We start from the raw sequence: 121,896 nt of genomic DNA on the forward strand, positions 1-121,896 counted from the left end.
AGGGCAGAGCAGAACACAGGATGCAGAACTGATGTCTGGGGCTCTTTTGGGGCACAACATGATAATGTGTCTTTCACCTGATAGTCCACTAGCTTAGGCTCAGCTAAAAATTTTTTGGGGGAATCCATTGTACTGAATACCAAGAGTTGCCCTACCTGGCCTACAGACAAGGAAGGTGAGGCCATCGATTGTGGTTACCAAGGCCATTGCTTGTAACTGAGAAGTAAAATCAGATGTTGTGTAGCAAGCACGTCTCAGTCAGAATCCAGCTGCAAGAAATAGAGACCACCCTAGGGATTTTATGCAGAATGTTACTTAATACAAGGAATCAGGTGCTTCAGAAATTGGTGGAAGGGCCAGAAGACTGTGCTGTAGGCTAGATCTCCAAGAATGATGCCCAGAACCATGTGGAGCTGACCCACCAGGGAAGTTTTCACGTCTGTCCCAACCAGGAAGGTGGAAAATCAAGAGGATGCCACTGGAACTATTGGGTCCAAGAAAATGTCAGCATGGATAAGATCCAGAATCAAGTAGCTGGTATCCAGAAGTTACTGGTACTCTCACCATACACAAATCTGGAGCTTGGACACCGGACGTAGGTTATGACTCAGTAACCCCACCTATCCTTTTCCAGCTCAGAGAAACAGCTGCACACGTGCACAAGGGGGTAAGTATGAGGATTTGATTTCAGATCATGTGTAGCAGCGTGATACTTAGAAGTACAATCATATTCATCACCAGGATAATGACTGAATAAACTATGGAAAAGCCTCCCTAGAGAATTAAACATAAAAGTTAAAAAAAAAAAAAGATAGGATGCTCTGTACTGTCATTGAAGAATCTTGAGGACGTACTGTAGAAAGTTTTCTGGGTGCATACTTCAGCTGCTGGAATGATTGAGAGATAATCCCATATGAACAAGAAATGCTCTGCACCAAATTTCTAGGCTTTTGATGCCCTCAGGCAGTTGAAGGGTATAAAAAGAGGTCAGAGTGATGAAAAAGGGGATTCCTGAGATGTCTTCGGGAAAGATTTCCAGGAGAGGGGAGAATTCCTGTTCCATTCTATGCGCGTCTAATGAGGGAAAGCCTGGTAAAGCTGAGGAGAGGACAGCATGGACAGGGCCGGACTCCTCCCCAGGAAATCTAAAGGGTGGACAATGGCTGGCTTAGTGCTTTGTGTGGGAGCCAGAGCCAGAGAGCACCATTGTGCTGAGAAAGGCCACCCCTCCCGGCACGCAAGAGGCAGCAGATGGGTAAGGTCTTCTTTGGGCCAGGGCAGCCATGCGGGCCTGACACCCACAGTGAGGTGGCCTCCTAGGAACCACAGTTGGAGCAGGCATCTCAGGGGATTGAACGCATTTGCAGCAGAAGGGGAGCATCCCCAGGTTGAGGGTTAGGACTTCAACATATTTGGGGGTGGGTGGGGCAGAATTTAAACTACAACACAAGGAAATTGACTAAAGCCATGAATAATCTGTTTTAGATCAACCAGGGAAAGAGCCCAAGATGTCCCAGCAGGTGAAAGCTGTCTAACCCTTCCCCTCCATTCTCACTTCCTCTCTTCTGCCTTGACCTTGGGAAGCAACAGCTAACAGTTAACTAACAGGGGGTAGGGGAGGAGGTGGGCAGCAAGGAGAGGACACACCTTTCCCCAAAAGCTGACAGTCACTACCTAACTACAAGCTCTAGTGGGGAAAAGAGTTCCTATCTTTGAATGAAGATTAAGGTGTTGATTGATATCTTGGACTGCACATATTTTGAAACTGACTATCATGGAAACTTTCAAGCATACGAAAAGTAGAGAGACTAGAATAATGAATTCCCTATGTACCCATTGCCCAAAGTCAACGATTATCAACTCATGGCCAGCATTTTTTTTTTTAATCTACACCTTCCCAAGCTCCCCCTTCCCCAGATTCTTTTAAAGCAATTCCCAGATGTTGTAGAATTCCATCCAGAGATATTTCAACATGTATCTCTGGAAAATAAAAACTTTTCTTAAAAATAAAACATAACCACCATATCATTATCATATTCTCAAAATTTAAAAAGAATCCCTTAATATCAATTGTTTACTAAATGTTCAGCTTTCTCCATTTGTTGTATAAAAATTTTCACATACTTTATTCACCTGCGTAGCCAAAAAAGATCTATACATTGCAATGAGTTGCTATTTCTTCTAAGTCACTTTTAATCTATAGGTTTCTCTCTCCTCCCTGCCTTCTTTCTTCCTTACAATTTTTTTGTAAAGTAACTGAGCTTTTGTCCTACAGTGTTTCCTGTGGCCTGATTTTTGCTGCTCACATCCCCATGGTGTTATTTACCATGTTTTTCTGTCTCCTGTATTTTCTGTAAATTGGAAGTTGGATTTAGAGCTGTGGTTCTCAAAGGTAGCCCATGGGGATCATCCGGGAGATTTTAAAAATCCTGAAGCCCAAGAGAGTTCCAGGTCAACTGCATCAAAGACTCTGGAGGTGAAACAGAGGCACTGGGATTTTTAAAAACTTCTCAGATGATCCCACTATGCAACCAATACTGAAAATCACTTCTCTAGAGTTCTGCTCATATTTAGCTTCAATATTTCCCCTCTTTGACAGGAGATGTTTGTTGTATACCTTACACTGGATATTTGAAATTTCCAAAGTGACCTTTTGTTTTACAACACCATGAATGTAGAAGTGTCTATGACCTCAGACTGATCAGAAGAGTCTTGAGAATGGCCCTGTTTTTCATCCAGCAGCAAGCAATGATTACCCCCACTGAACAAATTCTAAAGGGACAACAGGAGGAAAAATAAAGAATGTTGGATCATATCACAAATTGTCCTTGAGGAATGAGCCAGTCACATGTAACTGGATAAGAAGATATCTAGGAGGGCACACACAAAACTCATAGCCAAGGTTACCTCTGGGAAGTGACTGAATTTGGTGTGGCCGCAGAGTGTTTGTGTATGTGTCCATGACAGATTTTAGTCTTATCCCCAACATTTAAATTTTAGATTGAAAGTAAAATCATGTGTTAATTGTGTAAGCCAAGTTCATGAAAAGGGAAACGATAGTGGATTTTTTAACATTAAAATCTCATACTTTTCCATTATAAAAGTATTATATTTCGGGAGGGATGGGGTGGCTGGGTGATAGACATTGGGGAGGGTATGTGCTATGGTTAGCGCTGTGAATTGTGCAAGACTGTTGAATCACAGATCTGTACCTCTGAAACAAATAATGCAATATATGTTAAGAAAAAAAAAGAAGAAGAAGATAGCAGGAGGGGAAGAATGAAGGGGAGTAAATCGGAGGGGGAGACGAACCATGAGAGACGATGGACTCTGAAAAACAAACTGAGGGTTCTAGAGGGGAGGGGGTGGGGGGATGGGTTAGCCTGGTGATGGGTATTAAGGAGGGCACGTTCTGCGTGGAGCACTGGGTGTTATGCACAAATAATGAATCATGGAACACTACATCCAAAACTAATGATGTATGGTGATTAACATAACAATAAAAATTTTTTTAAAAAGTATTATATTTCCACTAGAGAAAAAATTTTAAATAAAGGAAGAAGAAAAGTAAACTATAAACTATAACTTCCCCGCTCAGACTTATTTTTATGTATTTTCCAAAATTAGTTTGTTATGGACTAAATGTCTTCCCTTGATTTTTAAACTTCCTCCCACTGGCCTGGACATAGCCACCAGATGCCCATCTATTAATGTTTTTTTCTGCTTGAAAATTTTCATATTTTTTAAATTATAAATAAATTACATATTATAATAATTTATATTTATCCTAAGCACTCTATCAGCTGTTATTCTCACAAAAACTTGATAATGTGAATTCTTTTATTGTTCTCATTTTAGAGATGATAAGGGGGTTAGAGGAGATAAAAACTTTCCCAAACATGTGGTGATGTCTAATCTTTTCTTAGCTAAGAGGCTGGGATGAAGCTGGCTAAGAGAGTGTCTCCTCTGTGAAGCTGCAAATATTTCAAATTCAAGAAATCCCTACAAAGTCCTCAATTAAGCAGTGAGCCAATGGTGATAAATCAGAGAAATGGGAGAGCTCAGAAACTGATCTGGAAGCCACAGAACAGAGCCAGGGAATCTGCAAACTACAGAGACACAAGCAGGGATGAATGCATGGAAGGGATGGAGGTTTCCAGGCTGACACCTGGGGGAGTGGTGTCACTCATGTCTATATTTAGTTTGCTGAGATGGGTCAGGTATGGGTGGGCAGTCAGGATCTGGGACTAACTCAGTTTGTGTACAGCTTAATACAGAATGTCAAGCCAATGCATCCTGATTTTCTTGAGTCACTGATGCCACAGAGTTGTAGGGCATTGACTGGTCTGCCCTCCCCACCCCACCCCCTGCCTACTGTCCCCAGAAATAGCCAGCACAATTGGTTGTAAGGGTCAACACCTTTACTTTTCCTGGGTGCTCTGGAACAAATAAAGCCATTGCCTCCTGCCACTGTAAAGAGTTGTTCTTGATGGGGTACTCATGGCCTCTGACCTACGGATTTGTGAATCTAAGGAGGGATTTATTTTATTTAGCTGAGTTTGGAAGAAATGCTCCTAACTGCATATTACATCATTATCCCATGTCTCTGTTTCTCAATTATATTTGCTTTACAATTAACCCCTGAAAAAATAAAGTCAAATTGAAAGATGTAGCTACATGGCTTTCTACAACACAGAAAAAACTCTTAAAGATATTTGAAGAGACAAATGTGTTATTTATTCAACTATAGTTTTGTTTTTTTAATGTGATTTTTTTTTGTAATAGACAGCAGCCAGACAACCTAAGAGCCTTTTTAACGAGTTTTTCTTGGTATTGACAGAAAAATCTATTTTGTGCAAGTGGCAGCAGAGGGCGCTCTTCCTACAGATTAGTTTCTATCAGACCTTTTCTTCCTAAAGGAAAACTGTTAAAAATGTCTGTATGTTGCTCGACCGCTGTGCGCGAGCCCGGTGTCCCCACGGCGGGCAGCAGCGGCGGCGTCCGTGGAACGCGGAGGGGGCGGAGGGAGCCCGCGGCGGCGGCGGCGGCTGCAGTGAAGAAATGGCGGAGACTGTGGCGGACACCCGGCGGCTGATCACCAAGCCGCAGAACCTGAATGATGCCTACGGGCCGCCCAGCAACTTCCTAGAGATCGATGTGAGCAACCCGCAGACGGTGGGGGTTGGCCGGGGCCGCTTCACCACCTACGAAATCAGGGTCAAGACAAATCTGCCTATTTTCAAGCTGAAGGAATCTACTGTTAGAAGAAGATACAGTGACTCTGAATGGCTGCGAAGTGAATTAGAAAGAGAGAGCAAGGTTGTAGTCCCCCCGCTCCCTGGAAAAGCGTTTTTGCGTCAGCTTCCTTTTAGAGGAGATGATGGAATATTTGATGACAATTTTATTGAAGAAAGGAAGCAAGGGCTGGAGCAGTTTATAAACAAGGTCGCTGGTCATCCTCTGGCACAGAATGAACGTTGTCTTCACATGTTTTTACAGGACGAAATTATAGATAAAAGCTATACTCCATCTAAAATAAGACATGCCTGAAATTTGGTGAGAAGGGGCAAAACAAAAAACAAAACCAAAAAAAACCTTTCCATGACTGTTATTCATATGCACCAGTGAAGAAGTTCTAACTTTTAGCATGCTGCACAGAAACTGGTATAACATGCCTTCAGTATACTAACCTTCATATGCTCTGTTTTGTTTTGTTTTGTTTTGTTTTGGCAGTTGACAAGAAGTTAATTTGCTTTAGTGAAAAATCCCTCATTCCAGCCTTTCTATATAAATAGGTCTTCCTTGCTGTTTTATTGTGGTACCCACTATGGCCTCACAGACCTGTTACTCCAGTATAACCCGCAGTGTCCTAACTAAAGTTACTGACTTGGTCTTATCTGCACAGTTTTTGTGTCCTGTTTGCTTCTTGAATCTGATTAACTAGTATATTTCTCTTACTCCTTTTTAATATGTGATGTCCCTTGACCTAATTTATGTGTAGAAGCACTACACCATTGGTTTCCAGTCCCCTATGTATAAGATACACACTTGTGTGCAGAAAGTCTCTCTTCAGGCTTGTAATACCTTTCACGTGGAAGATCAATGAGGGAAGTCTTTATATTCTGCATAAAAACAAAATCAAATTTACATACTAAAATCATTTGTCTAAAAATTTAAGTTGTTTTCAAATAAAAATAAAAAAGCTTTTCTGATGTGCACTGAAAAAAAAAGTCTGTATGTTAATGTTTATGCCTCCTCCTAAATATAACACATATAATTGTATTTATATGTATATGTATAATATCTGTTTATGTGTTTATATAAAGATATATTTTTATAAATACATTTTAATATGTAAATAAATGTATTTGTATATTTCAATTATGTATAGATATGTTTAGAAAGAGCCATAAAAGTAACATACACAAATACAGATAGATAAATAGATTACGTTTATAGTTTCTCCCCACCCATTAATACTAAAACCACATGTGATTATGTTCCCTTAAGTAATTACCACTTATTTCTCCTTAGGCATGTTAACTTCCCATTTCACAGTGGGAACTCAATCTCGAGCACAGAAAATTGGGACTTCGGGGTATTGCCCTCTCATCCTCCAGCTTATGTACTTTTTCTTAGGGTCCTCTCTGGAGAACCAGAAGCCGTTTTTGGAGCATGTCCAAAGAAAAAGGAGGCACGTTTAGTTTCTCCTGTGATGGCTTTTGTTATGCTCTGCTGTGAATGGTCTGCAAACTGCTCCCACACTCCTTCCTCTCTCTTTTCTTTATCTCCCCTCCTCTCCCATATCCCTGCTCCTCCAAGCCTTTCTTCACAATTACATGCTTCTATCATGGTCCTCCATCTCCAAAGCCATAGGCATCACTGTCTAAGCTACCCACTTGTAGCCAGTCTCCAGGGTGGCCCCAGTGATCCCTGCCTACTTTGTATGTATAACCTTAGTGCCCTCCGGCATCCAGCAGAGCTGATCTTCGTACCCTCTAGGCTATTGTGGGAATGGTGGTGTGTGACTTGCACAGTTAAGGTCACAAAAGACACGTGGCTTCCACCTCGCCGTGTCTTGGATCATGGAGCTAGCCGCCATGCTCTGAGAGGCTAATGTAGTCCCATGGAGGGTCCTCGTTTCAAGGAACTGAGCTCTCCTGCCAATAGCCCACAGGGGCTTAGCCACGGGAGCGAGCCACCTTGGAAAGCAAATCCTCCAGCCCTAATAAAGCCTTCAGAAGATGCAACCCTGGTGGCCATTTGACTACAGCTTCATCAGAAACCCTGGGCCAAAACCATCTAAGTCACTTCCGAATTCCTGCCCCACGGGAAATGTGAGATAATAAATGCGTATTGTTTTAAGATGCTAGATTGGGGGTAATTTGTTATGCAGCCATAGAAACAAATGCTCCTCTCCTTGTGCCTGATGACATTTCAGCACTTCTGGCTTGTGATTTCACATACTGGTGGTGTATGCTCTGCAAAGGCTCATCACTGATTTCAGGATAAAACCCAAATCCCTGTCTGACATGGCCGGAGATCGAAAGAGGACTTCAACCACCTGCAATTTGACCTCAGTCTGTACTTCCGAACTGATCAAATTCTTCTTTCTAGCTTATCTGGATGTACCCAAGAACCTTTGTCCCACATTTTCCTTATACAAACCTGGAAATACTTTCAGCACTTTGGAGACAGTCTTTAAGACGCTAATCTGCTGTCTGCCCGTGTCGGCCTCACTGAAATTAATTCCTTTTTGGTTTCACCACCACTCATTGCTCTGCCTTTGGATTTTGTCAGCTGTGAGTGGCTGAACCTGCTCCGTCTGGGATCCCAGGGCCAGGTGCTCTTACATCCCTGTGCCCTGGCTACAAGATCTTCTACAATCTGGTTCCTGCCTCCCCCCAGCCTCACCCTCTCTTCCTTTCCTCCCCCCCAGGGACTGCTACACAGACACACCTTCATCTCCCTACATGTGGATGGATGCCATTGACAGGTAAAATACAGATTGCCCAGCTAAATTTGAATTTTAGATGAACAACAAATGATTTTTCTTGTTCTACCCTATTTGGGACATACTTATACTACAAATATTGCATGGCACATACTTATTCTAAAGGGTTCTTCACTGTTTATCTGAAATTCAAATTGAATGGGTGGGGCATTCTGTATTTTTCGTTGCTAAATCTGGCAACCCTACAGATGTGAAATGCCTTCTCTCAGCTCCTGCCTGGATCACTGCACCTCCCTCTAACTTATTGTCCTGCAAGACTCTCAGCCCAGACATCCATGCCTCTGGAAAGCCTGTGCTGACTGCCTCCACCATGCACACACCCAGAATAGGTTAGATGTGCCTGCTGCAGGCCCCCGCCGCACCCTGTCATCCCTTTCACACACCACACACATTACAGTTATTCATTTTCCTCCAGCGCTAGGCTGAACTTCTGGAGGTCAGGCACTGTCTTACTCACCATGTAGCCTCGGCGGCAAAAACATAAAACGATCACAACTTACAATTGTCAAACTCTTCCAGGAACCTAGTCACTATTCTGAGATATTTGCTTATATTCACTCATGAAATCCTCACATCAGCCTGAAGGAGGTACTACTAATATCCCTTTTGCTTTTACCGGTGAGGCAGCTGAAGCATGAAGAGGTTCTGCAACTTCCCCCAAGTCGCCCAGCACTGGCAGGGAGGTTGGAGTTCAAGCCCAGGAGTCCGATTCCCAAAGAGAATCCAGCACCCCTCGTGCTGAGCTAGTAGTGGTGTCTCTCTGCAGTGTTCGATGAGTGGGGCTATTTTTGGATGCATACAAGAACTAATTCTCTAGCTAAGTGTTTTCAAATTAGATAATTTTCTTCAAATAGGGACCATGTTAAACTTGGTCCTCTCCGTCTCTATCCTTCCTTGCTCTCTCTCCAGCCACCATCACCTAGCACAAAGCATGGTGCTTTCCTCACCGGCCAATAGCAATGAATCATTCAGGTCTATTTTTCCCTCTTCCTGTCCTGACCACAAATTAAGCGTGCCAGTGGGCGCCGCATTCCCTAAGGAGGAATGGACACAGCCTGTGCCTTAGGGCTAGGAGCTGACAGAGCTCTGTGGTTAATAGTAAGAGTCCTAGAATGAAGCTTCCTGAGTTCCATCCCGGCTCTCCTGCTTATTAGCTGGGTGGATTTGGATGAGGTCCTGAGACTTCGATTCTTCATATTCGAAATGGAAATAATGATAGTTTTCAATTCATAGGGTGTTGTTGAGGATTAAATGAGATTAAAGGGGACAAAATGTGCAATACCTGGGTTATAGCATGTATTCAATGAATGTCAGCTTTTACAACTACAATTACTATTCCACTTATCCCAGTGATAAGCATATGTAGGCCTGGCGCCCTGTGAATTTTTGTGACTTCCTCCTCCCTTTTCCCCTGTGCAAAATTTCAGACAGGGATTAGAGGGGTGGGTTTGCAGTGATATCCTCCAGGGTTTCAAGGCCCGGCCTTCGAGATCTAAATTAAGAATACAAAATTAGAGAAGGAAAGGAGCCCCACAGCCCAGAGGGAGCTAGACTGAATCAAGAATATCCCCACTGGCCCTCATTTCCTGTCCCACTGTGTAGAACGGGGTGGCTGGTGTCCGGACTGAGGTCAAGAAGCAGCTTTGCTTCTGGATGGCTACCCCAGGAGAAGGCATGGTGCGCTCCAGGAAATGATGCACGCTCACTCTCAGGCTCTGCAGCCGTGGAACCTGCACATCTCCAAGGCACCTGTCTGAAGGAACACTCTCTACTTCCTGAGTGGCCAGAAACACACAAGAATCTCTGTGTCTTTTCGAGGAGAGGTCTAAGCTCACTTAACTATAGGGGTGACCATGATGAAATTGATGGCTAACATTTTTGAGCACTTACTACACACAGGTCACTGTGCTCACAGCCTTACATGTTACCTCACTTATTTCCTACACCAATACCATCAGGTTTGGTACCGACGTCATACTTATTTTACAGATAAGAAAATGAATTAATTTGCCCAAGTCATGCAGCAAGTAAGAGAAGAACCAGATTTTTAATTCCGTCTATGGAAATAGACTCTTCTGCTGCTCTCATCCTTATGACTCCAGGGCTTCTGTTATGGGGCGAGGTCAGCACTCCCAGTAGAACCTTATGATACAATACACTTAGAGCAGTGGTTCTGACTGCGCATTAGAATCACCTGGAAAGCTGACTCACTGGAGCCTCCCCAAACCAAATGAATTAAATTTTCTGGATGGTAGAACCAATCATTGGATGTTTTATAAGATTTCCCCAGATGAATCCAGTGGGCAGCCAGAGTTAAGAACCAGTCTCCTGAGGGACATTCTTAATGGATAGATTAAGCTTTAAAAAGAAATTCCTAAGACTCTCATATCAGAAATCTATCTGGAATAGTGTTTGCTCCTCCCTCTCCAAGGAACAATCTGCACAAATTGGAGGTGAGGACAGCTCATGGAAGGTTTCAGAAGTTTTTGTTATTCATCTATGGTGCCTGCATTATAAGATTGGTTCACTTTAATGTACAAGTAAGTGCTTCCCTCAGGCCTTAAGGGAAAAACTTTCCCTAGGTGCCTGCCCTGCATTTGCATGAACCCAAGAATGAGCACCTCCTGCAGTTTTGCCCCTGAGGCATCACCCTTGACTCATCCAAGTCTTGACTCTGGGAGAAGTTCTTAGCATACTCTGTAATGTGTAAGACAAGTAGGAAAAACATAAAGTGGCTCACACCAATGTATAATAATAATAATAACCTACATTTATACTGCACTTGTACCTGTTCTAGGTGTTTATTTACAAGCAATAGAAACCAACTGTGGTTAAGAAAATAAATATTTGGGGGCACCTGGGCGGCTCAGTCGTTAAGCGTCTGCCTTCGGCTCAGGTCATGGTCCCAGTGTCCTGGGATCGAGCCCCGCATTGGGCTCCCTGCTCCTCAGGAAGCCTGCTTCTCCCTCCCTCTCCCACTTCCCTTGCTTGTGTCCCTGCTCTCGCTAACTCTGTCTCTGTCAAATAAATAGATAAAATCTTTAAAAAAGAAAAGAAAATTTTGAAAACATGTGGAGTGGGTCATAGAATCCAAGGAAAAGCAGTGGCCTCAGAAAAGACAGAAACCAGGGTGCCTATAAGGATCAAGGATGCAGAAACTCTTCAGGAAATTACCTTAGACATGTTAGCTTCTACCATTTGACATCCTGTGATCCTTCTCTCAAGATTCAAATCCATTGTAAGAGATTCTATTTGGCTCCTATGACTGCAGCTTAGCACCTCGACGGACAGTTCCAAGAACACCATGTTACAGAAGGGAGGGGGGGCAGATGCGGGGCAGGCAAAACCAGTAGATATTCACTCTAGTACTGTGCCATTTGCAAGGTGTTCTGCATCCATAACATTCTTTTCTTTTTTTTAATTTTATTATGTTATGTTAATCACCATACATTAAATCATTAGTTTTTGAGGTAGTGTTCCGTGATTTATTGTTTGCGTATAACACCCACTGCTCCATGCAATACGTGCCCTCCTTAATACCCATCACCAGGCTAACCCATCCCCCTACCCCCCTCTCCTCTAGAACCCTCAGTTTGTTTCTCAGAGTCCACAGTCTCTCATGGTTCATCTCCCCCTCTGATTTACCCCCCTTCATTTTTCCCTTCCTACTATCTTCTTCTTTTTTTTTTTTAACATGTAATTTATTTGTTTCAGAGGTACAGGTCTGTGATTCAACAGTCTTACACAATTTATAGTGCTCACATAGCACATACCCTCCCCAGTGTCTATCACCCAGCCCCCCCCACCCCTCCCACCCCAGAAGATATTTGCAAAGGCATCCATAACATTCTATGAGATAGTTGATGCAGGATATCTAGATTCCAGGTAAACTCTATCCTGACTGCCACTTCCTTCATGTTAGCAACAAGTACTTACTAAATTAAAAGGGTGCTGTAAATATACAGTGCATTCTTACAATCTACTTTCTGAGAAACAGGGGCATGGAAATCAGAGAGATAATACTGATATGACTTTCCTACCACTAGCCATGCAGAAACACAGCAAGGAGGAGATGGAGCCGGAGCCAGACAGAACCTTCAAGTTTAGCTCCTGCGTATGCCACCCTTCTCAACATCTTGCCCAGCATTTTGGATCAGACCATTTCTTAGCGGTCAGCCATACACTGAATAGACAGTACAGCTGGGAGTTAAGAGCATGGCCCTGGAGCCACATTGCCAGGGTTGAAATCCTGACTGTTACTTACTTGGTGCAACTTAGGAAAGATGCTCACCTCTAAGCTCAGCGTCCTTATCTGTAAATTAGGCATAATAATAAAATAGCACCCACCACATGGGAGCGCCGTAAATATTAAAGAGTTAATATGTATAAAGGGCTTTGTTCAGAACCTGGCCCATAGTAAGTACTAATAAGCATTTCCTATTATCAATACATCATGGTTTCAAAGTTCTTGTTCATGGATAGAGCTTCTGGAAGATTATAACGAATGGCCTATTCCCATTTATAACATTTGGATCCGCTTCAGAGCAAGCCCTCTGCCCAGGCCATGTAATGACAATCTCCGAGCGTGGACTGTGGATTTGCATGATTGCTCTTTCCTTTGTTCTTTGCTCACTTCTTCAGCCCATCCCAAACCCCCCTTCTTCCGCAGCAGAATGTGAAAATCCCCAAAGGTGATCCAAGATGATAGTTCACAGCACAATTTGCTTATCTGTGAAGATCAGCTGAAAGCCAGCTAATGTGACCAGCTTCTCCTGCTTTGGTCCTTTCGTGACTTAGAAGTACAAGTACCCTGAGTTACCCTGAGGACTACATCCTCACCTCCATCATCGCTTGGCCCAGGTTCTTGCCCAATTTCTTCATCCGCTGACAGTGGCCATTTTCAGTGAATGGAAAGACAGGATACCCAGTTAAATTTGAATTTCAGATAAACGGTGATTCATTTTTATTTGTTGTTTATTTGGAATTCAAATTCAACTGGGTGTCCTATATTTTATCTGGCATCCCCTACATCCGCCCACTGTGAACACACTTGCCGCTAGGCTTCCTAAGAGCAGCCCTCTCTAGCCCAACAGGACCCAAGATGTGAACAGGATTGCTTCTGTTGAGCCGTATATGCCAAGCCAAACACAAAGTACATTTCCTGGCAACATAAACCCACAAGATGCTTGCAAATTACAGATCTGTGCTCAAATACATTGGGGAAACTCTGCATTCCCTTCAACTCCAATCATGTCCATCCCAGTTTAGAGATTATTCTTATCTAATATTTTGGTTCCATCTTTTTATTATCTATATAATAATATTAATATAATATATTACATGTAATATTACATATAGCACAACATATGTAATATCTACGTAATAAATGCATATTTCAAATATTAACCTTATACACGAAAGTTTATTTAGATTTATCACCTTTTAAAACCAATTTCCTTGCTCACCATTCCTTCTTATATCTGAGACCTTTCCTCTGGGATCAGTTTTCTCTTCCTAAAGGACACCCTTTTTGTGAAAAAGAACTAAAAGTTCCCTTTAGTGAAATCTTCTGGTGGCAACCTCTCAGTGTTTGTGCATCTGAAAATGTCTTCCTTTTACCTCTTTCATGGAAGATGGTCTGATTGAGGACAATCCTCAATCCTGGATGGTTACTTTCTCCCAGCATGCCATTCAACATTCCACTGTTTTCCAGCTGTGTGTTGTGACTAAGAAGTCTGAGCTCGTGCCATCAGTAACAGATATTTCTCTGTATGTAATCTGTCTTTTATCTCTGACAAGAGATAAAATGTTTTCATACAATCATTACAATAGGTTTAGATATGAATTTATTCTTACTAATTATGCTTGGGATTCATTGTCATTCCTAAACCTATAGATTTAGGTTCCATACTATTTCCTGCCATTATCTATGTATATTTTATCTCTTCTCTCTCTATTCTCTCCTTCTGGAACTCCTATTCGACGTAGTAACAACTGCACATTTTCTGTTTCTTTTAAACTCTCCATATTTGTCTCACTATGCTGCCATCTGAATAGTTTCTTCAGATTTACCTTCTGGTTTACAAATTCTGTTTTTAACAATATCTTATCTGTTACTTAATCTGAACATTGAATTTTAATTTCAATAATTGATGTTCTTATTTCTGCAAATTCTAGTTATTTCTTTTTCAAATCTACCTGTTCCTTTGTAAAAGCATCTTATTCTTTGTGTTTTTATTCCCTCTTTTCTTTATTTAAATAATTTAAATACTTTTATTGTACATTTCATATCCAATAATTCCAGTATCTGAAATCCTTGGAGATAAAATTCTGATGTTAATTGTTTCTGCAAACTCATAATGGTTTATTTCTTTACATGTTCCATAATTTTGAATTTTGAACTCATGTTCCGTGGACTTTATCTATGGAAATACTGAAAGGCTTGGGTAGAGAATGAGTGCCTCCAGAAAAGAATTTTGTTTTCCTGTTCAAGGAACACTGGAGCATTATAATCTGAAATTATAATAAGTTAATTTTTTACCTTGTGATTTCTCAGATGATAAAGGGAGTCTGTTATTCTGAAATATAACATGAGACTTTTTCCACATAAATAACATATAGCCCAAGAGAGAAGTATCCCGTATCATCTCCCTTTTCTTGAATGGATTTTTTCTAGTTTTTCCTTTCATCTAACAGAGTAAACATTTGAGGATCCTAGCTTAAAGGCAGTGTCTCAGTTCTAGTTTTGGTCTTTCCAGCAGCTGTTAAAACTCAGAGTGCTGGGTTTCCAGGATTGGAAAAATGCTTCCAGTTTACCTGTGGCTTTAGCACTTGCTTACTGGCCTGGTTTCTCCTTTGTATTTTTGCCCCTGAGGATTTCCCTAACTTTGCATCGCTGTGCATTTTACTTACATATTTTACCCAGAACTTCTAGGATGTCTGGTTCACTACATTACTAGAAAATGGAGTCCCAAACTGCATTCTCTAGCTCACTCTTGGAGATTCACATTGCATGTCAATCAGCATATTCGGAGTCCTCAAGTAAACAAATCAATGAAGACTTGTTTAAATCAGTGTTCCTGGATTTTTTTTTTTTTACCCTGAAACCCATTGTTCAAATAATATTTATCCTTTAGAGCTAGTAATTCCTGGAACACTCTTCAGGAAACAGTGGTCTAATAATTTGAAGAGTGACAGTGAGTGAGAGTCTGTCTGCTGGTGGACAGAAGCCCTTCTTGATAAGCTTGGGGAGTGGCCAAGGAAAACTTTACCAAGTAATCATTCTTGCATTCCTGAGGGCTTTTTTGCTTTTTGTTTTGGGTCCTATATGGAAGCAGAAACACTGTATGTTTGCTCCTCTCTCTGCCAGCACACAAGGCTAATGTTGTCTCTCTTTTCACAAGGAAAAAAAGGAAGAACTTTCCATTCTAGCCCTTGTTTTCATGCCCAGAAATTTCCATGTTATTATTCTGGATGCTGAAATTTTCCAAACCCAGTGACATGCAGTATTTCATTGGAACAGTTGTATAAAATCTGTTCTGCCATTTTTGAATAAGGAAACTTATTATATTTATTTTTAGACTATAAAGTGTCTATTTTTCTGACAGCTCAGGAACAACCAACATTGCAATACAACTTTGCATAGAGCTGCTCCTGACTGAGGAACAGAAGTTAAACTAGTTCTCCAAAAGTTGAAAAAAGTTTAAATGAGCTGCCTAAATGGAACATAATCTTATGATTATGTTCAATTGAGTCACAGTGAATTAAATGGACATGTCATAAAATTCTTTCACACCAGATTATAGACAGTCCATGTGTTTCTGGAACAATATTTTCCTAAGTTGTGGAGTTGCATAGTTAGGAAAATTAAGTATGTGAATATTTTCAGAGACTGAAAAGTAGAGCATTGTTATGGAAATCATAATAATGCATTGTTAAAATCAAACTTTATATAGAAAATAAATAGGAGAAATAAGATTTCTCTAGGAAATATTTTTATTGTTTGTCTAATTATAGTAAAAAATTTATCAGAAGACTGGGGTAAAGAATTGAGTCTTTTCCAACCCTAAGGTCTGTCTTTAAATTTACATTACTGCCTTTAGTACTACAGATTTACTAGACAGTCTTCTAAAACAGATAATCCAGAATAAACAATGGCTATATTATTGGCAATATCTTTCTAGGGTGACTGGAAGACATTGTACCATGTAATTGGGAGGAAAACCTGGGTAAAATGGTTAAAACTGTGTTTTATCTTCCCCAGAGAATTCTTGACATTGATAGCAGAGACGAGGACGTTGCTGTTGCCATTGGGGCTTGGGGCCTTGCAATGCATCATATCTAATTCCCAGGGAACAAACAGTTTTAGGTTCAAGGAAAAGGCAGGAGTGGGCTCACCCACCTCACAAAGAAAGAAAAACCAGTCTTGATGTCATACAGTGCCAACCTGAGTCCAGTTCAAGGTGGACCGTCTGCATCAATCTGACATTAACATCATCTACCGAGGGGATAAGAACATGATTGTCTAAGGCAAGGGTAAATAGTTGTACCACTGCTAGGTAGAATCGACTCCTGTACCATTGTCTGAGGGCGTAGAATATTGATAAAGTCCTTCCTGTCCAGCCCAAGTTAGGGATGATATAGAGACAAGTTGACACAATAGGCCATTGCCTAAGACACCCATGGAAGGCTATTCTCCATTCCCTACTCATATCTGGAATGGAACAGAAGAAAAACAATTCACCCTGTAGTCCCACCATCTTCCTGGGTCAGACGTGTTCATGTCCAACCCTACTCTTGGTTGATCCAGACCATCTGAACTTTTCCCTCAGCAAAAGCTCCATGAGAACAGGGAGGCATCATTCTGTTATTGGGCTACATTCACAGACCTACAGAGAAGAGGGGATCTGCTACATGTGCTTATGTCATAGCCATGTCCACATCACAGAGGAAGAGAATGATGGAAGCACAGAAAACTCAACACAAACTGTCAGAGTTGCCTGCCTTGCAGCAATAACCTTGAGATGACTTCACAGGGGCAGAAAGCATCCAAATTCACATCCATGAAACTCTTCCCAAACCAGGCAACCCCAACTGCCAGGCCACCCCAAAGGGTCAAAATGGGTATGAAAAAAGGAGGGAAGTGATTAGGTTTAGAGACAAAATTTCTAACATGCCCAATGGGCTCTTCACACCTTCATTGTCCCTTGCACTCAGCTTCGTGAAGTTCATTCACCAGTTGTGAGCTGGTCTTAATGTACGTGACATTATGCCACATTCATCTCAAGCTCCCATGTAGGAGCTCATGGTGGGTCCTGACTGCCTGGGACATATTCTCATGACTTAAAGTCCTACAATCACCCAGGCAGGGGGAGAAAAAAAAGGTAAAAATAAGTAATGGAAAGAAGGTTTACTTTTTTTTTTTTTTTAAAGAAGGGTAACTTTAATTTGTTTGCAATTCTTAATTCATGGAGCTAATGTTATGATGTTTACTAAATTTTGTGAAGAAAAATCTCGGTAACTGTCAAATTTTATAGCCAAGCAACAGAAAGACATTTTCAGAAGCACTTCGAAGTCAACATTGGTAAATGGAATTCATTTCCCCCTCAAAATCCCACCCTTCTCTGTGTTTCTCTTTCGTGAATGGCATTACCATATATCTATTTTTCCAGACCAAAGATCAGAAAAGCTTTTTTCTTCCTTCCCCTTCCTTATGCCCCACATTCAAATACCAAGTTGTGTCACTTCTATATTCTAATGAACCCATTCCTTTTTCTTTATCCCCAATTCTTCCTCCCTAGTTCAGGTGAACGTGAACTCCCACCCGGATACTAGCATGACCTGTTAGACTGTCTCCCTCCCTTACTCTTGCCTTTCCAACATCCATCGATGCAACCAGGCTCTTTTCTAGCCAAGAACCTTTCAAGGACTCCCTAATTTTCTTTAAGGAGTATCTAAACACCTTTTCTTGGCCTATCAGCCCTGCAGAATCTAGCACCTGCCTTCCTCCCTAGATACTTCTCTTGCCCCTTTTCTGTTCACTTTGCATCTGCCCATGCTGTCTTTGAGTTTCCAAACACACTGTGCTCTCTCCCATCTTTGCACAGGACTTCTGGCTAGTTTCTCTTCAACTTCTGGTCTCTACTTAGATATTCCTTCTTTGAGGAAGCTTGCTTGAGCCTAAAAGTCAGGTTAGATGGTACCCCATGTAATTCTATAGGACCCTGTATGTCTAGCAGAACACAGCATTTTTGTTGCAGGTTACTGGCCTAGATCTTTTCCCCAGAAAGTAAGTGCTATATAGCACCAATGCACAGCAGAGTGCTTCTATAGGGGAACCTAAACAAATATTTTGAATGAACAAGTAAGTGAATGAATGAATGAATGAATGAATAGATGTTCAACTACTTATAAGATCTACCTCTTCTATACTCTTTTTGGAAATAATTATTTAAAGATATACCTAGACTGAATCAGAGATAATAAAGATTAGCATAGCAACAATGGGAAAATTGTAGTTCAAGAGGATAAAAAAAAATCTCTCCTTATTCAGTTTTCATGCCAACCGCAGGAATCCAGTTGAATTACACACTTCCAAGTGGATCCTGCAGTCTCAGGAGGAAGTTTGACCTGTGGTCTTTTCATTAAGCCGTCATCACATTCGTCTCTTCCCTCCCCAGTGTAATGCTTCCTGAGTCATGGTCTCCAGCCAACCAATCAGATGGAATCTCTTGACTTGTTTGATGACTATTTAAAATAATAACTGCTGTTGTTCTTCCAGAACTTGCTAACAATGGCTAAGTTTTTAACTCGGTGGGAACACTATGTCAGAAGAAATACTTCACAAAAAGTCCCCCCTTCCCCCCACTTTATAAAAGCAGACTTATATGGAACAACCTAATGGACATTTTTATGGCTGAGCAATTTGAATAATGACATTTTGGATCCTTAAATCTTATTTTAAATGATTCTGAGAAGGTTTTTTTGTTGTTGTTGTTAAATTGGGAAAATCTAATAAACTGCCCAGGGGTAGATACTACTCACCAGATCTCTCTTCAGAGCATCAGGATCTGCCAAAATTCCCAGGTCAACTGGACTTTAAGATACATAAATATGATCTTGACAACATGCTCTTGACCATGGAAAGTTACATAGGAAAAAGACTATAAAGAAATATATAAAAATATAAAGAGAGATTATTTCTATATATTGGGAATCCAGGAGATCTGAATTTTCTTTTTTTCTACTTTTCCATGTTTTTTGAGTGAGTATTTTTTGTTATCATTTAAGGTGGACATTACTTTTACAAAAATCAGAACAACTTACGTATGTCCATAATATTAACTAAATGAAAAAGGAATGTATAAAGAGAAAAATGGCTGGGAGGAAGAATACCAGACTTTAACAGTTTCTGTATGATTTCTGTTTTCTGGCTTTTTATGTTTTCCAAATTTTTTATAATTAACAGAGCACATACTAATGCAAAAAAATCACTCTATTTTCTTAAGTAAAAGGCAAGTGATTAATAGAAGGCAGTAAATGCCACTAAAAAAAAAAAAGTTCCAGTAGTAAGCAAGATTATTGGAAGGGAGTTCTCTGTGAACCATGTGATAGGAATGGCCTCATGGGAGACAGAGATTTTGCTAAGCCTTAAAGTATGGCAGGTGTGATTGGGCAAAGAAGTGGGGAGGCATTTTAGGCCAGGAAAGGAGCCTGCTCATAGAGTGGAGGCAGAACATACTTACTCTAAGGGAGAGCTCATATAGGGCAGTGGTGGGTGATGAGCATGAAGTTGAGTTACATTCAACTGGGGAGGGCTGTGAGTATCCAGTGAAGTACCTTGAGTTTATTCTGCAAGCAAAACATCAGCACTTTATACCATAAATGCCCAAAGCAGCCGAGGAGATGATTTGCAATTACAGCTGACCTTTGAACAACACAGGTTTGAACTGCAGGGGTCCACTTATACATGGATTTTAAAAAAATAAATACAGTACAGTACTATAAATGTATTTTCTCTTCCTTAGGATTTTCTTAATAACATTCTCTCTTCTGTAGCTGACTTTATTGTAAAAGTACAGAATATAATACATATAACATGCAAAATATGTGTTAATCAACTCTTTATGTTATTGGTTAGGCTTCTGGTCAACAGTAGGCTATTAGTAGTTAAGTTTTGGGGGAGTCAGAAGTTATATGTAAATTTTCAGCTGCACAAGGTGGGGTCAATGCTCCTAACCCCTGTATTATTCAAGGACCAACTGTACATTCAGGTGGTTGTTTCCACCAACCATTGGCCCAATTTCAAAGTCATCAGGACTTTCACTGGTGTCATCCCATTTCACTTTGTGACCTGTATTCCACCTCCTGCTGCCTTCTCTTTAATATTCTTCCCCTACCCCAGAGCTCTTGATTTCTTGGCTACTCCCCCAACCTCCCCCATGTAGAGAGTTCCCTACTCTACAAAACCATTCCAAGTTCTTCCTCCCATCCACCCCATCCAAGAACATTGCTCTTCCCTTAATGTTATTGATAGTCGATGAGAACTTAACCAGCTGTAGTAATTCATAATAAAGGAGAAATTACTTATAAATTTTAACATTTACTTTCAAGGAGTATTGATATTTTAATAGAGGTCCTTGTTAACCCATTGTAGTTAGAACAATGGAGGAAGGGAGGTAAATTTTTTGAGATACTTGCCTCATTCTCAAACAAAGCCAATGCAACTTCCCAGAGCCAATAACTTTGGAAAACTTGTCAGTCCTTTTACATACTTGTAAATTCAAGACTGAGAGCTGCAGGAGGCAGAATCCAGGTGATCATCTGCGTTCAGGCCAATGTCAGGGAGTGTTGATGCTCACAACAGATGATATTCTCCTCTTACTACACAGATGGTCAATGCAGGTGAGTGATGCAAGTGAGTGGTGGTTTGACAAAGACATACCTGCAATCTAAGGACAGAACCAGGAATTCCTTTGACCCTGGAAATTGGATCTTATGTTTTCCTTTTTATCCTACTGCCCTCCTATTCAGGGCACACACAGCCTGAGCCTGTGCCCACATCCAGGAAGGAGGAGAAGAGGAGATATGCATGGATAGCACTCTGTGAGCTGGAAAGGGGGAGGTAGGGAGGTGATGTGTGGAACAGATGCAAGGGCTGGTTATTATTAGTGCCCTTGGTAAACAGGAGAGCAGCTTACCCAGGGATGAAATCAGCTGTTGTTGTACTGGGGCAAGTTCCAGAGATGAATGCCTCTGCTCTCTTCCCAGCTTGATTTGACTATCCCTGAACTCTGAAACTTTTTCCTTCTTCTAATTTCTTCACTCTCAGTGTACTTGCTGAAGCCAGGTACATAATAAAATAATAATAATAATGATAACAACAACTACTGTGACTATCCATCCAGGAATAGTTCTAAGACTTCATATATATAAACTCAATTTTCCTTATAACCACCCTCTGATAGAGGTGCTATTGTTGTCACTGTTTTAAAGATGAGGATTCAGAAGCCCAAAGAGTTGTTCAAATACAAAATTCAACTAAGTACTTATAAATATCTAATTGACTCTATTGAATCAATACATGAATCCAGAAGCAACACATCTAGCAAATAGAAGGGAGATCTGAAGAGCTGTACAAAAGGGAAGGTTTAAAAGTAGAGAGGAGCTGGGACAAGGAAGTCATAAACAGAAGAAAGGAATATTTTAGGCAAGGTCACCTTCCTTTGTGGGGAGGGTAGAGATCTATCGTGTAGATTACCTCACTAGTGCTGATCAGGTAATTCTCCATTGACTGGCAAAAGGTCACATTCCTGGGAGGGGCTGAAACTGCAGTTAGGTTAAGTATTAAGTCTTGAGTTGCTGACATGGGGCTTAGCATAAGTGACTCTATTTGGAGTCTGTAGCTTCTTTGTTGACAGAGTTTAAGTCATTGTCCAAGGTCACCCAGCTGGTAAGTGGCAGGGCTGGGATTTGAACTATTCCTAAACCATTTGGCTGCACTACTCTTGTTTACCTGTCATCCAATCATTTTGGTTACTGGCTTCTTTCAGTAATGACTCTTGGTTTCTCACAGTAACCCACATTATAAGCCCCTCTGCCACCTGCCTGAGTGTCCCCTGGGTCAGTGTTTCTCAACCTTAAATGTACTTATGGATCACTTGGGGGATCTTGTTAACATAAAGATTCTGATTCAGTAGTTTTGGGTGGAGCCTGTGATTTTGCATTTTTTTTTAATTTTATTTATTTATTTGACAGAGAGAGTTAGCGAGAGTGGGAACACAAGCAGGGGGAGTGGGAGAGGGAGAAGTAGGCTTCCCGCCAAACAGGGAGCCCGATGTGGGGCTCGATCCCAGGACCCTGGGATCATGACCTGAGCCGAAGGCAGATGCTTAACGGCTGAGCCACCCAGGTGCCCCTGATTCTGCATTCTTAACAAGCTTCCTAGCCGATGCTACTAGCCAGTGGGCCAAACTTTGATAAGCAAACTCAACATAACACCTGACTCAGAATAACAGATACCAGCTCTGTTTTCCTCTCTGCCAGAGGGGTTGCCTCCAAAGCAGGTCAGTCCCCTCCTGGAGCCACCTGATACACCTATGAAAAGCCTCACATTTGCAAAAACAGTCTACAATCCCAGTTACTGCCTCACCCTTCTCCACCAGCTGCTTATTTCCCCTCTCTCTGCCTCTCTCTCTCTCTCCCCCTCCTTACTCGTCCCCTCTCCCTTTCCCCTTTGTATTTCTTCTCTCTCTGACCCTTAACAGCCTCAGCTGAGTAAACCTCACTACAGTTCTTGGTATTGGAGACTTCTCACTAAATAAACATAGCATGTGCTTCTTGCCACCCAGAGATTCTGTGATTATGATAATAACGTCTACGATAATCTTTAACCAGCCTGAGGCTGCTCACAGGCGTGGGCTGTGAGCACAACACAAAGAGGAGAAATGTGGGAAGAGAATTAGGAAAAAAGCTTGGAAGAACATTCTGTACTGTATATATGATTTACAACGGGCCTTGACTATTTATTATGAACATTATTCTTCTTCCCTATAATCACAAGAGAAAAGAAAACATATTGTTTCACTTGAGGGCAATTACCTCTAGGAGTTCACAAACCACACAAACAGGACGGCTATCACGCTCACAAAGCCTGAGGAGCTAAGGAGGGCACCAAGTGCTCCCACCACTAAGCCAGGCTGCCTACGCCTGACAGCCAACAAGGCCACCTCAGGGGCTCCTGCTTTATCATCATCCAACACTGTGACTTTTTTATTTCGTGGGAACTTTCGATAATTGGAACCTGATGAAAGGAAGGGCCTTTGTGCATATAATAATGGCACAAGCAAACACCATCTCCTCAAAATTTCAAGGCTTCACAAAAGCATGAAAAGGGGACCCTAGATTAAAAACTACCCATATGTTATGGACTGCATGTTTGTGTCCTCCCAAAATTCATGTGTTGAAGCCTTAGCTTCAGTGTGATGGTATTCGGAGATGGGGCCTTTGGGAGGCAGTTAGGTTTAGATGAGGTCATGAGAGTGAAGCCCTTATGATGGGGTTGGTGCCCTTATAAGGGGATGGAGAGAGCTAGTCTACCCCCTCCTCCCTTTGAAGATACAAAGAAAAGTCAGCTGTCTACAACCCAGAAGAGGAGACGTACTGAACCCAACTCTGTGGGCACCCTGATCATGAGACTTCCAGCCCCAAGCCTGTGAGAAAGAGATTGTTGTTTAAGCCATTCTGTTATGGCAGCCTGCACTAAGACATCATCTAAGAGAAGCATATGAAGAAAGATGAGTGCTGATGAAATTGTACAGAAATGAGAGGTAGCATCGTTTAGTGCAAAGGTGTACAAAGAACATTCAGTGTGGAGTTAGAAGGTCTGGATTCACACGCCAGCTCTGCCATCTTTAGGACTGCGAATTTGGGCACGTTACTTAACCTCTCTGAAGTACTACTGCTTACTTCACGGGCTTGCAGCAAGAACCTAAAGGACTGAAGCTCGTGAAGGTAACTTTCAGGAAGCAGGCACGCAATAAAGATTGGAGGAATGTCCCACTCTGCCTCGGAATGCAGAAGGGGTTTCTAGAAGGGATGGTTCTTTCTCAGAATGAGAGAGATCCACTTGTCTGGGTCCAAGGAAGAGAGGCCTTGCCCCCGCCCTTTCCCATGGCTGCTGACCAGTTGACAAGGAGGGCTGTCTGCCTCACCTGACAGCACATCCTAAGAAAAACACCCCCGTAGTTAGACCGTCCTCTGGGGCATCAAGGAGCTGAAGAAGCCCAAGGAGCCTGAGAAGTTTGCTTACAAGCACAATTTGAAGCCCTCGGTAAAAATGCAACTCAGGACAATAGTATTTCTACCCTGAAGTGTTTTTAAAATACTGAAAATCAAAAGGTCAAGGCTTCGAGATGCATAATGACTGGCTGTTTATCTCCATTCCCATCTGCTTGTGGTACTTTTGTGAACACGTTCTGACCTCACACTGTGGGTGGAAATGCAGGAAGGATGCTGTCTGTGCATTAATGTGAGCCTTGAAACCTGTCTAGAGCACTTCTGAAGCCCTACCCAGATGACATAAATAGACATAGACTCCTTCTTGTCTCAGCTTGAAAATGGCACTGTAACTCTTGGAATTAAAGGATTTCAGTGTGCTCTAAATCATGTGTCAGGTATTACTAGAAAGAGAGCTCGTGATGCTTAAATGAGAGAATTTGAGGCCAATCATAGACTTAAAATGAAAGAAAAACCAATCAAGCTTCTAGAAGAAATTAGAGATCATCTTCATGACCCTCAAGAAATGCAAAGATTTCGGGACGCCTGGGTGGCTCAGTCAGTTAAGCGGCTGCCTTCGGCTCAGGTCATGATCCCAGGGTCCTGGAATCGAGTCCTTCATCGGGCTCCCTGCTCAGTGGGGAGTCTGCTTCTCTCTCTGCATCTGCCAATCCCTCTGCTTGTGCTTTCTCTCTCTCTGTCAAATGAATAAATAAAATCTTAAAAAAGAGAAAGAAAGAGAGAGATAAGAGGCTAACCATGAAGTGGGAGAAGACATTTGCCGTACACGTATCTAAGAACGCCTATCCCACGGCGACCAAAGACTACTACAAATTAAGTTTTAAAAGGCAAAATCAAAAGTTTAAGTGATCAAAAGTCTGGAGCAGCCACTTCATAAAGGAAGATTCCCAAACATCCAATGTGTATATAAAGAGGGTTTCAACATCACTAGTCAGCAGGGAAATGGAAGTTAAAAATCGCAGTGAAACACCACTGTTCAGCCACCAGAATGGCTAAAATAAAAGACCGAGTGTGGAAGAGGAAGTGGAGCAACTGGTACCCCCATATCCTTCTGGTGGGAATGTAAATTGCTTCAAACATCTTTATGGGTGACCCCTATGAAGATGGAGACTCCTGAGATAGAAGACACCTAGGGGTAGGGATAAAAATAAGGTAAGTGTGGCCAGGGAGGTGATGAGCAAATCTCTCTTACACTTGAGGCCACACTTATCTCCTGGTTGGTGCCCTTGGGGACTCCAGCTGGCCCTTCCATAGTTCTCCTCTGCTTATTACACCTTTCTTTCTCTCTTACCCTTGGGCTTGGATCTCTAGGTTTGGGACCGTTGATGTGATTCCACTCTCACTACCCCCTCCCCTCCCCCCCAGCCTCCCCCGTTCCAACAGTGTTTTATTCCTTCAGGGGATAAACAAAGAAATAAGCAGCGGTTTCATAGATTTACTTCCTATTGCTACAAAATGCTTGCCTATACAGCCCATTCTCATGTGGATAAGGTTTTGTCAAGATACTTTGTCAAGATACAGGCTTACTGTAGAATGAAATGTAGTCTTTTACTGTAATTATTCTTCATTAAGCATGAATGCTTGTGTTTATCATCTTATTTAGTAAATTATCCTCGATCCTTCTTCACACCCATTGCTTGGTAATTCTGTTGTGTTCCTGGTGCCTGATTCCTGCTCCCCCTCCTGACACTCAGCCCTCCCACTGTGGCCTTTTCAACTTAACACTGTTTAGAGTTCCATGAATTTCTCATTTTGCCAACGGCATCATTTTCCAAGAACAATTTGGGAATATTGGATCACAGCCTTCTTTCACAGCCTGTGAACATTCGTATGCTTGAAGTTAATGATACAGTTTTAGAGTGAATGTTTAAATCCAGACTAATCTCAATTTTCTTTAGATTTAGTGCATAGTACACTAAAGTTCGTGGGAATTATTTTTCTGGATGGAGCCTGATATTTGGGCCACTAAATGTTTTCATGTGTTTAATGCAAGTGGTCAAAGGAAGGACAGATTTGCAGGCAAGACCATTCCTAGGAAATTTATCCCTGAGGTTCTCAGTAATTTTTTTTCAGTGTCATAAATGCTGCTGATCTCCAACAGTAATTGGAACTTGCAGTACAAGATGGAAGTTTCTTTTGTTTTGTTCTAGCCAGAATTATATGGATGGGTTCTCCTTCTGTGTGGCAGATACCACTTATTGCCTACTCAGTAGTCATTTTCCACTATCACCACCCCACTCCTTTTCTGAATGCAGAACCCTGATTTTGCTCCAGAGAATACTCAGCAATGAATCTACATCAGCCATGAAGATCTCATTCCCCTTGGCTTGTGATTAGTCTAGGGAGGGCCATCTGCCACAGTTCAGCCAATGAGATGTAAGCAGACCTCTGGTTGGTAGAGCTTTTAAAAAATGGCTGCCTTCCTGGTAAAAAGGCACATGGCCCTTTGCCCCTTTGCCTTTACTCTCCTCCTTCCTTCTTCCTTCCTGGAACACAAAATGTGATAGTAGAAGGGCAGTAGCCACCCTATGAGCAAAAGGAAAAGGCCAAGAGAAATGCAGAGACATCAGCCTTAATGTTAAACTGTTGAATTAATAGTAAGCAACTGCCCACCTCTGACTTCCAGTTATGTGAGAAAAATAAACCTCTAAGTTGTAAGTCTCTTTAATTGGTCTTCTGTTACTTGCAGCCCAAAGCACTCCTAGCAAATGCTCTCCTTTATCATGGTGAGGTAAAGAGGAAGTAATACTTATTGAGCAGCTTCTGTACATCAGGGGTTGGGCTTATTTAAATACACTAGCTCATTAGCTCCTCAGACAACCCAATAAAGTTGCTCTTAGCATCTCTATCTACAGATGAGAGCCCTGAGTTCAAAGAGGTTTAAGAAAAGACAGATCCAGGAAGAAAGCCAGGCTTGTCTAACTCCAGTGTCCAGGTTCTCGTCACCCCACCACACTGGCTGTCAATCATTGGTCTGGCAGATGGAAGCTCCTACTTGGATGCTTCCAGATGGAAGCTGAAGTATGAGCCCTTGGGTAGTTTGAAATAAGAGCATCTGATTGTTTGTTTGGATTTGTTATTGTCTTTTTTGTTAATACCCTTAAAACAGTGTTCTACAAAGTTCTGGTCTAAAAGAGGTTTACTATACTGCCACTCTCTTGGTTTTGTGTTCAAAAGTCAGGTAGAAGAATGTATGCCAATAAAGGTAGGTAAAGCCATAGGCTTTCCACTTGAGGAAAAATGACACAATTGTGTGTCACTGTCTACTGTTTCAAGGAATTCTGTGGGAGAATGGAGGAGTCCAGTTTTTTAAACAGGAGTAGAACTAGCCCTCCTTCCCCACCTACTCCATGTAGATAGAAGGTAGGATTTAGGAGGTCACAGCCCAGAGATCTTCCCCCCCCGCCAGCCTGAGTGTCTCAAATATTCACCATTAAAGCTACAAAATGATAAGACAGAAAAAACCCAATTAGAAGAAGCACATCTTCTTTTAGGAATTTCACAACCCCACCCCTCCTCTGACCCCTGCTCTTAACACATTGCCAGTTGGTTATTCAGTTGGTAGTCATGAGCCCAAAAGGAAAAACAGTGGGCAGGAAATAAGTATGTGTCACAGTGAACTGAGGTACATGTGCATAAGGCCACAGAAGAAGGAGATAAGAGATGGAATTAAAACACCGTACCACTAATAATGCTTTCATTCATTCATTCAACAAATATTTGAGGCACTATTCTAGGTGATGAGTACAGAGCTGTGAATAAGACGGAGGTCTCTGTCTTCTCAATGCTTCCATACTAGAACAGAGATATATATTTATTAAAACATAAATAAATTTATTTTATCCATATGTTTTTTATTATCTCAGTGATAAACACCATGAAAAAATTTCTAAAGGGTTACAGATAAAGAGTGAATGGAGACTGACCCTAGTAATTTCAAATAAGTCAGAAGAGCTTCTTTGAAGAGGTAATATTTGAGCAGAGTCCTCAATAATAAGAGTCAGGCCACACTGCAAAGATTAGGGGTGGGGTGGGGTGTTTCAGACAGCATGTGGGAACAGCATGTGCAAAGGCCCTGAGATGCAAATAAACCTGATGTGTGACTGTGATTTGGGCATAATGAACCAGGATGTGGGAAATGAAGTTGGAGAGACAGGAAGGCCAGACTGTGTAGGGGTCTGTGGGCCTTGGAAGAGGATGGAAGTCATTGGAGGGTTTTACACAGGTGAGTGACCTGATCTGTTTTACCTTTTTTAGAAAAGACTATTTTGCAGCTCTCTGGTGAATGGACTGTAGGAAGGCCAAGCATGGAGGCAGGGAGGCCAGTTGGGAGGCTGTTGCAGGCATCTAGGTGGAAGATGATGGTGGCTCAGTCCCTGGGAGTAGCAGTGGAGATAGGAAAAGTTATGGCATTTGGGGTAACTTTTGAAGGCAGAACAGGGCTTGATTTGGATTCACTGTAGGGGTTAAAGGAAAGAGGAATCAAGATAACGAGGCCCCTTGTGGGATGGTGGTTACCCTTTGCTGGGAGTAGAGAAAGCTAAGGAGGATCATTTGGGAGAGGATACTGTTGAAGGGGGTGGGACTTGTGAACCAGGAGTTCTATTTTGGACAAGTGACATTTGAGAAACTTATGAAACATCCAAATGGACTTGCTGAGTGGGCAGTTAAATAATATGGCAACAATCATAACAATAACCGTCATTAATTAGGCACCTGCTATGCTCAAGTGTCCTTGTAAATGTCATCATGCTTGGTAATCAGTCTTACAATATAGGTGTTACTACTCTCATAACCCCAAAATCCAGATAAGAAAAAGGAGACTTTCCCAAAGGTCAAGCTACTTGTCCAAGATCCTACAGTGGGTAGGTGAGCCAGGCCATGAACTCAGAGTTTATGGTCCCAAGGCCCACGTTCTTTGCCCTGAGTCCATCCAGCAAGAGGGTCCTGCGGGGAGCTTTCAAGACCCTTTCTGAAGCTATTGTGCAAATCCAGGGAAGTGGGGCCTGTTTGAAGGGGTAGGGCTTCCCTAGGCCAGGCTACTAAGCTTCTTTAGGGCTCTTTCCCTGCACAAGCCCAATCCCCTCTTGAGGAGAAAGGGAAGAGATTTTTCATGGACTAATGAGATGTCACCTTCCGTCTAAGTTTATTAAATCTGAAAAGCTCTCAATTTTAGTGCAAAGATTGATTCTTTCCCATCTCCTCTCTCAGGGCTTTTTAAAAGTCTGACATTAGTTGACCACACAGAAAATATTCTCCAATGCACTTGTCGGAAGAAGAGAGGGAACTGCTCAATTTCTGGACTAGAGAAAGGGCAGCTGCCAATAAGAGGGCATTAAGGCCTCTGCCTCTGGTTATTTAACCTATAACGATTTCTTTAATAGCTCCCAGAAACCTGCATGGTGGAAAATGGTGAATCCTGTCATTACTCAAACTGAAAATAAACCATGATTCCATCTTCTGCGGGCAGCCAAGCAGTGATATTAGCAAAATAAAGATGGATGGCAGAGCGGGGGCCTCTGCCGAGGTCCTCAGAAGGAGGAGAATAAGACTCCCAGGAAGAAAGAGGAAAGTCAGACTCGGTCATCTTATTTCTTCACACAAGAGGGTGCATGCAGGTTCTTGTGATCTTGTATGTCCATCAAAGGACACCGGGACACATTTTATACTGACACAGTATAGTAGATAATCTAGTCTTGGGGATGGAAGACACCAAATTGGGCAGCATTTGAAGCTGCGTCTCAAGGAACATTTTGCTTTTTCAAATCCACATGAGGACACAATCCAGATTTTCATTCTCTACCTCTGTCTTTCTCTGTTTTTCTCCCGGATAATTTCCAAGAGAAAAAAATCTGGTTCCTCTAACAGAATGCAATAAATGGATGTTCTGAGCTTGAACAGTGCTTTGTTTTGCACTCCCCCCATCTTGCCTTTTGAGTTATATTAAACCTGACATTATCCAAGGGCTTTTGCATTCACTGATTTTTAAACCTGGTGCAATTTGTAGACAATTTCAGTAATATGTCCAATTCATTTGTGCTGGAATCATGAGAATCCAGCCCACTGGACAACGCTGAAGCCTCTGCTCTGTCCATCTTTTCTCTTCTCTTCCCCCACCCTATTTCCCTAAGAAAAGGGATAAAGAGTAACCCTGACTATTTACGGGGTTACATGCCTTACTTCTGCCCCCTCCTTCACCCGTCAATGAACTTCAAACCCAGAAACAGCCAAGCAGCTTACAAAATCACTTGTCACTGTTGGCTCAATCAAATAAACCTTCCTCCTGGAAGGGGAGTGAGTGAGGAGTAGACAAGCCTCCTGGATTCATTGATTTCAACTTCCTAAAGTAGCTGAGCTCATACCGTGTGTGAATTATTATTCACAAATCGACATCCCCCAAAACAACATCAGTGTGCTATTAAGATAGAAATCTAGAAGTTTCAATCCTAAGTGAGCACTCGCCCTTTGAAAAGGGCAAAGTAGGACTATTGGTTTGGTCAGCTAATTAGCTGTTGCCCCCTCCCCTGCTTAGAATTTTCTCATGCCATTAATTCAATAACCTAATTAACACAAAGACCTTCTTTCTCTGTATTTCACATACAGTCTCTCCTTTCTTTATCATAACTGTACATGAGCTAGTTTTATTATTACCGTTATTGTCTAAATGGGGAAAACAAGGTTCACAGAGGTACTGCAAATTAAGGCAGAGACCAAATTTTAGGCTTTGACATTAAATTCTACATATGCTTATTCATTACAGGGGGTCAGCCAAATATGGTCTCAAACTTGTCTTAAGATTTTTTAGTGTTTTTAAGACTTGTTAAAAGCACAAACCAATAGCATGATGGTTGGTTTTAGTCTATAAAGGGGGAATCCTCTGATTGCACGTCTACAAACTATTAAACACTTAAAGATGAGGAGAGGAGGGCTATTGGGAGGTTTATCCCACCTGGAGATAGCACACTTCCCTGCATAGAGTTGGTGATCTACCAAAATTTAATGAATGAATAAATTTCTGGGTAGTCATTACAAACTACAGTTAATTTATTTTAAAACAAGGTTGGGATAAAATTATATCCCAATTTCAAAACATGCAAGTATTAGCAAATGCATAAGGAAAATAATCGAGAAAAATACATACCACATGTCTAATGTCTGACACAACATAATTAAAAAGAAAAAATGAATAAAAACACATTATAGCATATTTGCGTTATAGTTAGGAGGGAAGCCAAACAGATCTATTTATAAATTCCAGATCCTCCACTGTCCATGGTATGTTTTGGGGCAGGTTACTTAACCCCATTATGCCTTCTTTTTCTCACTTGACAAATGGAGGTGATAATAATGTGTACTTCACAGCACTGCTATCATGATTAAAGGAGATAGTGCCTAGCACTCAATTAACTATTCTTACTATCGTTATCATTCTTATCATTTTGCCCTAATTCACATTTCTGTGAGCTGAAAATCACTGTACCGTGACCCCTTTATCAGCAGATACAATGCGGATCTGGCTGCAATTGCAAAAATCAATAGCATTCATCACATGGAATGTGGAGCTAGAACTTTGTTTTCCCCACCCTTCTCTCTCAACCAGCCAAAAAATAAAAATAAAAATAAAAATAAATAAATAAATAAAGCAAGCAGAGGAATTGCTGAGACAATAGTTATATGGAAGAAGAAAAAAATGCAACCTGCCTTCAACCCATCTGGCATGTACCAATGGCAGATGGAAGGATGGCACAAGTGCCTTTTTCTATGAGTCTCCATCCCTGTCTTCTTATTTTCTAGCTTAGTACTGGGGGAGGAGAAAAAAAGCTGTCTGCATTTTACTTACCGAGTACACTCTGAGTAGTTAATGGTAGATCATTGTTCACTAACTTCCAGAGGCAAATCAGGAGAGAGGGCAGTAACAAGATTCAATATTTTTAAATAACCAAGAAAGTCAACCAGAGACTTCTCAGCCCTGACACAACAGACCCCATGGAGAACAGGGCAGACAGTAAGGGGTGGAAAATTGTAGGATGATATATAAATCTGCATACTGAACAGCAACATTCCCTTCCCCTACTCAGATCCCAGAATTTCCACAGCCAGGTTTATAATCCTCACACAGGAGGTTAGAAGATCCTTCTTTGGAAGAATTCAATAAACATAGACCTATCTTCAAAGGCTGGAGATCATCCAGTGGATGGGCTGCCTCCTTCCCGACCTCCTACAAGGGAACCCTGGGTCAGCAAGTCTCATCCATGAACATGGAGCTTTTAATCAGGGATGAACTTCTAAAACAGGATTTGACAAGTAAAGATCACCTGGTATTTGAGGAAAGCTTCTAACATGAAAAAGAGACTCAAACAAGCAGCAAAAGGACTTGAAGACAGCAGAAACAGTGCCAAAATCAGAAGAAAACTTCCCCTCAAAAGTACAGAGATAAGAGAAGATGTTGCATCCATGAAATAAGATCACAGAAAAAGAAAGAAAATTTAAAAATTGGAAATTAAAGGGCGCCTGGGTGGCTCAGTTGGTTAAGCGACTGCCTTCGGCTCAGGTCATGATCCTGGAGTCCCGGGATCGAGTCCTGCATCGGGCTCCCTGCTCGGCAGGGAGTCCGCTTCTCCCTCTGACCCTCTTCCCTCTCATGCCCTCTGTCTCTCATTCTCTCTCTCTCAAATAAATAAATAAAATCTTTTAAAAAAATTGGAAATTAAAAAAAGATGAAGGCCAAAATTAAAAAAACAAAAAGTCAAGTAAGACTCCAAGAAAGTTTAACAGAAAACAAATAAGAGAAACAATATTAAAATTAGAGTATCAATCCAGAAGGTCTGTATCAGATAAGATTAGGTTTGGCTACATGTAACAGAAAATGTAAAATGTTCGTGGCTTAAATATGCAAGGATTTATTCTCTCTTAAGTGGAAGTAGGCATACTAAGGCTGGTATGACAGCTCCACAGAGACTCCCATCTTTTTACTCTGCCTCTTTCAGTATGTGGCTTCTATCCTCAAATTCACATCATGATCCAAGACAGCTGCTGGAGCTCTGGCCATAATGTTAACATTCCAGCATCAGGAAAGAGGAAGCCAGGAGGGACAAAGGGTACACTTCTCAGCTAAGTCAGCTCCAAAAGCAGTGGTCCAATAAATCTTACCAACACTTTTCAATTCTATCTCATTGGCCAGAATTTATTAACTTGGTCTCATCCAGCTACAAAGGAATCTAGGAAATGTGTTCTTTTATCTAGGTACTTTACCACAGCCAACCAGTAAGTGTTTTTCTACTAAGGAAGGAGAGGATGCAAATATTTAAGTAGGCAACTAGCAGTCCTTATTATAGGGTCCAACTTCTGATTAATAGGAAGTCTATGAAGGGTAAACAGAGAAAATGAATAGGAGGAAATAATTCAGGGGTGCCTGGGTGGCACAGTCGGGTAAGTATCTGACTCTTGGTTTCAGCTCAGGTCATGATCTCAGGGTCCTGGAATGGAGCCATGCATCAGGCTCACGCTCAGTGGGGAGGCTGCTTGATGATTCTCTCTTTCTCTGCTCCTCCCCCCTCCTCTGTTTCTCTCTCAAATAAATAAGTAAATAAATCTTTTTTTTTAAAGGAGGAATTACTCAGGATTAGTACAAAGAAATCATGTTGCCATGTTGATGAACTACCAATTACCACGCATAATGAGTGAGAAAGGACCCCACCAAGGCCCATCATAAGATTTCAGATTACTGGACATAAAGAGAAGATCTATGGTAAGTTCACAAACCAAAGGATTGGGGCTAAGAACAGCAATGGATTTGTCAACCGCACCACTGGGAGCTGGAAGACAGTGGAGAAGTACCATCAACATTTTCAGGAACATAATGTTCATCTAGAGTTCCATACCAGCCACAACTAACAATCAAGTGCGTAAAGTCTCAAGCACTAAAGCATGTGCCAGGCAAGAAGCTGAGAGAAGAAAATGTGGATTCCAAGCACTGGGAGATCCAGCATGAGAAGAGGGGGTAGGAGAATTTCCAGGAGGACAGCTGGTTAGCAGGCCTGAGGAGGAACCAGCCCCGTTTGGAGGAAGAGAATGGAATGGATAGATTATCTGAAATTTGTACTGAGAACCTCTGGGAGGTGTAAGAAAACTTAGCAATAGAGTCAAAGAAAACTAAACAAATAAAAAAATGAAGCAATTACAAAATCTAAATCCTCGGGCACCTGGGTGGCTCAGTCATTAAGCATCTGCCTTCAGCTCAGGTAATGGTCCCGGGGTCCTGGGATTGAGCCCCGCATTGGGCTCCCTGCTCCACGGGAAGCCTGCTTCTCCCTCTCCCACTCCCTCTGCTTGTGTTCCCTCTCTCGCTGTGTCTCTCTCTGTCAAATAAATAAATAAATAAATAATCTAAAAAAAAAAAAGCTAAATCCTTATCCACCGTAATAGAAGTTAGATGATCACGTCTAAAACAGATTGAGCAATAACACGTAATGTATATTACTAACATGTGGAAAGAGATAAAAAAGAAAAATCTAAAGGAGTTGGGAGTGGTTGCTTCTGCAAAAGAGGGAAATTGAAGTAAGGAAATTCTTTTTCATAAGTTTTTAGCACTATTTTTAAACTTATGTGCATTATCACTTTGATTTTAAAAAATCCATTTTTAAAATATGAAAACAATCTACCAAGTCCTTGTCCTTCTACTAAATTATCCAAACTACTTCAGTGGTGTCCTTCATTGGAATTATTGAGAAATAAAATATTAAATGAAATAACCAATAGATTAATCTGAATTAATTTATCTTTACTAGGAACTCAATACCTCTATCAGCTGATCCCGTGGATTCTAAAAATCCAAGTTTCTATGTTCAAAGTCTATCTATCTCAATCTCAGCACCTATAAAAAATGCATTTTATTCAGGAAGGTCAACACCAGACACACACACACACACACACACGCTCGCGCGGCATTTCTGTCCATGTTTCATTGATTCAATTTGAAGGCTTTAGAACAAAAGATCCGCAGGAATGGTTTACGAAGTACCAAACTGTTAAATTCCTGGGTCCTTATTTTAACTGTTTAACTACTGATTTAAAAAAAAAAAAAGCCAAAAAGCATTTATGAGATAAACTGTGGAGGGAAAGAATCTGTCAAACTGAATCAGGAAAGGAGACAGCTAACATAACATTTCTGCAAAGATGAGTATTATTTGGAAAACTCACTGTGCAAATTTTTCACAAGAACTCCAGCTAAAGCATTTTCCTGGGCTGATCAAGACAAGAGAATGTGTGTGTGCTCTGTTTACACATGCCAAGTACCCGGGTGTTCCCTTTTGTTCCCTTGGAAAGAGGAGTTGGTTGAAGGGTCCCGGGAAGCTTTTCTCTCCTTGGAGATCAAAAAAAAAACTGGAAGACTGTTAATGGGCCTTTAAAGTGTGATTGACGAGGTAAGCAAAATAAAAGTCATGTCACGCCTCTCTCCTTGATTCTGTGCTGTCCCCAAGCAGGAGAAAGGAGGGTTTGATTCTGGCATACCTGAGTTCTGTGCCTTTCCTCTCTTGGCTCACTTGTGATTTCACTCCTAGGGACGTGATTTTTTTATTTTGCAGGCGCAGCCTTTCTTACATTAGTGGCTGCTAGCCCTCAATCTCACTGGAATTGAAACCCAGCTGCCCACAGGGTCATGTCACTTTCGGGTTGACCCATCAAATGAGGAGTGAACCATAACCAAGCTTCAGATGCCTGGGTCCCTGCACTCTTACTACTGGACTAGGTACGTAATGACAAGGAAATTCACTCATGAGGTAATGTTAAGTGAAAAAAGGAAAATGTTGGGGTACATATGTTATATTACATGGATGGGTATGTTTGTTTCAGAGAAATACATTAAAATATTACCTCTGCTTATCTGTGTTGTAGAATAATTATGGGTTATTTGCAAATTTTCTTCTTCGTGATTTTCTGTGTTTTCTAAATTTTCTCTATATGGAGCCAAGACCATACATTACTTTATCATTAAAAATAAAGGAAACCTTGAATAGAACTCGTTTTTTTTTCTATTTAAGGCAAAAGGAACTTCTAGCATATTTTCCACCTGTTTGTATCTTCTGTGTTATAACATCACCTGGTTGGATGTGTGGAGATATACTGGGAATTACATTTTTTTCTGGGCTAGACCACATGGCCTTTGATATCATAATCTGGCTTCCCCATTGGGGTTCTGTTCTTCAGCAGAATTTTCCAGCTAAGTGCCTTCCTCCACCTTCACCAAGTGCTTCCTGACTATTTGCTTGAATAGCCAAGAAGGATAAATATTTCAGGCTGATTAAGATGAACTTTGATTTAGAAGCATCTCTTTTCAAATGTTTTCAGGATGCAGTTTTTTTATTCCTACTAAGCAGTAGAGAGCTGGTAGGCAAGGCCCTTAGACAAGTGTACTATCTTTTCTTTCTGCATGACATAATATCTTCCTTCAAACTTACATTATCTCAGATCAAAATTTATCAGCGCTGGAAAAAAATAGGAATATCAGTCTTTTTAATGACAGGGAAACACGGCTAATCCGATATCTGAACTTGTTACCTTATAGATGTGGAAAGAGGAAGACTAAGGTTTCTTTTTTTGAGAAGTGATGGACCAAGGCCTGGCTGTGTCATCTGGGTGACTGACCTTTCAGTCAGAGAAGCTGTCCCTCTTCTTTGTTGCCATTAAGTGACAGTGTAACACCGTGTCACATGCCACCCTCTTGTTACCATCTTAATATGCAGAATTCAAGACTTTTGAGAACAGTTAATTCTTAATCATCCTTGAGAACAGGGTGTCTATATTTAGGCAATACAAATGCAACGAGCCCAAAATGGCAGGAAAATTTAAAGCATGTCTACTTAATCTTGGACTACTTTTTGGTTTGAACATCTGAAATGTGTAGCTGTTGTGCAGAAGTTTGCACCATTTTAAACAAAATAACAAAACCACAGAGTTGAGCTCCGACTCAGGAATTGCTCTGAGACTGTCTTTCTTATCCTATCATTCTGTTCCAACCTGCTCCATAATGTCACACCATGAGGGTTAACCAGAGTCCTTTCTCACCAAGACAGAAATAAAACATCCACTTCAGATGACTTATCCCCTCTAAACTGTTATCTTTCTGGTGCAGATTATTCCCTGGACAGATGAGAAAAGGAAGACTAGATATTTTTTGATTAATTAATCAATTAAACATTTATTGAGTACTGACTTATTATACGACACCTAATATGCTAGGTGCTGGTGGTATTGAGAAAATGGCACCATTTCTGCCCTTAAAGATGCAACCAAGAGCTCCGACATCATGATCAAAGTGCCGCAGGACAGATGGAGAAAGAAGGTGCTAGATATTCTGAAGAGGGGCCCCTAGTCTACACTGAGGGTTCAGAAAGCTTTTCCAAAGTAAGTGGGCACTGACATTGAAGAATGAAGAGGAGTTCTCCAGGTAGCAAAGAGGGAAAAGGTATTCTAAGACCAAAAAATGGCTTGGGTGAAGGCAGAGTCGGGAGCACAGATGGGGAATCCAAGGGGTCCCAAGTCCTTCTGGATAGCTGGAGCACAGCATAATACAGAACAGAAGACAAGGAGTGGAAGATGATGTGGGAGGGCAAATCTGGGAGGCTCTATAGGCAATACTAAGTTATCTAGGCCTTATCTTGAGGTCAAACAAGAGCAATTGAAGGATTTGAGCAGGCAAATTAGATGATTAAAATGTTCCCTTTAGAAAAATCACTATGGATGCAGAATAGAGAACAGTTGGGAGGAACGGGAAGAACACTGTAGCTAGAGACACCAGTTTGGAGATGGTGGCAGTAGACCAGGTGTCTGGGAGGCAGAATGGACAGGGTTTTGTGATGGACCAGGGTGTGGTGGTGGAAGTCAGGGAGAAGGTTAGGATGAACCAGGTTTTTGCCTTGAGATCATCGGTGAGTGATAGTACCATTAACAGAAACCAGTGATCCAGAAGGAGGGTAAATTCCACTTTACACGGCTTCTAGTATGACATGGTAGCTCTTACCAGGATGGAGGTTACAGTGGCACAACCACGCAGAGATGGTGATGAGTCATTCCTATAGTCATGCATTCACTGAATCTGCTCTGTACCAGGCACTGTGCTGGGCAGAGAGACAAGAGTCCTGTGGCGCAGGATTCATTTCCTCTCACAGTTCGACTCCGTACCAGCCCAGAGACTCTCAAGACCCCATCACGTTTCCACGCCAAAATCTCAACTATGGCGACCACACCCTCAGCTTGTTTGGATGAGCATTGTGATAACACTGGGTAAAGCCCTTGGTAAATTGTAATCACTAGAACCTGAATGACAATTTCAACAAAGAAGCTGAAAGTGGAGTTTGCCTTGTAGATAATGGACCATGTTGGCTACAGAAGAGCCAAGAAACAAGAGGTGAAGAAAAACGAATCTTAGCAGTGTGACAGACCCGGATAGAAGTGAGGAAGGGACTCACAGGGTCCATCACGCCCCTCCTACACCACATTGACTGCCCCTTCACCCGCAGTGTACCTTGGATAAAGGGAAATACTCTGAAATTAGCATGGGGGAGTCTGTAAAACTGAGAACAGTTACCAGTAACATCGTTCATTTTGAATAATAATTTCTTTTAGTTGGTATTTCCAATAAGTACAGATTAATTTAAAAATATGGTGCAGTAAACAGGTAAAGTTCCTTCCATTCCTATGGCCCTTATTAGTGAAACAAAGTGCTTTCAATTTTTTGAATTTCACAGAATTCACCTCTTAGTATTCTGACAATGACTCTGAGGCATGGCAGAAATTATTACACTCATTTTGTAGATAAAAGAATTAATATTTGGGGGATCTGACAAGCTAGTGAACATCACACAGCTAGTTGATGCAACCTTGAATCCACATCATTGGGCTCTGAGATGAAGACTTTTTATGTTATTTTATATATTTACTTAGAAGGATCAATAGTTTTGAAAACTTGGTGAAATGTTGTTCCGCAGATTACTTCTCAGTTTCTTGAAGAACAGGTCTATGAAGGTACTTTGGAGAAGTCCTGGCTCCATTTCCTACTCCCTCTCTTTCCTAAATCTTGAGACCCTTTTCTCTGCTGGTTCTTTTTTTTTTTTTTTTTTTGGCCCTTCAACGTGACTCCCATGCAGTATGACACTATTGACCATGTTTTCTCTCTGCCTGGTTTCTATGCCCCCTTGCTCTGAGCTCTTGCCCTGCCCTCTCCCTTCTCCCCCCTCTCCTTTGTGGGCTGGCTCTTCTTTCTCTGCCTGTTCAGTAAAGCCCTATGTTCTCCATGCACCTTGACCTTCCTCTCTTCTCACCCCACAAGTGAGGAAGGTAGATCTCAACCTTTTTGTGTGTGTAGCACCTTCTGGAACAGCAGATTTTGTAGAGGCAGCATGATGGAATTTAACTGCATCCTAGATAGTGAACTATCCCCTTATTGCCCTTTGGGACAGTGTGGCTGTTTAAAGGCATTGTTAAAAGTGTAATGAATGCTGCAAAAGAAAGTTACACAGGATTATGAGAGCTTATAATAGGAGAAGTTGACCTAGTCAAGATCCAGGCGAAGTTTAGTTGAGATCTGAAAAATGAAGAGGAGGTCATTTGGGTGATCTTCTCTACAAAGAAGGAATAGCCTGTGCATAGGGCCTTTGACAAGAAAGAATGTTCCCTGCTCAAGGATCTGAAAGCAGGCCCACAGGGCTAGAGAAAAGAGATGGGGGAGAGGCTTGAACAAGTAGTGTTGGAGACAGTGAGGGCCTTCAGACAAAGCTCAGGATCTTTGTTGTTATTATCAGAGCAAAGGGAAGTCACTAAACTACAGATAATGGGGGTTAATAAGATCAGCTTGGGTTTCAATATGATCTCTCTGGCCACACTGTGGAGAAAGGTCTGGAAGAGAGAAGCAGCACGTTGCAGAGTGACCAGCTGGGAGGCTGCTGTGGAAGCACTGGGGAGAGGGGGCCCTGGTGCCCGTGGGTAAGACCAGACAGACCCAAGAGATGAAATCCACCTTGGGGAGGAGTGATGAGGGAAAGGCAGCTGAGGAAATTGCTGGGTGGGCCAGGTGGGCATGTGGGCAGACGGGCAACACTGAGAACAGGATAGGTTTGGGAGGAAAGACCCTGAGTGTGGTTTCAGACATGTGGAGTTTGGGGCTCCTGGACCGCCAAGCTCTGTCAGACATTCTCTTCTCTGAAATGGCCTCCCTTCCCCAATTTCTGACAGGGAAAACTCCAGTTCCTCCATGGAAGCCCAGCCCAGGTATTACTGTCTCCCTTCTTCCTCACACCACACAGAGCTCATAATTTCTTCTCCTGTATTACCTCTCTATCCAAGGCAAACTCCTCTCTCATAGAACTGTAAAACTCTATTTGCAAGCTCATGTACTCTACTAAGCTGTTTGCTCCCTAGAGGCAAGGCTGTGAATTCATCTTTGCACCCTCAGAACCAGTACGTTATCACCATGTAATAGCTGCTCATAAACACTTGAAGAATTGATGTGGATACATGTATAAAACATTTACAATGCCTCTAGGCCTTTCTCCTGACAAGCTTAGGAAGTCACAGCAGATGGAAATACACGTTTACAAGTAGAAGGTATGAAAGGTGAGCTATTTCAGGCATTTGTGAGCAGTGGGAGGAGAAGAGACATTTGCCCTTCACCAGGTCATTGTAGCAGTTGGGAGTCCGTTTGGCTGCAAGGAAGAGAAAACCCAGTCTAGTGGCTTAAACAAACAGGGACTATTTTTCTCACATGGCAAAAAATTCAGAGGTGGGCTGTTGCTGGCATTGCCTCGAATGCCCAGCAGTACCATGCTATTTTTCACTCAGTCATCCTAGTCATATTAGCTTTGTGGCTTTGTGTTCATTGTCTCTTAGTTGTCACCTGGTTGCAGCATCCTTAGGCATCCCATTTGTGTTCAGGCATAGGAACATGGGAAATGGAATAACAGAACCAGCAGCCTATTCATTCAACTAGCTCCTGCGTGGGCCACTCAGCAGAAGCCCTTTGGGAACTCTCTGGCCTTATGGAAATGTCTTCTCTGCTAACTTATCTTTTCTTCCCTCTTGAAAGATTAGAATTTTAGCCATTATGTGTTTAATGAGAACAAGCATTAAGGATTCGGAAGAGTGTCTTGTCCGATTATGTTTCAGGTTTTTTTAAAATAGTGTTCACCTGTGCAAAATTGTTTCTGAATTTTAGCTTGAGCACAGGTTTTCAGATTTTATACCCATGATCATTTTATTGGTTCTAAAGGAAGAAAGGCAGGAGGAACACAGCACAAATATGCAGGAAGCATGTACCTCATTGTCTTCCACTGACTACCCATATGCCCTTATTCACCTAAATCTAACGGAAACCCATGTTCCTGACAACCCAGGAGTGAAAGACATCCGGAGTGAATTATTTATCCTTGCTATGAACATGAGTAATTAAGAAACCACCTAAGGGTTGCGTGGGAACACACTTTGACAGCAGCTCCTACAGAATCTGAACCTGAAGATGGGTTGCAACCCATGTGTGAGATCCTTCCTGCTGGTATTAACTGCTTCTTTCCCTGTGTTCCCATGCATTTCACACAAGCCTTGGCACAACGCTGAGCACAGGTCTCTCCTCTGCTCCAGCGCAGTAGTTCCTTTAGTGTTAGAGACCCTGCCTCCCTCGCCAGCATACCTTAAGGACCCTGCAGAGGGCCTGGCTCCTAGTAGATGTTCAAACACTGCAGGGCTGAGTGAACAGTCCCTGAGTATCCTCTTAGCTCTTCCACCAGTAGGAAGGTCCAGGACATGGGAGGTAGGAAATCCTCACCAAAGGAGCACTGCACCTAGAGGAACATATCCGGCCTTAGACACAAACTTTCTGCATGTTCTAGGGGGCCTGGACGTGAAGTGTGACGGGGATGTGCCGGCCGCACCAAGTCCTTCCGGCTCAAACATTTCAGTTTTCAAAAACACAGTCGGCTTCCTCTGCCCCGTAGGCTCCACCTGGGACCGTCTACCTCCCCAGGCCCTCCTTCACCTGGCTAATTCATGCTCATCTTTCAGTTAGCTGATGTCTCTTAGCCATCGCCTCCTGAAGAAGCTTTCCCTGACCTCCCCCAAGTCTGGATCGGGTGCCACTTCCGCTACCGCACCCTCTTAGTTCTGGACTGTAGTTGCCCGTTAGTCTCCCTTTCTAGACCGTGAAACTCTGAGAGGGCAAAAGGTGATTTTTGTACTCTCTTTTGTCACCACAGCTTATGACGCCTCCTGCAGCATAAGAGGGATTCCCGATGTCGTCGAGTAAACTGGTGAAGCAGTGGCGTGTTCCCAGCGTGGCGGTGCCTCAGGCCCCCTCCGTCCGCGGTTCGGGCTCGGGGCGCGCACCGGGAGAGGCTCGCCCCTGCCGCTGGGACCCGCCCCCGGGCTCCAGAGCCGCCCCGCCCGCCGGGCCGCGTCCTTGCGCGCTGGGCGGCGGCGGCAGGGGCAGTAGCCCGCGGAGCAGGTGGGGCGACGGCCCCGCCTCCGCGTCCCGGCAGCCCCAGAGCCGGCGGCGACAAGGGAGCGGGGCGCACCGAGCGCAGGAGCAGCGAGCTCAGCGGCACCGAGTGCAGTGTGGCCGCGGCGGCGGCGCCTGGAGCACCCGGGCTGCCACACGGAGCCCGGAGCCTGGAGGCGGCGGCGGCGGCGGGGACGTCGGCCGGAGCTTGAACCCCTCCGGCCCGCGGCACAGCTAGCTGCAGGTAGCGGTGCGCGCGCGTGTCCGGGTCCGTGCCGGGCTTGGGGGGTGGGGAGGTGGCTTGGGGGTGTGGTGACGCGCTGGGGCAGCGGCCGCCCGGGCCGGTCCCGGGGCGGAGGGGCCCGCGGCGCGGACGGGGGTGCCGCGCGCGCGCGGGTGTCCTGGGATCCCCGCCCCCACCCCGCTGCCCGCAGCGCCGAGCCTTCCGAGCCGGGCGGTAACGCGACTGCGGAGGGAACGCGGTCACCGTGGGGTTGCCTAGTGACTTCTCCTGACCCGACTGTCCAGTGAGCGGCTCCTGGAGCCCAGGCTGCCCGGCCTGGGTTTCACCGAGCTCTCCCTTCCCCGCTTCCCCCCCCCGCCCCGCCCAGAACAAAAGGCTGGGGTCTCCCTGAGGAGGGGGCAGTCTCAGGAAGAGCTGGGGCGGAGTAAAGAAGAGCTAGGACATGGCAGGACTGGAGATGGCTTTGGGGATACAGAAGCCAGTCCCCACAACAAGGAAGCCAGTCCCGGAGGTGTGAAGTGACTTGCCCAGGGTCACACAGCTTGTGCGTGGTGACCTAGCTGGGACCTAACAGAAAGTCTCAAGACTCCCCTCCCAGTGCTCATCTCCAGGCCCCTGAGGTCAGTCGCTGGCTGTGCTCCAGAGATTTAGATGTGGCCACACATGGGGTGTAAAGTCCCTTGAAGGAGTCCGAGAAGGTGGCAGAGACTGACCCTCCCCGCAGACCCCGGAGGCGGAGGGGAGCAGGGGTGTGGGAGCGGGCACTTGGGAAGGGGGTGTGAGGAACAAGCCCTGCCCCTGTGGGCAGGCACGCATAGGCTCGCGGGAACAGTGCCTTCTGAGCGTGGCGTGCCAGCCGCGTGGGTGTGCCTGCAGCGGGAGCTGGAGCCGCGTGGGGACCGAGTGTACGCTGCTCCCTGGAAAGTTCTACTAGGAGAGGCCCGGAGAGCTGTTCCCGGCTCGCTGGGATGCCCCGGCAGCATCCCTCACATTCGGGATCTTTTTGTTTTGTGACAGCAACATTTGGAAGCAGAATTACTCTGTAGCAGGAAGTTGGGCTGTCACTTCGCCTCCCCAGGAGTCATTAGCTACAAAATGAGGACCTTGTTCTGCATGATGCATGTGATTTAGAAAGTTCAAGCCCCTCTCCTTATTTACAAAATCTTTTATTGCTTCAGAAGGAGGGTTGGAAGTACATTTCTTATGGTCCGCTGTAGGAGTTATCACTGGGACCCCAACCTTCCCTGAGTTGGTTTTTTGTGTGTTTGTTTATTTTTGTAACTTTAGGCAAAACTAATCATGACAATACAGGTTAGCAGTGGGGTTGCCTTTGCGCCTTGTAATGACCTGGACAGGGCATGAGGAGGGTTTCTGGGGTATTAGAAATGCTCCCTCCATTGCCTTACTAAGTGACTCCACGGGTGTACACATATATTTATGAAGTCATTCCCTTGAGATTTGTGCACTTGACTTATGTGTTACCTCGATAAAAAAGTAAATACAAATTTAATGCTAAAAATCCACTCACTGTGGTAGCACACAGATTAGTGCATTTTCCAGGCAGTGCATTTTAGAGATACATTTAAAAACCACAAAAACCCAATCAGAAAAGAAAAAAGAAAAGGACAGGGGAAGAAAAGAAAGTTGAGAAATAACAGGAAATGAAACATATGCTGCAGAGGGCTTTTCCAAATGCCTGTATGAACATCACCTCCTGGGAGTCACAGTTCTTTAAGGGAGATATTGTTATTCTGCCAATTTTACAGATGAGCAAATAAAAAGTCACACACTTTTAAAATGCCCTAAATGTCTTACTCAGGGAAGCCAGGATTAAGAACCTGGGTACACAGACTTCAAGTTCTGTACATACCGCCGTAAACAGACAATTTTCAGCTACCTGAAGTGGGGATAAGAGACTTCAGGGTTGGCTTCCTGCCCTGCCCCCTCTGTGTTCCTTTCCAGGAGTCTCTGTTGTTTTCATATAATTGTGCGTGTGAGATTTTGTCACAGACTGAAGTTAGCCAGCAGCAGAAGGGATGGAGGAAGCGTGTGTGTCTAAGAACATACAGTTTTAGAAACAGAAGAAAGCCAGCTGGCCTAGCTTGCCAACGCTCTTTTTAGGAGATTTATTGTTCAGAAACCATATAGAACAGGTTGTGATTTTGTGGTTACTCAAACACACGCGCGCACGCGCGCGCACACACACACACACACACACACACAATGAATAATATAACCTAGCAAAGGTATGAGAAACCAAAATATGATTAACTCTAGTAGAATTTTCTCCAGGGAGGAACAGTCAACTTTCCTACATCCTAAAATTTACAAAGATACTTTTCTTAACGCTTAAGTAAAAACAAAAACAACAAAAAACCACACACTCTACAGAAATAACTCGGCAGAGGAGGGAAAGTTGTTTTCTAGCCAACATGTAAATATACGTTAAATTTGGTGTAGAAATGTTTGAAACTTTAAGGTACAGTAACATTATATCTAAAGAGAAACCTTATGCTAATGTGTGGTCTTCTAAGGATTTTATATTTCTGCCAAAAATTCAGACCTTAGAAAAGTAGAAACGTGTTTGTTTTACCAGCCAGTTTCGTATTGCAGGGTTGAATGTTTGCCTTATTCTTGGAATTATGAAGTTTTGGTGTAAAGAACGTGGGTTAAGTGGGGCAACTAAAGAGGTATCTCTGGGTGAATCTGCTTAGCTGAGTGCCATCAAGCATGATTATGCATCATGAAGTTATCTTTAGGCGAGTTTTGCCTTGTCACAGTAGTGTTCCTGCCATCTGGCGGCTGGAATATTTAGAAAGGAATCGTAATGTTTGACTGACTTTGCTGATAGCATGACAAAACAAACTTGGAGAGGGAACGATTAACTATGAGTTAGGATTGGTGAGAAAATGATTAGTTACTTCTTATTTAGCCACTGCACAGAACTGAAGAGACGTACTGTTTCCAGCTGATGCTGAACAGGTGCAGCACATAGGTTTTCTTACCGGCTTCAGCCAGTAACGCACTTGAGACTCCCGTTTTGCAGTTCTAGTTGGGTCTTAGACCTGTTCAAGTGGGAACCTGATCCATTATGCAGCAGGGGAATCGTGTAGTTACCTGCCGTGTTGAAGTGCCAACGAGATAGAGCGAAGCAGAGCAAATGTGGGGAAAATGCTGGGCGGGCATTGTGTGGACCAGGTACCGTGGAAGATTTTCAAGCGCCAACTTGAAGGAGTATTCACCGTGTGGGGGTGATATATTTCAGAAGATGCTGAATCTGAGATGATGACATCCAGAAAAGAGCTCCTAGGGAGAAGCTCAGAGGAAGCAGTAGCCAGCCTCAGTTCTTGAGCTTCTGAGAACATGTGTCCACATGAGTATGTGTGTGTGACAAAGCAAGATGGCCGAGCTGCTGTCCACTGTGCCTTAGGAGCTAAATGCTAACACGCGCTGAACAGACGGTACATGCCAGCCTAGGCTAAGAGCTTTATATGTACGAAATCATCACAATAGCCCTACAAAGGAGCTGATTCCTCTTACTCCCATTGTCAACTGTGACATAGAGACCAAGGACTAATTTGGTCATAGAATGATCATGTCACACCCTGCTCTGGTCTGCTATCAGCCCATTTATAACCCCAAGGTACCCTTTGCCTCCCTGACTCTCGCTTATTGCGGCTGAGCTTCTGAAGGGCAGGTACTTGTCTGCTTCACCTCTGTTCCCAGAACCTGACCATGCATGGCACATGATGAGTACTGCATGAACAAGTGAGTGAATGAATGAAAACCTCTATGTTCTAAAAGCAAAAGTCAATTATTTTTGGATTATCTGCCTTTTTGACTTTTACTGTCTCATTCCCCTCTGTTGACATGGATCATCAGGCATGACTTCAAAGACAAGATGTATGATAGAATCTCCTTTAAAGCTGAAGGATCTAAGCTCAGCCTATAAAATCAGAAGGTCTCTGCTTCTTTGAGAAATTCAATATTATTATTTCTTTTTTTGTAGAAATTTTGTAATTCAGAGTACTTATCTCATATTGAGGGTAAATAAGAGGTTCAAGGCTGAGAACAGTACCTCCTTCATAGCAATGGTCAATAAAATAGCTGCCATTATCTGATGCTTTTAAAAGTTGTTCGCCTAAAATACTTCCTATTCCATAAGGCGTTTGAGGAGTTTACGAAAACAAATAGTAAACATAAAATTAATAGAGAATGAAACCAGGGTAAAGAGAACACACACACTGGGAAGCAAGAGAAAATCAGAGGTAGTTCAGAGAGTAAGACTATATCAGAAGGTGCAGGGAGTTTCTAGAGATGAGTTTACTCTAAAGTCTAGTGTAGTTTCTGGAGAGAGGATTAAAAATTTGTCAGAGCCTCCTAGTAGCCAAAACATAGAGGACAACACAAATAGTTACTTGATCCACAGTGGCCATGAGATAAAAACAGATCAGTTGCACAGCTTTTCTGGGTCCTAAAACCTGGGATAACTTTCTCCTGGCAGGTCTTCAAAGCAATCACTGTTGCCATAGAGATCTAAGTGTTCCACGTGGTCCCTGCCATGAAAACAATAGAAGTTTTGTGGTAGAAGGCAATAATAAATGTTTCCTAGAACATTATGGACTGCAGTTCCGGAGATATAATCCCAGAGCAAGTCCAGCCAAAGCTCTTCTGTGAAGGGCCAGAAGCTGAGGTTTGAGGACATGCTATTCTCTTAGATATGTTCACTGAGGGCCTGGGGGAGTAGAAAGGTTCTTTCTTCCACAGATTATAATTCTTGTGAGAGTCATGTGAACAATCCTATCTTTAAGAACATTCATTTTGGCTAAAGCCATTTAAATGTGCCAGCTCAGTTTACCTCATCTAGAAGGGTATTTCATGCACATATGCTCATTAATAGAGTGTGTATTGATGAATTTTCTTAATACGGTAGTCCCATATTAGCTGCACATTTTATCACACTATTTGGAAAAAGAAAAATCCAGTGCTCTATACTACCTCTCAAGCCCCTTAATGCTTTCAGGACTTCTTGGTAGTAAGAATCAATATTTTGGGGGAGCCTGGGTGGCTCAGTTGGTTGAGCATCTGCCTTAGGCTCAGGTCACGATCCTGGAGTCCTGAGATCGAGCCCCATGTCAGCTCCCTGCTCAGTAGAGAGTCTGCTTCTCCCTCTCTCTCTTCTCCCCTCCCCTCCCCCTGCTCTCTCTCTCTCTCACTCTCAAATAAATAAAATCTTTTAAAAAAAAGAATATTTTGTTTTTAAACTTTCTTTTTAGTAATTGAAATGGTCATGTCTTTATAGTCTCGCTATATGTGTGTGATATACTAATATAATACTAATGTATACAATAACACTAATATATATATTCAATATATATTAGTTCAAATGTGACTTATATCAGTTAGGATTGCATTCAGCTACCCAAAACAAACAAACAAAACAAAAACCATGTATACATCAGAATCTGGCTTAAACAGATAGAAGTTTATTTGTCTTATGGAACCAGACTAGACTCCCCAGAAGGGCAGTTCAGGGCTGATGCAGGAGCTCAAACAATGCTTTCCATCTTCCTGATTCACCGTCCTTAGTCTGTAGGACCTCATCTTACATCTGGTTGCCTCATGGTCACAAGATGGCTGCTGTATCTCTGGGCTTACACTCAGAAAGAAAAGGAAGGTGTAGATATCCAGAGTGCATGCCCTTCCATTAGGGAGGTGTTACCTTTTTATTCAGAAAGATATGCCCTCCCTAGCTATTTCCACCTACATCTTGTTGGCCAAGATGATGTCACAAGGTTGCTCAAAATATAAGGATGTCTGAGAAATCAAATATTTTTAGCTGGGTAAATTGCAACTGCCATCTCCCCACCCACAAATTAGGGGTTTTGCTATGAGGAAGAAGAGGGAATGGTTATTGAATAGGCAATTAGCAGGACCAGCCGCCTGACTAACTGCCATTATTAGCCATGTCCCTGACTTAATTAGTAGTTACGGAAGGCAACTCAGTGGTTTAAAATGTTATGCATTTCCAGATCTTCATACAATTAGCATGAGAGAATGAAACATGCCCAACTGCCTTATGTAACAATTCCTGAATCACTATCACCAGTCCTGATTCTTTCCTAAATGTCAGATCTAAATTTCCATTTGCCAAAAGCACCTCATATGCTTCAAATTAAACCCACTTCTCCCTGCCCGTCTATGCCCCTCCCCACCAGACACACACTTTCTCCCATACCCCTTATTTAACACTAACTAGCTTGTCTTGGCAAGGAGCAGTGGGGTTATCCTGGGCTGATTCTTCTCCCCCATTCCAGACATCCAAACTAATAGTTTTGGTTCTATCCCATTTACCGTGATTCTAATGCAATAAATATCCACCCTCGCTCATGTGGATCCCCAAATTGGTCTACCTATTTGCTACTTCTCCCTATAATTCATGTGTGTGGCACGTGTGCTGGTGGCAAAGCTTTGCTCAAACCCTCCTCACTCCCTTCAACCATGGAAGGTCTGCTTCAGAGGTTTCTTATGCTGTTTACGTGTCCATTACCCATGGAAGCAATTAATTCACGTTTCCAGAGCCACCATATATTTCTGTTAATATTTTTTGCCCTGGATTCTATTTTGCCTGAAACTAATCATGTTGCACCAATTGTTTTTTGTAACAACAGCCTTCTTGGGTTATAATTCACATAACATAAAATTCACTCTTTTAAATTGTGGAGTTCAGTGGTTTTTGGAATATTCACGCAACCATCACCATCATCTAATTTCAGAACATTTTCATCACCCCAAAAAGAAACCCATTAGCAGTAACTCCTCATCTTCCATCTCCTCAGCCCTAACAACACCAATCTAGTTTTTACTTCTGTGGATTTACCTATTCTGGATATTTCATATAAATGGGACCATATAGAATGTGGCTTTTTGCGACTGGCTTCTTTCACTCAGCATAATGGTTTTTGGGTTTATCCATGCTATAGCATGTATCAGTCTTTCCCTCATTTTTATTGCCAAATAATATTTCCTCCCATGGCCATTTCGTTTATCCACTGATGATCCAGTTGATGGACATTTGGGTTGTTTCTACATTTTGGCTATTACAAACAATGTTACTAGAAATACTCACATGTAAGTTTTGGTGTGGGCATATGTTTTCATTTCTCTTGGGTAGATACCTGGGAGTGGAATTGGTGGGTCTTATGATAACTGTTGGACATCTCGAGGAACTTTCAGACTTTTCCAAAGTAGCTGCACCATTTTACATGCCCACCGGCAGCGTGCAGTTAACTCAGCCAAAGGGAGGAGGAACGCTCTGCAGAGAAGCTGGGACCCGAGTGTGTTTTAAGGGATCAGTAGGAATTTCTCAGGTGGCAGATGCTATGATATGCAGCCTGAATAACATGGACAAAGAGGCATATAAAGAAAAGGTATGTAAGAAAATGTCGCAAGTGTGGTGTGGGTAAAGTCTCGGTGCGTAGAACAGAGTGGAGGATGAGATGTGGAACTTGCTGCCACCGAAAGGAGCCACGAAAGGAGCGTGTGCCCTGAGGCCTGAGGGGTGGGGCCTCATGTCACTTGGCTGTCACTGAACTGTGCTTGCTGCCGTAGGAAGGGATCTGCCTAGTGAGAGATGAGGGTGGCTCCTTGCAGCAGATTGTCTGAGGTTCTAGCAGAACATCGAGGTGGACGAGAGACTAGAGGCACCAGAATCTGCTTAGTACTTCTCTGGCCCAAGCTGGAGCAGTACAAATAAGGCGAAAGTACTTAGTCTCAGAAGTGAAACTTGAAAAGGAAAGATTTGTCTTGTAGCCTTGAACCCTGGGCCACCTCCTGTCCTCACATTATCTCCTCAGTGATTCTCAAAAAATCATTTTCAGGAGGGCTCACTATCCTAAGTGAAAAGTTACCACCTTATCCTTAGAAAGTAAAAAACACCCTCCTCATAAAATCTAACATCCTCAAATAAATTAATTAAAGAGGTGGCAATTTATTGTGTAAAATGACTCATTATTTTATAACATTGATTACGGGTTTCCATTGCATAATAAACTCCTTTTATATACTTAAAGCATACCTCAATTTTCCAAAATTAGAGATGCCCTTCTTCAGAAGCATAGCTGTTATATAAAATGAAGCTTACTTATAAATGTGTGATTAATATCACGTATTTTTAATAAGCCTAGTTCTTCTTTTAGTTTCAAAGGCAGCAAAAAAAAAAAAAAGAAAAACAGGAAAACAATATTTTCTCCTTTCACCCTTGGGAACGGCACACACAGTGATTTTCGTGGCATTTAGCTATAATTTAAATGCCCAAGTCAATGATAAATATTATCAATAGCTCCATTTTCCCCTTCGCCAAATACTGTCCAACTATCATAACAAGTTTGATGAATGATCTGGAAACAAATTTGCGTTTCAATAAGAGTCTTATAAAAGGAAACCAATTGATGAGTCATTGTAGGCGTGACTTGCTAGGTTTCATATTAGATTGTAGTTAAAGTGTGTCTTCATTTTAGAAATCACATAGGCAAGACTGCATTAATCCTTTCAGCATTTCACCAGATACTTAACTACAGTGTCTGATCAGGGCTGAGTAGATTCACCTTCAGGAGCTGCTCTCATCAGGGTGGTGTTTCCCAGATGTTAGAACTCCTTCCCATCACCGAGGCGAGATGTGAATGGGCACTCAGCGTGGTTTCCCTTTCACGTTTGTGTGTGAGTTCCAATTCTAAGTACAGTATGCCATTTTCATGGATCCAGCCTGCTGAAGTTAAACGAATCTATAGAAAAGGAGCCTTTCATTGAAGGACACAACTTCCAATGGTGTGGGACAGAGTTTCAGCATCCTAGATACTCTGCAACAGAGCTTTTCAAACTTTAGCAGGCGCAAAAATCACTTGTTGATAAGATACCCCCAAATATTCTAATTCAGGAGGTCTGGGGTGGACACTATGCCTTTATTACATTCTAGAACTACTTAAAGTGTGGTCCCCAGACCAGCAGTGTTGGTCTCACCTGGGAGCGTGTTAGAAATATAGAATCTCAGGCCCCACTCAGACTACTGAATCAGAATCTACATTTTCACAAGATCCATACTCCCACCCCCACTGCGATTCATTCTCCATTAAAGTCTGGGAAGCATCGCTCTAGATCACTGTTTCCCAAAGTACAAAGTTTTAGGTATCACCAGGGAAACCTGAAATGAGTTTAGATGGTACATAGATAGCATTTTATTTTAATGATTATTGTATTCATTTTTATTACTACCTTCTATTTATGGCAGATGATATTGGTTTTCCATTTATTGTAATAATTTAAAGTTTCTTTTGCAAAATAAATGAATTTAATTAAAAGTAAGTTTAGGTGGTATGTGAATGTGACAAAAACTATAAAAGCCATGTGTTTTTTTAATTTTTAATTTTTTTATTTTAAATTCTTTATTTAGATTCAGTTAACATATACTGTATTATTAGTTACTGGGGTAGAATTTAGAGATTCATCAGTTGCATATAACACCCAGTGCTGATTATTACATCATGTGCCCTCCTTAATGCCCATCACCCAGTTACCCCAACCCTCCACCCACCCCCCTCCAGCAGCCCTCAGTTTGTTTCCTAGAGTTCAGCATCTCTTATGGTTTGCCTTCCTCTCTGTTTTTATCTTATTTTATTTTTCCTTCCCTTCCCCAATGTTCATCTGTTTTGTTTCTTACGTTCCACGTGGGTGAAATCCTATGGTATCTGTCTTTCTCTGACTGACTTATTTCACGTAGCATAACACCCTGTGGTTCTACCCACATTGTTGGCAAATGGCAAGATTTCATTCTTCCTGATGGCTGAGTAATATTCCTGTGTGTGTGTGTGTGTGTGTGTGTGTGTGTGTGTGTCTGTCTGTCTGTCTGTCTCTCTGTGGAGCTCCACATTGGGCTCTCTGCTTAGCGAGGAGCCTGCTTCTCCCTCTTCCTTTACCTGCTACTCCGTCTGCTTGTGCTCTCTCTCTCTCTCTCTCTCTCTCTCTCTCTGTCAAATAAATAAATAAAATCTTTAAAGAGCCCGACGCAGGGCTCAATCCCAAAACCCTGGGATCATGACCTGAGTTGAAGGCAGACGTTTAACCAACTGAGCCATCCAGGCGCCCCTGTTTTCAACTTTTTAAGGAGCCTCCATACTATTTTCCAGAGTAGAAGCCATGTGTTTTTAAGTCACTTAAGTTAGCATGGTGCTTAAGAGCATGGACTCTGGAGCCAGACATCCCAGGTTTGAATGCCAGCTCCCTTACTAATTCACTGTGTGACTTTGGGTAGATTTCTTAACATTTCTGTGCTTCAATTTCCTCATCTTAAGAATGGGGACAATAGTAGTATCTATCTGATTGGGCTGTTGTGGGGCTTAAATGGGTTAACATACAAAAAGCTCTAAGAACAGGATCCCATACATAGTAACAGCTATATCAGAGCTAACTTGTTTAATTATTCTCTAGAACACAAATGGTCAAGGGTTTTTTATCCTCCCTCCCCCTGCCCCCTGCTTCCCTGCTTACTCAGCCCAACATGCCCCAGCTCCCTCAAAAGGCTAAATATTTCCAGGACTTTTATACCATTGAGGATACATACCAGTGAGGGTATCAACTTCCCTTTAGCCTAAACGAGGACAGTGTTAACTGGGAGAGGTGATGTGTGGGATGTGAGATCTTATAGGTGGGAAGTCCCAGGAGAAGGCAATGCCCAAAGAATTCACTCATCACACAATGAGGAAGTGACAGCAGAAGTGAGCACTCATAAATCATTTTCACCGTCGCCTGGAGAGAAGGTTTTTTTTGTTGTTGTTACTTTCCTTATAGCTTTGGCAACTTTGCCACGTATATTTTTTGAGAAGTGTTTTATTTGTGCCTTGTATGCTCCTGGGCTTGTGGGTTGTGATTTCCTGGCCCCAGGGCACCTTTGATAAATAAATGGCTGATCTGTAGTACCCTGCTGAGACCATAATGTGAGCAATGGGTTGTCAGTCACATGGGGCTCCATTGCCTTTATTAAAAGTTCAGAGGTGGGGCACCTGGGTGGCTCAGTAGTTAAGTGTCTGCCTTCAGCTCAGGTCATGATCCCAGAGTCCTGGGATCGAGCCCCGCATCGAGCCCCGCATCGAGCCCCGCATCGAGCCCCACATCGAGCCCCGCATCGAGCCCCGCATCGGGCTCCGTGCTCCGCGGGAAGCCTACTTCTCCCTCTCCCGCTCCCCCTGCTTGTGTTCCCTCTCTGGCTGTCTCTCTCTCTGTCAAGTAAATTTAAAAAATCTTTGGAAAAAAAAAAGTTCAGAGGTGAGGGCACCTGGGTGGCTCAGTTGGTTAAGCGACTGCCTTAGGCTCAGGTCATGATCCTGGAGTCCCGGGATCGAGTCCACATCGGGCTCCCTGCCCAGCGGGGAGTCTGCTTCTCCCTCTGACCCTCCCCTCTCTCATGCTCTCTTTCTTTCTCATTCTCTCTCTCTCAAATAAGTAAATAAAATCTTTTAAAAAAAATTCAGAGGTGAGAAATCTCTGCTTGCCTCCCCCATTTCATAGTCAAAGAAATAAGAGACTCAATGGGACAGTGACAAAACATAAGTTATGAGTGCACAGAGAACTTTATTTTCTAATTCCTATTGAAATGAACCAGCAAAGGAAGCTTTTGTCAAAGAGTAGCAGTAATCCTTCTTGATTATATTTTTAAAATAGGCACATATTCTACTTGTGACCAACTGTAATCTGACAAATTACTCTTGGGGGAAAAAAAAGGGAGCGTATAGTTTTGACAAAAGCAACTAGTGTGTACAATTGTTTACCATAAGCGATTTCTCTCTGAAATCACTCTGAAAAAGCTCAGCTGGTATATATATCTATAGAACATTTTATATTAACAAGTTGGGCAAGCCCAGTCCACATCTATTTCTGGATCCAGTGGGGAAGGAAGGGGAGCAGAGGAGGAGGGAGGGTTCATCACCCACTCCCACATCCTCAACCCCACTAGCTCCTGGTAAGAGGTTGCACTGTGGCAGTCTGTGGATCCTGTGTGACCTGCAGGGATGTTCTGTTGGCCCACTGATTTTTAAAAATGCTTTTTGAATTAGTTACACATTCCAAAACTGGACTTCCCACAAAAATCTGGATTTGGGGCCTTTGGGGGAAAACTGGGAGGATGGGGCCAATACTGGGCTTGCATTCCCTCTGCAGGGGGAGCCTTCCGCTGCAGACCCAGGCTGTCACTCCTGTGAGCCAGGGCCCCTCCACACCTTGTCCATCCACTCTTTCCTCACCTCTGACTCAGTGGTCGCAAGTCGGCTCCCTGCCTGCAAGGGATGCTGGGGAAAGGAGCTCCTGGCTTCTCGCTGAGGAAGGCAGGACTCCTGTGCGAAATTCCTCAGGCATAGGAAAAGCGTCCCAAAGATGGTGGATAGCCACAATGAGACAGATGTCCACCCGTCCCCAAGAGAAGAGATACTTGCCGAATAGCGTAGTGTCCTTTCAGCCCCTCTGTGATTCTGGGCTTTTTCTCTCCTCCAACCACACACACAGAGCCTCCCAGGCTGCTTACGTTACCCCCTTCTGTATCTCTGCTCATGTGCTACTCCCTCTAACTAGAACAGCCTCCTGTAGCCACCTTGTCACCTGCTGAAGAATGCAGTAGCTTCTACCAAACATCTGTGTACTGCCCCTCCCCCGCCCTCCTGGTGTTTGAATTGATGGCGACGTTCCTTAGCGCCCCACAGCCCTCTTGGGGCAGGTGTCCTACTCCACCTTTTGTTGTAGTTATTTGTGGTGATGCAGGTGGTGGTGTGAGGACGATAAATATAGCTTTCAGTTAAGGGTCTGCTGTGTGTCATGACCTCTGTAATAATACTCTTTCATGTACAGTCTTTGTGGTAGTCGTGATGACAAACTAGGAGTTAAGCATTATAGATAGTTTACAGATAAAAAAACAAATGAGTCCCCCAGAGGCTAAGTGACTTGACCAAGGCCACCCAGCTGGGAAAAACAGAGGCATAAGTAGAATGCTGGTCTGACTCGAGGAGCAGCACAGTCCCCTGTCCTCGGGGGTCTCACGTGGAAATGGCATTAGTTCTGTTATCCTGCACACTTTCTAAGGGTGCTTGGATATCTAACCTGCATCTCAACGTTCTTTTTCAGAGTCGGGAGAAAATATAAAAGAGCCTTTGAGAATCTGGCCTTTTTTTTTTTATCCTAGGCATTTTTTAAAATACATTACAGAGCAAAATAACAGTTTTAAGTGTGTTGGGAGAGCACAAAGCTTCAAAGAGCTGATGGGTACAGCCTGTGACTTCCTGGAGCTCTGCATTCTTAACTGTCAGATTTTAACAACTACTTCTCTAGGTAATTGCTTAATTATTTTACCTGTCAAGAAAAAGCCTTCACAGCCATCAGTCCCACACGTAAAAAATATCCTTTAATCCTAGAGTTTGAAAAATCATTCCAGTGAGTTCAACGAGACAGAAGCGCCCAGTGGCACCTAATTCCTCTCAGATTTCTCAAGATAAAATTAAATGGACAGTAAGGATGCCTCCGTTCAGGAGAGGCAAGTAGAAAAATTATACTTACCTATATGAGGTCCCTTTCACTTGAAGGTCTCAGAAATATTTAAAAATCTTTGCCAGATGGAAGCAGAGAAGTCATGTGACCTGAATGATACCAAGTTATTAAAACAAAGAAATGGGGGCACCTGGGTGGCTCAGATGGTTGAGCGTCTGCCTTTGGCTCAGGTCATGATCCCAGGGTCCTAGGATCGAGTCCCACATCCGGCTCTCTGCTCAGCGGGAGCCTGCTTCTCCCTTTGCCTCTCATGAATAAATAAATAAAATCTTTAAAAAAAAAAACAAACAAAGAAATGATGGGGCACCTGGGTGGCTCAGTCAGTTAAGCGTCTGCCTTCAGTTGAGGTCATGATCTCAGGGTCCTGGGATCGAGCCCCACATTGGGCTCCCTGCTCAGTGTAGGGGCTGTTTCTCCCTCTCCCTCTGCGTGTGCTCTCTCTTTATCTCTCGCAAATAAATAAATAAATCTTTTTAAAAAAACTGACAACAAAGAAATGAGGTTTTGGATCAGAGAGGCCAGAGCCTTAACTCATCTCTCGTACTCTTTCTGAAATTTGGTAGAAACGAGGTAATGTCTCTGAGACAAAATGCAGTTCTCCATCATAGGAAATGCCAGTGTCTACCATAGAGTCGTTGAGGGCATTAAACAGAACACTGTATGATAAGTACCTAATGCAGTCCTGAGCCCATCTAGGGGTTTCAAAAAGTTATAGAGTCAATCCTCATTATTCACAGATTCCATAGTTTGCTAATCACCTACTCCTTGAACTCTGTTTGCAACCCCAAAGTCCGTATTCACGGGCACTGTCATGGTTGCTGGAGGAAATGTACAGAGTAGGGGAAAAACTGGAGTCGCCCCGTGCACATGTGCGTTCCCAGCTGAGGTGGAACAAGGCAGGACTCTGCAGTCTTGTTCCAGCTCTTATACTGTAAACCTATGTTCTTTGCACATTCTGTTTAGTGCCATGTTTTTCAAATTTTTGTGCTGATTGTTGGTGAGTTTGCTGTTTTAAATGGCCCCTCCCAAATATAATGCTGAAGTGCTCCCTAGTGTTGTTGAGCACAAAAAGGCTGTGACGTGCCTTACAGAGAAAATGTGTGTTAGAGAACCTTCATTCAGGCATGAGGTATAATGCTGTTGGCATGAGTTCAAGTTAATGTACCAAAAATATATATTAAATAATGTATCTTTAAGCAGAAACACACATAAAACAAGATTCTATATTAGTGAGTTCACAGAAGTCTTGTGACTGGATGTCCAGAGGAGTCTGACCCTGTTTCTGTAAAGAGCAGTGGTTCAGTATTTGCTAGCTCAGTGTCTGTGGCAACTTCATAGACTATAACTACCACAAATAATGAGAATTGGCTATATTCTATTAAGTTCCTGTATTGGGTAGCTTCAAAATTCGTGGCTCTAATAAATTAACTCCAAACTCTCCCTGACTTAACACAGTAGAAGTTTATTTTTCATTTTTGTAAAGTCCAATCGAGTGTTTGGCAGATGGCCTAAAAGAGGTGAGTCAGGAACCCAGATTCTGTACACCTTGTGGCTGAGCCCACACATTGGACCTTTCCTTCCAGCCAGTGGATGGAGGAAGAGAGGAATGCTGTGGGTAGAAGGTCTTTATGGGCCAACCTACACATGGAAGACATCACACCTACCTTCATTCTGTTGGCCAGAGCTCAGTCACATAGTCACATCCAACCACAGAGGACGCTGGGAAATATAACCCAGTTGTGTGCTAAGGGGTTACATGAATCGTTTGGCCACAGTTTCCCTTAATTACTTCCTGTGGTCATTTCTCCTTCGATAATTGACAAAACCCTTAGAGAAGTGACATTTAAGTTTCTAAAGTTACTTTTCTAATCCCTTTCCAGTTCTTCAAGGGAAGCAGCTCTGTCTCCTCTCATCTGTCTTGCTTAAAAGATATAATCCTCATATAATGAGACCTCTGTGTTTTCTCTTGTTCTGTGATACTTCAGCCAACCCTTTAATCCCTATTGTAAAGTTTTGACTGAAATTATTTTGCCACTGAATTAAGGATCACAAAAAGATATAGCCAGTGCCTTTTATGAAAGAAATTGTTAAAATACAAATAACCGATCATTCATATTTTTTCTAACTAAACTGTGGGCTCACATCCAACTTGCTTTGGCATTCAGCCAGTAAAATACCAGCTTTATCTGATTCTACATATTGTCTAATACACACAAGTCATTGTATTGTATAATAAGATAACATTGACACTACTTAGAAGTATCTACTATCACCTGGGACCTCTGCTCAATTTTAGTATAGTTTTATTCTCTGGACTCTGATGAGTATTATTTTTTTCAGTCTTTCTGTTTCTGTTTTACTATCAAGGAAAGAACAGTTAACACAAAAATTATCAGGTGCTAGTAACTTTGAGGGGAATGCTTTATAAGAAAATCGTGGTCTCCTATAGTGATCAGCTCATGAACCTCTTTGGAACTCTTATGAAAACTATCATGGACTCTTTCTACATGAAAGTTGAACTTACATGTATATCTTATACCACTTTAAATTTTTTAAAAAGATTTATTTATTTATTTGAGAGTGAGTGCGTGAGCGGGAGGAGGAGCAAAGGGAGAGGGAGAGAGAGAATCTCAAGCAGACTCCCTGCTGAGTGAGGAACCCAATGTAGGGCTCGATCTCATGACTCTGAGATCATGACCTGAGCCGAAATCAAGAGTTGGATGCTCAACTGACTGAGCCAACCAGGTGCCCCACCACTTTAAATTTTTGTACAATTTTAGGGGTTCTTAACCCTGCTGAAAACAGGGTAGTACCATATGATCCAGCAATTCCACTCCTAGGTATATGCCCAAAAGAATTGAAAGCAGAGTCTTGAAGAGATATTTGTATACCAATGTTCATAGTCATATTCACGGTACCCAAAAGATGAAAGCAACCCAAATATCATCAACAGGTGAATGAATAAATAAAATGTGGTGTATACATGCAATTATGGAAGGAAATTCTGGCACATGCTACAAAATGAATGAAACTTGAAGACAAATAAACCAGACACAAAAGGACAAATATTATATTTAAGGTACCTAGAATAAGCAAATTCGCAGTAATATAAAGTAGAATAGAAGTTACCAGGGACTAAGGGAAGGAGGAATGGGAAGTTATTATTTAATGGGTACTATTTGGGATGATGAAAAATTCTGGAGATGGTAGTGGGGATGATTGCACAACATTGTGAATGTACTTGATGCCACTGAATTGTACAGTTTAAAATTATGAAAATAATAAATTTTGTATTATGTACATTTTACCACACACACACAAAAATCATGTTGAGAAGAACCTGGTAAGCCTGGGTTCCAGTCCCAGGTCCACCCATTACTAACTGTGTGGGATTTGGGGCAAAATACTTAGTATCTCTGAATGTCATTTTTCTTACCTATAAAATTGGGGTTAAACTACTGACCTTAGAGAAAATTAATGTGATTAGCCGGTCACATGGCCGCCACTATCCACAAAGGTAAAGAGAGCATGTTTGAAGTAAGCAAAATCCAGGGGACTAGGTTAAGAACAAAGTACCGGGTTACATAATTGCTTTTTGCCTCTAAGAGATAAGAATATTACCATGGAATAATACAAACGCCACAGGAGTTTAAAGCTAAAGAAATGGGCACAAGCCTTGTTCTGACCTTCCACTAACTACAGAGACAGAAGGAACACAAAACCACCCTTGCCTAAGTTTGATTATTTCTGTTTCCACTTAAATTGTTAGATTCTCATATAGGTTTTCCTCATTCTTGTAAACTGTGGGGTTTTTCTTTAGTGTATATTTTAAGCTTTTTCAGTGTGTCTTGATGTGGGTTCTAAGACACACACACACACACTCCACAGAGAAAGACCACATTTATTTGGAGATCAGACATCCTGTAATATTAACTGTTTGAAACATAACCATATTTGCAGAATTGTGCCGCAAAGCCCTCTATGTAGCAAGTACCAGATTGTATAGAAACAGCAGCACAGCAACAGCAAAAGCAAAGTGAGAGCTGAAGGAAGAGAAGGAAGCAGGAAAATGATTAATGCACTTTGCAAGCGTTGTTCAAGGCTGGCGTCGTGAGTAACATTGAGCCCGTGACATTCAGAAAGGTTAGATTTCATTCCATTTGCTCTGCTTAGGAAAATGGGAGTATGTACAGAATATTTTTAAATTACATCGGAAATGGTAAAACTGAAAGTTTAATGCCAAAGAGATAGAATGCAGTTATTTGGAAAAATCGTTATGGAATGAGGTATCGCCATTGACATTTATATATTCTATTTATATTGGGACAAATAGCTAATCAGTTTTAATCACCTAATTCTCTCTGAAGTCTAGCTACTTCTTTCTTTTAAAGATTTTATTTATTTATTTGAAAGAGAGAGAGCTAGCAAGAACACGAGCAGGGGGGAGAGGCAGAGATAGAGGGAGAAACAGACTCCCCACTGCATCCCAGGACCCCAGGATCATGACCTGAGCCGAAGGCAGATGTTCACTGACTGAGCCACCCAGGCGCCCAAATCTAGCTACTTCTTTTGTTCCTAGCACTTGACACAATGCCTGCCTCACAGGGGGCCTTCAGTAGTTATTGCAAGAATGAATGAATGAGAGCACGAACTAGTGAGTGGACAAGTGAAAGAAGGAAGCTATCCATTAAATGCACGTGTCTGCATGACACGTATCAGCGGTGCGTGAATAAAGACATCCAGATTTAAAACTGTCTCTTTTCTCCCTTTCAGGGCAGAAACCATTCTCCTGGGACCATTCAGAAGCAAGAGACACCAACGCTGTGACATATGCCAGTGCCACCACCACCACCACCACCACCACCTCCTCCTCTGCCTCCACCTCCCCCACCCTCAGGGGCTCCTCCCCCTCCCCCACTGCCAGTGCCCCCGGTAAGCCCTGTTGTTGTTCAGTCTGGTTTACTGTTGAGCATAAGCTGCTTTGAAAACACTTGAGCAGAGGGTTTTAAACGTTGAGAATCAGCCACCACCCAGCTCCCCTGTGGCAGGGCGCATCTTCGGAGCTGACTCTGGGGGCTCCAGGGTCTGATTCCAAACCAGCCTGGCCAGGTAGCTGTCTCCCCATTTCTCAGCAGCTCCCACCCGCTGCCTCAGTGTTGTGTACAAACGTCTGCATCATTTCTCTTCTCCTCCCTGCTGCTCTGTGCAGGCTTCGCGAGCCTAACTGCCTCTCCCATCTCACTGGAAACCTCAGGTGAGAGGCTGTGGGGAAGTGCACTGTCAGCGAGGCGTGCTGCGGAGTCTGCTCCCGGTGGGTGCTGTGGAGTCCGCTCCTGGTGGGTGCTGTGGATGGTGGTCACATTGCTTGGGCTTCAGAAGCCTAGTTCTGGGTCCACACGAGGCAAATGTCATATGAAAACACCGCAGTGAAATGTAAATCGCAAATGAAATTTCCCTATCTACACAAGACTGAAGTCAGTCCATTCCAGTTTGTATTACTGGATACTCTTCTTCGGTTTAGTAGTTTGGGCTTAGGAGAGGCCCAGAGAGCAGCTACTTGGCTTTAGAACAGAGATTTCTCAACCTCGACACCACTGATATTTAGGACCAGATGATCATCTTTGTCGTGGAGGGCTGTTCTGTGTGTTGTAGGAGGTTTAGGAACATCCCTGGCCTTTACCCATTAGATGCCAGTAGCATCACCAATTGAATCTATCAGAAATGTCTCCAGACTTTGCCAAATCTTCCCTAGAGGTGCAGTCATCCCCCTCTCATCTTAGAAGAGTATTTGTGCTTAATGCTGACAACAAACCTTTCTTCTGAAGAAAACCTAGAGCATTTCTTCCCCCTCAGCCTGACCTCCACGGGCCACCACAGAGAGCCGGGTCCAGCACTGACCACAGCTCCTGTTTCTGGTGGAAAATGAAAGATACAGATGCCATGTGGATGTGGAATGCAGAGGCAGGGCTGCCTAGGGATTATACGAACCAAGTCTGCAGAAGCCAGGAATAGAGCCTCGCCGGCCCTCCTCCCCTGGAGAGAGTGGGAGGGTATGCCTGGGTGCCGCCCCTATGACGTTAGCTTTGCACGCTGACCCTATCTGATGTGCCAGGGACACAGACCTGCCTGAAACTTGGCTCTTGCCCTTGAAGAGAGTGGAAAGAAAACACATAATGTGAATTATATCTGAAAGCTCTCCAGCCAGTGTAGAAAGAATAGAAATGTGTTGGAGTTCCACTGCTGAATCTGATCCCACAAGGGATAAAGGAGATGAAGTTTGTAAGTGAAGGAAATATACGTGGGACAACCATGTGGCTCGTGCATAGACTTGCCAGCACCAAGGAAGTGCCATTTACAATAACTTCAGATACCACAACACTGTAAACTTAGCCAGAATAAATAAACTCAACAAAACCCATATTGTTGGAGATTTGGGGAAATAAGCCCTTTTAAACACTGCTGGTGACACTCAAATACCTGGGACTCAATACGTGTTGAATGAGTCTTTCTGGAGTGTTCTCTGGCAGAGATCAATAAAAACCCTAAATGCATCATGATTTTTCCTCTGGTTATGGAGTAGTTTTATTTTTGAGACTGACTTAAGAATTTAACCCTAAAGAAACCAAAAAGAATTTATACAAGGATGTTCACAGCAATGCTATTTATTCTAGTGAAAAAATGGGTCTTAAATGGTTTATGAGAACTAAATGAAGTTTATTAAGTCATGCTGTTAATTAAAAATTGAATTATGCCATAGAGTTAGTTAAAAATTATAACTGTGCTGATTATGCAAAGCAGATATGAAATGATGGATTAAAAACAATGCACATTTTGTGCATAATGAGATCAGCTGTATAATATGCATGTGTGGCAAAGATCAGGAGAGAATTTTGGGTGCTGATAATAAAATTTTAAATTTCATTAGGTAATTCTTTTTCTTTAAAGATGCTTAAGTTCATAGTAAACAAGAATAATTCTACCCTTGGTCAATTTTTTTGCCTTCCCTCCCCCATTCCTAAATTTTTTTGAGGAGGAAAATAACCATGTAAATTTTAATATTTTTTTAAAACACACTTTTCTAAATCTAGGAAAAATATGTACAATGCATATTAGAGGCAAAGAATTAACATCCTTCGTATAAAAAAAGCTCTTACAGGTCAATATGGAAAGGGTGAATAGAAAAATGGGCACAGGGTATGACCAGGTAGAAGAAATACAGATGTTCCAACCTCACTTAATTGAATAAACACAAATTAAAACAATGAGAAACCATTTTCATCTTCGATGATGGTGATGGTACTCTTTAAATGTTGGCTCAAATATCAGGAACAAAGCACTAATAATTCTTAATGGGAACAAAACTTGGTATAATTCCCTAAAGTACAATTTGTTAATATAGATCAAAACCCTTTAAAAAATGGCTATACTCTGTGACCTAGTTTCACTTCAAATAATTTTCTTTAAGAAACTAATTATAGGGCGCCTGGGTGGCTCAGTTGGTTAAGCGACTGCCTTCGGCTCAGGTCACGATCCTGGAGTCCCAGGATCGAGTCCCACATCGGGCTCCCTGCTCAGCAGGGAGTCTGCTTCTTCCCTCTCATGCTCTCTATCTCTCATTCTCTCTCTCTCAAATAAATAAATAAAAAATCTTTTAAAAAAAAAAAAGAAACTAATCATAGATGGAGGTGCCTGGGTGGCTCGGTCAGTTAAGCATCTCTCTGACTCTTGGTTTCGGCTCACATCATGATCTCATGGGTCATGAGATGGAGCCCCGTGTCAGCTCCACACTTTGTGGGGAGTCTGCTTGAAGATTCTCTCCCTCTGCCTCTTCCCCCCACTCACTCGTGCACTCTCTCTCATATAAATAAATAAATCTTTAAGGAAAAAAAACTAACCATAGATATACAGAAATATTTAGCTATAGGATATAAATGAAAGCATTACTTGTAATAGCAACCAAGAAAGAAAGAAAAGAAACAATCTAAAGTTTTAATCCCGGGAGATTCCATAAATAAGTGATTATGTAATCCACACAATGGCATACTAGGCAGCCATTTAAAGTCATATCAAAATTATTTTGTTACTTCCAGAGTAATGATTGACTCAGGCAAGAATCATCCATGAAAGCTAAAACCACTCAGTGAAATGTTTTTGGGGAATCGGATGTTCACAGGATCCTAAGTATCACCCGGATTACTTCTAATTACAAAGGGGGAAGTGTACCTTTAAAATGGTAACCTTAGGAGCACCTGGGTGGCTCAGTCGGTTAAGCGGCTGCCTCTGGCTCAGATCATGATCCCAGGGTCCTGGGATTTAGCCCCACGTCAGGCTCCCTGCTCAGCGGGGAGTCTGCTTCTCCCTCTCCTTCTGCCCCTCCCCCTGCTTGTGCGCTCTCACTTGTGCACGTTCTCTCTCTCTCTCAAGTAAATAAATAAAATATTTAAAAAAAATTTAAAAACGGTGATCTTCTTGTCACCTATAATGGAATGACCTTATATCCCAAGCTTTTTGCTGTGATGAAAAAAGAAATACATAGCATCGCCCTGTAAATATCACCTGCCAAAAACGAATGTACTCTGAGCAAGCAATGAGACATATCTAGATGTGGGATCTTCTACAATAGACGTTGGCAAGCAAGAGGGGGACCCATGCTCCGGTTTTTGTACAGCCTACAAGCTAGAATGGTTTTTACTTTTTCAAGTGGTTGACAAAAGTCCAAAGAAAAATACTTCATGACGCATGAAAATGATACGAAATTCAAATTTCAGCTCATAGGTAAGGTTTTATTGCACCACAACCATGCTTTCTCATTTATATTGTCTTTGGCTGCTTTAATGCCTCAGTGGCTGAACACCAATTAGGTAACTTGTTATCCCCCCAAAAAATAATTTCATTTTCTCACTAGTCAGCCTGTATTTTTAAAATTATACTCAATTACTATTATTATTACATAACTTCATCAGTGAAAATTTTGTGGACATGTGTTGTCTTTTTTCTTATGTTGTACTTACATACATCAGTGAGTTTGCCTCTTGGCCCAGCCCACACTGCCTAAAATCTACTCTCTGGCCCTTTACAGAAAAGGTTTGCCAACACCTGTCCCAGAAAGCAGCTGGCTTCATTCAGCCTTCCTTTGGTCACCAGCAGCCAGGGATGTTGATACACCCACCTCAGATCTTGTCCCTCCCCTGCTTCGCTTTGCAGGACTTCCTATCCCTCTCTTAACTGTCGCCCAGGCCACCTCTCACACCTCTAGTCATGTCTCCTCTTTTAGGATCTCAGCATCGCTCTCCCTTTTGTCTGGAAAGCTCTTTCTGGGCATCTCAGCTCAGATGTCGCTTCCTTGGAACATCATTTCCTCATACCCATCCTGACATTTAAAACACACTTTTAAACCCCTTCTTCGTAGCCGTTACCAGTTTTTAGTTTTGTTTTTATTTGACTGAGGGCCACAGTGTGTGTTTTGTGATCTTTTCGTTCATACATAGGCACTCCACTCATTGAATGATAAATGAAGGAATATCCGTGTAAAAGGGTTAAGAAATGGCGCTGAACCTCTTTCTAACCAGTGTTCAGGACTTTACCCATCAATGCTCATGGAGCAATGTGGCAGGTGGTACAATATGGAACCTTTGCAAGGAGGGGGCACTTTGTGTGTTATGTCCGCTCCCTTGTAATGAGCAGCATCCTGTCAGGCTTCAGCTTAGCTCTGGACGATCTGGAGATCAGACCAGGGCTGGAAGTTTCTTGGTTTCTTCCTCCCACCTCTCACTTCTCCCCTTCCTGTCCTCCCATCCTCACCTCCTCCTGTCTGATGTGCAACTTTTCTTTTCCCAAGAACATGAGCGTGGAACCGGGGAGAAGGACAGAGGGGGCTTGCTGAAATTTTGAAGTAGGCTTGAATTAAAAGCCAGACACGGGGCACCTGGGTGGCTCAGTCAGTTAAGCGTACGACTCTTAATTTCAGCTCAGGTCACGATCTCAGGGTCATGAGATCTAGCCCCATGTCGGGCTCTGTGCTGGGAACAGAGTCTGCTTGGGATTCTCTCTCTCCCTTTGCCCCTCCCCCACCTCTCTCTCTTAAAAAAAAAAAAAAAAAAAAAAAAAAAAAGCCAGACAGCCTTCCCCAGCTTGTTCCCCTTTTCTTGCCCCTTATTCCCCTGTCTTTTGAGCCTTACTCCTTTGTCCTAGCCCTCTAAAATCCGTTAACCGTATCAAAACTGCCTGTGTGGTATAGTGATCCACTTATAATGAAATTATTATTGTTGCTTTGGTTATGGTATGTAACTTTTTAAAAATCTAAAGAAAATAGTGCTCGCTTCGGCAGCACATATACTAAAAATCTAAAGAAAATATAATGGATTTGATTTGTGAAATGCAGCAGACTTTTACTGAACTTTTGTTTTCAAATCCACTTGGACTCTTTGGTAGTGTCCAAGATGAGAGAATAAACTTCTTGAGGGCCCGTGATTTCTGTTTTCTTGTCATAATCCCATAACACTACCCGAGAGGAAGGAGATACATATGTCTCTGACCAACTAGATAAATTCACTGGAGGTGGGTCATGGCCACAGCACGGGTGTTTATTTAAGAAGTAGATTTGTAAATTTTTACAACATTATTTTGTAACGTTGCTCTTCAAGCTTAAACATCCTAAGGAGGAAACAGTGCCCCAAAGAGAAGTTGTATCTTGTTGTTTAAAAACAAAGGGGAAACTGGTTTGGCAATCATTTATTTACCACAAAAAGCAAAACTCTTAAGTGGGAAAACACCATGGTGCCATATATTTCTGCCTGCCTGTTCCGTGTTTAATAAGATGCTGAGGGGAAGTTACAATGAGAAGCATTTTGTGGCCCCTCGCTCTTCTGTTCCTTCCTTACCATTTGCAGTCTTTGTTTGCATTCAGGAAACTCCGTAAGATCATTTTTCTGCTTGTAGTCTAAGGATTGTGTGATTTACAGGCAAGGTAGACTTTCCAGTGTCAGGAAATAATCAGCCGTGGCTTACACTGGGAGGTTTTCCCACCATCTCTAGGATGCAGGGGCTCACGTGGTATAGAAAAATATGTCAATCTAAGAGAGAAAATGTGGAAAATGGAGTGGTGTCTGAAGTCCCATGAGAGCCTTTTTCAGAGTTTTGTGTTTGCTGTGGTTAAAAAAATGCACTAAGTGGAAAGGGGCTTTAGTAGAATTGCATATTACCCTATATTCTGGAAAAGGTCATTTGCATGTTTACTGGTACATGTGGAATAATGAAAGGCTTAAAAAAATCTTAAACACCGTCACTCAGATTCTCCTGACACTCTGTTGCTTCGATTAGTGTTGCTAATAAGGGATTGGGACCGCTTACCCGGACCACCGGGATAAGGAAAAGGCTTTTGCATTAGGCCAAGCTATTAAGAGAGAATTAAATTGACATTTGGTCGCCACTTAACAGTTTGCAAAACTGCACCTTTGTCTTCTGATAATTTTAAAAAACTTGATTCCCTCTCTCTTGCCCTTGTACACCCACAAGCAGTAACCCTGCTTCAGTGAAAAAAAGGAGCCAGTCTTTGCAACAGATTCACTGGGTCTGTAAGCGAGAGAGGTGTGGCAGGACCTGCCAGTCATCCTTGCAAAGGGCCATTCTGGATGGTATTGAAATGTGTTTCTTTTTTCCCAGCTGTGAGGTGGGCAGGGTGGTGGGAACAAAAAGGAAAAGACTTGCAGTGGTGTGCTGGAGGCAACGATTATGCCCTGATAATGCCTGGGCCTTGGCTAGAGAGCCTGCAAGCTCTTGTTAAAGGCTTTTATCAAATTTCATAGGAGCCCAGGAGCGTAAGCCGCTCTTCGTGCTGCGCCTGAGCCGAGGGATAAGGAAGGGCAGGTGCCATGGGGTATTAGGCCAAAGGGCGATCCTCAAAAGCCTCGGCCATCTCTTTAGCAATCACTAACCAGGGATTTATCTTACACCCAAGTCTGCTAGTTCTTTGCCTTTGAAATCTTTTAAAATTACAGTGTAACTAACAATTCCTAGAAAACTGCAAGCAGACCATTATCCCTGCACCAGGGTTGTCTTTTCATATGTATGTTGCACTTCAGGAGTAAGCACCACTGTGATTTGGAGCCTAGGATCCTTGGTGCGGTGGACCCTTTCCCCCAAACTGCTCTTTCCTTTCTTGCCATAAAAGGCAAAAACTACCAGTGTCAGGTGATTGCTGGCAGTTAGCTATCCAGCCCTGACTTGGTAGCGAAAGCTGCAAGAGGGGAGGGGTGCTGTGACCCGAGAGCATATCTGTCCAGCGGGGTTTTGGCAGCCAGTAAAAGTCATGTTTCCTAGAACATGTAATGAAAAGACAGGTAGCATGGCATGGAAAAAGCAGCTACATAGAAGTAGTATGGTCCCAACTATATAAAACAAAACAAAACTGCGTCTGTACATGCTTACTCATGGCTGACTGCTCAGGGTCTCTGCTGCTAGCAATGCCGGGTACACAGGACGCAACAGCTGGGACTGTAAATGCCTCTGAGCTCAGTGACCGCAGACTGTGCCCTTCACCTTGACTAAGCCATCGTGCAAATTTACAGGCCTTTTACTGCACAGACTTACCCAGTCTCTGCCTCTGAATTTTGGACCTGAATCCAGAGAAGCCTGGGCTTGTCATTGATCACTGCTCAGTCGTGATAGTACTGAGAGTACAACTGGCAATTCCCAGCCCAGAACTTTGTACCTTGGGTTGCTGCTTCATTATGTATTTCCTACATCTGGGATCCTCGAGGTCTCATCTTTTAAAAGCCCTCAGGTCCTCTGAATTAGTCACCTTTCATTCTCCTAAGCTTGCTTCTCTGAGCATCAGGCATCAGATGTGTCTTGCTAATGCTTTGAGATCTCCCCGGAACAGACAAGTCGATGACTGAAAGGATCATGGGGCCAGTGAGCAGTAAGTGAGTGACTTTGAGACAGGGAGTCTGTGCCTAGGTCAGTACTAGGCACATAGTAGGAGCTTAGTACCTAGTATTACTTCATTCGCAAGGTAAACCCACTGGGAGCTAACCAGCCACTACTTTACATCTTACACCTGCTTAAGCCTTGGAAGCCAGAACATGTTCTATATTGTGCCAGAACAGCATCAGCACATTCAAATTTTAGTAAAAATATTTCATAAAGCAAATGTAGTTCTATTAGAAGTAACAAATTTACGGATAGCAAAAGTGAACACCCAGGCATTACTTGAAAAGCCCTAAAAGGGCCTTTGGCAAACCTTACCCATTCCAATTTGTTACTGTTTTCAAAGAGAATAGACCTTGCCCCTTTTCTTTACATAAACACATTTGAAAACTCCAGGAAGGCAACATGGTGTACCCATTTTGTACATGGTAGCAATAGATTTCCATTTTAATAAGGTCTATTCACAACAGAGGAGCGTGAATGTGTTTTCAAGCTGGTGAAAGCAGGATGGCACCTGAACCACGTACAGTATTTAAAACAGAAAGGTGTAAAAACATGTTTGTGTTCTGCATCCCCTGTTCAGCACTCATTGTGCCAAGCTGTCAGGTTAGCAGGGATCATGCGATGATGCAGCATGGTGTGTTAAAAAAAAAAAAAAATATATATATATATATATATATATATATGGGCTTTTAAATTATACAGATTGGAAACTGAATCCCTGTTGTACCACTTACTAGCTATACGATGTCAAGCAAATTCCTTAGTAACTCTGGGCTTCGCTTTTCTCTCTGTAAATGGGAAAAATAATCATTACTTCTCCAGGCACACTGCCTCGAGAGTGGAAACTCCATTTTTGTCTGTTTTGCTTATAGTGCCTCCTCAACACCTGAGCCAATCCTGGCATGGAGTAGGCATTTGGCAAATATGCATTGAATGCACAAATCATGGGGTTATTGTGAGGATCTAATAGGATATTAGGAGAAGCTGTTGTTTACTCTGTGCCTGCTTAGTCAATGGGAGCTACTATTATTTCAGGGCCCCGGGGACCAGATCTGGGACTAGTAAGTTGAAGGCAAAGGCCCCTGTGACCAGTGTGGGGCAGGAGGTCAGACACCAGAAGTGAAGATCAAGGTCAGAAGCCTGAGTTATTTCAGGTGGGGAGTTAGGCCAGCGGTGTGAAAATAGTCCAAAAACAGAGGGCAGACTTGACCACTTCTGAGTTTTCCTGGGTTCCAATCCACCATGCCAGTATCTGCTCTTGTAGCATGAGTCCAAGGAGGTGAATGGTTGGCCTTCCCTCTTCTTTTGTGCCTCCCACTGAGCTGAGTGGCCGGAGTCCATGGGTATAGCAGGAAGTACCTAGAATCAGGACTAGGGCTGTGGGCGAGGAGTGAGTGGAGATGTGAGAGTGTCCTTTTAGGACCCACTCCGGTGGAATGGCAGCCCGGGGCACCACAGTTTACCACAGGTAAACGTGTGGAGGAGGCTTTATTTTCTCAGCTGCTATTTGGTTTGTACAAGCAGCTGGGCAGTAGCAGACCAAGAGGCTGCCGGGAGAAGAGCACACGTTTCCCTAGAAGATTTAACAGTGATGCTCGTGCAAGAATTCTAGATCACCTGGCTGACTAGGGCCCCTATCTACAGCAAAGAAAGATGTTAAGATGTTCTTTGGGCCTTGTGGCAGCTTGAGGAGACTGTGATTCAGATGTTATGGCTTGGTCTCTCTCTGCCTGGCCCAAACTTCCATTTAAAACTCTATTGAATGGGGCACCTGGGTGGCTCAGTCGGTTAAGTGTCCAACTCTTGATTTCGGCTCAGGTCATGATCTCAAGGTCCTGGGATGAAACCCTGCATCGGGCTCCACGCTCAGCAGGGAGTCTGCTTCTCTCCCTCTGCCCCTCTCCCCACTCATGTGCTCGAGCACATGCACTCTGTAAAATAAAATAAATAAATCTTTTAAAAAATAATAAAATAAAATAAAGCTCTACTGACCAGGAGAATTTGAACACTGATGGGTTATTGGTTGATATAAAGACATTATAGTTAATTTTACTTAATGATACTATTGTTGCATTTTTTTTTCAAGATTTGTTTATTTATTTGACACAGAGAGAGAGACAGAGAGACAGAGCACAAGCAGCGGGGAGCGGGAGAAGGAGAAGCAGGCTCCCCACTGACCAAGGAGCCTGATGCGGGGCTCCATCCCAGGACCCCAGGATCATGACGCTTAATGACTGAGCCACCCAGGCGCCCCTATTATATGCTTTTTAATTAAGAAAAATAAAAGCCATGTAGGCACAGAACGTCTTTTTAAAATTCTGTGTGCCACACCCCCCCCACCACCGTGTAATCTGGCTCCTGTTTTTCCGGGGATTAATGTTAAGGTTTTTAGCACCACTTCCGTGCGCCATCTCTAATCACTGGGTTATGGAATGTTTTGGTTTTTCCCTCCTCAAACTGAGCACTGATATGAGTGACTCTGAAGGGGAGTGTCAGAGAAGCAATGAGCTGAACATCCCAGTCTCCCTTGCTACTTTTTATTTAAATCAACCCGGAGCCCTGGTGGGAACAGCCAGATTACACACGGGTTTGTGATACTGTTGCCTTTACCGCCCCTGCCCTGGTAGGAGGACACCTTGTGCTAGCTGGTGTTTTCTCCTCAGACAAAGCACAGAGGATATTGTGGGAATTGCTAAGGCAGAACTTTCCCAGCCAGCAACCCTTCTCGGCACCAAGGTCACCCCACACAGATAGGGAAGAATTTTCACCTTCAGCCTTGTCCCCCCTCTGCCTTCATGCCACTTGTCATTGTGTTGCTGAAGGATTTGGAGGGTGGGGACGGGAGAGGAAGCTTAAAACTTTAAAACCAACTCTGAGGCAAAAACCCCGGGTGTGGAGGTAGCTTGGAAAATGTGTTAGGGCTTAAAAAAACAAAACAAACAAAAAAAACCAAAAAAACACCAAAAACCAAAAATCGTGTGGGTCCCCGAGCAGGTGAACAGCGCTTCTCAAGAAATCAGATCACAGGCATCCGGGGACTTCTTTAAACCTTGCAACTGTGAAATACAGACTTTTGCCCTTTGGGCAAGGGAGACTGTCACATTTTTTAGAAACTACCATTGGTTTGACTAGAAGAAGAAAAAGTACAATAGTGCTGGGCTGGGGGTCAGATCTGTGGCAGGAAGAGAGTGGAGCTGTCCCTGGAGGCTTGGCACACACAAGAGTGGCCCAGTAAAACCCATTCCTTTAGCTAAAGGGCCCCTCGTGCAAACACAAGTGATGACTGGTAGGTAAGCTCCTTTTTTTTTTTTTTTTTTTGCCATTAGTTCATAACTATTGCTAAAAAAAATGTACGCCAAAAGCACTTATTATATCCACAGAAAGGATTTAAAACAAAAACAAGCCAGTTGCTAAGGGGGGAAAAGACCCACTGGAAATGTGGCATGTCTTTGCTCATCTCCTCAAAGGCCAGATTTGGACTTAGCTAGGGGAGCATGTGCCCTTCTTTCCCCCGCTGAGAGTAACTGTGGTAAGCTAGGGTTAGGAGGCAGACAAGTGGAGACTCACCACGCATGGTAGTGGTGATTCCCCGGGGGGCAGGGAGCACTGTGCCTGCTGGACACACAAGTACTCTCCCTGTGCAGTAGGAGGACCCCTGAGCAGGGAGGGGAAGGCTGCAGGCTTCCATGTCAGACGGACCTAACCCCAAGCTCAGCGGCTACTGGAACCTGAGCATATCCTTCTAGACCTCAGTTTCCTCACCTGCAAAATGGAAATACCACTGTTCTATGGGTGGTAAAAGGATTAATGGGAATGATGCTTTGAAAACCATAGCCCAGTGCCTGACACGGGCAGGCGTGCAGTTCTGTGAGTGGCAGCCTCTCTACCGCACCCCCACCCAAGAGCACGGTCTCACTGGCTTTCACGCTGGTCTCTCCATGAGGGCAGTAAACCCTCCTGTGTCAGCTCAGCTACTTTGTTGTCAGTCCCCCCTGAGGGGGGTTTGGTCCAGGAGCCTTCTGTTTCTGTGCCAGGGAAGGCTGCCCTTGGGAGGATCCTGAGAGTAGGGGTCAGGGGACAGAGATCATTGATTTTCCTGTCCCCTGGGGCCCTACACAGCAAGATGTGAAGGTCATTTCCTGGCGTCCGGAATTTCGCCCTTGGCATACTTGTTTTCCCCTTTCCATTCCAGTAATTTCTTAGCAGCGTACAAACTCACACATCAGTTCCTCTTTCCCTTCTTGGCGAACCTCCTCTTCCCTGTTTTGACCAAAGACTTCCTTGAATCATCAATTCCTGACCCTCACCTGGGAAAAGCCAAGGCTGCTTCTCCTCGCTGGGACCACACAAAAGCACCCCCTCCCTCCACTGATTTTTATGTTAATAGGAATAATAGGATTTTGTGTTCAAGGCACATAAATTTTCCATTAGTAACAGGGCCAGACTTGGCCTGTTTGGCTTGGATAAGAGTAGTAGTCAAGTGACTGACATGGAAGGCTCGGTGAACTTCATGAAATTCAATGGTGTTCCTTCCTGCTGCACTTTGGCACAGAGAAGCGTGTTGGTGAGACCAGCCATGTGTCCGCACTGGTTGGGCTCTCCCTAAGCAGGGGCTTCAGGAGCCCAACACATCTGCCTCACCTCTGCCCTGTGTGTCATCTGGGGCTTCTCTGCCCTTCACTTCTCAGGCTGCACAATGGGGACAGTCCTATACGGAGAGAGGTGGGGTCGCTCGCTGTTGATTGTATTTCGTCTGGCTTCCTCAAGGACTTGTTTCATTTTGTTTTCATTGTTGCTAGGTAATGCCTAAAAAGAAAGGCTCTTCTAAATCTTTAAACATGTTCTTCAAAGGCTGGATTCTCCAGTGCAATACTAGGGGAGGCTGGACAAGGGGAGATAAAGGGGACCAGTGTCCTGGAGGGGATATGAGGAACCAATGAGTTTTCCTATGAAAACTCTAAACTCACACAAAAGTACACCCTCCCTTAGTTTAGCTTTTAGGTGAAATGAACGGCTATATTAGGGTACACTATTCTCGAATGTGTTCCTTTAAGGCCTAGACCCCAGGAGCACCAAGACCAGCAAGAATCACCCAAGCACCCAGTTCCTTAATTCTCTGCTTTGATGTCCAGAGCACTTGCCTTCAGGGCCCCTCTGACCTGTTCTAACTTCTTGTATGTTGTCCCCTCCTGGCAGGGGGCCCCTTTACCCATCCTTCCTTGAGGAATCAGTGCATTCCACCAGACCTCTGGTTCTGTTTGCTGCCAAAGATAGTTGAAGTTTCTGCCACAGACCCATCATGATGGCTGAGTTACAGGTTTTGAGGACAAGCTTGGAAAAAAGGGGGTGCATCCAAAGATACCTGGCATAAAAACTTTTCCATGGCAATTACAATAATACCTTTGTATTATTATTCAAAATAGTAGTCCTCTAACATATTACTGTAAACAACTTGACTATTTAACAACTTCTCATAGAGCCTCATTGGATCTTTCCTCATCCCCTGTGAGAATGATAATAGCATTGTCTAGTTTGGGTTTCCCTAGAAGTAGACCTGGAGACACGGGTCTAGGTACAAGTAATTTATTTGGGAGGTGATTCCTGGAAGCCCCAGCAAGGGAGTGAGGAGACAAAATAGAGGAGAGAGGAAAGCAAGTGAAGGGTGTGTGGGAACGTGGGGCTCCATCCCGCAGCGGATCCCCGAGAGACTTAGAATCTGCCTGGATTTCACTACTGAGGGGCGAAGGGCTGGGGCTTTATGCACCCACCCTCGTCACCCTCTGGCACTTTGGGCAGTCCAACAGGGGCATGTGTGCCTGTCCAGGGAATTCCTCTGGCAGAGACCAACCAGCAGTTAGCATGTGGGGGGCTGTCTGGTGTCAGCCTCTGGGCTAGGCCAAGCCAAGCAGGTAGGTGTGGGAGTCCAGCAGCCTCTGCTCTAGTCCTCACCAATTCATGGAGGAAGAACTGAGGCCCAGAGAGGTGAAGTACTTGCTCAGAATCACACAGCTGGTGGAGTCTCTGCACTCCTTCACCTGCATGCTGTCCCTCGCTCCACATGGCCTCCAGGGCTGTGGTGATGACAGAGGTGGCTGGGACATCCCCTAAAAGCCCAAGGCAGCCGGGGTTAGGAGGCCCGAGAGCTGCACTGGCAGAATGCCTTCGCTGATGTGCTTCTCACGTCTCCGTTTCCACGGGGAGCTTTGCCTGACCAGTTTAGCCCCTTGTTTAGAGGCAACACAGCATAGTGATGAAGATTTCTGAGCCAGCCCTCCTGGGTTCCTGTCCTGGAAACTGAGTGGCCTTGGGCAATTTACTTAAACTTTCTGTGCCTTTGTTTGGTTCTGTATTAAAATACCATCTGCTTCTTAATGGCTGATGCAAGGACTAAATGAATTAATACACGTAAATTGCTTAGCAGGGAAGAACAACCATAAGAGTGTTGGTGTTGTTATGGTGCATGTGGATGCTCTTTTTCCTGTCACTAGCATTTCCCTGGCTGTAGGAATCATGTGAACTCATTCTAAAACGAAAGCTCACATTTCATCCTGTGCTCATGTCTGGGAAGCATCTTGCCAAGTTTAAACACCATGGCACTTCAGACAATTTGTTTATCGCCTGTCTTCACCCTGTATTGAGAAACTCCCTAACGAGGGAGGTCATATCGGCCTTACCCTTCACGGAGCAAGCAGTGCCAAGGGCAGTGCCTGGCCTTGGGAGCTGCTCCGGAAATTGGTGTTCAGTGAATGAGAGCGCACCCTCCCTGGGGTTAACTGGTGACACCGAAGCTCATGTTACCCAGGCAAGCCACCTGCTGGTGGTGACATCAGCGTAAAAAGAACTTAAGAGGTTGAACCAGAGATGTACTCCTCCCAGAATTTTCTCTATATTTATAGAACACTATTCTGAGGTCCTCAAAAGAATTTTCAGCTGTGGCTCAGGTCTTTAATCCTCAGTGAGATGAAATTGGAAGCTGAGAGATGGAGGGGGGGCATTCCAACGTGCTGTATTAACATCTGCCAGTAATGATTGGTATTATTGTGTCGTTACAGTTTAACACTGTGTGGCAACAGGTGGATTAATTTTAACATCTCTTTGACCCTAACGCACTGTTGAAATGGGTCGGGTCAAATTGGGGGTCCTGTTTTATGTATGAGGAACTCAGACCCACTGTGGCGTGCAGAGGGCCCTGAGGCAGAACCAACCTAAGCCGAGGTGCTTGTTCACAGTTACCAAGTTCTTGTTGGTGAAGGTAGGAGGTGCCCAGTAGTGGGAGGTGGGTTATAGCTTCACAGCCTAGACACCAAGTCACAGATTCAGCTTGTTATGGGCTGAATTGTGTCCCCCTCCAATTCATAAGTTGACGTCCTAACGGCCAGTACCTCAGAACGTGACTCATAGGGTCTTTAAAGAGAAAAGTAAGGTTAAATGAAGTCATCAGGGTGGGCCCTAATCCAATAGAACTGGCGTCTTTATAAGAAGAGGAGATCAGGACACAGACAGGGAGGAGAGGGGTCTCAGAGGAAACCAGCCCTGCGCACACCTTGATCTCAGACTGCTAGCCTCAGAACTGTGAGGAAATACATTTCTGTTGTTTAATAAATTGCCAGGCGGTGGGACTCTGGTGGCAGCCCTAGCAAACGAAGATGCCTTCATTCGTAGGCCCACGCAGAGACCTCTCACTGTCTCCCCCAGCTCAGGGACCACCCCCGCACAGCTACTCCACCACACCTCGAGGACGGGTCACCTGGGGCAAATCTGGTTCCAGAGTCAGCCAGCCCCAGACAGAATCCGCAGCTTATTTCTTCATCCCCTGCTGCATGTGCATATCCTTGCCCCCAAATTTTTGTGCTTTTTTTTTTTTTTGGTTTGATTTGTTTTGTTCTTGCTTGCTCTGTTTTGTCTTATTCTGTCTACTGTTTAGAAGCACACAGACTTTGATTAGAAGGGGCCTTCTGTCCCTAAGACCTTGTTTAAAAGCCTCTATAGCCTTTGCTACGAATGACCTAAACTGCTGAGGTTGCAGCAGGAGTAATGCATTTCAGAATCCATGGACCGATAGCTTCTATTTCTGGAAGCTCAGATCGAGAGTTGTGTCTATTCCGTGCAACCTTAGATCGTTTTAGCATCCATTATGAGACGGCCTTCCAGCCATCACAGAGCAGATCTCTCTGCTTGCTCACTGCACAGCAGTTGCTGGCTCTCTCCTGCGATCTCCTTGTTCCCAGCGGATTCTTGCTGCCATGGTAGAGGGGGCTCGGTTAGGTGCGTGGGTGGACCTGGGGTAAGCCTCGGAAGTCCTCGTGTAGACCTGGCTTTGCAAAAGTGCGAAATGATTTCAGGTCTTTAATGGTACCAGAAAAACCACAAGAAGTGAAAGTTAATCTTTTTTTTAAACAAATCATCTTACTTTCCCTTTTTTTGTCTCCTTCACTTTTTCTCACTTTACCTTACCTGTGTTACTTTGTGTCTGTTGCCAGAGTGAGCAAATAGAAGTACAAGATACCTAGATAAACTTGAATTTCAATTAAATAGCTGTACTACAACTAAAACAAATCACTGTCTTAGTATGAGCAGGGAGCAAATATGGACATACTTACATTTTTTATTGTTTATCTGAAATTCAAATTTAACTGGACATCCTGTATTTTATCTGGCAACTCTTTGTCTCTGAATATGTTCTTTTGTGTGTTTCTCATATATACAGGTATGTATGTACACGGAGATTTAGCTAGATAGAGTTAGATATCTCCCTCGCAAGTTTTCCTTATGTCTTTTTCCCCTGTAAACCCACCACACACACTCCCCCGCCTTCATTCATATGTGCAGGAGTGGTTACACATATTTTTTTCCACCTTTTTTCGTTTCTCCACATCCTCTCCCCTGTTACATTATCTCCTTTATCTATCCTTAAAAACTATAATTTTCCTTTCCCTAAATCTTAGTCACACTTAATAAATAACTTTTGTTTCCTTCCTACTTTAACATTTTGAGAAGTAGAATATTTGATAGTTCTTTGTCTAAAAACCAGTAAAATAAGGTCATGATCAGCCTAGATATTCTACTTTCCTTTTTGTTTTTCTTATTTATATTTATTTTGCCTTGCCGGATCACTGGCTCTTAATATGAAAATGGGATCATACCCTTGTACGGAAGGGTGGTAGCACAGGATACAGGTCATGTAGGAACCTCGTGGGCAGCATAAGAAGTTTGAGGATTTTTTTTTTTTTACTTTTGTAACATCTCGTTAGTAAGTCTTTTTTTTTTTTTTAAGATTTTATTTATTTATTTGAGAGAGAGAGAGTGAGAGATAGAGAGCACGAGAGGGAAGAGGGTCAGAGGGAGAAGCAGACTCCCCGCTGAGCAGGGAGCCCGATGCGGGACTCGATCCCGGGACTCCAGGATTGTGACCCAAGCCAAAGGCAGTCGCTTAACCGACTGAGCCACCCAGGCGCCCCTGTTAGTAAGTCTTAAAACCTCCCAGTCAATAGGCATAAATCCCTCTAATGTCATCTGTTTGTTTTTTTAACAAACCATTATGCAAGGCGGTGGGATTCCTAAATCAGTGAAACCCTTTGGTCTTCACCCTTAGATAAGACACACCCAAAGGTAAGAATATGAAGGAATATGTATTCCTTGCAGCAGAGAATAAGGAGTGGAGGTTGAGCCAGAACTGAGTGATGACAGACCTTCATCATTAAGGGATTGGGTTAAAATGGCTGCCTTGCTCACCAGGTAGAAGACAGAGCGGGAGCGCCCAGGGCACTCACTCTGGGAACTTCCACCTCTTCTCATTTTGCACCCTAGGCACCTACCTCACTTCACTTTTGTCCTGGCTCTGTAACATAGTGCAATTAAACTTTGCTCCCTCATAACCCAGCACTTCAGAAGCTCAACCAAGGTGTTTCTCTTTCAAAAAGAATCATGACACCATTTTTTCCAATTTGAGAAAAATAAAAGTAAATGAATTTATTTTTCTTGATTCTTACTTCACTGTGTTCTACCTCATGCCACAAAAAAGTTGATACAGGCATTTTTAAAAATTCTGCGTCCACAAACTTTTCCTAAACCCTTTTCACAGTAGTTGGCCTCTATGGTTTGTTTGTTTTTCTTTTCCGATTGAACAGTTGTCTAATTCACTTATTGACAAAAAAATTCAAAAAACTCTGTGAGGGCATCCACCAATGCAGTCCTAAAACACACTTTCCAGGCCTCCAACTCTTGGGGACCAGCTGTTGGCCATTGATGGTTGTATCTGGGGCTTCACCACTCCTTGACCCCACCCCGCCCCCATGACTTTGATGACTAGAGTGCTTTACTATTATGATTTTCTTTAAAATAGTTCCACTTAAACCCTGGAATCTGAAATGTATTCGTGTATGTATGTGATTTATTTTTAACTGACTTTATTTTTTAAAGCAGTTTTAGGTTCCAAGCAAAATTGAGTGGAAAGTACAGAGAATTCTCTTACACCTGCTGCCCCTGCGCATGCATAGCCTCCTCCAAATCAACAGCAGATTTTTCATCAAGTCTTAAATACTGCGTGTTGTTAAAGATTCATCATCTTTAAAACTATCTCTTTGAAGGCATGGAGACTTAAAATGAACAGAATAACCAAAGATTGGTAGCATTTTTTAAATGTGATTTTTTTAAAAAAATGTTCATGTACTAATATTTTACAGGGTCTTACGCATTTTCTGCCTGTACAAGAATTACCGGTTCCTGAAATGGAATTCAAGGTACTAGAGATCAGAGTAATAGCTGGACATCAAAGGCAGCTGATGTTTGTTGACTATATTGATACTCTCTTCCTTAAAGCGTCTTGTGACTTCCAGATGCTTTGTCATCTGAACAGTCTTTGGCCTGGGAGCCAGTAGATGGGTGGTCTTTAAATGGCTTTTCCTCGAGCCGGGGGTGTAGCCCCTTCCTTAGGGCGCAGGGTTGACCTCACCAAGGTGCCAAGGAGTGCAAAGGAAGGACAGTGGTTGGAGATACATCTCAGTTTGCAGGAGCAATTGTTACAACAGCCTACATCACTCTGATTACATATGGCCTCAATCAGGAGGCCTAATTTTAGGAGGTATAAGACAAAAATACAGTTGAGAGAAGTGAACTAAAAATAGCCCTCCCCTTTTATTCTGTTACAATTCACTCCCTCAGATGCTAAGTCTGTTCAGTTTATGCAAAAGTCTTTCCCTGTCATAATTGTCATGAAGACTTTGACAGTTATTAAGCACAATGAAAGCCCACATCTCATTTCAATTCACTGCAGCTGTCATGACCTGCAATTTATTTCTGCTGTCCTCTAGAATTCCTGGCATCCTGTTAAACCGATGCTATTGTATTTTTAAGGGAGGGTTTGATGTGGCCCCTTTTTATTAAAAATACACAAGAAGTGTCATTAATAAGAGTATATTGTGTGAGTCACACTTCATGTGCTCAGGTGGGCCCCTTCTGGGATTCTCATGACAAAAATACTTTTGTAAAAAAAAATTTACACCAAATTTTTCACATTAAAGAACTAATTTTACTTTAGTGAATATTCGGAGTGTTTGTTATATAGAAGACGTTGTGCTGAGCACTAGAACAGTTGATGAAGACATCATTTCTGCCTCAAGGAACTTACTGGGGGAAGACAGATGTATGTCAAGATGTGAAACATACAATCTCAGCAACTGACGCCAAAATTCTTCCCAAGGCAGTACCTGTCTGGGGGACATATCCTGACAAACTGTGGAGGGCTTGACTGGGAGGGTGGAATTTGAAAGCAGGAATGAAGTGAAAAATAAGAATGGCTACACTGTACCACACAAAGCAAGAAGGATTTGCTTCATGCATAAGTAGCTGGGCAGAGGGAAAAACAGTTCAGAAGGGAGGTGGGGGGAAGGGACCAGAACACTGGTTTGAGGAAGGTGACTAAGGGGATGCTGGGCCAGATGAAATCTTCCCATGGTGTGACGAGCAAAGGCTATTCGAGGGCCAGTGATGCCCAGTGCTCAGTGCAGGAGTGTTGGTTCTTAGAATGGAAAGCCCTCCTATTCTCCACCCACATTTCAGTAAAGTCTCCTGTGCTCATGAATGATTTGTGTGGGTGTTTAGGGGTTTTCCTAAGGGGCATGGAGGAAGAGGGGAAAGGCTCACAGAAGGCTGTGGCTTGTGTTTCTGAGACCATAAGGAGTAGAGCAGAGACAGGATGTGTGAAAGAAGGGACATGGAAGCATATGTGCCCACGAGACATAACTTCCCCTGAAATTCCAGAAATCTTTGGGAGGCTTTGGGCTTCCCAAGTGCATCAAGAAGGGCTCTGAGCCAGTCTCCTCTAGATCTGAAGAGCTCAGAAATCCACAGCTGATATCTGCTTATCTAGGTTAAACTTCCAAAATGTATGGCTATTGTACAATAAGTGGATAAGAGTTGAAATTAAATTCTGACTCTTGGAGTAATATAGGCTTTTCTGTGAGAGGCTTCATAGCTGGGCCTTGGAAGATGAATGTGACTTTAGTTGGCAGAGTTGGGGGAGAAGAGCAGAGCCTGCAGAGAGAATGCATGGGTATTGATGTTGAGACACCAAGTGCATGACCAATACAGGAAGTGGGGGATCAGGCGGGTGAAGACAGTATATAAAATGTGTGGGGTGGGAGGTGGAAACATGGAATGTAGTCAGATTCTGGACAGCCTAGAACACCAGGCCTAGTGAGGTTTGTCCAAATTCTCTGGATGCCTCATCTAGATGTAAAGAAAATTGGAGAAACCACATGAAAGTTTAGAGAGTGGAGATTTTTGAAAGCAAGGGGCCCATCAGGAGACCGTTTAAATTTGTAACTCTCAGACTTCCCACCTCCACCTGCACACCTGAGGGTTGACCTCCTCCCATTGCTAAGAATGGAGTCATGGGTTAAGTGGTGCGGGTGAAAAGCAAAGAGTGAACACAAAATGTGGTGGTGGGACTAGAAAGGGCAGCAGGAATTAGAAATATGTCCTGCAGGTAAAGTTGATAATAGGCAAATTTGACCAGCTATAGAATATCAAGAGTATGATATAGGGAGTTCTTGGCTTTGAGCCTACGTGACTCAGAGGATAGTGCTGAGATTCACATCACAAGAGGTATAACAGGAGTGCAGGTGTGAGTGTATGTGTGCACGTGCACACACTTGGGGAAGAAGTGCATGAAATGGCGAAAGAATGAGTTTCTTTTGGATATGTTGAGTTTAAGGTGCTAGCAGAACACTTGAATGGAGATGTTCAGCAGCAGAAACGTAGGCCTGGGACCGCAAATTCAGCACATTCTGAAGTGACCTGTCTATGTTGCGTAAATGCCAGCAAGGCCCAGAGGTGAATTGAGTAGATTCCAGGTGTTTCTGCTCTGCTAGCACATTTCTGAGTCTTATCCAGCCAGTAATATGTAGAAGTATCTGGCTTCCCCCCTGCCCTGTTCCTGCCCAGAGGAGATGCTCCATGATTTTTTTGTTGTTGAATGAGTGAGAGCACTAAGCCTCATTTTGACAAAGCTAGAAGAACAAGAAGGGTTTATACTTTTCTTGCAGATTATGGCATGGAGATAATTTCCTATATTTACTTACATTTGGCTTTTTGTCCATATACATATAAATGTAACAAATATCTTCCTAATAAAAGAAATAGAACTTTATAAAAAAGGTTTAACTATATATATAAGAAAGAAGGTGGGGAGTGAAGACCAAATGGTCTTAATTCTGCCTTCCTGCCTTATTTCCTTTTTTTTTTTTTTGACCTGTTAGTGTCATATTTTATGCCACTTTCTGATTGTCATTTATTTATTTTATTTTTTTAAAGATTTTATTTATTTATTTGACAGAGACACAGCGAGAGAGGGAACACAAGCAGGGGGAGTGGGAGAGGGAGAAGCAGGCTTCCCGCTGAGCAGGGAGCCCGATGCGGGCCTCGATCCCAGGACCCTGGGATCATGACCTGAGCTGAAGGCAAACGCTTAACGACTGAGCCACCCAGGTGCCCCAATTGTCATTTATTTATTTTAGATATTGTTTGTTTATTGTTTATTCATTTTAGATATTGTCCTCCGAAAGAGCAGCAACTTGAGGCTGTCTCTGTAGGACACCTTGGACCACAGTGTTGTACTTTATGGTCAATAAAGTCAAACAAATATGAATTGAATTCCTGGCATACAGCAGTCACTAGGTTTAAGTGGTGAAAAAGGAAGGCATTCACATTTACCCCTCAGGGTTGCTGGGAAGCACACGTCATAATAGATATAGAAAGGCTTGGGGCACCTGCGTGGCTTAGTCGGTTAAGCGTCTGCCTTCGGCTCAGATCATGATCCCAGGGTCCTGGGACCGAGCCCCACCTCGGGCTCCCTGCTCAGTGGGGAGCCTGCTTCTCCCTCTCCCTCTGCCTGCCACTCCCCCTGCTTGTGCTCGCTCTGTCAAATAAATAAAATCTTAAAAAAAAAAAAGATATAGAAAGGCTTGTAAGCTGTAAATGTTTGTAATTACAGGACTGTATTAGGCAAAAATCGGGCAGGTGAAAGAAAGACCCGTGAGGGTTTTCAGAAAGTACTTGATGGAGGAGAGCCTGGCGTGGTTGCTGAAATGGGAGGGGGTTATTATTCGGGCACTCCGTGGTTTCCGTAGGTCCCCTGGGGGTTGTAACTCAGAGTGGTTTCTTCTTCCCAGGACATGTTCATGTTCGTTTCTTTGCCAGCAGTGCCTCCTGGCCCACCCACCGTATTCTACGAAGGCCCCACATATATCCAGACTAGACAGTTCACAACCCAGCTGAGGCTGGGGGAAATGTCAGCCTTCCTTCTTGGAAGAAATGTCAGACATGGTTGTTTCTGGGTGTTCAAACTGACTCATATTGTAAAAGACTCACTCTAGGGCCATAAAGTGATAAAGGGTCAGAGAGACCCTGGGGTAGTAGACAAGCATGGTCACTTGGGCTGGGCAGGACCTGGTCACTTGTTGCCCTCAGGATTCTGTTCTGCAAATGAACAGAAATCAGCATTTGGTGAGCAGCCCAGTGGGCACATCAAACTAATACATGCCCATGGTTAAGAAATGAGCTAGTCCAAAAAGTCAATGATAACAGAAAAGTAGCAGTGTGAGTCTGAGTATAGTTGGAGCACTTTAATGGTGTTCACTCTTTGGGTGGGAAAAGTAGTCTGTTTGTTTGGGATGTGTTGAGTTTAAATTACAATCTCTAAATAATATACCAACACTCTTATTTATTTGTTACATTGAGAAGTCATCTGTTGACTTACTGTTATGAGAGATGAGAATTTAGCTCCCTTCTACTACCCCTTAGCTCCCCTTCCCCACCCTCCTCTTTGTTTTTGATATTAGTGGCATTATTTGTACTTCCTTTGGTCATTACCTTGTGTATTAGTCCGGGTTCTCTAGAGAAACAGAACCAATAGGAGATATATATTTTTTACCAATAGGATATATTTTTGAGGAGACTTATTATAGAGATTGGCTCATACAGTTATAGAGGCTGAGAGTCACAATTTCCCATCTGCAGGCTGGAAAACCAGGGAAGCTGGTGATATAATTCCTTCTGAGTTCGAAGGCCTGAGAACCAGGAATGCCAATGTCCAAGGTCAGGAGAAGACAGATGTCTCAGCTCAAGCACAGGGCAAATTGGCCCTTCCTCTGCCTCTTTGTTCTATTCCAGGCCTCAGCTGATTGGATAATGCCCACCTGCACGGTGAGGGCAATCTTCTTTACTCAGTCTATCAGTTCAAATGCTAATCTCTCCCAGAAACACCCTGGAACACACACCCAGAAATAACGTTTTCCTCAGCTACATGGGCACCCCTTAGCCCAGCCAAGTTGACACATAAATTTACCATCACACTTTGTAACTTTAAAGAATATACTTAAACCTCTGTTGCCTTTGGTCAGCATTTGACACTGTGTTTGAACCCCCTCTATTTTGAAATGAGGTCATTGGTGCCTAGACTCTTTGTCCCATCTTTTTTCTCTCTTCCACTTCCCAAATTTTCTCAGCTGCATTTTTAATTTTGTTTTTATGTTTAAAGTAACATATAACAAGATTGACTTTTCTTTAGGAGAGGGTAACACCTCTCTAAATTACAACACACATAGAAATTTTTTAACTCTGACCACAATCAGGATACGGTATGGTTCCATCACCCAAAAAAATCCCTGCAGCTACCCATTTGTAGTCCCACCCTCCCCTGTCCCTAACCCCTAGCAGCCTGTGAGCTAGCCTCTGTCACTATAGCTTTGCTTTTTCCAGACCATCCTATAAATGTAATCCTACAGTATGTAATTTTATGGAACTAGTTTCTTCACTTAGCATAATGCATTTGAGATTCATCCAAATTGTGTGCCATCAAGCGTTCTTCCTTTTTAGTTCCTTTTTATTATGCCACTGCTAGGTAGTATTTTAAAGTTTAAATCCAGGGGCACCTGGGTGGCTCAGGCAGTTAAGCATCCGGACTCTTGATTTTGGCTAAGGTCATGATCTCAAGGTTATGAGATGGAACCCTGTGTCAGACTCCAAGCTCAGCGTGGAGTCTGCTTGAGATTCTCTCTTTCCTTCTCCCTCTGACCCTCCCCCAACTCGCACGCACTCTAAATAAATAAATAAATAAAATCTTAAAAAGAAAGTATAAATCCATTCACCCACTGACAGACATTTGGGGTGTTCTCAATTCTTGATGATTATGAATAAAGATGATCTAAACATTCATTTACAAGCTTTTTGAGTGAACGTAAGTCTGTTTCTCTAGGGCAAATCCCTAGGAGTAAGGATCATATGTTAAGTGTATGCTTACCTTTATATGAAACTGCCGGACTGTTTGCTCAAGTGGCTGTCCCACTACACAGTCCCATCCGTAGTATGTGAGCATTCCAGTTACTCCTCATTCTCATCAGCACCTGGCACTATCAGGGTTTGGTTTGGTTTGGTTCTATGTAGCCATTCTAACAGCTGTGAGGAGGTGTCTCATCATGGTTTAAATCTGTATTTCCCTAATGGCTAATGATATTGAACATCTTTTCATGTTTTGCCATATATATATTTATATATCCTCCTTGGTAAAATATCTGTTGAAGTCTAGTGCCCTTTTTTTAAAACTGGGGTTTTTATTTTCTTACTGTTGAGTTTTGAGAATTCTTTAGATTCTCCGGATATGAGTCCTCTGCTGCATAGGCAATTTGAAAATATTTTGTCCCAATCTGTGGCTTGTCTTTTATCCTCTTAACAGTGTCTTGCCCAAAACAAAAGTTTTAAATTTTTGATCAAGTCCAATTTGGTAATTTTTTTTAATGGGTGGTGCTTTTGATGTCTTTCCTAAGAACTTTTTGTCTACCTCCAGGTCACAAAGATTTCTCCTCTGTTTTTTTTCTAAAAATGTGATCATTTTAGAGTTTGCATTTAGCTATGATCCAGTTTAGACTAATCTATATATAAGGTTTAGTTTCATTTTTTTTGCATGTGGATGTCCAGTTGTTCCAGCACTATTTGTTGAAGACTATCCTTTCTCCATTAAATTGCCTTTGCAGCTTTGTCAAAAATTGATGGTTGAGTCTAGTTGAGGTAAGGTAACTTGCCGAAGTTATGCCACTAATAAACGGTGGATCCAGGATTCCATTCAAGGTGAAGAGACTCTGGAATCCTCATTTTTAAGAAAGGAAGGTCTGTCTCCCACTGATAGAAGGCTGATGGCTTCCTCCTTGGGTGACTCACTCTATCAAGACCACTTAGCCACTGGCAGACTGGACTCAGATGCTCCCTTAAGTGTTAACTCAGCCAGAACAGAACTGTAAATTGTAAAACTCACCCTTGAGCCCAGCTTTTCCCACTATACCATACTACCTTCTTGCCAACTGGCCATCGAAGATGCTTTTAGCAGGCCAACAGCATAAAAGAAGTAGCCCAAGGGAAAACAAAGGATATGAGCGGCATGGACCACAGAGATATCAGGCAGGGTGTAGAGAGTCACCTGCAGGCCAAAGAAGGATCCCTTAGTTGCCAGATAGGGCTTTCCACTCTTCATCAACAGGGCCCAGAACTAGAGTGAGGTCCCAGGGTGATGACAGAACTATAGAGCACATACACGGAGCACGCAAGTCTGGCATCCTAGGGGCTACCCTGAGAGGTGGGGAAGCAGGTTCTGGAAGGATGAGAATATCACCAGCTCCAGATGTAAGATTCTTTTGGTAGACTTAGTAGGATCCAATACACATCCAGATCCAGAGGCTTCCACTGGCCTCTGGGGACCTAGAAAAGTGACTATGAGCAAAGAAAGTCGAGATCCATTTACATTATCATCTATAATAGTACAATACTTTGGGAACATTTTGAGCTTTCTAGAAATTTTGGAATTTCCCCCTCTTGGTTATGTTTGTTGCTTTTGTGTCCTTTCCTATTTGAGCAATATTCAAAATCTTAGTCTATTTCAGAGTCGACAAAGGGAGGCCATACGCTGAAAACCCTGCCTTGTGCCCTGCAGCCAACAGGGAGGTGTAAAAGGAGAATAGGGGGCTGACACTTGGAAAGAAAGAGGTGGGCCATCATGGTTGCCCCGAGGGAGGTTCCATGTTACCTGACGAGGGAGTTTCAGGTACAAGCTGTTTACAGTTGAGGGTATCAGCCTCAGAGCTAGGGTTACTCTCTGCAGTTTCCATTTTAAGTGTTTTCAGTCCTCTTCCTGCCAAGATGGCTGCTGGCTCACGTTTGAGGCACTAATCAGACTGGTCTCGGAGTCCGTCATTCAGCTCTGGCTGTCCTTGCTGGCCCTGGCAACGGCCTAGCTAGCACTTAGCTCCTTGGGCCCCAGCCATCTCTACAGCAACATCCTCCCTTCCTCTTCCTTCTGATACCCCTTTACTGCCCCGTCCTTCCTGCTCTGGCCGTCACCCTCCTTGTGAAGCAACAGTTACTGTGGTCCCAAGCCAGAGGATGCTCAGACCGTTGCCCCACCCAGCGGCGGGCTGGCCGTGTATTCCTGGGTTTTTGCCTGCACTATTTTCCCAGGTGATGTCATTACCAAGAGGCTGTCCAGCATGGTGACAGAGGGACCCTGACTTGCCTGGCCTCACTCTTCCACTCTCCCCTCACTAGCAATGAACAGCACGCTTCCCCTCTGAAGCTCATCTGTAAAGTGGACATAATACTCATAACTAGTACCTCCATCATGGGGCTGGTTGTTCAAGTGCCCTCTGTATGAGCTAAGACACATCGAGTACTTGGAACAGTGCCTGACACACACGAATGCCTTCCCATCTCTTTGTCTTACTGCTGTCGTCATTGTCTTCAGCCTTTGCATGTCGCAGCCTCTGTACCTAGACTCCAGAATCACTTCTGTGCGTCGTAGAGTAAAAAGAAGGAACCAAGTCTCAGGAAAAGTTGGTTATTTCAAATGAAAGAGAGGAAGGAATCCTAGGTGTCAGCTCGGGGAAATGAGACAAAGCCTTTAACAGAAATAGTGATACTGCAATTGACAGTAGTGTTATTTCATTAGTTTGCAGATTAATCTGCTGGGATGAGAGCATGTTTCTTTTTAGTAGTAAATTTTTGTCTAAAAAAATGGAAGATATGAAACCTCAACCAGTTTTTGAGACACTGTTCAAACTATGTTTTATTTATTAGCAATTCCTAGTGCGAAGACTTTGACTCCTAATGCTGGTCTCTCTTTTTTTCTTTTTTCTTTTTTCTTTTTTTTTTTTCTTAGTTTACAAGGTTATTCTTTCCAGGTCCAGCATAGGTTATAAATCAGGTTTTCTCCTCATTTAAATTTTAGTCTTAAAAGCCTGGGAATATTGGTATCATTGAAAAAGAGAGAAGGAGAGAAGAATTGAATTCCCATCCCTAGGGACAAGGTGACCAGAGGTGAAAAAGTGTGAAGACAGCCTGAGGAATCAGGGCTGTGGCATAACCTTGAAGGCAGCAGCTTCTCTTCCCATGCCTGCATGTTTTGTCAGAGCAGACAGATGTCAAAGATGCAGGGGTAAGGTTTACACGAAGTTCATTTTAATAAAATACTGATAGATTGCTCGTACAGTTTTTTAAAAAAGCTGGATATGCTGGTTATTAAAAGTGGAATGGCTTAGTTTTTGCATGTTAAGAATTTCCACTCAAAAATAAGGGGAAATGGTAGAGACAAATGATCTCACTTTCCAGAGAAATGACGGTTGGCCTTTTAGCTCATTTGTAATTAAATCTGGATCTACCTCAAAAGAACCTTAAACTTTGGTGATATGATGCTTTCCTCCGGGGAAAGGGAGTGGGGGAAGCACCTGGAACTCAAGCCTTGAACTTCTGTGACCAAACATGAGGTGTCCAGATGAGGAGGTTGGGCGAGTTTCATGGCGTCGCTCTCCAGTAGCTGGAACAGATGTCTGTCAATGTAGCCATGACATGGACCCCAGATTTCCAGAGTTTCAAGAACTGCCCCTGGGACCTGAAGAGCTTAGCAGGATATGGCAGGAACTCTGGAGCTGGATATTTTTATTTTTTAATTTGGGGACTGTTGACCTGGCTTTGAGGAAGGAGACAACCACCGGGCAGGGCACTGCCATCAGCACTATGACTAGGAATTTGGAGACTCAAGTTTTCGCCAGCGCACACTCTGGCGACACTCTGTCCAAAGGGAACCACATCCTGTGCCTCCTGATTACTGCCTGTTCATCTGGGCTTTTGGATTTTTTCTTCTCACTTATCCTTAACCTCCTACTCCAACAACGAGATGCGTTACAGCCACCATTTGTCACCTATGAATTGTCCCCATTCCAGGACACCTGAATACCTGGATAACAGTTTCAGAATTGTTAGCCAGTACCTCTGTGGGAAATAATAGGATCGTACAGAGTCCAGGGTTTATATGCAATTCCTTTGCCTTAATTCTTAAAAGTTTTGACTCATTTACAAATTTACATGTATCAGTATCTTTTTCTCACACAGGGTGCTGTGAGATCGTTTCATTCGTTTGTAACACGGTTTGATAATTTTGTCACATTCTGCATTCTTTCCTGGGAGATAGCAACTTCCTAAGTGATTATTTTTATTCATGGGCATACGGTTTACTGTTTATGCTATAAAGTTTAATGGCTTTTGGCAAATGCGTAGTGGCAGTTGCCTGTCACCAACCAAAGTATCCTGGGAAGTGTTTCACCGATTGAACCTCCCTGCTCCAAAGAATGCCCAATATGTTCACCTCATCTCTAGTTTTGCCTTTTCTAGAACATCATATGAAGGGAATCCTAGAGTAAAGATAAATAAATAAGCAGAAAGAACAGCATATAAAAACTTTAATATTTGAAGGACCTGAGTAGTGCTGTAGAGAATTACAGTGTGTTTGGAGGAGGTGTGTGGATCATATAAGGAAAAAATTAATTTGAAGAAGTTCAAAAGAAAAAAAGATTTTGTAAAGTAAATGGTTTTTGATGTAGAGCTTAAAAGAGAAGTAAAAGGTTGGGCTGGTAGGCAGGGCTGGGGCCAGGGGAGCATTCCCAGAAGAGGCAAAAGCGTGAGCACAGGCTTAGAAGGGGGAAAGAAACACGAGAGACATCCGGAGCAGTTTTAACTCATCAAGAAATACCAAAAAAGGTTGAAAGATTCCTTGGGAAATTGCCGCTAGATTCCTTGATTTGGTACAGAATGGAGAGTCACTGAAGCATTTTGAGGAGAGTCAGACAATGGGTTCCTCCAATACAGTTATCTGAGGGCAGCCTTGAAGATACATTGGGAATCCTAGTGTGGAGACCAGTTCAGAGGCTCAGGTCCAGAAAATTGATAACAAGGAATGCAGGTTTACCCCGCTATCTGACAGTAGAGTTCCTAGGAAACCTTTTGTAAGTCAAAGTGTTGTAAATTGAGGAAGCTATTACCATCAATTTATATAGAACCCCTTTGAGCATTCCCAAACCCAAAATATAACCGCTCTCAGGCTTTTCTGCTACCTTAGGGCACATCTTGCTAACAGGTGCACACAATAAATCGAGATAAAGCACAGGTGCCCACAGACACAGTTCTGTGGGATGCTAAGATGCTAAGATGGATGCTAAGGTGCTGAGCCTACTTCTCGGCGAGGAGCTTGGTGGCGCTACTCTCGCTCTGGGGCCAGGCTGCCTCTGCAAGGCTCACTGCCAAACAAATGCTGAACGCTATTGTCTGGTTTCTTGTGTTTAGTAAAAATAGGTGCTAATGTAGGTCTTTTGTAAAAGTGAAATAACATGAACTTTCAAACAGCAGAGGATCCCTGTATGTGTATGTGTACATGTGTGCAATCCATGTATACACACACATATATACACAGAGAGAGAGACACACATGGATACAGTCCCTGAGAACAGGATCCTCATGGTCTTGCCCATACTGTATCCCCAACTCCTGATCCAATGGCGCAGAGTCAACACTCAAATCTTAAATATTATTGAGTCATATTAATAGCCAACAGGTTTGCTCTACTGATTTCTATTTGCCCTCTTTTCAGGGTCCCTCTCTCCAGCAGTTTCTGTGAACTACTTACACATTCATTTTGCTATGGTGCAGATAAAATAACTATCACATGAATTTAAAGGTGTGCTTTTGTCCAGTGTCCAATCCACTGTCCATCAGTAGACCGCCTTTTTAAATTCAAGGCTCTGGCAGAGTTAAGCGTAATCCCTGCCTCTAAAACCCACCCATGCTCCCTGTTTATACCCACCTCAGATCTCTCTTTCTCTGTATTTCTTTATTGCTGCTCTTTCCATTCCCAGCCTAAATTCTTCCGTTTTCTTCTGATTATTCCCTACTGAAGGGAATTGGGAATTCATATTAAAATCAAAATTTTCAGTATTGCTAAAAATGAGTACCCACAACTACAGCTTGTAGTTAAGGAGGGATTGCCATACAGTGGAACTGCTTTATAACACTGGTGTGGGTAGAAAAATGCTGGCATTGATGGGTAAACTCAGGGTAGCATACGGAAGTGCAGTTAAGCCCAGCAGACCATATTAGTGAGGGCTTTGCATTTTTTATCCCAAGTGAGATGGAAAAACAAACACTGCAAGTTTTGAGCAGAGTGACATGATCTGGGTGGCAGGTGCTCTGCTAAGGGCAAACATGTTGTTCTCGGAACAAAAAAGGGCTCTTTATCTGGCCTTTCAGGACGGGAAGTCCGATCCAAGAGACAACTATAAAAAGAGCAGAAGAGATTACCTCCAGCTAAGGTCCAGAAGTGAGCTCCAGCATAGAATGCCTGAGAAGTAGAGGGCCTTGCACAGTGTGAAGGGATCTGAAATTGCTCCTGAGGGCAGTGAGGAGCCAGCAGAAAGTTTTATGGTGGGGAGGGACATGACAGGAGATACGGCCTTTACACATGTCATTCTGAGAGCCGAGTGGAGGAGAGCAAGAAGACAGGAGGCATGAAGGCCAGGTGATGGAATCCCAAGGTGACCGTGGCCTGTGGGGCTTGGGGGGAAAGCTTTCCCTTTTTCCCCCCTCTAGGTTCTTTGGCTGGTCTAACAATTAAATTGACATAAGACAGAGTAACAGGAGAAAAATGTATTTTGTATGTATAGGAGCTCATAGAAATAGGAGACTCAAAGAAGTGACCAAAGCAGGCAGCTTTTAGACCTTTTAGACAAAGAAACAATTAAGTTTGTAAAGAGTTGACAAGACATTGGTGCCTGGGTGGCTCAGTTGGTTTAAGTGGCTGACTCTTGATTTCAACTCAGGTCATGATCTCAGGATCATGAGATCCTTAAGATTCTCTCTCTTCCTCTCCCTCTGCCCCTTTCCCCCCGCCCCGCGCATGCTCTCTCTCTCAAAAAAAAAAAAAATTGTATTTTTAAAGTATTGAGAAGACAAAGAAGTTTGGGTTTGGGGTAGTAAATTAGCAAAGAAGTAACAAGGTTTGTTTATACAGCCCTCTTGGCCTTGAATTCCTATCTCTGGGGCTAAGAATGTCTCCTTTCCTCCTGGTACAAGGGGTTACTTTTCATATGGGAAATTTCTTTCCCACTAACAGGGGGACAAAGAATAGTCAGTGTCCTTGCATTGGCTGTTTTTTATGTAACTTTAATTCAGAATAATCAGTATGCCCAAATGGCATATTTGGAAGCAGCCAACGCTGAACCCCACCACCTGCACTGAGTCAGCTTTGCAGAAAAGGAGCCAGATTCTGGAGAAATCGCTCAGGAAGAATCAATAGGAGGAGGAGCCAGCAAAACTTGCTGAAGCTGGCCTTCTTCCTCGCTTGGCACGCAGGTGAGTCCTCAGGGTGGATCCTTTCTCCAGGCACTGACAGGTGGCTGTGCAGAAGACCAAGTCCTGGTCTGCAGAGAACTTTTCTTCCAGGTGAACGGCCTTCACTGGATGATATATATATTTTAAAGATTTTTGAGTTTGGGGGAGTCTAGCAGCCCTGCAAGAACAAAAATTACTCTTCAGGAAAATAAAATAAAACAACGTATCCGCAATGTCCATTGTAGAGTCAGAAATTGCTAGACTTGCAAAGAAACAGGAAAATAGCACCCATAGGGAAAGAATTCAGTTGATAGAAACTGACCAGGAGATGGCTCAGGTATTAGATTTAAAATGCAAAGACATGTCAGCAGTTATACTGATGAAGTTTAACGGCTTGATGGAAAATCTGGACTTAATGGTTGAAGAGATAAGGGAATCCCTTAAAAAGGATCTAAAGGAAATTTTAGGAGTAGAAAGTAAAATACCTGAAGTGAAAAATATAAACAACTCCAGTACCAAAAAGGAGTGGCCACAAATAAAAGGTTTAGCCACACAAAAAACAGGGTTGGTAGAGAAAATAGAAGGAGCAAACTCTGAAATAGTTGAAGATACTGAAAATTTGACCTTTAAAAGAAAAGAAGTAAGTGACCTGAGTAGCAAATTAGATAAAGCTGAAGAAGTACAGTATGAACCAAGGTAAGGAATTGTCCCATGATGAATCAAAAAATGACAGTCATGGAAAGTGTGGAAGAAGCCATAAGCAATATAGACAACACTTGGGGAGATCGTAGTATCCATACAGAAGTAACACGAGAGAACCAAGAGATTGGAGAGGATGAGCTGGTCAGAGAAAAAAGAGAGGAAAAAATCCCTTAGAATTTAAAGAATAAAGAGAAAATTCTAAAAACCTCCAGAGAAGATGAAGGAGCAGTACTTAGGTTGGTGGCAGACTTTTCATCAGCAACACTGAACATTAGTAAGCAATGGAGTAACGTCTTCAACATTCTGAGGGAAAATGATTTTGAACCTAAAGTTCTATGCCAGGTTACATTAACATTTAAGTGTGATGGTGAAGTAAGGACCTTTTCAGATATGCAAAGTCTCAGCAATTTTATTAGCCAAAAACCATTTATGAACGAATTACTGAAAGATGTACTCCCACAAAAGGAAAAAATGAAGAAGGTATGGGATTCAAGAAAAAGTGGAAAAAACTCTACTAGATTTGAAGCATGGAGCTGAGGGGGAAGCCAGTGATGGCTTGAGCTTTCTATTTGTTAAAGAAGTAAAGGTTGCTGAGCCAGAGGAGGTGAAGAACTTAGAAATTCAGGAAGAAGAGTCTTCAGAGCCGAAAGAAGAGGCTTCAGGGCTGGAGGAGGAGGGAGAAGAGGCTTCAGTATTACATGAGAAACAGGATTCAAACTTTCAGCGTTATTCGGAGATAAATACACAATGTGTAGTTGAAGAAAAAAATAATGGTTTGGGGATTGTTTTAATTAAAGGGGTAGATTCTGAGCCAGAAGAAAAAGGTTCAGAGTGGGAAATGGAAGTAGTTTTATCATGGGAGGAAGGAGAGGACTCTGAGGTAGAAAATGTAAAGACTGCCTCCCAGAATGAGAAAAAAGAGGCCTCAGATGGACTCAAAGAAATTGCCTATGATTATTTGGCTCAGGACTTTGAGAAGAAAAAATTGGTGAAACACCAGATGGTACAAAAAACCCAGAATAAAAAGGAAACAGCTATGCCCAGAAACCAAGGAGTTGGGACAGTGTGTCCGACCTTGCGTTTGGCCTCTCCCTCAAAATCACTAAAGATAAGTTCTGATAAGCAGAAAAGGCATTTAAGTACAAATTCGAGTACTCCATCAGGAATCACCAAATTTTTTTTTATGATCTTTTTTTTTTTAAGATTTTATTTACTTATTTGAGAGAGAGAATGAGAGATAGAGAGCATGAGAGGGAAGAGGGTCAGAGGGAGAAGCAGACTCCCCGCCGAGCAGGGAGCCCAATGTGGGACTCGATCCCGGGACTCCAGGATCATGACCTGAGCTGAAGGCAGTCGCTTAACCAACTGAGCCACCCAGGCGTCCCAGGAATCACCAAATTTTTAAGGAAAGCTGACAAAGAGTGACACAAAACTCTGCTAACAGATGAGCGAACATCTAAAGAAACAGACTTAATACAAGAAACTGAAGAAAACTTTAGAAGAAATGTAATTAACAACTTTAGAGAGCTACAGGAGGAGGTTGCAAATCTTAAAAATTACCTTCCAGAGGTCTTGGGAATAAAAAACTCAATAGATGTTCTGAATAGCAGAATAGACGCACTTGAAGAGAGAATGGACAATCTAGAAGACCGAATTGAAGAATTCTCTAAGGATACAATGCAAATGGCCAAACAGATAATAAATAAAGAAAGGTCAAGAGACATAGAGGATAGATCCAGAAGTTCCAACATCCGTTTGATAGGAATTCCAGAAAAAGATAATAAAGAGAATGGAGCAGAGGAAATAATTAAGGAAATCATTGAAGAAAACTTTCCAGAGCTAAAGGATTCAAGTCTTGATGTTGTCAGTGCTTACCGAATACCTGGTAAGATTGATGAGAAGAGACTCACTCCTAGACACATCTTGGTGAAATTTGGGAATTCCAGTGATAAAAAATTCTAAAGGCTTCCAGAAAAAGAGAAATAACCTACAGAGGAATAAGAATCAGATTGACCACAGACTTATCATTAGATACTCTAAATGCTAGAAGTCAGTGGAGCAATGTCATAAAAGTTCTGCAGGCAAAAGGCTTTACACCTAGAATCCTATACCCAGCCAAATTGGCATTTGATTTTGAAGGTAAAACAAAGACATTTTTTGATACCAAAGAATTCACAAAGTTTGTTTCTTGCATACCCTCTTTGAAAAAATTACTGGAGGATATACTTTAGCAATCTACGATAACTATAAACACATACACACAATATATATTACCTTCTTCCCACAGCAAGAGTCAAAAAGGAAAACGAAATTAAAATGCCACATTTCTACCCAGGAGGATGGACTGTGAACAGTGTACTTGGGGAGTAGGGGAAAGGAAGGTTACAGATACTACTTAGATGTTGGTGAAGTTAAAGGGTGTGTTAAAATTAGTGTTAATCACTGTAGTTTGTGCAAGAGTAGGCTTTTTAAACTAATGGGGAGAGGGAGGGAATCTGTCAATGTAACCATAAGGAGAGGTGGGGTGAAAGTAATAGAAAAACAGGAAAAATGATGGCAGGATAAGTTAAATAGGGAAAATATGCAAAAGTTGAACTTTTGTCACAAGAAGGTACTCAATTTTAGATCATTTATCATGATGTGAATCTTGAATCTTTATATTAAACCTTTTTCCTTTGAAAAAAAAAAAGAATCAGTAGGAGTTTGTGACTGGATAGCTGTAGGGAATGAGGAAGAGGGAAGGTCCGAGATAGCCTCCCGGCCCTTGGGCAAGGAGGTAGCTGCCAACATACGGTAGCCAGTCATTCCAGGGGAGGAGATTACTCCAGGGAATGGACTTCCCTGAGGGTGTAGAGAATAGGAACAGACACACCTAGAGCTCCAACGAAAGGGCCCTAATTCTGCTTTGCCTCCTGTTAAAACACAAAATTCAGCTAGGTAAACTTAAAGATCTAATAGACTTGATTCAGCAATTCAGGAATCAAGGAGCATCCCATCTAGCAAATAGAAGGGAGGTCTGAGGAGCCGTACCAAGTGGAAGGTTTTTGTGTTTTTTTTAAGATTTTTTATTTATTTGTTGACAGAGAGAGAGAGAAAGCAGGGGGAGGGGCAGAGGGAGATGCAGACTCCCCTGCTGAGCAGGGAGCCTGACACGGGGCACAATCCCAGGACCCTGGGATCATGACCCCAGCCGAAGGCAGACACTTAACCCACTGAGCCACCCAGGCGCCCCAAATGGAAGGTTTTTAAAAGCGGAAAGGGACGTGGGGCGCCTGGGTGGCTCAGTGGGTTAAGTGTCTGCCTTCGGTTGAGGTCATGATCTCAGGGTCCTGGGATCGAGCCCCACACTGGGCTCCCTGCTCAGCGGGGACCCTGCTTCTCCTTCTGCCCGTCCTCCTGCTCGTGATCTCTCTCAAATAGATAAATAAAATCTTAAAAAATAAACAAATAAAGGCAGAAAATGGGTGGGAGAGGGAAGTCATAAAAGAAAGGAGTATTTCAGACAAGGTGAAGGGCAGGGGTCAGTCACACAAATGACCTCACTAGTGCTGGTGGGGTCAACCCAGATTGACTGGGTAAAGGTCACATTCCCGGGAGGGGCTAAAACTAAAATTAAGTCTTGGTTTGCTGTCTTGGAGGGGCAGGTGGCTCCATTTTGGGCCCGTTGTGCCGCTTTCACCCTCCTGGTAAAGGAAGTGACTCTGGGAGGCGGCTGGGTACTCAAGGGAACATCACGGTCTGTGTGCCGTCGTTCAGGAAACCAGGCTATAGAAAAGGAGGTTATAGTGTGGATTTTAATTGCATAGTTGGATTTCTGAAAATGAGACCTAACACTGTTAGACCCCAGTACCCTTCATTCTAGAACAGCCTCACTTAAGCACATTTGGGGTGTAGGGAACATTGTGTCACTTTTCTCTGAAAATATTTCATGTCTGTCTTTCATATCCCAGGCTCCCCGTGTTCTCCTCCAGCAAGATGGTAGTGGCAGGGGGAGGCAGTGCTATTCAGGCTGGCCTGGGGACTCAGGTTTGGTCCTGAAATCCAAGTACTCTGGCTGCTGAGAGCTGTCTGCCCCCAGGTGTGGAAGGCAGGAGCGGGCTGAGGGCCAAGGGAATGAGCAGGCTGTGTGCCTGGAAATCTGAGAACTAATTTTAGGTCTAACAGCTACCTTGGAGAATGTACCTTTCAGAAGCTGCAAAGCTGAAATTGTATGAAGATGGTAGGGTTTAGATCATCCTTGAGACAAACAACCTGCTAGATTTGGATTAACCGGCTGGATTGTTTTTATTAATGTTTCTCACAGAAATCAGTATGAATCAGACAGATGCAGGAATGGCGTATAGTAGCAGTGTGACAAACAGCAGGACATGCATTTCTGGGCTGGACTGCCATTCCCCACCCCCCACCCCCAACCACACTGAAACCAGATCAGCTCATTTGCTGGGATGACAAAGGGACATGCGAAAGCTTTTCTAATTTAGCAAGATGGGAGAACAGACACTTCACCACCCTTGGCTCTGTTAGAACTGTCAGTCAGTTTTTGTTTGTGATCTTACTGGTTCACTTCAGTTCTTCAGCCTTTGGACGGCTCAGGATGGGTTCATTTGCATTGCTCTTCTGCTACTTTGCATCTTTTTGGGATCCAAGCTACTCCATTTGGAGCTCACTGTGGGGGAACTGAGTCCACAAAAGGTTTATGTGCAACTCAACAGATGGTCACACTCAATAACAATGTGGAGAAAGAACAAGAACAAACGTTGAAGTAATGGTTTCCTGAATGAGTGAGTGTGTGTGTGTGTGTGTGTGTGTGTGTGTGTGTTTGCGCACCCACTTGTGCACGCACCGTGAGGGAGGCATGTTTAGTGGAAAAATTACCATAGGAAAAGTGTCCAGGAGTGGCTTTTTCTCTGTTGATTATACTTTTGGTGACATTGCTAGTAACCAGGATTTGCATAGAATAAAAGAACGAGTGAGTATCTGGAAATCTCTTCTGTTTCTGTACCCTTGTAACCACAGTAACAAGACTTCTTAGGGTTTTTTAAGAAAGCAAATTATGAGTGAATTGTTAAAAAATATTGCAGGTGGAGTAGAAAAGACTGTCACGGTGTAATACAGTTTTCAGTGTGCAAATGAATATGTCCTTAGATGTCCTTTTGTACAAAACCCATTAAGCCTAAATCTCTAGGGTCACCCTAGCCCTGAAGTTACTGGTTCTTGACCTTGCAGGAGAGACTTGACTGATACCAGCTCAGTATCAGGGGAGGGAGAGCCCTCTAGTGGAAAGTCATCAGGGCCAACTAGTGCAGCGGGAAAGGAAGCCAAGAAGTCAAAGAAGGAATGTTAAATTTAGTCCAGCAAATTGAACTGCAGCATGTACACGTGATGTGACTCGCCGTATCCTCCTGCTGATTTGGAAGATGTTTATCTACACATTTGTGATGTGGAATCATCAAGAACCTATTGAGGCCTGTGCTAAGTAGGTACTCAAATTAAAATAATTATTCCAAGGACATATAACCTTCTTCATAGCCGTCACCTAAAAAGCCTGGGATGGGCAAGTTTGGGTTTGGGGAGTAGGGGATACATTTCGGTAATAAACAGTCAAGTTTAAATTAGATGAGATGACCCACTCCCACCCCAGGATTATTAGCTATAAGGTTTGTTCATGGGTCAAGCTGCTTCTTTAAGCAGAAGAATGCACCGTTCTAACCTTTACCTTCCCCAAGGCTATCACCTGAGTTGGACCATGACTACCATCATAATTCAGTGTGTTATTTATCTTGTAAATAGGAAGAAAGCTACAAAGCACTCTGTCCTTCTAATCCCTGACCATAGTACATGTCTGATATTGTAATGCTAGATTTTTGCAAAAATGTTCATACCCTCTTGACTAGAGTCATGATATTTCTGTTGGCTCTTTATTCTTGTCATTAACTACTTATAAATAAAATGAGAGACTTTAAAGATCTTAAAACTTTGCAGTTTAAAATTATTTATTGATATTAATTGTTTATATAGACTTTTTAAAAGCATGTTGTATGAGAAATTCCCTGTTGTACATGTGCATTAATAATGCATTCTAAAAACCATGTGATCATTAGGGTTGGGGCCCTTTGCTTATCGCTCTATTATTGACCATGATCCATGAGCCCCCCTCAAGGGTTCAAAAAGCTTGTTTCCAGGCAACAAGAAGCATATGCCCTTCAAAGCCTGCGGAAGATGCCTCGCCAGTGCAGTAGACTCAGCCAGTAGAAATGCACTCTCAGCACATTTTAGCTAAAACTGCAATTGCCCTTGATTCTAGCCTGTGACACTGGAGAGTCTCTGACTATATAGTCGACAAAGCTGAATTGTCCTTTTCTGAACAGAAAATGGCTAGAGCAAGGATTTGTAAATCTTATCTATACTTCGAGGACCGTCTTAAAGTCTCATATCTTCCTTGTGGCCTGACAAATATGGCCATTTCTGAACTCCTGGTGGCTTTCCTCTCTGTAGGACTTACGTCATGTACTGCATTATGTAGTGGCTTAATTCCATGCACGTGTGTCCCGTCTCTCTGGCACGCACGCATGCCCTTGAAGGCAAGCGCAGCGTATTCTATACATCCGGGGTCTAGTTCACTCACTCATTCATTCGTCTGGTAGTCACTGCAGATATGCCTATCTGCAGACAGGTCCTGTTACTCTCTCTAGAAATGCATTTGTGGGGCGCCTCGGTGGCTCAGTCGTTAAGCGTCTGCCTTCGGCTCAGGTCATGATCCCAGGGTCCTGGGATCGAGCCCCGCATCGGGCTCCCTGCTCAGCGGGAAGTCTGCTTCTCCCTCTCCCACTCCCCCTGCTTGTGTTCCCTCTCTCACTGTGTCTCTCTGTCAAATAAATAAATAAAATCTAAAAAAAAAAAAAAAAGAAATGCATTTGTGAACAAAACGAATAAGATCTTTCTCCTGACACGGTCCTGTGGGGTGGTGAACCTTAAACTCGTAACTGCGAATTGCCATTTTCCACAAGGAAAGATAAATTTATACAAGGTGATAGGAATTGCAGAGGAACAAGAAAGATGGTACCCGAAGAGAGAACACTGCGGGGCCTTACTTAGACTGGAGGGTTAGAAAAAGCCTCTGAAGTCGTGATATTTCAGCTGAAAACTAAAGACACATGGTACCTCCTATAGAGCAGGTGCTAAGAAGTATTTCTGGCTTTGAGAACTATTTAACCAGGTCTCCATGCACATGGTATAAACCTTCTGTGTTTCCTCCTGGTTGTGTCTCCCAGTGCAATCCTACCCCTCCCCTTATTTGCCGCCAACCTGCATCCGTTCTGTCTGGCGCTCCCTGGTGCTGCGATCCCATGGACACCCCTACCATGTCAGCCCAAGCTACAGCGGAAATGTTTAAAAACAAAATTCAACTGAGTAAATTTTAAAGATCTGATTTTATTCAGTGATTTATGAAATCGGGCAGCAGCCCATCTAACAGAGAAAAGAGATAGAAAGCCCATCTAACAGATAGAAGAGAGCCCCAAGGAGCTGTACAAATTGAAAGACTTTTATAGGCAGAAGGGAGTGGGACACAAGGAAGTTGTACTAGCAAAAAGTAGATTATGGTATTATATGTGGTTATAATCAAATCCCTCTTGTTCCCTTACAGGTAGGTACAGACGCTTCCAGCTTGAGAAAGGCAGACCCCAAAAGTCGGAGTGCACTGTTGGCTGATATCCAGCAAGGAACTCGCCTACGGAAAGTCACACAGATCAATGACCGCAGTGCCCCACAGATTGAGAGTAAGTGAGCAGCTGGGCCGGGCCTGCCGTGAGTCAGGGGCAGGCCATGTGGGGCTCAGCCAGGCACCGCTGGCTTGCTCAGGGCAGGGGCAACACTTGTTACCCAGGATGCACTTTGGGCCTTCGCGGACTTGCACGATGTATGGGCCACGTGAGTGAGAGAGTCAGAGCTCCTTTCCAGGTGTACAGATGGTTTAGAGCAGATCTTCTACCACTGTTTGAATGCTAAACAAACAAACAAACGAGCAAATTCATGGTGGGATACCTTTTTTTTTTAATTGTGATAAAATACATATCAAATTCACCATTTTAGCCATTTAAAGTGTCCATTTCAGTGGCATTTGTACATTCACAATGTGGTTGCAACCATCACCTCGGTCTAGTTTCAGAACATTTTCGTCACCCCAGAAGGAGACCCCATGCCCATTACATGTCACTCCCCATTCCGCCCCTCCCCCAGTCCCTGGCAGCTGGTCTCTGTGGGTTTGCCTCTTGGGGATATACATGTGAACGGAATCATACAGTATGTGGCCTTTTGTGACTGGCTCCTTCACTTAGCATGTTTTCAGAGTTCGTTCATGCCGTAGCGTGTGCCCCGTCTTTACTCCTTATTGCTGACTAATATTCTGTCATCTGGCTACTCCACTCTGTGTGCATCCACAGTGAGATACCCTCTAAAGATAGCTTACCCTGCATCCACCTAGTTCTCAAAGAGAGAAAAACTAAAGTCTCGGCATTAAAGTATGCCAAATTTTTGTGTTCGCAAGGAAAAAAGATGTATTCAGAATTCTCTCATAGAATCCCATGACTGCGCTTTCTATGTACAGAGTTAAGAGGGGCCCTGTGCTTGGGTCACATGACCGGGGCTGAGTCCCGAGTCTGCTACCAGGTGCAACTGGGGATTTCTCTGAGATTCAGTCCGCTCATCCACAAAATGGGGGAGGTAGTAATATCTGCTTTTTTTTTTTTCTGGTCAAGATTGCTGAAGGTTGAAATAATCTGTGCAGAACTATTTATCAATGTCATCTCTTATTATATCTTCATATAGTTTTCAATGATGCACATGATGGTAACTCTCAAAGATAGTCCTAAAAATATAATTGTATCTAGTATCTGTAATTATATATTTTAGTATACAGGGATAGATAAATCATTTTAAGAAATATTTTCAACAATTGCAATAAAAATTCATTTCCAGTTAGACCCACTAATTGGTTAAGCCCAATTACCAGATAAACCCATTTGATTGGAATACTCACTCCCTAATCATTCCAGTGGATAGGTAGTATATATTAATACTCGGAATAATCTAAATGCATTCATCCACCAGTGGGCACTGTGCCCTGATTCCTCTGTGCAAGTTAGCTTCAGGCTGTGAACATTTCTTGCTAGAAATTCTTGTCTAAGCCAAATGTCTTCTCATTGAATGGAGTTGGTCATCACACGCACCTGGAAGGCCACAATTAGTGACACCTCTCCCCCAGGGTTTCACAGGCTTTCTCTTCTGTAGAAGGAAAGATGCAGGGGAGGGTGTGGGGTGTAGGGGGTAAATGCTGGGGAGACTGAGAAGGAAAATGCCAAAGCACCCATCATTGCAGACCTCACTTCCTGCTTGCAGTCCTGGGCCAGACTCTGCGGACAAGAAGTTACAATTACTGACTAAACTAAATCTGTGTGTTTTCTCTGTCTGGGCCTCCCACAGCAACAGTCGAGTTGAAAATAGGGCCAGCACTCCACCTACAACGTTTGGGTGTTCTCATTTGAAAGGTGCTGCCAGTTCCCCCCACAGGCATCTGGGGAATGGCAGCATTCAGGTCCCTTTGTCTGGGTCACTTTTCAGGGTGCTCAGCTACCAATGGTCTTTGGTTCCTAGGTCGGTCCACAGAGAGTAGCAGACAGGCGTGAGCACATGAGTCTGCGGGGTCACCAGGCAGAGGGGTTTGGGAAAGATGCCCACTGGAAGGGTAAGGCTGGAGGTGGGAGGACGGGAAGGCTGCCTCAGCGCTGTTGGATCACTGCCCCAGGCTTTGAATGGGCTGCTCAGCTCTCCTCACAAGTCCTCATTTACTTGCCTCTTCTCTGCAAAGGTTCTAAAGGAATCAACAAAGAAGGAGGAGGGTCTGCAAACTCTCGAGGCGGAAGCACACCCCCAAGCCTGGGAGACCTGTTTGCTGGTGGCTTTCCTGTGTTGAGACCAGCCGGCCAGAGGGATGTGGCAGGTAAGGGAGAATTCAGACTGGCTACCTCGTGATCGTTCGCTCCTTCATGTGTCGAACCTACTGGGCAATGCTTGTGAGCCATGAGGACTGTGACACGTTTTTAGTGAAAAGTTGTACAGCAGGAGATTGCGGATTTGGGCGCATGCCCTGGAAGTATCCATAAATCATCGTCCTGTTTAAATCATCCCATTGTAATAATTGAAGAATGACTTGCCACAGTGTGTAGTGTTTAGCAGTGGTGTGATTGGGGCCCAGACTGCAAAGTACAGACAAAAGGTATAAAGCACTTTAGAAAAATCTTAGTGATGTCACCGTAATGCATCAGTCATTGTTATCAGCTGGGTATTGTTATCAGTAGGGTATTTCGTTATTATACATAACAAAATACCCTAAAACTTAGGGACCTTAAACGACCATGTGTCTAGCTTACAGTTCTGTGGTTGGCAATTTAGGGTGGTCTCAGCTAGGCTCCCTCTGGTACGTACAGCTTGGTCAGATGGCTTTTGCTAATCTTATATTTCTTATATCTTTGGTGCCTCAGCGGAGATGACTGGCCTGACACATCCTTATGGTCTCTCAGTGTCTAGCAGACTAATTGGGATTGTTTTTCCTGTTGGTGGCAGGGTTCCAACAGAGAGGACAGAAGTATATAAAGTCTCTTAAGGCTTAGTCTTGGAGTTGGCACAATATTACTTCCTACCACACCCTCTTGTCCAAGTCACAGGACCAGCCCAGAAACAAGGGTGGGAAAAGACACTTCGTTTCTCGATGGGAGGATTGGCAAAATCACATTTCAAAGATTACGGGATCAGGAGTGAGTGGATACTCGAGGCCATTTCTTCAGCCAGTCTACTGTAGTCATTGTGTGTTAGTGGGTATCAGATATTTTGAAAGTATCGTGTTAAAATTGGGCAAATATATATTAATTATGTGTAATAGAAGTGTTTTTCCTATTATTTTTCTCTTTAGCCAGCAAGTTGAAATAAACTCCGAGAATTGCATTAATCAGGGAATATCGAGCCCCAAACATTGCTGGTATACAATCTTCTGCCATGGGGTGTGCTAACCTTTTCAATGGGCTCTGTGGCTGTTTGACATAATGAGGTGCATTTGCTGCTGTCGCCTACTGATAAAGTCCAGCAAAGATAAGAGCTCTAGGATGCTTTGAGATCCAATCTGAACCTTCTCAGAGGCCATTGCATTTCCTCTTTTTTTGCTAAGGGTTTAGCAAAGAGTGTTGGCATTTCCCAGTGCCGCCTTCTTTTTCAAAATTCCTGAGTGGTATCAAATAAACATCCTGTGTGATATAAAATGTCCACTAGTTTCTCTTCACAGAAGTACAGACGCATAGTAGGTGCTCAGTAAATATTTGTTAAATGGAATGCGGGAGTGGGTGGGATGGTTGCTTAGAGCCATCAGGCCCAGAAAGCACAGAGGCTCGTGCTCACAGTACTTTTGGCAGTCCATGAAAATGTTTGGATATCTTTTTAAATCAGAAAATAAAACATGAAAGTTTAGAGTCAAAGATTGTATTTGTCTTTATAGCAATGCAGCCATAAAATGTCTTCAAAAGTCATAATGTGGTCCTGGCTTAGCATTCTGAAGGAGTGACCTTTTGTGTTTCTCCTTGGATTTCTGGAGTTAGCATTTATGTTATGAAGGAAAGCCTCCTCCTCCCTCCCCTTGGCACTTTCTTCCCTTGGCCCTGTCCGCTGGTTTGGCGGCTCTCTGCCACGTCCTGGAGTGGGCGTGAGCGTAAGCCAAATGAGGACTTGTGCCTGCCTTGCCTCTGCTGTTCACATCATAGTAAAAATAGGTTTGCCCACTTCTCATTTGCTTGGCTGCTTAGTAAACAGAAGCTTCTGCACTTTTAACTCACTCATTCTAAGAGTTTTTGAGTCTTGGGCACATGGTGTGTCCTCAGTCACTTCAAAAGTCTGCATTGGTTAATCAGGGGCTGATTCTGCTCCTCAAACTTGGTAGCCCTTTAAAGTTCATGGAACGAGTAGGCATATAGGGAGGCCTTGCCTTGTTAGGGACTGCCTTGGTCCTCCATCTTCATCTCTGTGGACTATGGAAACAGGCTTGGAGGCAGGAATCTCTGAGCCTGACACCTACTCTAAACCTCACGTAAAATGTCTAAACGTTAGAGCTGTGGGTGGTAGGTAGGTCCTGTCCTTGGAAAGGCCAGGTGGGGGGCCTTCCCTCCTGGTCACGGTCAGCCAGCTGATCCCAAGGGGAATCAAGTCAGACAGGGTGGAAGATATTATCTCTTCTGGAACGGCCCCAAAGAAAACCCTCAACAGAGGAATGGTGACATCACCACCCTGCCCCAAGAGCAGCCATTCCATAGCTGAGACTTGCAATGAGTAGTGCTGCCCAGGTAACTATCACCTCATAGCCAGATGAGGGGCATCCCTGGGGAAGGCCAGATGCTGCCATCCTGCCCACTGAGTTTCAGCCCCAGCATCACCTCTGCCACACCTCACTTTGATTGGCCTGGCTTTCGGCATCAAGTCCTCTGGGGTACGATCTTGCACCTGGTTGGGTGAACACAACTGGAGACTCAGTTCTGAGCTGAAAAGCTCAGAACCGCCACGAGAGGCTGGGGTTTATAATCTGATTTGAAAGCTGTGTTTTTTATTCTGCAACACCTGGGAAGCTGTAGGTAGGAGAAGCAACCATCTTTTCACGTGCTCTCCACATGTTTTCAGAGGGGTAATAAAATATAAGGGTGGGAGAACAGGAAAAGATAGATTCCCCGGAATTCCATTCAGGAGAGCACTGTATTTGTTTGGAAGGGGTATTAATAGCATGCCTCCTGGGTGGACAGTGATGCTCCAAGGACACATATAAGCAGTGATCGCAGAACTTCCATGATTTAGTAAATGGGGAGAGGAACATTCTTCTCCATGTGAGAAAGGGGGTAGCAGTACAGTGAAGGGGCTTTGTGCAAAGAGTGACGAGGCCCCTCCTAGGGAGCACCTCCACCCAGTCTTCCGTGAAGCACACCGAACACACATTGCTGTGAGGAGTGTGCCATTGTTGAGTTCCAAAGAGGCATTGGTTTCAAGTTGGGGTTCGTGGATCTGTGGGATAAGGAAGCCAGGAGGCCAGGAGACAGAGAACCTGTTGGAAATGGGCATGTCTTTCAGAAAAGAAACTTTGAACTTCCAGAGGCCATGGAACTGGGAGGTTCGAGGTCATTGGACCTGGATCCCCAAGGCAGGGTGTCTTCCCACTGACTTCTGAGTGACCTTATACAAGGAATGATTCATCTTCTGATCTTGATGTAGAAAATGAATGTTCACATAATGCTGGAAGTGAGAAAACCTCCCTAGCAAGGAGCTTCCGGTTGGTACACCCGAAGATCCAAACAGGATGTGAGGGCTGGGTCCCCAACTGGATTGACCCAGTGGGTAATGGTGAATAAGTGTGAGGATGGCCTTGAAATGAGGAAGGGCGAAGGAGGTCAGAGCAGCCCAGTGCCCTGGGCCGGGAGACTGCTGGGCCCTTGTCAGGCGAGGGCAGAGTTGGGATGGAACAGGAAAGCTGGTCCTGCACCACAGTCTGGTGGCCTGACCTGGGATGTGAGCTGCTGCCCCTGAGGCTTTGGGTGAACCTGCAGGATGACAGCGTCCGCCATGCAGTTCACGGACATCATGCTGGATGGTGTCTGTCATCACTACCTGCAAACTTGGGTTTCTCCTTCCTCTGTCTCTGAGCTGACTCAGAACTTGTTTCACTTCCAGGTGGCAAAACAGGGCAGGCCCCTGGCTCCCGTGCACCTTCTCCCCGGCTTCCCACGAAAACTCTCAGTGGCCCACTTAACCCTCCTGCTTCTCCCAGGCTAGGCAATGCCTCTGAGGCTCATGGCACCTCCAGGACAGTCCCTCCTCGCCCCAGCATGCCTGCCCCACCGCCTCCCACCCCGCCCCCACCTCCTCCACCCCTACCCCCACCCCTACCCCCTTCCTCCCCCACCAAAGCTCCGCTGGTGTCCCCACCTGGCCCGCCCACCAAAGGGAACACCCCAGGGGTTGCACCCCCTCTCCCCTCTGCACCGCCCCCTCCCCCTCTGCCCCCACCCCTTCCCGCAACACCACCCCCACCCCCCCTGGCCTCTGTTCTCAGTGACAAGGCCATGAAGCCTCAGCTAGCCCCCTTGCACCTGCTGCCCATCCCACCCCCACTCCCTCTCCTCCCACCTTGTGGGTATCCTGGGCTCACTGCCCAAGATGTTCGGGAGCCTCCCGCCCCACCCCCTCCACCACCCCCACCCCCTCTTTATGCTTCCTGTACCCCGAGGTCCTCTGTGCCTGTGCCTCCTTTGCCAGGAGCTAACAACAACAGCGAAGCCCCACTCCTGCTGCCCCCCAAGTCTCCCAACTTCCAGGTCCAGCCACCCAAGTCCAGCATGCAGGCCTTGCCGGCGCCACCAGCCCCTCCAGGATCCCAGCCATTCCTGCAGAAGAAGAGGCCCGGCCGAGGCCCAGGTAAGCACCAGTCTTCTCGTCCAGGGTGGCTGGGTCCGAGGATCACTCAACCCTCACCAGTAATTATGAAGGTGCTAGGGACACAGCCAGAGGCCTGCTCCTAGAGCAGAGCCACTTGGGAACACCTTGAGATGTCTTAACTCTTGGATTTTGTTTTAGAACAGAGCTATCAGTGCCCCTCATGGAGCCCAGTAAAACTTGTTGTATAGGACTTCATGTTGTATTTGTGTTAGAGACAGGAAATCAAGGGGCAGGGAAGCTGAAAGACTTGTCCAGGATCATACAGACCACAGGCCAGGCATTCTGGCTTTGATCACCTTGCCATTACTAGCCGTGTGACCCTGGACAATCACTTAGCCTCTCTGTGCTTACTTCTCCTCATCTGTAAAATGGGGACAGCAATATTTCCCACCTCTTGTGATTGCTGGAGCCGGGCCTGGCAGCACTGAGCTCTAGAGAAGGGTTATTCATTCTGACTCTCGTCATTCATCCACCCGAATCTCCTGTCTACAGTGGAGGGGGCTGTGGATGCAGTTTGTTTCCAGAACCAGGTGTCTAGTGTAATTTTTGCCTGAGTTATTATACAGCCTGGCTCCCAGCCACAGTCTGCACTGGCCCTAGGCAGATTACAGTAGCCTTCTGTCTTCTTTTTGGCACGTTCTCGTGCTGACTCAAGAAAATTAAGGGTCTGTATTTCGAGCCAAATATTAAGAATAATTCCTTCACATACCTAGCAGAGAGGATTTTTGGATTGAGCATGCATGTCCATAACTGATTTCCACATAACAGGGAAGCTTCGTTCACCTCTGGTGTCCTTCCAAATGGAAAGTATACGCCCATACACACATATCCACACCCACACATCCACACGTGCTCGTAATCACCACATCCACACACACACACCCCCCAACACACATCCACACTCACATGCACACATATCCCTTGGTCTTTAAGAAAATCTTTTCATGCAGAAGGTTTCCTAAATGTATTTCCTCAAATTAAAAATAGCACAAGCTCACTGTAGAGCAAATAGAAAGAAATTGACATCACCTACAGTAACATCACCCAGAAATAAAAGCTGTCATATTTGGGTGTACTTCATTTTTTTTTCAAAAATATCTACAGATTTACCAAGTTACTACTATTTTGGATATACAATTTTCTATGTTGTTTTAATTTAATATTACATTATAAACAGTTTTGTCAAGTTGTTAATGTTTACTCATAAGCATATTAATAAGATCATCAGCATTTACCAGATTACTAGTATTAAATTGATTCTATTTTTTGTTATTGTGACTAGTATTGCAGGAAACACTTTTGTAGCAATTGTCATCCACCTTTTGGGTATTTTGAAAGGACAGGTTCCTCAAAAGGAATTCCTGGTACAAAGGGCAAGGATATTTTTAAGGCCCTTGGTCACAGGAGATAAGGTTCGAGGCATTCGCTTTTCAACGGACTGGTGGCCGTAAGGGCATTCATCCCGGTGAGCCGCCTGTGATTCTGAAGTGTTCACGGGGTGGTGAGAAAACCAGTGCCTTAGATTGGGCGGGGGGAGGCGGCGAGAAAGAGGTTGTAATGGTGGACATTTTGTGGTGGGCGGGGTGGATTTAGGCTGACTGGAGGGAGAAGGCAGGGTCTGCAAGGCAGGGAACCCGAGTAAGCAGAACCCCGGGGACGGGAGCAAGCCCCACAGCTTGTTCGCCTCGCCTCCCTCCGTGCCTCACCTACAGACAGCCCTTCCCTTTCTGCTGACTCGGCAGAGGTTCCCCTCTTTGAGCTGTGCCTTCTGATCCTGAAGGTTGCCCTCATCAATCACATTGTCACAGCAGCTAACATTGACTGAACCCTACTGCATGCCACTTCACTTCACTTTACTCATTCAGCCCTCTCAACACCCCTAGGAGGTGTGTGTACTGTTTTACAGGCGAGGAAACAGAGGCACAAAGAGGTTGTCATTATCCCAGCAGGAGAGCTGGAATTCAGTCCCAAGCAGCTTAGCCCCAGAGGCAGCCCTTTTATCCACCAGATTCTATGACACCCAGAGACCTCAGTACCTCACTTCTCCCAGGAGGTATAGCATCTGCTGTTCCCCGTTCCTGTATCTGAATACACTGGCATCTTTTCTATAAGGGACCAGTGGGGGGAAGCTAAATCCACCCCCAGCACCCCCTGCGAGATCACCCACCACGGAGCTTTCAAGCAGAAGCCAACAGGCCCCAGCCTGGACCCCGACACAGCAGCCTGGAGGTCAGCTGCGGAACGGAAACCTGCATATCATCGGTAAGTGGGCCCACCTTGTGCTGTGCTGTGCCGGCTGCCAGTAAGGGAGTGGTTTCCCCTGTCCCTTGGAGGGAGAATGCCAGCCCACCATTTCAGGGTGCGTGCTTTACAAGAACAGGGAGCTCACTCTAGGGCAAAACATCCTACAAGTTGTGTTAAATAAGGTTTCTCTTGAGGCTTTCTGGAAGGTTCCAGGACTCGTTCTCTAACTTTCTGATTGTGATGAGAAAGACGGAAGAAAATCAACATTCAAACTGTGTATGTGTGTGGGTGTCTCTGTCCCCGTGGAGAAGTCCATGCATATTGGATTACACAATAGGAAGAATAGAGTGGTCTGGAAAAGGTGAAAGGATGAATAGAAGGCCCACCAGACAGAGGGACGGTTAGGGCAAAAATACGGAGATAGGAAGGAAAGTTCTCTGGGGTCAGACCCAAAGCAGGGACTCAGCTCATAAAGGGGCCACAAGACTCCTCTTGCAATCAGGAGCACAGGGAAAATCCTGTTTGCTTTGGGGAGCCCAGGTCCCCCACTGGACATAAGCCATACTCCTTCCCACCAGCCAAGCTGAGGACTTTCCATCTGCTCACCCCTCCCAAGCAAAGCCCTCGCCAGGGGCTCAGGAGTAGCAACAGGCCACAGGGACTCTGCTGGTCCCTTATTGCTGGCACGTTCCCCACCTCTGACTCTGGACCCTGGATAGCTCATGGCACTTCTCCCTTTAGAAGTTTCCCTAAGATGTTGGTCAAAGCAAGGTAGGGTGGATGATAGGGAGAGTCTATTGATTTCACGTTTCCTGATTCCCCTTGTTTGAGCTAAGCAGTAAAAATTGAGAGGTAGATGGGGGTTCTTAAGGGGAAATAGCCCAGCCATTAAAACTGGGCAGGCAAACCTGTGTGCTCTTGGAAATTCTCGAAACTTAGGTCATCACAATAACCAGAGTAATTTTGCTATTTTCCACATGTGCAGATGACTTTGAATCTAAATTCACGTTTCATACTGTGGAAGACTTTCCTCCTCCAGATGAATATAAACCATGCCAGAAGATTTACCCCAGCAAGATCCCCAGAAGTAAGTACCACCTTGGGAAGCCTCTTGGTTTTCCCTTACCCTCCAGAATTAAGTGCTTAGTGTGCATTGATTGGCTCCAGGCTGCCTAAAAGATGATGTCATGATTTCACTGTACTACTGGAAGAATACAGTGCTGTTTGTACTTCTGGAAGTGTCTGAATACTTACTTGTCCTGGCCCCAAGGATTCATTTAGAAGCTTGTTACAGAACTCCAGAGTTAATTGTTTGGCTTTGGATTTGAGTGCCTTGATTTACCACTTGTCCCTCCCCTCCTAGGGCTTTTGACAAGGGAGCAACCACCCCAGGACAGCAGCAAAATGGGATACAGGAGCTTTGTATTAATAACCAGAGAAGAATCTGAAAAACCCCAGTTCAGAACTCTGGCAGACTGTGAAGTGGAGAATGTCCTTCAGTGGTTCTCAACCTTGAATACACATTAGAATGACCAACAGAGCTTTTAAAAATCCCAAAAGCCAGGTTGCACTGAGACCCACTAAATCAAAATACACAGGGAGGTACCCACGTGGCAGTATTTTTGAAAGCTGCCAGTTGATTCCAGTGTCCAGCCAAGTCTGAAAATCTCAGGCTGGTAAGAGCCTGACTTCTCCCAATTTCATCATGTGGCCAGCCTCCAAGTAGAGGCCTCCACTCTGCTTACCTACTTAGCCCAAGAGGCGGGCATATCCTTCAGGGCCAAAAGGGCAGGAGACAAGTACTTTAGGAAAACAGAAAGCAAAGTAAAGCAAGGTTGTTAACCACACAGCGAAGCTGCCTATTGGTTAAGGTGAGGCAGTTCTGGTCCAGTGCTGAAGCAATCCAGTTGGTCAGTAGCTGGTAAGCAGGGACAGTGGCAACAACATGGAGTAAGGGTGTTTCCCACCCAACAACAGGAGTCACGCCCCCAATCCCAGACATCTGTGAACTAGCATGGAAAATCGTCCGTGTCCTGGGATAGCCCAAGAACATGAACTGGGCTCTTTGACCCTTTCCCTTCAGAAGGACTTTCGCAAAGTCCCTCCTCCAGGGTTCAGCTTCCTGCAGGCAGACCAGGGAGCTTGAGCCTTCTCCCTGCTCAGCTCACAGGTCCTCTTGGAATCAGCCTGGGCAGGTCTTTTTCTGCTGGCCTGTGGGATTGCACATTTAGAGAGAAGTGACCTTGTGTGCTTTTTAAATAATATGTAAAGACTACTGCTCTGAACTAAGAGAGAGAGGAAGGAGAGAGGAGCAGCATGAGATGGAGGGCCAAAGATGGAGTCGGTCTTGTCAGCACTCCTGCGAGGCTCATTTCCTTTCCCTAAGCAGGTGTTTGTTAATTGGCCACGTTCATGCCACAAATCCCACCGTTCTCTGTTATACCCAGACTGTAACAGGTGAATGTGACACCTGGCCCCTGGAGGCTTTTCAGTTACTGACTCCTACCCTAAATCAGAAGTCAGCAAACATTTTCTCTATAGGGCCAGAAAGGACATATTTGAGGCTCTGCGGGCCATACGGTCTCGGTCACAACTACTCAGTTGTGCTGTTTTGACAGGAAAGGAGCCATAGACAGTACATAAATGAATGGGCATGGCTGTCTTCCAATAAAACTTTATTTACAGAAAACAGGTGCTGGCTGGATTTGGTCTGCCGGCCATATTTTGCTGATCTCAACACTAAACCGTTCTAGAAAAGCAGATTCTTCAAAATCTCACTTCTGTCTCAGTAGTGTGCTGTGCAGTCCTTCAACCTTCAGACTCGGTAAATTCTAAAGCTCACTGCATTTTGAGCCCATGGTGCCCAGTCTCCTCCCTGAGAACGTAAGAGAGGCCATGCCTCGCACAGCTCGCCAGGGGAGCGCAGCTGACAGTCTGTGCTGTATTCCTCTCATCTCAGAGAAGTAGTCAAATTAGTGCCCGTACACACAAAACTAATCTGATGCTCGGGAAGATGCAGTTTAAAAAAAGAAGAAGAAGAAGAAGAAGAAGGGGCACCTGGGTGGCTTAGTCGTTAAGCTGCTTTTGGCTCAGGCCATGATCCCAGGCTCCTGGGATGGAGCCCTGCATCGGGCCCCCTGCTCCGCGGGAAGCCTGCTTCTCCCTCTCCCACTCCCCCTGCTTGTGTTCCCTCTCTCGCTGTATTTGTCTCTGTCAAGTGAATAAATAAAATCTTAAAAAAAAAAAATAAAAGAAAAAGAAAACCTGCTAAGCGAACTGACATCCTACCGACCAGAAAGGGTATTTGCAATTTCAAAACTAAAATGTGGTTTTAGATTGATGCGGCACTGGAGGGCATAAAATCCTCCTGTGGCTTCCGAGCACAGTTACATTAGCACGTTCCTGCCGTCCCTGTGAGCCGTAGGGTAGAACCTTGGTAATTCTATTAGTGTGAGGCTGATACAGTTCATGCCTGTCTGATTACATTTCTTCTTACAGTTTTCCTCCTGCTCCCCATTGCCCTGGCTCCCCGAGACTGGAGGTCTCCATGGTCTGGTTCTGTCGGATGAGTGTGTTCTCACGCTGTCTTACCGCAGTTCTGCCTTTGTCTCCTCCCACTTGCTCGCTTTCTCTCTCTGCTCCTGACACAACACGCAGCACAGACTCTAATGCGTAGCTCTTCCCCTTGTCCTCCTCACTGTCTTCCACCCTGCACGTACTAGCTGTTTTCTTTCCTTGATAGGATGATTTTACCTAATTTTTTAAATGTTTTAAATATGCGTTAGGTTCCTCAATAAGTCAATTGTAGAATTACCGAAGGATCCAGCAATTCCGCTCCTGGGTATACACTCAAAAGAATTGAAAACGGGGGTTCAAACAAGAGCTCGTGCATAAATATTCGCAGTAGCTGGAAGGTAGAAACATCCAGTGTCCATCCACTGATGAATGGATAAACAAAACGTAGAGCCATGCGGTGGAATATTCTTTGACAAGAAAAGGGAATGAAGCACTGATATATGCTACAACGTGGATGAACCTTGGAAACATCAAGATGTGTGACAGAATGCAGACACAAAAGGCCACATGTATGATTCCATTTACATGACGTAGCCGAAACAGGCAAACCCTTAGAGGCAGAAAGAAGATTTAGCAGCTGCCAGGGGCTGGGGGGCGTAAAGAATGAGGAGCGGCTCCTAATGGGTATGGGTGTCTTCTTGCGGTGATGAGTATGTTCTGAAATGAGACAGAGGTGATGGCTGCACAACACTGTGAATGTATTCAAGGTTACTGGTGGTAGATTTTATGTTATGTGCATTGTGCATTGTGCTGCAATAAAGTAGGGAAAAAACACCCTATCAGTAGGAATCTTTGGGAATAATTGCATAGGTTCAAATATTTATTAACATAGTGATGATAGAAAGAGTGAAGTTATCATCATATTGACAGATACTTACTGAGGCCCTTACCCACTGGAGAGATTTAGATAAATGATGCCCTGACACACCCTCAAGAAATTCACCTTTTGGGGGAGAAAGGGAGGAGAGACAGACATCCAAACTGAACATTTCAGTCCAGTGTTCCCAGCAAAACCTGATCCTGATCACAGTCAGTTCAGTGGGAAAGTGGCTGGTTAGAAATCTGTTTACATCCAAACTCCTTTAAAAATAGAGTTTTAATTGTGGTTTAAAAATGCATAACGTGAAATTTTCCATCTTAACCATGTTTAAGTGTACAGTTCGGTAGTGTTAAGTACATTCACACTGTTGTGCAGCCCGTCTGCAGAACTCCTTTTATCCTGCAGAACTGAAGCTCTGTACCCCTTAAACTCGTGAAATAGCAACCACCATTCTACTTCCTGGCTCTAAGAGTTTGACTACTCTTGGTACCTCATATAAGTGGAATCATATAATATTTGACTTTTTGGGACTGGCTTTCATTTAGCCTAATGTCCTCAATGTTATCCACTTTGTAGCATCTGTCAGAATTTCCTTCCTTTCTAGGGCTGAGTAATATTCCCTTGTACTTATGTATGACATTGTGCTTATCCGTTCGTCCATCACTGGACAGCTGGCTTGCTTCCACCTTTGGCTGTGGTGACTAAGGCTGCTACGAACATGGGTGCACAAGTATCTCTTTGAGTCCCTGCTTTCAGTTCTGTTGGGTATATACCCAGACATGGAATTGCTGGATCATACGGCAATTTGATTTCTAATTATTTGAGGAACCACCATACTGTTTTCCATTTTACACTCCCACCGTTTGACATTCCCATCAGCAGCACACAAGGGTTTCGTCACATCATCACTAACACTTGTTGTTCTCTGTTTTTTTTTTGTTTTTAAAGATTTTATTTATTTATTTGAGAGAATAATAATATTTATTTCAGAGAGACACAGCGAGAGAGGGAACACAAGCAGGGGGAGTGGGAGAGGGACAAGCAGGCTTCCCGCTGAGCAGGGAGCCTGATGCAGGGCTCGATCCCAGGACCCTGGGATCATGACCTGAGCCGAAGGCAGACGTTTAACCAACTGAACCACCCAGGCGCCCCTGTTCTCTGGTTTTTTGATAGTAACCATCCTAATAGGTGTGCAGTGATAGCTTGTTGTAGTCCAATTCCTATTTTAAAAGAGTTACATATACACACACATATAAGTAAATGCCAGGAAAAAAAAATCTGGAGGGATAAACAGCAAGCTTCGAGTACTGGTGACTCTGGGACAGAAACTGGGATTAGGCAAAGACGAGGCACTTGAGGTTGTTTTGGGTTTTTATTTCCTATTGTCTTCTTCTATATTCTTTGAACCCTTAACTGTGAAAATATATTTATATGGAACTTGTGTAATAGTTAAGCAAAATACATTTTTTAGAGAATGAACTCAATGAATTCAAGCTCCTAGAACAGAGCGTGATTTATTCAGTATATAATTACCTTTTACTCCCTTTTTTAACCAATCCTAGCACGGTGCTTGGCACGGGTGGGGTACTGGACAAATGAGCGAGTCTGGAGATGGTGGCTTGTTCTGAGCTAAGAAGCTGTCACATGCATGTAGATGACAGGCCTTTATAATAACCTGATCCCTTGCCTGGACGAAATGCCTCTGCATCCAGGCTGGGCCAAGGAAGCAGTGGGTGGAAACTCTCAGCCGAGGGCTGGGAGCCTGGAGGTTTCAGATTGACCGGCTCCTGTTACCCTTGGTCCCTTTGCTGTTGATTTAATCGCCAGTGGAGTCTGAGTTTCCCGAGAAGCGCACAGCAGTCCCTGGGCCAATAGACGGCGAGATCTTTCCTGTTTCTTTCAGGCCATACACCTGGTCCCTGGCTCCACGCTGAGGCAGCAGGGCAGAGCTCGGATGACATCAAAGGCAGAAATTCTCAGGTAACACCTCCCTCGGGTCTCTGAACGTAAAAGCAGGAGTTCTCCTCAGGGAGCCCAGAAATGTCGAGAGGGTGCTTTCTCCTTAAAGCTTTACATCTTTTGCACAGATTCTTTTGTCCTCAGGGAAAGCCATTTGGTGTACCTTTGTTTCTAGCTAGAATGAAACGTGTACAGTTTCAAACTCTGAAGAGGGAAGGGGGGGGCTTCCCCCAGAATCCCCACCACATCCAGAAGCAAGGTTGGCTGCCCAGAAGCCCTTTGGAGTCCTTCTGCAATGGTCACCCCACTCCCTCCCTGCTCGTTCTTCCCTGGTTGTGGTGGCTGGAGAGGCCTGAGACAAGACTCTGTAATGTGTACCAAATGTAGTTCAGGGTTCTGTCTTGTCTGCAGAATACAGGGTATCTTACTGCTCCCATAGGGGTTTTGCTCTCATCAACACGATCATTTCTTTTGGCCAAATGTAGTCATGCTTCAAGTCCTGGTGGCTGGAGAAAGCTGGGAGGGGAACCAGACGGGTTCTTTTGGGATAAGACGGTCTTTGAAAAAATGCCCTCCTCACACAAGGCAGCTTGAATGGACTGTCTCCTAACCTGGGCCGAGATGACTGCTCTCTGCCCACGACAGGGTCTCATCTTTAGAGGCCCTTTGTTTCTTTGAAAACAGGCATTTAGTCGTGGCCTGGCCTCCTCCTGTTTCAGAGTTCTATGTGGCAAAGGGGGTGGCCTGCCGTTAAACTGGGCCCCTCTGCAGCCCCCTGGGACAGCACAGCAAGGGACGTGAGAAGGGCGCCAAGGCCCTGGACGTGGGGATGAGTTCCTTGCAAGAGGACAAGCACCCCCTTTTCTAACCACGGCTAAGCTAAGAATTGTGATAACCACTCAGATGATCACAGGCTCCAAAGTGGCTGTCTGATTGCAGTTAAGGGAGAAGTATATATGCATAGGGCTAAAGTAAACAGGGGGAATGTACACAAAATTAACAGGCATCCACTCTGGGAAATGAGAGTTGATTTTTTTACTTTCTTCCTAGTGCATTTCTGCCATTTTTGAATTTTCTGTAGTGAATATGTTACTCTTGTGGTCAGGAAAATACAGCAATAATCAAAATAATAGTCCCTCCATTATACAGTTCTTTACATTTCTTCAGATAACTTGCAAATGTGATCTCATTTGATCCTTTTAGTAACTCTGTGATGTAAACTGGAGACATACCTTTAATGACCTTTTTTTCGGACAAGAGAACTGAGCTCCAAGGGGTTAAGGAACTTGCCCAAGGTCACATGCCCCGACTTCTGACTTCTTGTCCAGTGCTCCTTCCACTATACCACTCTGCTTTCCTGGCACGTTCCTGTTACCAGGACAGGACTCATCCTCCCCTTCAGACGTGGCAAGCGTAGTCGAACATTGTGCCACGTCTGGTCTTTGGCCTCATGGCAGACACATACCTAAATCACCGGAGCCTATAAAAGTCTAGTCGAGGATGGATTGTAAAGTCTCTCTTGGGCATCCCATAGTCAAGAAGATCTTCTTTTCATCTAGCTGGACACCCTCTTAGTTCATTTTCACGTCAGTGAGACAAAAAGCAGTCTCCCAGAGAGATCACAGGGTTCTAGACATCGGAAACTGCCCCCAGGGGGCACTCTTTTTTTTACGGTGGAGAGAGCCCCAAGTGATCCGTGCACCGGTGGGAGTCCTGGGCTGGAAATCTGATGGCCTGGGGCCCTTTCTCTTTTCCTTTGCCTTGTCTTAGGATCTCCAACAAGTTCTTTGTTTTTCTTGAGTTTCTGTCCAGTGCTGGTGTTTGGTCTTATGAATGTTTCCAAGGTGGTGGTAGGTCTTCAGATGCCATCAACTATATGTCCCATTACATCCCTTTTCCACCTACAACCCCCTGGGTCAAAATCAGCCCCTTGCATCTGATGGGACCCTCAGACCCCGGCAGCCTCGTATGAATCATAGCAGGAAGGCTATGGTGCCCAGCCCCAGCGTGGGTTGTCTGTGTGTGTGTGAAGAGTCTTCTAAACGCGCCCCCTGGTAATGTTACTGTCTCTCCACAGTTATCTCTAAAGACACTCCGGTGAGAAGACAGATGAAGCCAATGTCCTGTGAGCCACCTGGGGGTCCATATCGCCAGATGGGCATCCCCAGGAGAACGTGTCTGGCCTCGCCATACTTAAGTTTTAATTCAGTTGACATACAAGCTCTGAGTGGAGCATTTATTTATTGTAAATATGTGGTTTGCACAGGCTTTAAATCAGTATGACCGTCGACTTTTATTTGCATAATTTAAAAAACCACACCCATATTATGTTTCTCCATTTTCTGAAGATGCATCTTGGCATTCATCTGTCAGTACAGATAGAGCCCTGTCCCCACCCCATGGTGTCCATTCCATGACTGTACATAATGCGTGCGGGCTGGCCCTTCCTAGATTCAGAAACATTTTGAGAAGATTCCTTCGTTTGCAAGTAGTCCCAAAGTCAGAGTACCCACAGCCGCTTCTTATTGGCATGATTCTATATTCTCATCACGCACACTGCAAAATCAAACCAAATAATGCCTTATAAACGATGCAGCTCAGAGACAGTAGTGTGTCCCCACACCCAGACAATGCCACACAGCCTCCAGTGAACGAGATGTCATGTCTCGCTTCTGTTTTGCAGTACAGGGATTTTATTTTTGCTGCCTAATGTAAATATGACGCAAAAGAAAGGCAAGAGTGGGCTCAGCCCCTCCGATGCCAACCACAGGGCCCTTTTGTAACTGAATGCTCCTACCAGTAGCCAATGTCCTTCCTGTTTACAGTGCCCCTGGTGCCCACGTGCCCGTGGCTTTCCTCCCATCCTGCCTAACTTCCCGACTCCATCCTGGCAGCCAGGGTAGGGCGAGATTCGGGTACTTTTTTCTACAAGTTAGAAACATCCGTAACTCATTATTATAGTCAATTACATATTCTATCTCAGAGATGGATTGTTGTTTTTCTTCCTCCCGGAGAGCAGGATTTTCACAGTAAATATGACACAAGGAAGTGTAGACTGAAGCCTATTAGCAAGTATCTGCCTCACCTACCTGGTGCCTCACTCCGACCCTTAGGAAACCTGGAAGCACCCGCCGGGCGAACCTAGCTCCCTTCTGAACTAAAGAGGACCTGAGGAGTCTGAGAGCTCCTCCTTCCCTGTGGGGGGCGCACTTCTCTGTCGGAGAGAAGTGCCCAGGGCCAGCTCCCTCAAATATGGAACTGGTCGGGAAGGGCTCTGGCTACTATTCTCACACCCTTTTTCTGGAGCTGGCAAGGAAATGGAAGTGTGTGTTTGCTTGCACCTGACCCCAAATGCTCCCCGTTCTTGGAGGGGAAGCTGTAAGAGAGGAAGGAGAGAAAATAGAAGGAAACAGACTGCCCCCAGGTCTGTGCTCAAAATAGGTAGAGATGAAAGGAAATAGGTTGGGGGCGGGGGGGAGGTGGTGAGAAGAGAAATGGAAAAACAAGTGTCCTTTGGAACAACCCACTCGTGCTCAGACGTGAAGGACACCGTGCCCGGACCAAGCCATCCAAAACAGCCGGTTAGGAGGGTTTGGGCAAACGTGACTGCACACACTTAGCTATTGTCCAGAGTAAAAACTAGGATGGCATCCCACATTACTGTCATGCTTTGTCATTCTGGAAAGAAGCCACTGAGCAAGGTCAAGTGCCCTTCTCTGGGGAATCAATCATCCCAAATTGTCACTGCTAAATCAATTGGAAAAGAAGCTTTGCAGGTCATCAGCTCTGAGCATAGCTGATTTGTTTTATTGGTTCTGGAAGGTTTCCAAAAGGTCAGGATTTTTTTATTATAATGGGATCCGCTCCATCGCTCTCCCAGTTGTAGGAAAATAATTACAAGGGCTTTAATTATTTATCACGATGAAGAAGGCCCAAGACAAAAGGCAAGTCCACCTTCAGAGGAGACTGGCCGCCCCGATGAGGTGTTGATGCATTCACATTCCACACCACTGGGATAGAAATTAAAAATAAAACCTATCAAGGACAGAGGGAAGGGATGAGCGAGACCAAAAATTGCAACTAGGTTAGAAATCTCAGGAATCTGGCCTCCCATCTCTCCTCGAGACCTGTCACTGAATTCACGCCCTTGGAACTCAGGCGGTGCCCGCCTCTGGCAGCACAGACCGTTAGCCCCTTGGCCATAAACTCACGCAGAGGCGTCGAGTTCCAGCGCTCTTACCGCTCCACAGACACGGTCTGTGGCTCCCCGTGTTTCATATGTATTTTATATTTATTGATGTGCCCTCTGCAGACTCATTTCTTTGTATCTAATAAAC

General features: G+C 43.8%; 2 protein-coding genes across 3 annotated transcripts; both read left to right on the forward strand.

Annotated features, from left to right (window-relative positions):
* The first annotated feature begins 5,011 nt into the window (after positions 1-5,011).
* On the forward strand, positions 5,012-6,207 carry LOC112825217 (sorting nexin-3-like). 2 transcript variants are annotated; one of them, XM_073899013.1, is made up of 2 exons: positions 5,019-5,157; positions 5,224-6,207. In XM_073899013.1, the coding sequence occupies exons 1-2, from the start codon at positions 5,062-5,064 to the stop codon at positions 5,548-5,550; spliced, it is 423 nt and encodes a 140-aa protein (XP_073755114.1). In that variant the 5' UTR covers positions 5,019-5,061; the 3' UTR covers positions 5,551-6,207. The 2 variants fall into 2 exon arrangements, with proteins under 2 accessions (XP_073755113.1, XP_073755114.1); XM_073899012.1 differs by having other exon boundaries at positions 5,012-6,185.
* A 36,568-nt stretch (positions 6,208-42,775) lies between these two features.
* Positions 42,776-121,488, forward strand: WIPF3 (WAS/WASL interacting protein family member 3). Its single transcript, XM_073899014.1, has 9 exons — positions 42,776-43,038; positions 61,393-61,551; positions 102,092-102,224; positions 104,312-104,443; positions 108,196-108,939; positions 111,073-111,222; positions 112,190-112,291; positions 117,504-117,580; positions 119,637-121,488. The coding sequence occupies exons 2-9, from the start codon at positions 61,450-61,452 to the stop codon at positions 119,658-119,660; spliced, it is 1,464 nt and encodes a 487-aa protein (XP_073755115.1). The 5' UTR covers positions 42,776-43,038; positions 61,393-61,449; the 3' UTR covers positions 119,661-121,488.
* The last annotated feature ends 408 nt before the right edge of the window (positions 121,489-121,896 follow it).

Source organism: Callorhinus ursinus, unplaced genomic scaffold (genome assembly GCF_003265705.2).
Source record: "Callorhinus ursinus isolate GAN/ISIS: 27379988/994484 unplaced genomic scaffold, GSC_fseal_2.0 scaffold12, whole genome shotgun sequence".
NCBI lineage: Eukaryota > Metazoa > Chordata > Mammalia > Carnivora > Otariidae > Callorhinus > Callorhinus ursinus.

Coding starts and splice junctions, on each gene's coding strand:
- WIPF3 (XM_073899014.1), top strand. CDS start 61,450: ATGCCAGTGCCACCACCACCACCACCACCACCACCTCCTCCTCTGCCT. Junction 61,552..102,091: donor CCCCACTGCCAGTGCCCCCG/GTAAGCCCTGTT, acceptor GTTCCCTTACAG/GTAGGTACAGACGCTTCCAG. Junction 117,581..119,636: donor TCAAAGGCAGAAATTCTCAG/GTAACACCTCCC, acceptor GTCTCTCCACAG/TTATCTCTAAAGACACTCCG.
- LOC112825217 (XM_073899012.1), top strand. CDS start 5,062: ATGGCGGAGACTGTGGCGGACACCCGGCGGCTGATCACCAAGCCGCAG.